This window comes from Callorhinchus milii, unplaced genomic scaffold (genome assembly GCF_018977255.1).
Source record: "Callorhinchus milii isolate IMCB2004 unplaced genomic scaffold, IMCB_Cmil_1.0 Scaffold4, whole genome shotgun sequence".
NCBI lineage: Eukaryota > Metazoa > Chordata > Chondrichthyes > Chimaeriformes > Callorhinchidae > Callorhinchus > Callorhinchus milii.
Window position 1 is genome coordinate 71143625 of NW_024704745.1, and position 144179 is coordinate 71287803.

The 144179-nt window shown below is 42.0% G+C and overlaps 2 protein-coding genes across 3 annotated transcripts; one reads left to right on the forward strand and one right to left on the reverse strand.

The window, feature by feature from the left end:
- Window positions 1-7592: 7592 nt before the first annotated feature.
- LOC103177204 (sister chromatid cohesion protein PDS5 homolog B) lies at window positions 7593-94132 on the forward strand. The gene is given in 35 exon segments (XM_007891275.2): window positions 7593-7851; window positions 9581-9784; window positions 11389-11475; window positions 13105-13202; window positions 15475-15601; window positions 17047-17127; window positions 32121-32261; window positions 39843-39958; window positions 46154-46248; window positions 49150-49295; window positions 49376-49527; window positions 52281-52394; window positions 60065-60146; window positions 61113-61161; window positions 62869-63008; window positions 63123-63238; window positions 66378-66483; window positions 68000-68160; window positions 69593-69716; window positions 70617-70775; window positions 71578-71646; window positions 72494-72630; window positions 74863-74986; window positions 75538-75742; window positions 79132-79218; window positions 79221-79245; window positions 81837-81969; window positions 82764-82883; window positions 84843-84905; window positions 85639-85784; window positions 88084-88195; window positions 89003-89433; window positions 90207-90329; window positions 91070-91211; window positions 92954-94132. Coding segments are annotated over 35 exon segments (4359 nt in total). The 5' UTR covers window positions 7593-7743; the 3' UTR covers window positions 92990-94132.
- Window positions 94133-132164: 38032 nt separating this feature from the next.
- LOC103177203 (aquaporin-10-like) lies at window positions 132165-134780 on the reverse strand. 2 transcript variants are annotated; one of them, XM_042334735.1, is made up of 2 exons: window positions 133692-134780; window positions 132165-133594 (listed from the first exon to the last, which is right to left on the reverse strand). In XM_042334735.1, exons 1-2 carry the CDS (start codon window positions 134492-134494, stop codon window positions 133495-133497), a joined length of 903 nt encoding a protein of 300 aa, XP_042190669.1. In that variant the 5' UTR covers window positions 134495-134780; the 3' UTR covers window positions 132165-133494. The 2 variants fall into 2 exon arrangements, with proteins under 2 accessions (XP_042190669.1, XP_042190668.1); XM_042334734.1 differs by having other exon boundaries at window positions 133529-134780.
- Between the last annotated feature and the right edge of the window lie 9399 nt (window positions 134781-144179).

Sequence of the window (144179 nt, forward strand, 5' to 3'; positions counted from 1 at the left end):
CGACCAGAACTGTTCATTCAAATCCATTGGTCCTTAGTATTACCATAACTGTTACAAATGACTGAGGATTGAGCTTAATCTATCCAAGTAGATCAAGTGCTTTCAGACTGATATTGATTAGATGTACAAACAACCTTGCATTTGTTTTGATATAAGGCCTATCAGTTTGGGATGATGTCTCATTATTTACTGTAAATTGTAATTATTGTATTTTGAAGATAAAGCTGCAGCCAATTTGCATGCAGGAATGCCCCACAAACAGCCATGAAAGGAAAGACCAATTTTATCTGCGGGATTGTTCGCCGTAACACTGGGGAGAAATTCCCTTCTCAGATCAACCTTTCATTTAAAGAACGGCACCTCCAACAATGCAGCACACCCCCAACACTGTACTGCAGTGTCAGCCTACACTATGCTTATTCAGTGTCCTGACGTGGGGCTTGGACCCACAACGTGCTAACTCAGAGATGGGAATGCTATCGACTTACAATGCTTATAAAGGTTGTTGCTACTAAGTAATTTATGCTAGTGTTTTGGTAAAATATAACCACTGCAAAAAAATTGCATTAGCAGTCATTGCAATATCAAAATTATAATTGTATAGTGTCTTTCAAGTTGGAAGCACTTCCCAAGGTGCTGGACAGACAGAGTTTTGGAACCAAGCTGGTGGTCGTGATCATGGAGGGCGGGGGGGAAGCAGGGAGATCGAAAGCACGGTTGAAAAGGAGGCTCTTGAAATGGATCTTGAAGAAGGCAAGGGAGGGGGTGAGACAGAGAGGCTGTGGGCTGGAGTTCCAGAGCGTGGGGGCAGAGTGGCAGAAGGCCCACCTGCCAATAGTGGGCGAGCAAGGCGGTGGACGTGAAGCAGGCTGGAGCCCGCTGAGCGGAGGGAGCGAGCAGAATGGAACGGGGTAAGGAGGGCGCAGTGGAAGGGGGGAGCAAGACCATGGAGTGCTTTAAAGGTGAGGACCAGGATCTTGAACTGTATCCTCTGTGAGATGAGAAGTGAGTGGAGTCGCGCGAGGATGGGGTTGATAGGGTCATGGAGCCTGGTGTGGGAGAGGACACAGACTGCAGAGTTCTAGATGATCTGCAGCCTATGGAGGGAGGAATTGGGGAGGCCGACAAGCAATGAGTTTGCATAGTCAAACCTCAATATAATGAAAGTGTGTATGAGGGTTTCGGTGGCCTGCGGTGTGAAACTGTCGGGCCGGGCGATGTTGGGGAAGGCAGAGTGGGTCATGTCGCAGATGTGGGGTAGAAAAGATAGCTGAGGGTCAAACAAGACGCCAACTGTCTGGACTGGCTTAGTAAGGTGGAGTGTGCAACCATGGATGGTGATGCTGTCAGCGCCTGAGTTATGGAGGCGCTGACAGGAGCCAATCAGGAGGGCCCCAGTCTTGTTGACGTTCAACTACAGAAAGCCCTCAACCTTGGGGAGGAAAGGGAGGTTGGAGATGGGGCGGTCGTTTGGGAGTAGAGGTGGGTCCAGGGAGGGTTTTTTTTAAGGATAGGAGTGATGACGGCGTTTTTTAATGGGGTGGGAACAATACTAGTGGACAAGGAGAGGTTTATGATGTCTGTGAATCAAGGGGCAAGGAGGCGGATCTGGGAGGTAAGAGAGGGGTAGGGATGGGGTCGAGGGAGCAGATGGTTGCTTTCATGCGGGTTATAGTGGTGATGAGAGAGGAGTCGGAGACATGTTTGAAAGTGTGGAGGGAGGGATGGGTAGGAGGTGGGCAGGGGAGATGGGGAGGGTTTAGGAGATGGAATGTCAGAGGCAGCTGAGCGGATCTCTCAATTTTGGATTTGAGGTTCGTGTATATGCTACTCGTGTATACAGGTGTTTGATGCTGCCTCTTCTGATCACTGCCTTGGGGGGAAAAAAACATGGCTTCCCTTTGCTCACTTGTGAGTTGTTACAAGCACCTCTCTCTTTCCTTTCCCCCGCCCCCCCCCCCCCCCACCCCACCAAGTTCCTGGATCGCCTCGCAGTTGGCATTTGAGGTGAGGATGGGTGAGGGGTCAGAGGGTGTGTGGAGGAGCTGGTTCATGATGGAGAAGAGGAGCCTGAGGTTGTCCTTGGCCTCCAAGATTGTCTTGGAGTAGAACAATGATTTAGCGGAGGTGAGGGTGGAGCGATAAGATTTGATTAAAATAATAAGCAGGAAGAAATTATATCTAGCTCATGCCCCAGATTGCCTGACAACCAGTTCAGAAATTCTAAAGATTTTCAGGTTTTGGTGTCCTACTTCCTCAAGCTTGTCCTTTTATAATTAGGGTCTGCGAAGGAAAAAATCTGCAAGAGAAAGTGGCTTTCTTCAGCTTTTCAAGCTGCTGCTTGTGTATATAGGTGTTTGATGCTGCCTCTTCTGATCACTGCCTTGGGGGGAAAAAAACATGGCTTCCCTTTGCTCACTTGCTGCGAGTTACTACGAGCACCTCTCTCTTTCCTCCACCCCCACCCCGCCAAACATTCAAGCATCAGCTACAATTAAGCCTGTGAATTGTTCAACGGGTCGCAGTGAGTGGGCCATAGATATACAATATCAAAGCTATTTCTGATGCTTGAGTTGCTTTATTGCTGTAATATTACCATTAGTTTTCAGCAGCTCTGTGAACTGTTTTGGTCCGACACCTCAAACTGCCTAGGGATAGCTGTGGGCTTACTATATAATAATATTCCTTGTTCAATATAGCGCCTTATCATGTCTTCGAGAAGTCTCAAAGCGCTATGCAGAACATACTGTAAAGTTAATTGACAATATTCTGTGGGTGAAGTGCAGACAGCAGTGTCCCACAAACAGTCGTGAATTGAGTGACCAATTTTTTTAAGGGATTATTACCCCCGGGAAAGCGATCTGTCAATCGACTAACAACCGTGTTCCTACTTAATGCTAGCTAAACAGAATAGTGTGGAGTAAGGAAACGTGCCCAAAGTTTCACCTAGCCCGGGAATCAAACCCAGGTCAGAATAAATTTCTGATGAAAGGTCATTGACCTGAAACTTTAACTCACTTTCCTCTCTCCATAGATGCTGCCTGACTTGTTGAGTGTTTCCAGCGACTTCTGTTTTTATTTCAGATTTCCAGCATCTGCAGTATTTTACCTTTTTGTTGGTATAACTGAGCCTGGGTGTATATTTTTTTTTAAAAAAAGGCTTGGACGAGCATCTCAGTAGGCTGGAGAAAGATGCCAATGGTGGAGGCGTACAATATTGCGGAGGTGGGGGAAGCAGATGTAGGGTAAACAAGACACCGAAGATCCAGAAAGCCTCTGCAGGGTGGATCATGAAGACTGGTGCTGTCAGTGCCTGAAGTTTGAAGGCACTGATGGGAACCACGTTTGAGAAGCTCAGTTTTGTTGGCGTTCAATTGGGGAAAGGTTGAGCTCATCCAGGACTTAATTTCTGCCAAACAATTCGTTAGAACAGCAATGGTCTTGGGGTCAAAGGTGGAGGCAGAGAGATAGAGATGTGTCATCTGCATACATGTGTCATCTGCATACATGAACCCCACGCTTCCAGATATCACAAAGTAGGAGCATCGAATAATTATGTAAAGTGTAGTGACTATTTGTAGACAAGAAGAGGACCGAGGACAGTGCCCTGAGGAACCTCGCAAGTCTCTCCGGACTGTGTAGAGGTGGGCGGGGAAGCTGTTGGAAGAGATAAAGTGGAGACGCTGGGATAGGTAGGAATGAATCCAGGCTAGGACAGAGTGGTTGAGGTGGACCAGAGAGGGGCGGTGGAGAAGTCAACAGTATTAAAGGCAGTAGAGGGATCAATGCTGACTCCTGAAGACAGTCAAACGAGGAGAGTAATAATAATAATCCTTGCATTTGATATAGCGCTTTTCACGTCGGGAGGACGTCCCAAAGCGCTTCACAGAACACACTGTAAAGTGAATTGACTGTATATTTGTGGGCGAACGCGGCAGCCAATTGCGCACAGCAATGTCCCACAAACAGTCATATGGATTGAAAATGACCAATTTATTATTGTTTTTTGTTTTTTTGGAGGGATTATTATTAGGGGTGTGGAGTAAGGAAACTTGCCCAAGGTTTCGCCCTGACCTGCCTGGAATTGAACTCAGGTCTCTCACTTGCAAAGCGAGTGCTCTAACCACTGAGCCACAGGACTCCAAAGAGTGCCAAGCTGCCACCACTATGAGAGCATTGCTAAATATCCCCTTTATTGAAATACACTGGAATTGACATCACGTGACAGATTAAGCTTCTAGTCTGTAGTTTCCGATCCCAGTTAGCGTAGTACCCATGCTGCCTAGAAAGTTTCAAGATGCATTGGTCTGATGTGCAAGATTTTCAAAAAGGCTTTGTAAGTGGTGAATACTAGATTTAGAAACGAATCCTTCAGAAATCTCGATGCGACTTTCTGGAACACAACTTGGATGCCAATCTTGGTTTAGATTTAGATTTCCAGATTGTGGCTAGCACAGACTCCTGGCACCCAGTAGGACATAGTTGTCTTGAGAGGAGTTCCAGACTGCTGTTTACCTAATCCTTCTGTCCCTCTCACTAGTTAAGAGAAGGGATTTTCTCTCAGTGTCCTGGCCAACACTCTCCCAGATAAAATTGGTTGTTTACTTCATGGCTGTGTATGGGACATTGCTGTGTGCTAATTGACTACCCGTTCCCCTGCAAATACAGTCACCACACTTTGCAGTAACATTCTATGGGTCTATTTAAGACTTCCTGCTGCAGAAACTTCTCCAAGATGTGATAAATTGCAAGGATTATTAGATGTATGCAATCTTGAATGCAAGGATTCAATTTTAATTTATGACAAGGACTGTGAAATGGCCAGGCATTGTTCTGCCTCTCGTCTACACTTTATAGTGCTCATCTTCAAACGTTTAAACATTACGCTAGAATAACATCAATTTGGGAGAATTTTTTATGATGTCAGAAAGTCATTGTTTAGTAGTACCAAAATAGGAAAATGTAACATTTCATCATTTTTACTAAATAATTTGTAAAGTGCCTTTCACGTTGGGAGGACGTCCCAAGGTGCTGAACAGTGAGGGATTAGGACCCCAACCGGGAATCAAACCCGGGTCCTCTTGTTTGCGAGGCGAGCACACTAACCACTAGACTACGGACTCCATAATTTTTTTTATCAATTTTATCGTGCATTTTTTAAAAAAAAAGTAATGGTATGTGGAACCATTCTTATGTTTAGGTCTATAGTGCTTTGAATACTTTGGTCTAAACAGAATGTGCTCGGTGTGGGCAAATTTTTTTTGTATACGTGTGCAAAGTGGAAAGGAAACAAGGAAAGAATTAAAAGCAAATCAAAATAAATTGGGTTCATCTATTGTTGTTTAATGAGATGTTGCTGGCACAGATGAGCTGCCTCAGTTACCTCCATAATTGACACTATACTTCAAAGTAGCTTATTGTGTGTGAAGGTCTGAGATTTTTCTGACGTGATAAAGTGTCGTAACAAATGCCACAGATTTGATTTGTAGAAATGCCTTAGCTATACGACTTAACTTGTTCTGTCTTTCAGTTTTGAAAACAAATCCTCCAGTGCGTTCTTGTATAGTGTTTTGATTCCAGATCTAGTATATTAAAATAATTTGTTGCCTAAGCATTTAAAATATTCAGCTTTTTATGTTAAAATACCTGGTTCAGCAAGCAGAAGAGTTCCAGGATCCCACATTTGATGATGATGATGATGATGATGATGATAATAATCCTTGCATTTGATACCACCCCTAATCATGTCATCGAGATGTCTCAAAACGCTTCACGGAATATACTGTGAAGTGTACTTAAATGTGTATTTTGTGGGCGAAACACGGCAGCCAATTAATTGTGGAAAGCAGTGTTAACGGTGTGATTGTAACAAAGGGGTCTTTAATGCTCAGCAGATGAATATAAGAAGTGTTCACTGTTCCCAGTTAATGGTAGTGATGGGACTCTCCAACTATGTTTTTGGTTGGTGAGGGGAAATCTATCAATTTTCCCCTCCTAGTCATATTTCCTATCCCCTGCTGGAAAATTCGGGTGTTGGGTCAGGTTTAATGTGGCAGTCTGATGCTCTGCCACCAGTGAACGAGCTTTCATCCACCCTGTCCCCATTCTCTGAACTCCATCCCAGAGTCCCTCCCCTCAAAACTTGCCCTAAGAGCTCTCTTTATGACCACCTATCTTTCAGTCACCTTTTCCCTCCACCTCGGGTTCTGTGTGAAGCATTTGAGATGTTCCTCCCTACGTGAAAGGTGCTATTTAAATGTAAATTACTGTTGTTGAAAGTCAAAAGGATCAAAATGAACCTTAAGTCACTATAATTTGAGGAAAGAGCATGGTGGAAAGTTTAAAGTTATTTAAAACGTTAAAGTTAGCAGCACCAATATTGATATTTTCCAGAAACGAATTGTAACAATTTTTATAGCACCTATAAGGTATCCAAGCATTTTGCACGTAATTACTGTTAAATGTAGTGACTGTTTTTGCAGCCATTTTGCACACAGAAAAGTCTCACAAATATTAGAAATATATTGTTAAAAATATCACAGGAGACTTTTATTTGTTTTTTTAAAATTGTGTTTTGAAGTTTGCCTCGATGTTAAATGTGAGTGGAACTGTAGTATTTTCATCACTTCGTAGGCGAATCTATATGCTCTTTAGCTTGCTAATTTGCTTAATTATCATCCCCCTGGGGCAGAGGGTGGAAAGTAAGTGGGGTTTGCTTGGAGCTGAGTTGGATTGCCAATGCTTTGTTATGGAATGCTCGAATCGAGTCAACCCTATGTGACAGTTTTGGAAGTGCGGTTCCTGAGCCAGTCAGGTCGGAGTGCCCAAGAGCCTGCCAATGACATATCAGGCAGTTTGGATTATCGTCGGGTCTTGGAAAGATAGACTCTTCACTCAGGCAGGAATTCTTCCCACTCAGCTCCTGTTAACCCTGCTCTCGATGGCAAGCTCAGCAATTTTAGCTGGTTAAACTCCAGTGGTACCCCAGTGCACACTGTGGCCTCTTGGCTCTTGCTAATCTGTACCTAATACTTTGTGGAATTGGGTAAGCAGGATGCATCCTTCTAGGGAAGAGTATGTATTCCATTCCAGATACAGGAAAAGTGTAGTTGGAGTATGTATGTGGACCTCTTGCTTAGATTCTCTTCAGCTTGGTGATGGGTTTCTGCATGTATCATTGGGCATGTTCACGCTGGAAAAGAGAAGATTGAGAGGCGATGTGATTGCTGTCGTTAAGATTCTAAAGGGGCAAGACAACATAAATCATGACAGGCTGTTTCAACTTGTCCAGAATAGTAAAACCAGAGGACACGGCCTGCAATTGAAGGAGGGGAAATTCAGAATGAATCTCTGCAAACACTATTTCAGTGGGCGAACAGTGAACCTGTGGAACAGGCTTCCTAGGGAGACAGTTGAAGCGGGAAATGTTGATTCTTTCAAACACAGATAAGATTTTCTTTTAGGAAATAACATTATGGGATATAGTACATGTGTGCATGTGACCGCCAAGAGGTGGAAGGCGAACTAGATAGACCTTGGTCTTTTTCGTTTAGTATTTCTTAGGTTCTTATGAATCAGAAAACTGGCAGAGGGGAAAAAAATTGTCCTGTGTTCCAAGTTGAATTAATATCTTCCTCTTCTCCCCCCCTCCCCCTCCAAATCTCCAGAACAAAACATAAGCAATTTGTGGTTTGAGATTAACATTTTCTCTTTGTTTTAAAGGGAGAAACGGGAAGCCCAGCCATGGCTCCCACAAAGCCAAAGGTGATTGATGGAAAAATTACGTACCCTCCTGGAGTGAAAGAAATCTCAGACAAAATATCAAAGGAGGAAATGGTTCGAAGGCTAAAGGTTGGTTTGTTTTGAGTCTTTTTTTCCCCTGTTTGAACCAAACATCAAAAATAACTTTTATTGATCAGTGCGATACTTTGGAAGAAATTATATAAGCTTTGAGTTTGGAAAATCCATACAGATATTGCTTGCAAATCGATAATTGAGCTTTACGGTTGAGGTAAAGTGAATTTCATTGTTCTGTATCTTTGATGCAATGTTCTAACGTTTAGAGATTCTACCTGTGCAGACTTGCAGGGTTAGGTTTACATATGTATGCTCAGTTATAGAACAAATCTTTCCAACACTGTTTGTTTGTTGAAGGGCTGTGGTAGAGTTTGTCAGTCATTTTTAGCGACCCGTATTGTGCAAACATGAAGTACTAGGGCGAGTGTGATTATAAATTAAAGAAGCCACAGATTAGATTTCTTCTCACTTTGCTGCTGAGTTGTGGGATAGGTTGCCATCTAGTGCTGACCTCAGATAATGGTTGGTTCAAAAGGGAACTGAATTGATTTCTGATTCAACAAAAAATTAGGAATGGATTTTTTGTGAATCAGAGTAGATAGAAAAATAGATCTGGCACAAAATACTATTCTTTTTTCCTTTATTTCCTGTTCCCTGGCCCTGCCCATCCCACTGCCTTCAGCCTTTCTGCCCCACCCTTTGAAACTCCATCCCACACTCCCTTCACCTTGCCCTCTCCCTTTTCTCCTTCAAGGTCCATCTGAAGATCTTCCTTTTCGACTGCACCTTCGGTCACCCTCCCTACACTTCCCCCCCCATCCTGATCCCAAACCCCAGCCCCAGTGAAAGGCGCTATACAAATGTTTGTTGCTCTCTGCACAACACTTGCATTTGCTGCACTTGTTTGAGACACTGTATCTTCATCATAAAATAAGCTGGGTTAAATATCACAGTCACAATTGAATGTCCTGCAAGAGACTTGTGGCACTCTAATGTAAGGCGTGATTCCCCAATAATAGCAGGGTTTAATCTTGGGCACACAGTTGGTCACATTTAATATTCCAAAACATCTGGCCAATGGTATTGCTGAAAGAAATGGCTTAGTTACTTTTCAGATGACTCTTCAAGGATGTTTCAAGGTGCAAGGTGTCTAGTAAGCTTATCGATTCTTTTTCGCTCTCACAGGACTTATTAATTTCTATCAGAGAGAACCTTGCCAAGCAAAGCACAACACTGTGGTCTGAAATACTTCACATTGGTGTTCAAGCACTCTCCAGACTAAAAGAGCTTAACTGACCAGCTGGTCTTGCAGTGTTCCACCTCCATTGGATGGAATGGGGAGAGCTGCCTATCCATTGGCCTAGCAGTGACTCCAAGGAGACTCAGGAAGTGGGAAAGCTTATTGGTGTCAAATTACATTTGTATAGTGCCTTTCACATCGGGAGAACATCCCAAGGTGCTTAAGATGTTTTTTTCTTATGGGAGAAGCTGTAATGGGTTGAAAATATGGAGAAACAACTCCAAATATTTCTTGTGCTACTTCTTGTCATCAGTTTCAGAATAGACTTGGACAACAAGACGATTGGCAGCTGCGAGCAGTGTCGAGCCTAAACCATTTAAGTAAAATCTTGGGGCTCACCCAGGTGGAATATTCAGTGATGTGTATCATATCGCATGTCACTATTTTCACCCATAGTGTGTAGACATTGATCTTGTGAGGAGTTGGATCACACACAAATCTAGAGTGCTCTGATTAAATATTTCCATTTTTTTGTTTTCTTAGATGGTGGTGAAAACCTTCATGGACATGGACCAGGACTCAGAAGACGAGAAGGATTTGTACCTCAATCTGGCCTTGCATCTCGCTTCAGATTTTTTTCTTAAACATCCTGACAAAGATGTGCGATTGCTTGTTGCCTGCTGCCTTGCTGATATTTTTAGAATTTATGCCCCAGAGGCTCCCTATACATCACCTGATAAACTAAAGGTATTTTTTTAAAAAAATGGAATCTTTCATTTTTACATTTGGAATTTTTTTCCCCAGATGCAGTAAAACACACAGGTTGAATCAGTCGGGAGCATAAACATTTAATACATTTAAAACTTGCATAAGTCTGATCTGTATAAGTCGTATAATTGCCTAAGTTGCACATCTGCCCAGTCTCCTTCAAGAGTTTATATTCTATTGAAGTTTGACATTACAACAACAACAAGAAGATTCCATTTAGTGAGCGCCTTTCACGTCGGGAGGACGTCCCAAGGCGCTGTACAGTTGGGTCAGGACCCGAGCAGGAGGGAAATGGTCAGTGCGAGGGGAGGGAAGGGAGGGAGCGAGGAGGGGGTTGAGAGGGGAGCTGAAGGCACGGTCAAAGAGAAAGGTCTTGAGACCGGCCTTGAAGGAGGAAAGGGAGGAAGCGGCGAAGGCACTGGGGAATAGAGTTCCAGAGCCTAGGGGCTGAGAGGCTGAAGGCCCGACCACCGATGGTAGGGCGGTTGGGGCGGAGAATGTGGAGCAGACCGGAGCCAGAGGAACGGAGGGTACGGGCAGGTAGGTAGGGGGATAGTAGGTTGGAGAGGTAGGAGGGAGCGAGGCCGTGAATGGCCTTGTAGGTGAGGATGAGGATCTTGAAATCAATCCTCTGGGGGATGGGGAGCCAGTGGAGGCGAGTGAGGGTGGGAGTGATGTGGTCACGAAGCCTGGTGCGGGACAGTGCACGAGCTGCAGAGTTCTGAATGACCTGCAGCTTGTGGAGGGAGGTGGTGGGAAGGCCGGCGAGGAGAGAGTTCCCATAGTCCAGCCTTGAGGTGATAAAGGCGTGGACCAGAGTTTCAGCAGCGTGAGGGGTGAGGTAGTGCCGTAGTCTGGCGATGTTTCGAACATTACTCGAACATTATAAGTCATATGCAAAGTATGATTAATGTCAGTTGATATGACCTATATAACATATGAATTGCACGAAGTCTGAGTTGCAGGCAAACTAGAAGTTGTACAAAATCTGATTTAATCAATCTACACTGCACGTGTAATTTAATCCAGCCATTAAGTGCGCATGCGGTAATTCGTCCTTGCAGCCGGTAAATTGCATGCAGTGATGGGTTGAGCCTACATTTCCCGCGATTCAATGAGTTTTCACTCATCGCCACATGCCACAGATAAGACTTATGTGAGTTTTACTGTATCACTCTTTTGCCACTAAATTAGATTCCCACTTGTGAATCCAGTGGACATTAAGGTACCTCAATTATCATGGCATGTTCCTTTCTTGTCCTAACTGGTAACTCTCCTCTTTGGTGGTGGTGGTTGCTGCAGAACTTCGCTAGTGCAAATTAGCTACTGCATTTTCCTACAACATTCACTTCATTTCTATTTAGTCTCATTCAGTTAAAGTCCTCCAAGGGGTTTAGTTTACTTGAAAAGATTTATATAAATGTAAGTTGTAATTTTTATGTCTTATTTTACTTCAGAGCTACTTAGAAGCTGTCTTGCTTTCGTGAAAGTATGGAACTTGTGCGTTTTTTTTCGTTTCCCCCAAGAAAACTTTCTGAATGTTTTTTTTACCAGATGTAACTATTCGTTTGTATTCTGTTCAGGATATTTTTATGTTCATAACCAGACAGCTTAAAGGATTAGAAGACACTAAAAGCGCCCAGTTTAACAGATACTTCTACTTGCTTGAGGTGAGTATTTAAGAATTGAAACGTGTAATTACCAAATGTAAATTTGTATCTTAAATGTTCATGATCAAGCTGCACAAGGATTCATTCGTTCCTTTTAGTTGTCAATGTGTTCAGACTGCAGAAATTAGTAGTAGTCATGAATTAGGCATGAGGAAGTCTACAATACACAGCTTCTTTTATAGAAACTGTTTGCAACTGAGTTGTACTATTACAAATTACTGCATGTTGTGATTTAGAATGGGTAAAGAATCGTAGAATCTTACAGCACAAAAGGAGGCCATTTGGCCCATCATGCCTGTGCCGGCTCTTTGAAAGAGTTATCCAACTAGTCCCACTCCACAGCACTTGCCCCATAGCCCTGAAAATGTTTCCTTTTGACAAGTAATGCAAGGATTATTTTATATTACCTATCCGATTCCCAAAGGTGTCACCATCTTCATTCCTTCAGGCTTGCAGGATTGATTCAATGTTGATTTCAGCCAATAATAATTTCAGTGAATAATAATCAGTATTTAATAAAAAGTAGCTAATGATCGCTCACAGCTTTTAAAGCTAGTATGAGCTTGGTTTATCGTTATGGGTCAGCATATGACCGTAGACAATCTTGCATGAAAAATTGTAATTCCCAAGGTGAGAAATCTATAAAGTTTGGAAGAAATCTTGTTTTATCCAATTGATGTACAATGTGGGAGACCACTGAGCTGAGTAAAGTGATAGTGGGTTATGTAATCCACAGAGAGAAGTTTGAGAAATCCCTCTCCTGGGTTTGGGTCTCTGCACTGTTCACCGTTTGAGGGTAGAGTGATGATCTGTTGAGGCCTCTGCCAGAGCTGCTTGTGATCATGACGTTTGTGATGCGTGAGAAAGCGTCCAAAGGGATTATCCTGCCTTACCTGGGCTATAGCTTAATGCCACATTCTGGTCCACTTTCTGATTGGGAACATAGGAAATGGACATAATAATAATAATAATACTGGCATTTGATAGAGCACCTTATTCCCTGTTGAGACGACTCAAAGCACTTTACAGAATATACTGTAAAGTAAATTGACTGTATATTTTGTGGGCGAAATGAGGTAGCCAATTGCGCCAGCAGTGTCCAACAAACAGTCGTGGATCGAGTGACCAAATTATTATGACTATAATGCAGAAAGTCTTGTTTGTAGAATGGTGGTACACCAGTGACACCTGTGTCACATGAAACAAATTTGCAAAAATAATGTAATCGCTGACCATAATTTGCAAGTGCATTGTACCAAAATAGTCGGGACGTGTAATTACAGTGATTTCAGATTAACTTTTGGAAATCAGATTTTTTTTCTTGATAATTTTACGTTGCCACTTTTCCCCCCACTTATTTATAGTTCACAAGCTGTACCACAATCTGTATGGCACCAGTGAACTTCAAAATATTTTTAAAAATTTTAAACTTAATGGTATTTTCTTTCTCAGTGCGTGTTCAATATGCGTTCTGTTCTCTCTTTTCTTCTCCATGTACTACCCCTTGCACTAGGTCACTCTCCCTACCGTACTCTGGTGTGCTTGCTTCCGCCATCATAGGAATTTGTAATTTTGGCCACTATAAGAGTGTTTTGTAAAAATATTTATTTTCTGCTTTGTTTGTTGCAGAATATTGCCTGGGTAAAGTCCTATAACATCTGCTTTGAGCTGGAAGATAGCAATGACATCTTCACTCAGTTATACAGAACGCTTTTCCAAGTAATAAAGTAAGTTTGTTTTTTAAAAAAGAAAAGAAGTTACACATGTGTGGTTGATAAATTCTATTAACGAGAACTGGGCTACATTCTGTTCTTCAGCTTTATTTATCTTTTTTTAAAGTGAACAAACGACTGATTTATTTTGGCATACCTGCTTTTTTTATTTAGAAATCTCTGTAGTTTCTTTCATTTCTTACTAGATTTGCGCATCAGAGAATTGTGATGAGCAAATCACAATTTTCCTCCCCTGGCTCGGCATCAGGCTCTGCCACTGTTAACCGCTCTGAGACCCCATCCGGCGTGAAGAGCGTTATATAAATACAATTTCTTGTTGTTGTGATTTAGCAATTTTTATCCACTCTGAGTATTCTTAACACCATGTGGCTTCCTTTGGCTCCATCCGTTCGTGAAAGTGAAGCTTCCCACAGCAGCAGTCTGATCTTGCTTAAGCTGGGGTGAAAGATATTATTTTAGAAAAAGGAGTGCATCATTCAGCTTAGCACACGTTCAACTGTTTTATTGGATCACAGCGGAGCAATCACCCTTCTAGAATGCCCGCCTTTCCCATTTCAGCGTCAATCTCTTTGTTAAATGAATCCAGTGATTTGGCCGCCATCACCCTTCCTGGTTAACCTGTTTAATGTTTTTAACACACAGAGTGTTTAGGATATGGAATACCCTGTCGGGAGCAGTGGTGCATATTTTCCGTCAAATGGGAACTAGATACCTTAAGCATCCGTAAAGTGTAGAGGTATGGGGAATGGGCAAGTAAATGGGAATAAATGGATCTCTCTTAAAAGAGCCAGCACAAAAATGATGGCCAAATGGTGATCTTCTATGCTATAACCGCATATATGGTTCTATGCTGTTAATTAGTGACTGTTTATATTATTATCTCATGTCCCCATTAAACATCCCAGTTGTTACTGTACCTAAGGCCGTCTGTGGCAGTGCATTCCACAACAATTCAGAAGAATTTCCTCTAATTGTGCATGGCTTGAACCCTGGTCTCCTGTGTAATTGGTGACGATACAGTAGAGCTTTGTTATAACACTGTGGTTGAGATCCATAAAAACCCAATCGATAGTGAGCTCCAGTTTCAGTGTGCATGCTCAGAGCTCGCCAGCTAGCGCCCTGAGCGCTAGCGCTTCTGCACTTTTTTAAAAAAAAATGACTTCAGGGTCATCAGGTTACAGCCAATGTCACTTCCTGCTTTGTATATGTGCAGCTTACATGAAGTCTCAAAATCATGAGATTATTCTGGATGAAGAACAACAACAAAATTACACTTATAGAGCGCCTTTCACGTCGGGAGGACGTTCCAAAGCGCTGAAGGTGTTTTGGCCCACTGATCTCATCCTTCCAGAATACCTACCCTGCTGTCTTCCTATGACAGCATAACCTATTTATTTTCCCACAAGATAGGTTTGGATGAAGGAAGCCCTTTGGCCCATCCAATCTCATCCTTCCAGAACATCCACTGAATTCTTTCCCTCCCCTCCCCTCCCCCACCCCCATTCCACTCACAGATTTTTAAATCAAGTTGCTTTTTAAACGTACTCTGGCCTCTACCCTCTTTTCTGGCAACCTGTTCCATTTGTTAATTACCCTCTGAGTAAAGAAAAGACTTCCTGATATCTATCCTGAAACTACCCTTAGCAAAAACAAGAGGACATAGGTTTAGCGTTGCAATGTTGGTGTATCCTAAAGTATTGATCTAGGTTTATGTTTTCAATCCCACTTTTATACAGTTCAATCAGATCCCCTCTGAGTCATCTCCCAAGGCTGAAGAGCCCTCACTTGTCTTAATCGTTGCTCATTCCTCTAACACTGGGGATCATCTTCTCCAACAATCCCCTATGTTGTGAGGTCACTGGTGCCCCAATCACCAGCCGTTGATTTCAGCACAAAAGATCCTGCGTGCAGGAAGCGACTGAACGAGCGAGCTGGCTGTTGGGCTCCTCATGAAATCTCATTATGACCAAATTTTCATTATAAAGAAGCACGTTACAATGGGGCCTCAATGAACAACTAAAATCTTGTAACTTGAACATGGATCATTTGTCTTTATTTTCCCCCTCTTTGTGCTGAGTGTCAGATATGATAGCTACGCATTTGAAATCTTTTTATAAATATTAATGCCGCCCTTTCTCTTAAAACCCACTGCAGATGTATTCCTATTTAGAAGCCCGCTCATAGCTGCAAAATATCATGGACATGATTTTCAATTCACTGCAATATATTGGTCGTCTGACCTATTTTTCATTTTGTTGCACTGCAGCAATGGCCATAACCAGAAGGTTCACATGCACATGGTGGACCTGATGAGTTCCATCGTTTGTGAAGGAGACACAGTTTCTCAAGAGCTTTTGGATACTGTTCTTGTCAATCTTGTACCAGCACATAAGGTGAGTATCTCATGTTTTCAGCGCTTTGGGACATTCTCCAGTTGTGAAAGGTGCTATACAAATGTAATTTATTATATTTCTTGTATCTTGCAAGATTTTGCATCGATAGTTAGCGAAGCACAACATATTCATGCCATAATGAAAGCAATAGATTTTTAGCAATGCGTAACAAATCTTTGGTCTAAAAAAAAGTAGTAAAATAATAATCCATGGTTTGATATAGTGCTTTATCACTAAGTGTTTCACAGGATTTACATTTAAACATAATGACTTTGTAGGTGAGAGTGGCAGCCAATTTGCTCAAATAAATAGGCCACAAAGTGAATGATCAATTTTATTTGGGTGATTGCTGTCCAGGACACCAGGAGAAACTCACTCCTCTGTTTGAATAATGTGATGGCATTCTTTAACATTCACCTGAACAGGCAGACAGGGACTCATTTTAAACATCATCTGAAGGATGGCACCACTGACAATGCAGAACTCTCCAAGCAATGCATTTGGAGTGTCAGTCTAGACTATGATCTCAAAGACCTCAATGTGATGCTTGAACTGACAACCTTTAATTCCAGTCGGGTACACAAAGGGTATTTGGCGATATTGGCTGCTGATGGTAATATCCCTGTTAAAATTGCACATCGCCAAAAAATGCTACAGGTAATCCCAATCCAAACTTCAGCCTAGTTGTACATTCAAGAAGAAGGAAATCATACAGAAAGTATTTTAGCTTGGTATAAACTGCTTCAATTGTCTTGTTATATAAAATTATGTTTGCACCTCCTTGGTTTTATTGTAACTAAACTACTCTGCTAAATTTTAAAGTTTGCTTTCATTTCATTATTCCCAATATAGGCTCATAATTTGTACCATTTTTAATTTTATTCCATCTGTTGAAAATGCCAATTTTTACATTTACAAGTCTGAAATGCTTTCAGACATTTGTTTTTAGTTAACTGAATATTGTTGTTGTTTGTAAATGAACGGATCGTTTGTACTGTGTTGTAATTGCAAGGATTATGATTATTAATTGATGCCATTGTGTAAAATAGTTAGTCAAGTATAGTTAATTCAATATTAATTGTTTTATTTTATATTTAATTTGCAAAGCACGATACAATCCATTAGAGCAGTGGTATGTTGCTTGTGATCTATTTATGGCCAAGTTGCCTTGGCAAATCTCTTAGCCTCCATTTATAGTTTCACAATTGTGGGATAAGGACTCTGTTTGAAAGATGATGTCAAATAATACACCCGGACATGAACCTTTGTCTAACAATATACACTCTTCACAAGTACAAGGTTCAAAGAGTTTGACTTTAAAATTTCTACAAATAATTTTAACTGGAAAATAATACTAGTATTAACTTAATGGAGTTTAACGTTTGAAGTTCAAAGGTTTCAATATTTATTTTCAAGTTGCTTATGTCATTTTTATGTCTTTACAGAATCTGAACAAACAGGCATATGATTTGGCAAAGGCTCTCTTAAAAAGGACGGCTCAAGCTGTTGAACCATACATTACAAATGTAAGTAAGTGGATGAGTGCTGATTTTGCAGAAGGTATCAAATGGAAGTATTGTTGTTAAAATCACTCGTGTGTTGCCTCTGGAACAACTGATTTGGAATTCTAGTCCAGAATCCTGTTTTGTCTTGTTTATTGCTATTTCATAGTGTTTTAACATGGCGACTGATGGCGTCAACTAACACCTCCCTTCAGTTCCCACCTTCTGTCATTGAGTACACGTGGTTCCTATTTTTACTTATGTGTACTACTTTTCATTTGTCAGTTTTGAACTTGTTTGCCATTCATCAGCCCATGTGCAAATCCTATTAAGCTCTCTTTTGTTGCCTCCTCCAATTCCACAGTTCCCCCAACTTGGTGTATTTTGCAAACTTAACTTTGTTACACTGGGTCTGTAAATCCAGGTCATTAATATATACACAAGAAACAGGAGGAGTCCTAGTCCCCGAAACAGCCCACTTAACATCTTTCCATTCTGAATTTGATTCCACTAATAAAGATCCTCTGCACCATTATCTTCAATCAATTCTTGAATTTGACTCTAAATCCACGTCTTGCACTTAATACCCAGTGACCTCAGTTTGTGTAGCAGTCTTTCATCTGGTGCATTTTGGAAATCTAGATATACTACATGACATGGCTTCCCACAGTTGGTTTGAGCTGTCACTGTGCTCAAAAAGTCTAGGAGGTTGAACAGCCAAAATCTTTCTGAACCGATGGAAGTAATCTTCCATTTTCTTCCTGATGATTGATTCCGTCATTTTTCCAATTATACTAAAACCTCGGCTGGGGGCGGGATCTGATCTGGCGAGCCTGAATTTCCAGCCAAGTGTAATTACAATGCTGGTAACGGCATTTACTGGAATTTCCAAAATGCTGGTGAATGAATTTGTTTGAATTCCACGAACAGAAGATAGTGAATAAGCTCGTCGGGTTCAAACAATCCGAGTCAAAGTCGATATTCCTGGCCACTGTGAAAGCAAGCAATGACGGTGAGGCTGCTCAGTGCATCATTAGCGAGCGCTAGGTGAGTGGGTAGCAGGAGATCTACCTGTGCCCGGGATCACAGAAGTTACTTGCTTCCAATCTGTTGGAAACTCGCAGTGATTGACTTGCTCATAATGTCCGTCAGTGATACACAAATCTCCAGCCTTGGAGTTCTTCTGTTGTCCTTTGGACAGCCCAGGAACTTTGAATACATTACCAAAGAACCAAAACGCAAATGCAGGGAACGAAAAAGCACACGTTGGCTGTATTTCTAAAACTGGTTTAAAAGTAATGTGGAGCATATTTGTTTTGTTTTGTAGTTGGTTGGATTTTGTTTTGTAGAGTGATTATCAAACGACTATGAAATAAAATTTGCGATACTTAAGCATTACTTGTGTTCACTTGCATTCACTTGCCAACACCTTTCCACAATCAACTCCAAAATCTAACTTTTTTTTAAATGCAGTTTTTAAGTTGCTGTGGCAACTACTAACCTACTAGTCATTTTTGTTGCATTCATCAATTTAGTAAGGCTTGAGGACATTAAATTCCAAGCAAAGGGAAATTTCCCTGTGTAAGTGGCATACCTATATGGAACCCAATCTGGTTTGGATGCTCTGAAACGTGATGTTCGGTTTCCTCATGTGTCAAGACACCTGATGTGGAAACAATACCTATACAAAAATGACTGGTAGCTTAGTAGTTGCCGCAGCAACTTAAAAACTGCATTTTAAAAAAAAGTTAGATTTTGGAGTTGATTGTGGAAAGGTGTTGGCAAACAGGAAGTAACATTATTTGCTATACATTATAGAGTGGTGCTCCACTTGCTGGTAGTTATCCAACTACTCTTTTGAGGAGGAATACTTTGAAATAACTGCAAATGTTAGTAAGCCTTGCATTTGGCATAGTGCCATATATGCCGGGAGGATGTACCAAAGCGCTTTACAGAATACACTGGATCTTGTGGGCAACTGCGGAAGCCAAATTACTCACAGCAATGTCCCACAAACAGCCATGAAATGATTTGTAACATGGTGTTAATTTAACTGTGTCAATCTGGCTCAGTTGGTAGCATTCTCTTAGTTGTGGCTTCACGCCCCACCTCGGGACTTGGAATTTGTGTAGTAACGACTGACAGTCCAGTGCAGTGCTGGGGATGTGCGGCATTGTCTGAGGTGCCCTCCTTTAGATGAGACGTTAAACTGAAGTCCCTTCTATCTGATATTAAAAATCCCATATCATTACTCGGACATGGGATTCCCAGTGTCCTGGCCAACAGTCATAAGAACATAAGAAATGCTAGACGAATAAAGACCAATGTCCAGCTAGTTCGCCTTCCACCTTCCTGGCGGTTGCATGCACATACGTCCCGAATTACCTATGTACTATATCCCATAATGTTATTTCCTAAAAGTAAACAAATCTGTGTTTGAAAGAATCAACACTTCCTGCTTCAACCGTCTCCCTAGGGACCCTGTTCCACAGGATAACTATTAGCTCACTGAAATAGTGTTTGCGTAGATTAGTTCTGAATTTATCCTCCTTCAATCGCAGGCCGTGTTCTCTGGTTCTACTACTCTGGACAAGTTGAAACAGCCTGTCATGGTCTATATTGTCTAACCCCTTTAGAATCTTAAAGACAACAATCATGCACTTGCAATTGAATACAACAATCAAATCTTCTCTTTTCCAGTGTGAACATGCCCAGTTTACTTAGTCGTTCCTCATAGTTCAGTCCTTCCATCCCCTCAATCATTTTGGTTACCCTCCTCTGTATCTTCTCGATTTCTCCAATATCCTATTTGTACTGCGGCAACCAGTCCCCCAAGTAAAATTGGTCATTCACTTCAAGTCTGTTGGTGGGACATTTCTGTGCACAGATTGACTACTGTATTCACCTACAAAATATAAAGAGTCACAACTTTATCCTGTGAAGTGCTTTGAGACAGCTCTATGGCATGATAAATATTAATGCAACGGTTATTATTATAACTGACCACTAACATTAAGTAACCTCGAATTGCCTGTGATGATTGTGTAATTAATGTTCAGTGCTAATCTTGCGTTGAATTTTACCAGTGTTTGTATGAAATCTTCACTGTAAGAATTACTCCTGTTTTGAAAAAGGTATTGGTCTATTTTACACAGTAGATTGCAAGAATATAATAAACTTTGCACCTAACACTCAGTATTGAGCTAGCCTACAATCAATGTTGTCGTCAAAAGGATCTCTGGAGCAATGTATTCAATTGCAAGTGCAAAAATATAGTTTGAAATCCAACCAAAATCAGAACTAGTGCATTTAAGATGGTGAGCAGAAGATGGAATTCTTAACTTAGTATTTAATAGAAGTGGAGGTCAATTGTTTGGAGGACATGACACCACTGTACGGTAGTAAATGTAATCCATACATTGTGAAATATAAATAATCCTTGATATAATGCTTTTTAAATTCTATCGGGAGGGTTCTTAAAGTGCTTCACAGGATTCACTGTAACGTGTAGTGACTGTATTTTTCCGGGCAAAACTAAGCAGATTGTCGTTGTACTGTATTTTTCCTTTTCATTCTGAATGCAAGGGTGACTGGAATATCCATCCCTTAAAGTTTGATCTTTTAAATCCATGTTTATTAATATATTCCACTTTGCTAGTGTAATGTCATTCATATACATATGTTTATCATTTGAGCAGTGCAAACTGGTTTGCTAAGGCTGCCTGCAGCTGACTGGGATGTGACCTCCTGGTTACACTGCTTAATCTTGCACCATGTCTTCCAGTTCATTGGGAGTTCAGCATGTACCCTTGAAGCAAATTCTGCCGATCAAGCTGTGATGTTCTGAGGATTTGGAAGGTTAAATTGTTTGAACAGTTCACAGCCTGTGACGCTTAAACTCTCATTTCTGTGACAAGTTCCTCCGAGTGAAGCTGCTGCTCAGGTTCAACTCGCTTTTATACTTTGCGTTTGATGATGAATTGTTCTGATTTTATGGCAGGTGATTTCAGCAGGGTGAAATGCACTGGATTTTTCTCCCTCTCACCCCCCGAGGTTTGTTCCAAGCTCTTGGGCTGACTTTTGGATAGTCTTAGAATTTTGAAGAGCAGTGTGCGTGATATTTAAATAGTAGCTTTTTTGGGGAGGGGGAAGGTGATATGATTTCAAAGCATTTTTTTGGAGCAGTGGTATACACCTGGCTTTCTACACCACATCTTTACTACTACAACAACAATGACTTGCATTTATTTTGCGCCCTTCACGCCGGGTAGTGTCCCGGAGTGCTTGATAGTGCTGGAGTCTGACCCCAAGCCAGGGGAGAGGGAGGAAGGTGACCCTAAGCACGATCAAAAAGGAAGATTTTTAGGCGGGATTTGAAAGTGGGGTGGGAGAGGGCAAGGCAGAGGGATTGAGGGACAAAGTTCCAGACACTTGAGGCGCAGTGGCTGAAAGCGCGGCCAACGATGGTGGAGCGCAGGGGACGAGGGACGAACAGGAGGCTGGAGCCAGTTGAGCGGAAGCAGCGGGTGGGAGGAGAGGGGGCAAATCGGATAGGTAGGGAGGTGCGAAAGCATGAGGGATTTGAAAACAAAAAAAAGGAATACTTTGAAACAACTGCAAATGTTAATATAAGCCTTGCATTGATCACTTGAAATCAATCGGTAATTGGGAGCCAGTGGAGCCTGGCAAGTACTGGTGTAAATGAGGATACAGAGTTTTGTGCGGGTGAGAATCTGGGTGACAGAGTTCTAAATTAATTGAATTTATAATATCTGATGTAGTAAATCAGCTTCTTCTAGTTGTTTTAATGAGGGGGCAGGTGGTTTAAAACGATAAACTCTTTCAAGTTAGAGTTTCAGGTGTCTTGAGAAAATTCTGTTGCTTAGATTTGATCTACTATTTCATAGTTTCTTTTGCAAGGAACTGTTGCTTTTGCTTTTGTCTACTTAGCACTCGTGTCCAGAATAAATCAAACATCAGGAGCCATCTCCGATGAGAAAATAGCCAGGTTCTGTTTTTTATTAATGTTGTAGGATTTTCTTGTTGCTTTTGTGCTGGTTGAGAAATACTAGTGATACGTGCTTGTTCCTCAAACCAACTTGCAAAGGATTAGCTTTTTACTGCTTGCACATGGAGCAACCTTTCAATGCAGGCCGAGTGTAACTCTTCCAAACATTTAGTCCAGAAAATCCCCCCCCCCCCCCCCCCACCCCTGTTATTTTGCTACTACAGATTGTGACTGGAAAAGGTTAGATCACCTGTTGGAAGTGTGAGCTTCTTACTCACTCTCTAAATGTTGCTCAATTTCCACAAGTCGTCTTTCCCTGCTGCTCCTCTTTTTTTCTGTCTTGCAGTTTACTGAATTTTGTATGTTTATGTGATAGTCTCTTGTCCTTATTCCAGCTTTTCCCTGCCACCACCTCCTCTGGCTGCCTGTAAGCAGTGAAAGGCATACATAAGATGCCATGCATGTTAGACCAGTAGATTTCTGTAAAGTATTGGTTAGAGCACTTGTTTCGCAAACCAGAGGACCCGAGTTTGATTTCTGGGCAAGGGAAAACCTTACACCAGTTGTTAGTTGATTGAAGGATCGTTTACCGGGTGTAATAATCCCATAAAATAAAAATAAATTAAAAAATAATTGGTCCCTCAATCCATGACTGTTTGTGGGACACAACGATGTGATAATGGGCTATATAAAATGAAAGGGTTATTATGATGATGATGCAAAACTCAATAGACATTGAATCCAAGTGATTTGTCTCTTCACTGGGTGATGGAATATTGATTTGTATCTGAAGATTAAGCTGTGAAAATGAGGATGATTTGAAAAGATAATGTGTAAATTGAGCATTTGTCTGAAAGTATTAAGATGCTGAACATGGTCTGAATTGTCTTCTTTGTAGAGATGCCATTCGTATAGCCAGAGAAAGTTTTCAATGTGTGTCGCAATGACTGAACAATTTTCGTTTACGGTTGAATGAGAACAGATATACAAATAAATTGCTGTCTGCCTTGCAATCAAACATCTGGTGTCTGCACTGTTCAACTGGCGCATTATTATATGGTGTGAATATAGCCAGAAATGAGATGTTTCATCAATTAGAGACTATTTATCTGTCATTATGACTGGAAAACCACATTGAGAACGAATGTCTCTGAAAAGCTCAATGTCTTTGACCACACCCACCCATTATAATGGCATTGTTGTAAGTGCTATCCTTTGGATGAGACATTAAACTTAAATCCTGTCTACCTATTCAGGTAGCTGTTAAAGATCCCATGACACTATTCGGAGAAGGGAATTTCTCCCGTTGTCCTGGCCAACAATTCCCAAATGAAGTTGGTTATTTGTTTCACGGCTGTTTGTGGGACACAAATGGGCTGCTTTTTTGCCTACAAATACAGGGTGAACAAAAAGTCGTAACACCATTACAATGTCTAATGCACCTTAGATAATAGGGTAGATTCACAACTTTTTAGTCACCCTGTACATACTTTAATTCGCAGTAAAATCCTGTGAAAAAGTTAGACATCCTTCTGACGTGAAAGGCAGTTTACCAAATGCAAGGATTACTATTATTATTTTGGTGTCAAACCGTGTTAGATTCAATGGGGTCAACATTGCAGTTTTCCTAAACCCAATCTTTTCATATTTAAATACTTTTTCCTTCCTCTGGACAATGGAACCACATTAAATTGTGTTTTGAAATCTCTGCTTTACCTGTATTTTTCTCTCACCCTCCCAATTTCTGAATAATCCCAAGATTATTTGGTATGAGGAAGGCCCTTCTGGTTTAATCCTTCCAGAATACCCAATTTACTGTCCTCCCATCACAGCATCAAATTAGTAATTTTTAGAAATTAGTGCAATATCCCAGCCTCATCCACCCATCCTGGCAACCTGTTCCAGTCATTAATTATTCTCTGGGCTGACTTAAAATTGTTCTTCACAACTCCAATGTCTTGGTTCATCACAGTATTGTTCTGGGTGTATGTTTTCAATGCTTGTTTAAAATGTTATATACCTCGTAAGATACCCTTTGCATCATTTTCTTCAGTCTGAAGAACCACTAGCTTGTCTAATCGTTGCTCGTTTCTCTGAACACTTGGGATTCATCCTCGTTGCTCTCCTCCTCTTCCCCTCTAGGGACTTCGGCATCTTTACTCAACTGATTTAGCAAAATATCCCAGCATCCTGGTCGCCTTGTTTATTGCTCCCTCACATTGTTCTGGCATAGTGAGTGCTGAATCTACTAACTTATATAATAATAATAATAATCCTTGCATTTGATATAGCGCTTTTCACGTCGGGAGGACGTCCCAAAGCGCTTCACAGAACACACTGTAAAGTGAATTGACTTTATATTTGTGGGCGAACGCGGCAGCCAATTGCGCACAGCAATGGCCCACAAACAGTCGTAGATTGAAAATGACCAATTTATTATGTTTTTGGTTTTGGAGGGATTATTATTAGGCGGAGATGGTAGTGGACAACCCCTCCATGAAGCACTTTTGTTTCCTATTCTTTCTTTCCTTCAAATGTAGTAACTTGCATTTATCTGTAGTAACTTCATTAGCCTGTTATCAGCCCTAAGTCTTAGCACCCTGAAGAGGAGAGTGTAGAATTTTGGAAAATCATATGAGAGAACCAAAACCAGCTACTTCTAAGCTTATTCTGTGTGCCCCGCTGTAGTTTGCAAGCACAGAAACAAGGGAAGGATACCTCCCCAGTAAGATTCAGATAGACCAGTAAACCCTGAATATTTGTGTACAAATACAGTTAAGTCTTAGCACCCTGAAGATTTTGCATTTTTGAGGCTCAGACTTAGCACCCTGAAGAGGAGAATCTCTCTTCCTCTGACAATTTTACTGCAGTATCATTTGAGAAGAGTTTACTCAGTAAGTGATTATGTACTGAATAATCAGCTTGGAGAAGGGGAGTGGGTGGCCTTTTGTTTTAAACAGCATCTAGATACAGATTTCAAAACACATTGTCGTTTTGAGCAGTGGGAGGAAAACTGCCCTACAATGAGGAGGTAATTACTATTAAACTTTGAATGATCTGACATTTTGAATGGGATTATCTAAATCCTTTTGTAATGTTTGTGCATGTTGTCCTATTTAGTAAATACATTTGGGCATGTTATTTGTTAAGAGTTTAAAAGGGCAGGCTTTTGATGTTGGAAATGTGACCGATTCTCTGAAAATGTCCGAATGGCTGCTATGATTGCGTGAGGCTGTAAATTTTCAACGTGTTGCAGATCATATCTGTGATGGGCAATTAAGTGGCCACTTTCAGCTATTGTACTATTTAAAGAAAGATCTGGGTCCAGCCTGCTTGGTGGTTCACCTGCTTATTTTTGCGGTGTTTCTTGTGAGCGTTGACAGCTTCTGTGAATGCCAAGCGCCATCACAGTCTCCTGAGGGTCTTCATGCTGCAGATACAAAAATAAACAGTGTATATTTTCGCCCATAAAATCCACTTTCCGATATATTCTGTGAAACACTGAGATGTCTCAACAACGTGATAAGACAATATATCAAATGCAAGGATTATAGGGAAAATTGCCAAGCACAAACCTTACACCTTTGCAGATAATGGAATTTTATTTATTTTCAGCTTTTAAATTTGGTAGACATGTAGCCCTATGTATAAAGTTGTATAAAATTGATTGTTTTAGTACAACAACAAAATTACATTTCCTGAAGCGCCTTTCACATTGGGAGGAAATCCCAAGGCGCTGAACAGTCAGGGATCGGGACCCGAGCATGGGGGGGCAGGGTTGGGATGAGGGAGGGCAGAGAGGTAGGAGGGCGGCTGAAGGCATGGTCGAAAAGGAGGGTCTTGAGTTGTGCCTCGAAGGAGGCAAGGGAGGGAGCAAGGAGAAGGGATTGTGGGATGGAGTTCCAAAGGGGAGGGGCAAAGAGGCTGAAAGCCCGGCTGCCGATGGTAAGGCATATCGGTCGGGAGACATGGAGCAGACCGGAGGGATCGGACAGATTGATAGGGGGTCAGCAGGTCAGAGATGTAGGAGGGGGCAAGGCCGTGGAGGGCCTTGAAAGTGAGGACGAGGATTTTGAATTCTATCCTCTGAGGGAAGGGGAACCAGTGGAGCATGGTGTGGGAAAGACACGAGCTACAGAGTTCTGGATGATCTGCAGCTTGTGGAGGGAAGAGTTGGGGAGGCCGACAAGGAGGGAGTTTCCATAGTCGAGCCTTGAGTTGACAAATACGTGAAGGAGGGTTTTGATGGCCTGAGGGGTGAGGTAGTGGCGGAGTCTGGCAAGGTTTCAGAGGTGGGGGAAGGCAGAGCGGGTGTTAGCACCGGTATTGGGGAGAAAGGACAATTGAGGGTCGAACAAGACGCCCAGGTTCCTAACTAGCTTGGTGAGGTGGAGTGTGCATCCATGAATGCTGATGCTGCAAGTACTTGAGGTGTGGAGGCGCTGGCGCGAGCCAATCGGGAGGGCTTCGGTCTTGATATTAGATTTGTGTGTCATATATATGGAAGTTTACCCTGTGCCTGCGGATGACATCGCCAAGAGGGAGCATATAGATGAGGGAAAGAAGAGTGACCCAGATTAAGTTTTCGGCACAAGTTCAGGAGGAAAGCTGAAAGCAGGATTGTCAGCAGCACATCTCAAAGCGCTTCATGCAACTGACTGGAATTTCAAGCTGGTGGTGAAGGGGGAAGAAGAGATGGGAGCCCGGAGAGGAGCGGGGGCAGAATGGCTGTAAGGAAGGACAAAGATATGAGTCTTAAACAACACAACAGCAAGTTTTGAAGGCGGGGGAAAGGTGGAGGGACTCAGTGTTGACATTGAAGAGAGCAGGTTTTTGTACCTGATGCTGCCACTCTGTTATAAAGGAGATTAAGAAACTGCTTGATGCTGTTGATGAATGTTGATATTCTTGACAGATGATATAAAATGAGCCAAGCTGATTTTGTGGAATTGTAGGTCGCTGCTCATGGCATTTCTAGTAAAAGAGTGCTTGTCTCTGATATTGTCTTTCTGCAATGATGAGCAAAAAAGAATATAGTTCTTTTCTTTTCGACCGCGCCTTTGGTCACCTTCCCACCCCTCCCCCTGGCTCGGTCCTGGGATCCTAAACTGTAAAGCGCTCTGAGACGCCCTCTGGCGTGGAGGGCGCTATATAATACCAACTTGTTGTAGTTGGCGTGATCATTGAGTGATGTAAGTGACTGGAACCTGTACTCAGTTGCAAAAATAGGGTAAATACTCCAAGCTGCATCAGTGCTATCATCAATATGAAGCAAGACTGGAAAAAGGAAACTGGATACAGTTGCAGACTGACTAAACTGATTCATCACTGCTTGAAGATCAAATCTCTGGTTCTCAGTTTTCAAATATGAAAGAAATTGCACAATAAACCCATTTTTACACTTTTTTGTTAAATTCAAATTGACGCTCAGAAACCTATTGAAAATACTGTTTTTTAAAAGGAGAAATGAAGCTTGAGGGGAGATGTTTTCTGTACAAAACAATCTCTCAGCTGTATTGAAGTCCTGTAGCTCAGTGGTTAGAGCACTTGCTTTGCAAGCAAGACACCTGGGTTCAATTCCAGGCAGGGCGAAACCTTGGGCAAGTTTCCTTACTCCACACGCCTAATAATAATCCCTCCAAAACCCAAAACAATAATAAATTGGTCATTTTCAATCTACGACTGTTTGTGGGACATTGCTGTGCGCAATTGGCTGCCGCGTTTCGCCCACAAATATACAGTCAATTCACTTTACAGTATATTCTGTGAAGCGCTTTGGGACGTCCTCCCGACGTGAAAAGCGCTATATCAAATGCAAGGATTATTATTATTATTATTATTGAAGAGTGAGATGTGTTGATGCCTGATTGGCTCAGTTGGTACCACATGTACCTCTGGGTCTGAAGGTTGCAAGTTCAAACCCCATACAAGTCTTGAGCTCACAGTCTCGGCTGACTCTGCAGTGTAGTTATGGGGGAGTACTGCATTGTCTGAAGTGTCATCCTTCAAATGCTCCTTCAGGAGGCACTAATAATAATCCTTGCATTTTTTTTTTGATGGTCCTAGACGCTATTTGAAAAGAACAGAGCGTGTCTCCCAATGTCCTGGCCAATAATTCTGTTCCATTAATTTGCTTGGAAACCAATATTCTGAACCAAGCCTGAGGCAACTGAACCAGCTCAATGCTGCAATATTAGTAGCCTAGCATGGAACTCGCCTTCCCAGTAGAGTATGCAACAGTTATTTGACTGCCTATTGGAGCAATTTTAGTTAAGGTGTGGGTTAATGTTAAACTCTTGTCAGCCTGACTCAGTTGGTTACACTTTCGCCTCCGAGTCAGAAGTTTGGAACTCGTATAGTCTAAGATGACATTTCAGTGCAGTCCTGGGTGTTTGCTGCATTGTTGGAGGTCCCGTCCTTTGCCAGTTCAAGTGGGCATTAGTTTGCATTGCACTGTTTGAAAAGGAAAGGGAGTTTCTCCTGCTGACCTGGCCAACAATCCCTCAGACAAAAATTGGTCATTCACTTCATGGCCGTTGTGGGACATTGCTTTGCGAATTTCATCCACAACACACAGTTGCTACACAGTATATCCTGTTCAGCACTGTGAGACATCCTCTGTGAAAGGTGCTATACTACATTTAAAATAATAATAAATGCTGTTTTTTTTAAATTCTCAATTCAAGTGCTCAAAACATTAATGTGCTCAAATGGTAACATAACCCCCCCCCCCCCCCCCCCAAATTCATGAATTCCCAGGTTCAAAATTTGTAGCCTTGTTAGAGCGCCATCTAGGGGTTTTGAACACCTCTACATAGGAACAGACATGTTTTTTCAAACTGTTGGATTTTCAATTTGGGTTGGGGAATACTAAATTCTTCACATAATAATAAAAAATAATAATCCTTGCATTTGATATAGCAGCTTATCATGTCATTGAGATATCTAAAAGCACTTCATAGAAAAAATACTGTAAAATTACTTGACTATATTTTGTGGGCGAAACATGGCAACCAATTGCATGCAGCAGTGTCCCGCAAACACTTGTGGATAAATGCTGCTTATAAACGCCCCATTATAACCTACCCTTCCTATTATCTCTTGGTTTATTGCTTTGCAACAACCAAAATTGTGATGATGGCTCTAGCCTTCATTCTTCCAACGAAGTAGATTCCAAGACTATTTTTAGAGTTGGCTGTTCTTGCTCCCACATGTTGTAAAAAGGTGTATTAACATTGATAAGAAATGTGTTCCACACATAAGCCTGGCAAATTTGCGTTTCTCAGTTCTACAGCTGCAAGAGTCAAAAATGTTAAAAATAACCTCCATAGAGACCTAGAGGGAAGCAGTTAATTGCTAACTGTGTATTTTGTGGATGGAACAGGTATGTAGGGGTGTTATGGGAATGCAGGTACTTTTCAAAGTTTGCCCTGATTTTTTTTAAAGATTTGGGAGCTTTCCCTTTTCATTCTTAACAAATTGGTGTACTGGTTATTGTGACTCCACTGTCTTACTTGTGTTCTTTGGTACCAAGCTCTCTGGGTTAGCGAGGCCTGCAGGCCAACCCTTCTAATCTGAATGAAGTCGGCCTGGGTAGCACCAGATTCCTCCCTGCCGGTCGAAGAGGAGAGTCTTGAGAAGTGCCTTGAAGGGACAAAGAAGGAACATACTTGTGGAACAAGCTTGATCGGCTGAATAGCTTCATCTTTCTTGTTTCCTATGTTTCTAATTATTTAGTATTTCTGGATTTTTGACTATTTAAAAATTTCCAATGTTGGAAGATAGACCCGATTATTTGAGGTGACCCAATAATTTATGTAGCATGTCACATAGCAGGTAGTTACATTGTACCGTAGTTCACAGTTTTTGTGGTTCATGTTATTTTCACTGAGAAGTGAAACAAAACAGATTGCATTTAATGAAATATCTATTAATGGCAAGGATTTTTGCATCTTAGCCAAAGGGTAAATGTCATGCCCTCTTGCCTAAACGTTAATGGTCTGTGTTTCAGATTTGCACCAGGATTTCTGGAACAAAATAAATGAAAATTATTATGGTGAATTAGAATGTATTTCAGTTTCAAGCATTTGCAGTGCCAGATACAGAACAATATTGAAAAGTGTTTCTGAAGTTTATTCCTTTGCCAAAGTCCACAAACAAGTGAGGAAAAATTCATTATTATTCATTTATGACCCGTGACTTGCATCTGCAGGGACTATAATAATAATCCTTGCATTTGATAGAGTGCCTTAACACGTCATTGAGACGTCTCAAAGTGCTTCACAGAATCTATTGTAAAGGGAATTGACTGTATATTTTGTAGGTGAGAGCATCACAGCTGAGCCCAGTCTTCTCTCCCCCCATGTGATAGCATACCCCCAGCTGAGTTGCTGGACAATTATGGGGAGCAGAAACTAGGGCATTGAAATTAGTTGGGGCACTAGTCGAGCCCTTTGTACGGTCATCTTCAGCACAGGCTGTGGGATTGAATTGAGAAACTTTATGTTCTGCTTTCTAAAGCTATTCATGTGTGTTTTTTTTCTTTTATTAGCAGTATCAGTTACTGTTTTGTGAGATTGTGTGTGGTACTGCTTGAGCTCATTGTAATAGACTGTGTCACAACTGGCTTTATACCAGCTGTTCAGTTAAGTAAACCATTGAGTACTATATGGAGTCAATATATGATGTCTGCTTAAAATTCAGCAATTGGTTAATTCTTTTCTGCTATCTCAGAGTCCAGATGTTTCAGATCATTAATATGTGATCCGCAACATTGCCAGACTCCGCTACTGCCTCACCCCTCAGGCTGCTGAAACCCTCACCCACGCATTTGTCACCTTGATTACGGGAACTCCCTCCTCATCAGCCTTCCAAACGCTTCCCTTTACAAGCCACAGATCATCCAAAACTCTGCAGCTCATGTACTCTCATGCACCAGGCTCTGTGACCCCATTACTCCCACCCTCACTCTACTCTACTGGCTCCTCATCCCCCAGAAGATCGAGTTCAAGATCCTCATCCTCACCTTTAAGGCCATCCATAGCCTTGCCCCCTCCTACTTTTCTGACCTCCCTACCAACCTGCCCGCTCCTTCCGTTCCTCACGCTCCAGCCTGCTCCATGTCTCCCACCCGACCTGCCCAACCATTGGTGGCCGGGTTTTCAGCCTCGCTTCCCCTACACTCTGGAATTCCATCCCATGGTCCCTTTGCCTCACTTCCTCCCTTGCATTCTTCAAGGCCGGTCTCAAGACCCATCTCTTCGACCGTGCCTTTGGTCTCCCTCCCACCTCTCTCCCTTCCCTCACCCCTACACCACCCATCCCCCATGCTCGGGCTCCGACAGCTGACTGTTCAGCGCTTTGGGATGTCCTCCCATCGTGAAAGGCGCTCTATAAATGTAATTTTGTTGTTGTTGTTGATGTATAAAATACTGACAAAATAGCTTCTTGCTGTTTGCACCAATGGGTTGAAATAGTTGGCAAGACCCCTTTGCTTCTTCTTCCCTCTTTCTTTTTCTTGCCAACCCCCACCCAACACACACACACACACACACACACACCACCCCTCTTTTGGCACAATTGATTTACAAGTTATATAATGTGTTAGAAAATATAGGTTTTTACATGTATATTTTCTTTTTTTACACAAAAAAAGGTTTTTACACGAATAAAGTTGTTGCACCCACTTGGGATCATCAGGGTCTTGAAATTCTAACAAATGTACTCAACACTGTTAAATACTTTTGGTTTGGTTTCAGTTATCCAAGATGGTGGTGTCTCCCCATTTAATATTGATTTCCATAGAGGTTTTTTAAAAAAATCCTTATGTTATAGGGCCTATTACTTCAGGAGGACATCTCAGTGCTTCAGAGTTTTTTGTGTAGTGTCTGTTTTTTATAGCTAAAATGTATTGCTTTTCGTCATGTTTTCTGCCATGATTTTATTACCCTATAAAGAATTGTTGCAGACTATGTATCTGGTATTAAATTATGTGCTTTCTTCCCAACAGTTCTTTAATCAAGTTTTAATGCTGGGCAAGACCTCGATCAGTGATCTGTCCGAGCACGTCTTCGACCTGATCCTTGAGCTGTACAAAATCGATAGCCACCTCCTACTTTCTGTTTTACCACAGCTGGAGTTTAAACTCAAGGTAACGTTTTTGAATCTGTGTGTTTGCACCACATATTCAGTTGCCAGCTTTATGGTTCAAGTTTCAAACTGGACAAATTTTGACTTCTGTCTTTGTGACAAAGTTGAATTAATAATAATCCTTGAATTTGGTTTAGCGCCTCATCACGTCCCTGAGACGTCTAAAGCGCTTCACAGAAAATATTGTAAAGTGAATTGACCGTATATTTTGTGGTTGGAAATGTGGCAGTGTCCCATAAACAGTTGTGTATTGAATGACCAAATTATTATTATGGGATCAACTTCCACATGTATACAGATTACACCCAAGTCTCTCTCTCTGCCTCCATCCTCAACTCCAGGACCACTGCTGGCCTGGCGGAATGTCTGTTAGACACCAATCCTGGATGAGAGCTTTCTGTAGTTGAACGTCAACAAGACTGAGGCCCTCCTGATTGGCTCCTGTCGGCGCCTCCATAACTCAGGCAATGACAGCATCACCATCCATGGATACACGCTCCACCTTACTAAGCCAGTTTAGAACTTTGGGGTCTCTTTTGACCCTCAACTATCCTTTATACCTGCATCTGTGCCATGACCCGATCTGCTTTCCCCCACCTCCGAAACATTGCTCGGCTCCACCACTGTCTTACACCACAGGCTGCCGAGACCCTCAAACATGCATTCATAACATCCAGGCTCGACTAATCAAACTCCCTGCTTATTGGCCTCTCCAACTCCTCACCCCAAGGCTGCAGATCATCCAGAACTCTGCGGCCCGTATTCTCTCCCGCACAAGGCTCTGCGACCCTATCACCTCCATCCTTGCCTGACTCCACTAGTTTCCCATCACACAGAGGATACAGTTCAAGATCCTAGTCCACACCTTCCATGGCCTTCCTCCTCCCTACCTCTGCAACCTCCTAACCCCCTGCCAACCTGCCCGCTCCCTCTGCTCAGTGGGCTCTGGCCTGCTTCACATCCACCGCCTCGCCCGCCCCACCATAGACAGGTGGGCCTTCTGCCACTCTGCCTCCACCCTCTGGAACTCCATACCGCAGTCCCTCCACCTCACCCCTTACCTCCTTCAAGGCCCGTCTCAAGGCCTCACTCTCCGACCATGGACCTTAATTACCCTCCTTTCCCCACTCTCCCCGATCCCGACCCCCAGCTCGGGTCCGAAACACTGATTGTCCAGTGCCTTGGGGTGTCCTGACATGAAAGGCGCTAGACAAAGTAATTTTTTTTATATATAGTTAGAAGTAAGTTACATTTTTGACTGTGCGCAAATCAAAAGGAGCACATCATAAAATTTCAAGAGTGCACCATCGATTTCTCATTTTTCATATTATTAGAGACCTCAAATCATTACGATCATTTTGTGACTCATTTCTCCTCCACACGCTTCAAGATTAAGATGCGTTGATTGCTCACTGAGTGAAATTGCTGGCAGCGTTTTTTAGGAGTTCTGGATCACAAAGCTGTGCAATCTCTTTATGCCTGGGCTACATAAAAGGCCTCATCTTGGACTCTTGTGCAGTGTTAAGATTTTGTTCCTATTCAAATTTTCCCTTGAATTAATTTTTTGCTCAATGTGCTACAGCATCCAGAGCAAATTTTATTAAAGAGATGTTTCATAGTTCTATGTTGCTATCTTTTACTGCGGGGGCAGGGAGGAGAGAATGCAGACAATTATATTTAATTGCCAGCAATAACTTGCATTTATAGAGCAACCTTCATGTAGGATAATGTCTGAGCAATGTAAAGAATTTTGTGGGCGATACGCAGCAGCCAATTGCACCCAGCAGTTTCCTACGAACAGTTGTGAACTGAGTGACCATTTGTTTTTTTGATGGGAGGTGTGGGAGAGGGGGGTTTGATATCCCCGGAAATCGACTAACAACTGGGTTCCTACTTACTGCTAGTAAATGCTTTACACTTCTGGTATTGATGGGCTGGCTTCCTGTGGATCGGATACAGGCACAGAAGGCCTCCCAGGTGTCTCATGAGAGAGTGGTTGCCGGCCTTTTATTATTTGGAAGGGTTAACCCTGTGGCCAGATTATAATTTAGGAAACCACCATGTTATAACAAGGTACAATCCTACAGTGCTTTTCTTTAGATTAATTTATCTTTTGAATGTAACTTTGAAATTACAAATTGATGTATTTTTATTTATTTAACTTACTCAGAATATTTCCCCGTTTCGCATTCCAATCAAGTGAGGGCTCAAACTTGAAGTGATGGTTCCTAGGCCAGGTGGGTCTGCAGTACTCCGAGGCACTGGTGATAACAGATTAGCCAGCCTGGTTCGTTAGCAGGATTTGGAGGGGCAGTTTGGTCACTGAGAGCAGGGATTCTCCCCACTCAACTCCTATGAACCAGACCCCTAACTGGTACAGTGGTCCTAGCTGAACAAACAGCAGGAAGCTTGCAGACAGTGATTTCAATAACAATGTTTTGCTGGTTAACTCCTGCAGTATCCCAACTCACAATCTGGGTCCGCAAGCCTCTGCTCCTGCTGGTGTGTGCTTAAATACCCAGGAATTGGGTAAATAAGGTGTCCGAAACACTGATTGTCCAGCGCCTTGGAATGTTCTTTCGACGTGAAAGGCGCTATACAAATGTAATTTTATGGTTGTGTCCCTCAGGGAGAGAGTGAGCATTTCATTTCAGACACATTGAAAATTCCCATGTTAGGTGACATATATGTGGGATGTTGCCCACAAATATACAATCAATTCACTTTACAGTATATTCTGTGAAGCGCTTTGAGACATCTAGAAGACATGAAACGCGCAATATCAAATGCAAGGATCATTATTATTATTATGTTGTCTGGTATGGATACTCTTAAGCACAATGATGGGTTTCTGCAAGTGTTAGACACTTTTAAACACCCCCCAAAAAAATTCCCTCTCCCTCCAGTTGGTAGTCCATTTTTTTCTTACTAGACCACAACTTCTTGGGTGGGTAGACAGGCTTCTCCCAAGGCAGTGATTGAGCTCACCAGCTGAGCTTTCAGCCTGGTAACTGAACTATGCAAATCTGACTTCCAAATGAAGACTGAATTTAAGATTTTAAAAAATATTTTTGCGTAATCTTAAATGTTAGAATTAAATAACCTTGTAGTGTGTACTATCTGATCTAGAAAGCAAGCACATGGCCCTTTTTTCATTTTTAAGGCTGATGGGAATGTTTATTGTTAATGGCCAGTGAGTGTCAAGCATCTTTCTGAGATTTTGTACCAGTGGGAGGAAATTCCATGTCCCATTTAACGTGAGGTAACCAGTATCATTGTGTGATGTGCTGGAAGCCTAAAAGATCACCTAGTCTTGGCCTTAAGATTTAAGGCAACTTCCTACATTTTTTTAACAGCTGTGCAAATCTGGCTTCCGAATTACGGCTGAATTTAAGAATTTTAAAAATATTTCTGCGTAATCTTAAATGTTAGAATTAAATAGCCTTGTAGTCCAGGCCATAATATGTTTTCATAAAACTGGTTATTCACTTAGCAGGAAATAACAGTGTAAATGGTATTCCTTAGCAATTGCCACAGGTCACTTGCGGATTGGAAACTAATGGCTTTTTCAGCTGTCTCCAATCGCGTCAAGGCTTGTGGTTTTTGAGGTGGAAAAGAAATTACAATGGAAATAAAATTGAAGGTGCTGACAGTGCTAAAAATTGAATGAACTGAATTGTTGCAATTATCAGGAATGTGTAGCATGGCAAACCCTCTGGGATTTGGATGATGATCGAAATTGCAGGATTCTAGATTCAGCGGTTTCTGAATCTCCTTCAGGCCTCCGTGTCGTTTGAGGTTTTAAATAAATCGGTGTACAAAGAACCCAAGATTCACTGTAAGGAGCAGAGAAGATCTCTCGCTCTCTCTCCTCTCTCTCTCTAAAGTCCTTCACAAACAGTGTTTTAATGATGGCTGCCATTTGAATTCGGCGTAGTATTCCTTTTTAGAATACGCAGTTTTGTAATTGAGAAGTTTATTTCGATCTAAATGAATAGCTCTTTCAGCATGTAGCAACACTCCCCAGCTGTCTGGTTTCCCTTTTAAAACCCTGAATAAAACAATTGCTAACGAACTGTGTAGTGCGGCACTGCTGTTGAAATCTTGGGTGAGCTTTACTTCAGCTAATTATTTACTAGTTTGGCAGGTTGATCACAGGATTGATCTCGCTTGTCTAAATACATTGCAAAATTACATTTGTAAAGCGCCTTTCAGGTCGGGAGGACATCCCAAGGCGCAGAACAGTCAGGGATTAGGACCTGAGCGGGGTGTGGGTGGGGGGTTGGGATCAGGGAGGGTGGAGCGCAGAGAGGGAAGGAGGGTGACCGAAGACACAGTCGAAGAGGAACTTGAGGCGTGTGTTGAAGGAGGCAAGGAAGGGAGCAAAGTGAAGGAAATATGGGTTGGAGTTCCAGAGCGTGGGGGCAGAGAGACCGAAGGCCCGATGGCTAATGACCCGATGGCTAATGGTGGGGCAGGCCGGGCGGGGGACATGGAGCAGGCTGGAGCATGCTGAGCGGAGGGAGCTGACAGTTTGATAAGGGGTTAGCATATCGGGAGAGGTAGGAGGGGGCAAGGCCATGGAGGGCCTTGAAGGTGAAGACAAGGATTTTGAACTCGATCCTCTGAGGGATGGAAAGCCAGTGGAGCCGGGCGAGGGTGGGTGTGATGGGGTCATGGAGCCTGGTGCGGGAGAGGACATGAGCTGCAGAGTTCTGGATGATCTACAGCTTGTGGAGGGAAGAGATGGGAAGGTGGAGAAGCAGGGCATTGGCATAGTCAAACCTGGATGTAATGAAGGCATGTATGAGGGTTTCAGCGGTCTGAGGAGTGAGACAGTGGCGGAGTCGGGCAATGTTGCGGAGGTGGGGGAAGGTAGAGCAAGTCATGGCACGGATGTGGGGGAGAAAGGACAGTTGAGGGTTGAACAAGATGTCTAGGTTCCTGACTGGCTTGGTGAGGTGGATTGTGCTGCCGGTGCCTGAGTTGTGGAGGCGCTGGGGCGAGCCAATCAGGAGAGCCTCAGTCTTGCTGACGTTCAACTGTAGAAAGTGGCTCTCATCCAGGACTTGATATCTGACAGGCAGTCTGTCAGGACATAAGTAGTCCTGGAGTCGAGGGTGGAGGCAGAGATAGAGTTGGGTATTATTCGCGTACATGTGGAAGTTGACCCCATGTCTACGGATGGTCACCAAGAAGAAGCATGTACACGTTGGAGAGGAGAGGACCAAGGACAGAGCCCTGAGGAATACCGCACAAGACGGTGCTGGGACTCGAGGAGAAGCCATTTGTGGAGACGAGAGCCGGTGTGAGAGATAGGATCTGAACCGGTTAAGGTGAGAGGCGAAGCAGTGGAGGAAGATAGAGTGGTCTACAGTGTTGAAGGCAGCAGAGAGGACGAGGAGACAGAAGGAGCCCTGGTCACAGATGAACAGAGTATCATTTGTCACCTTGACCACGGCTGTTTCCATGCTGTGGGCAACATGGAGACACGATTGGAGGGGTTCATAAAGTGGGTGACAGGAGAGAAAGGAGCGAAGCTGGGAAGCAATAACTCCTTCAAGGATCTTGGAAAGGAAAGGGAGGTTGGACATAGGATGGTAGTTTCTCAGCAGGGATGGGTCCAGGGAAGGTTTTTTTTAGGATAGGGGTGATGACAGCCATTTTTAGGGGAATGGAAACAGTGCCAGTTGACAGGGAGAGGTGAAAGAAGTTTGAGAATAAAGGGGTGAGGAGATGGAGCTGGGAAGTAAGGAGAGGGGTAGGAATGGGTTTGAGGGATTAGGTGGTGGGCTTCATGTGGAATATAGTGATGGTAAGAGTGGAGGGGGAGACGGGTTCGAAGGTGCGGAGGGATGGGTAGGAAAAGATGAGGAAGGGGGGACGGTTGGAAAGGTGTATACGGCTGAACGGATTCGCTCGATTCTTGTTCTTGAGGAAATCAATCTCCTTGGAGTTGGAGGAGAGGATGGGTGAAGCTTGATGCAGTGATGTATATGGGCTGTTGCAGATATAGCACAGATTTTGATAACCCGTTGTTCAACTCCTCTCATGGCTTTTGACCGCATCTTTGGTCACCCTTCTACCCTCACCCACCCTGTCTTCCACCCTCTTCGGATACTAACCCCCAGCTTGAGGGCAATCCCTGACTGTCCAGTGCCTTGAGGCGTCCTCCCGATATGAAGGGTGCTATACAAATGTCATTTTTTGTTGTCGTTTGACAAAAAACACTGAACCGTTAGAGCAGTGGTGGCCAATCCATGGCCCTGGGGCTGGAAGTGGCCCGCCGAACATTTGCACTAGTCGAGCTAAGTCTGTGTTTGGTTCCAATTTTTTCTTGATTTAGTATTTCTTGATTTATGCCATAATCAAGAAATATTCAATCAAGAAAATGTTATTTTGTTGGCCAACCAAAAAGATTGGTCATCACTGGTTTAGAGAAACACAGTGGGACTCCAAACTTATTTAGAAAGGCCAGCCAGGCACAATGGGCTGAATAGCCACCTTCGTGCTGTAAATTCCCATAGTTTGCAATGCAACAGCCATTCAGACCGCCAAAACCCTGAAATGATTTCTAGCCAGTGTGGAGTTGGCTGCTCTCTGCTAGGGTAGCACAGCAGTAAGACGGTACAATGAACCTCTAGGCCTGACGGGGGGAGAATCAGCAGGGATCCAATCGCAAAACCTGCTGGAATAAAGCGTGGACGCCTGGTAATGGGATCAGCAACAACAGCTTACATTTCTATAGCACCCTTCACGCGGGTAGCGTCTCGGAGGGATTAAATCAACAATGACGCCTTGGTGGGTGAATAGCCTGCTGACATTCACTGTGTAAGCTCACAAATGAAAGAATAGCTCTGTAAAAAGGTTACTGGAGGGATGGCTGATCTTCATGAAACTGGCCCACAACTTTGGGGGGTAGGGGGAGAGAGAGAGAGCGAGAGAGAGAAAAAAGGATGTGCAATATAATACCTGTTCATGTATCAAGGGATATGGAAAAAGTGGACAAGTGGAATTGAGGTACAGATCAGCCATGATTTAGTAGAATGATGGAACAGGCTTGAGGGGCTGAATGCCCTACTCCTGTTCCTATGTTTCGTGTTGTAATTGAACCCAAAAAGAGATGTGAAAGAGCCCTTTCTTGCCTAATCAGTCTTGTGAGACATTTATGCGTTTGCTTTCTCTTGTTGCGTGATGTTTAGTTAAAATATACATTAATTCATAATTCTATTTGTAGACACTTTCTTTAATAGCACCTCCTTGATATTTTTAAGTGCTTGTTTAAAATGAGTTCCTCAATGGCTACCTCAATAGATGTTTTGCTGCAAATGATAAAGCAGTTTCCTCTGACACTATTACAAATAGTGATGGATACATGTGCATATTTGCAGACAATTTACTTCATGGCTATTTGTGGAACATAGACTATGTCCACCTGTAGGTACATTCATTCACTTCATGGCAATCACCCGTGAAGCACTTTGAGATTGCTTTGACCTTTATTGGAACTTTATTCAATGCAAAGATTATCGTTGGTGGCTGTTTTTTTAAAGTGCTCCTTAATTCTATTTTTTTTTTACAGAGCAATGATAATGAGGAGCGTTTGTCAGTTGTTAAGTTACTGGCTAAAATGTTTGGAGCAAAAGACTCTGAGCTGGCATCCCAGAACAAACCACTATGGCATTGCTATTTGGGAAGGTATGTATTCTTTCTCTTTTTGTCTCCTCCACCCAACTGAGGTTTTGTCTACCTGTTCAGGTGGATGTTAAAGATCCTATTGGCACTGTTCCAAAAGAGAAGGCAGTTTCTCACCTTGTATTTTGGCCAACAGTCCTACAAATAAATTTAGTCATTCACTTTGGCTGTATGTGGACATTGCTGTGTGCAAATTGTCTGCCGCTTTTGCCTACAAAATACATAAGAATTAGGAGCAGGAGTAGGCCATTCGGCCCCTCGAGCCTGCCCCACCATTCGATAAGATCATGGCTGATCTTCAGACCTAACTCTAATTACCTGCCCTATCCCCATATCCCCTAATCCCTCTTTTTTAAAAATCTATCAGTCTCAGCCTTGAAGATGTTCAAGGACTGAGCATCTACAGCCTTCTGGGGTAGTGAATTCCATAAATTCACTACCCTCTGAGTGAAGAAATGTTTCCTCAACTCTGTTCTAAAAGGCTGACTCTTAATTTTAAGACTGTGACCCCTGGTTATAGATTCTCCTACCAGGGGAAACAGACCCTCAGTGTCTACTTTATCCAGCCCTTTAAGAATCTTATGTTTCAATAAGATCCCCCCTAATTCTTCTGTACTCTGGAGAATATAGCCCTAGTTTATTCAGCCTATCCTCATAGGTCAGTCCCCTCATCCCAGGAACTAACCGAGTGAATCTACGCTGCACCCCCTCTAGGGCAAGTATGTCCTTTTTTAAATAAGGAGACCAAAACTGCACACAATACTCTAGGTGCGGACTCACCAAGGCCCTGTACAGTTGCAGCAAGACTTCCCTACTCTTGTACTCTAAAGCTTTTGCAATGAACGCGAACATACCGTTCGCCTTCTTAGTTGCTTGCTGCACCTGCAAACTAACTTTTTGAGACTGGTGTACAAGGACACCCAAATCCCCCTGCACACTAACACTATCTAATCTCTCCCCCTCTAGAAAATAATCTGTTTTTCTATTTTTTCTACCTAGGTGAATAACTTCACACTTCCCCACATTAAATTCCATCTGCCACCTACTCGCCCACTCCCCGAGCCTATCTATATCCCATTGCAATCTTTTTGCATCATCCTCAGAGCTTACTCTCCCACCTAGTTTAGTGTCATCCGCGAATTTAGATACGTTACATTCAATGTCCTCGTCTAGATCATTGATGTAAATTGTAAATAGCTGAGGCCCAAGCACTGATCCTTGTGGCACTCCACTAGTCACATCCTGCCAATTCGAGAATGACCCATTTATCCCTACTCTCTGTTTTCTACCCGTTAGCCACTCTTCAATCCATGCTAATATGTTCCCATTAATCCCGTGGGCCTTAACCTTGTGCAATAGCCTTTTGTGTGGCACTTTGTCAAATGCCTTTTTAAAATCTAAATATACTACATCTACTGGTTCCCCCTATCTAACCTGCTAGATACATCTTCAAAAAACTCTAAAAGATTAGTTAAGCATGACTTCCCTTTTGTAAAGCCATGTTGACTCTGCCTAATCTTGTTATGGTCTTCCAGGAATCCCATAACGACATCTTTAATTAAGGACTCAAGAATTTTCCCTACCACTGATGTCAGACTAACTGGTCTATAGTTCCCCATCTTTTCTCTCCCACCCTTCTTAAATAGTGGTGTTACCTTTGCAATCTTCCAATCAATGGGAACCGTTCCAGAATCCAGAGAATTTTGGAAGATCAAAGACAAGCCATCCACTATCTCAGTAGCCACCTCTTTTAAAACCCTAGGATGTAGGCCATCAGGTCCAGGAGATTTATCAGTTTTAAGACCTGAAACCATTTCTTTACTAATATTAGTTCCTCCAAGTTGCTCGCTAACATTTTCTTCTTGGTTACCCTCTATTCTTGGTAGGTTTTCAGTGTCTTCTAAGGTGAAGACAGTAGCAAAGTACTTGTTTAATGACTCTGCCATGTCTTTGTCCCCTATTATAATTCGCCCCGTCTCTGCCTGTAGCGGACCCACATTTACCTTTGACAGCTTGTTCCTCTTTATATATTTATAAAAACTCTTACAGTCTGTCTTTATGTTCTTCACTAGTTTGCCCTCATATTCCATTTTCTCCCTTTTTGGGTTTTCTTTGTTGATCCCTAAAGTTCTCTCAATCCTCGGGTTTACTACTCATCTTAGCTGTTTTATAGGCTTCTTCCTTTAACTTTATACTTTCCCTAACTGTTCTAGTTAGCCACGGTTGGGCCACCTTTCCCGTGGCATTCTTATTCCTCAAAGGAATACGTGCTCGCTGGGAATTTTGCACTATCTCCTTAAACGTCTGCCATTGCTGGTCTACTGTCAAATCCTTCAGTCTAATTTCCTAGTTTATTTTGGCTAAATCCTCTCTCATACCAGCAAAATTTAAAACCTTTGCTTCGGACTTAACTATTTCTCTCTCTAACTTAATGCTAAATTCCATCGTATTATGATCACTTTGCCCTAGAGGAGCCTTAATTTCCAGTTTGCTGATCAGCCCTGCTTCATTGCACAAAACAAGGTCTAATATGGCTTGTTCCCTGGTTGGCTGCTCGGCATACTGATCTAGATAATTATGCCTAATATATTCTATAAACTCTTCCTCTATCATATTTTTCCCAATTTGGTTGTCCAAATCTATGTGCAGATTAAAATCACCCACAATTAATGTTTTTCCTTCACTACATGCTCTGCTAATTTCCTGATTTATACCTTGAGAGATACTGTGACTGCTGTTTGGGGGCCACTAGTTTTCTGCCCCTTGTTGTTACGTACCTCTACCCATACTGACTCTATTTCCTGCTTTTCTGATTTAAAATCTTTCCTCTCTACTGTTTTTATCCCATCCTTTATTAGCAGAGCCACCCCCCTCCTCGTTTACCACATTGCCTATCTTTCCTATACACCACGTACCCTGGAATATTTAGCTCCCACCCTTGATTTCCCTGTAACCATGTCTCGGTGATGGCTACTGGATCATACCCGTTTGTTTCTATTTATGCATTTAACTCATCTATCTTGTTTCGAATGCTTCGCGCATTCAGATATAGCACCTTTAATTCTGACTTTGGGCTATTAGTCCTATTCACCAGTACCCTATCCCTGGGCTTCCTTTTCCCGCTTGACACCCTTTGCTCATCTCCCTGATTAATCTGCTCTCCCACTTTCATCGGTCCTAATTTTAATTGTAATGGATTACATGTGATTGAATTTACTCCCCCCACCCCCTTAGTAGTTTAAAGCCCTGTCTACCTCTCTATTTATTCGTGTTCCCAGGACGTTTGTCCCAGCCCTGTTTAGGTGGAGTCCATTCCTTTGGAAAAGCTCCTGTCTTCCCCCAATACTGGTGCCAGTGGCCTATAAAGTGAAACCCCTGCCCTCCGCACCATTATTTTAGCCAGGTATTCAGCTCTTTAATTTTTTTTTGCCTGTACCAATTTGCCCCTGGCCCAGGTAATAATCCCGATATTAATACCTTTGATGTTCTACTCTTTAGCTTAACTCCCAATTCCTGGAACTTGCTCCTCAACTCGTTCGTACCTGTCCTACCTACATCATTGGTCCCTATGTGAATCATAACTATTGGATCCACTCCCTCCTGCTTCAAATTTTTCTCCAGCCCAGAAGTGACGTCCTTCACCCTGGCCCCAGGAAGGCAACAGAGTCTTCTTGTCTCCTTGCGACGGCTGCAGAAAAGTGTGTCAGTCTTCCTGACAGTCTCATCCCCAATTACCACTATATTCTTTCTGACTATTCCCCTTTGTGTGGCCTCCTGTATAGAGGTGTTGGAGTAAGTTTGCCTATCTTCCTCACAGACTTCCTTGTCCACACGGGTTGCAAGTATTTCATACCTGTTGGACAAGGTTAAAGCCTGGGGTTCCTCTGCCCCTCTCTTTTGGGTCCTCTTATGCGCCCGTCTGACCGTCACCCAGTCACCTGTCCGTGGCTGGCAACGGAATGTTCCCTGGGACTCGTGGGAGTGTCTGGCTTCAGGAAGCTCTCCCCATCTCTAATGCTGCGCAGTGTCTCCACCTGAGACTCCAGCTCAGCTATTCTAAGCTGGAGCTTTCTCAGTTGCAGACATTTGCTGCAGGTGAAGTCACTCGGGCTCATGTTGCCCTCCCATCAACTCCCACATACCACATTCCTCACACATCATCTGCCAGGTCATTCTCTCCTCTCACTCTATTTATCCCTGTATTATTGTCGATTAGAAGATATACTTCCCCCTCTGCACCTAATTCCCACGCTCACCCAATTCCTTCTCACTCTGGACGTAGCTCACTCTCTGCTCACAGTTGCTAAACTTTTTGGAAAATCCTGTGAAGATCTTTTGAGATATCCCCCGACTTGTAAAGTACTTTATTATTATTAATAATAACATTATTGGCGGATTGCTTCCTGGGCATTATAATCCCTTCAAAAAAAAATTTGGTCACTCAATCCACAAATGTTTGTGGGGCATTGCTGTGCGCAATTGGCTGCCACGTTTTGCCCACAAAATACATATATCCTGTGAAGTGCTTTGAGCCGTTTCAACAACGTGATAAGGCGCTATATCAAATGAAAGTATTATTATTAAATATCTGTGGCAAGGCATCACTATTCAAAGGAGGGTAGTATGAGAAATGTCAAGGTAGTGTGGAGCAAGCACTCATCAAAGGAGTAGAAGTCCAGAAATGGAGGTGATGGAAGACTCCATAGTTGAGGGAATAGAGGGGAGTTCTTGTAGCTGAAACTATCCCAATTGTCTTGCTGGGACTAATTTCCTTGCTGGGTGAATACTGTGGGGAAGGGTTTAAGGCAACATAGCAGAGAGGGTGGGAAATATGAGACAATAGGATATAGATTACTGATACAAAACAATATTCCCGTAATCACTTAAGTCAGCTAAAACTAGGATTCCTTGGAAGAGTAGGGAAATGAGAAGAGATTTACAATAAATCTAAGATAATGCAAAAAAACAGACATAGAAATTTCATGGAAGTGAAGCAAAGATGGAGATTCAAAAGGACAAAGGGGGGGTTAAGAGACCAGCAGGTAATGAAGAAAAATCCTAAAAGTACATTGTTAACATATACAAAGCAAAAGAATAGTTCAAGAAAAGGCAGGGCCAATAAAGATGAAAAGGGAAATTAGCCGTGGAAAATAAAGGTGTAGCTGAGATTTTGAATTCCAGTATTGTGCCGTTTTTCACAGGAGTGTGAAGGCGCAAAACTGAGTGTACAAAAGGAGAATGTACAGCAATTAGAAGAGATAAGGAAAGGAAGTGGTTATAGAAAATGAATGGAGCTCAAAGTGGGCAGGTCACTGGGACCTGATGTCATGTATCTGAGAATGCTGAAGGAAGCTGAGAGGAGGTAGTACATGGTTGTAATTTTTCAAATATCCTTGGATTTGAAAGTTTGCCAGAATACTGGAGGATTGTTAATGCTAATGTTGCAAAAAAGGATGGGATAAGATGAGTAACTATAGACTTAGTCAGCCTAATGTCCATAGTGAGCAAACTTAAAAGCTTTAGTATGGGATTAATAATACTAAAGACATAGGTTAAGTAAAGACGGTCAGTATTAATTTGTTAAACACAGTCTTGCTTGAAAATTTGGTCACTCAATCCACAATCCAAAAACGTTCTTTGACATAACTGAGAATTGATAAAGGTTATGTTGTGGTTGTGGTGTACATAGATTTCAGAAAGCCTTTGATAAAGTGTTGCATAGGAGGTTTGTTTAAAAGATAATTATGGTGCACAGTGTTAATGGAGGCCGGTACAATGGATTAAATGGTAGGAAATGTAGAGCGGAGGTTCTAAGGAGAAATGTAAACAGTGGTGTCCGCCAGGATTCCATGTTGGGAACACTGATTTTCTCCATTCATATAAGTGATCTGGATTCTGGGATAAGGGACCCAATTTCTACATTTGCAGATGATGCAAAAATTGAAGACTAGAAGAAAGCAGAATTGATATTAGCTTTCAATAAGGAACTAGATAAGCATCTAAAAAGGAGTAATTTGCAGCGATATGGGGAAAAGGCAGGTAAATGGGACTGAATGGATTGCTCTTTCAAAGATTTAGCAGAGACACAAAGGGCTGAGAGGTTTTCTTTGTGCTGTAAAGTTCGGTGGTTCTTGGAGACTTGTTATCTGTAAATTGAAGGTTATTTCTATCCTATTACCTCTCCACTCGCTTTTACAGGTTCAATGATATTCATGTTCCTATCCGTCTTGAGTGTGTAAAGTTTGCGAGCCACTGCCTTACAAACCATCCAGATCTAGCAAAAGATCTCACTGGTAAGTGAAACGAATTTTGGTTTTAAATATTGGTATGCTGTTTCCCTAACCGATATTTTTTAAACTAATACCACTTATTTGTTTGTTTCTTAATGAAAATCTATGTGAGCAGTACAGTAAAAGAAGCTTCAGTTTTTGCGGTTATCCTGATAAAGACTAAATTTAGATATGCAACTTGCTACGTGCAGGAAATAAAAATAGGAAGCTTGATGGACAGGATCAAACTTGTCAAGGAAGAAGTTAGAGGGTGATAGATGACTTGAATCTCACTGTGTCCAAACAGTGTGAGGCAGTCGCAAAGTGGGGCAAATGAGTTGCTGGGCAATATTACTAAATCAGTTCAGTTCAGATTCCCAAGTCATGATTAATTTGTACAGTGCTCTGTTCAAACCACCCCTGAAGTGCTGCACGCAATTCCTGGTCACAGAGCAGATGTAGCCTTGAAAGCAACCAAGCTGATCCACAGTCTTAGACTGTTGAGCTTTGAGAAACAACAAGATAATCTACAACATCAACTTGAATTTATGCAGTGTTCTTGACCTAGGATAACATCAAGGATGATTTCTTGGGCTCTTCAGTGTTGAAAAGAGGTGTCTCAGAGGGAATCTTTATAGAAGTACAGTGGAAATACATCATTGTGTAGTAATGGGCTTTGATGCACAATGTCTTGTTTTGAAGCACAATGTGCGCTGATGGAGGAGGCTGGTTTTCCTGCGCATCTGTGCACTGACTTCATTGGCCATATGATTGGTTAATCACGATGCTGATGAGCTATTGTTATCTTGGGAGATTGTTTTGAACAGAGTACACTTTTTCCCTTTGCTTTCCGCCCCTCCCTCTGATGTCTTTTCAAAGGAAAGGCTACTTGATCTATGAAGCCCACCGATTGCATGGTTTACATATGATCTGCCCTATCGTGAGCTCCACTCAATTTAATCTTTTGAGGGAGATGAGGTTTATGGAGTTATTGCAGAAAGTAGGATTATATCCAGTTTTTGTGCATTTGACTTTGTGCAGCCAAATCTATTAATTCTTCTGAGGTCAGTGGCAGTATTCTACACAAACCCCCTAAAAATACAGCCAGATTAATATATAATCTCCTTGCTCCACATGGAACTTTCAGGAAGCTGTAATTGCATCCATAAGTATTGATTCTTAACCACAGAAACTCTTTGGCGATGCAAGGAACCTTCCTCTATCTGACCCCTGTTCATGGAAGCGGCATAGAATTTTTGTAGAATTTGTCACAAAGAAATGCTGTTTCTCCTAGCCATTTTTCCACATTCCCACCATGTAGTTGCGAGTGAAAACTGATGACTTTCTGTGACGATGCATCGGAGACATTCTCCATCTGTTTAGATGGCCTGATGTTGCTGCTGATGCAGAACTCTGCTGCTCATATTCTCACCCACACTAAGCTCTGATTTTTTTGGTGATTTTGTGAGAGAGAGTTCCAAAGGCTTGTTACATGTGCTTTAATAGCTGTGAAGTGTGCCTTTCAGAAAAGCATAGATATGGTGTGACAACCCGGGCACCTTCCAGTACAGCCCACTTCTGTAGATTTTAATACTACTGTACATCTATTCCATTATGTGTCCGCCTGGCTCAGTTGATAGCATTCAAGCCTCTGAGTCAGAAGGTTTTGGGTTCCAGCCCAACATTGAGACTTGGAACGCATTTAATTCCCGCCAACAGTATTTTTTTCAAATAATGCCATTCGAGGCCTCACTTGCCAATTTAGGTGGACATAAAGATTGAATGGCAATATTTGAAAAGAGTACGGAGTCTCACCCAGGGCCCTGGCCCCAAAATCCCCCCCCACATACAACTGATTATTCACTTTGCAGCTGTCAATCATACAAAGCACTTAGAGCAGCAGGTGAGTGGAAATGCAGGAGTCCTGTAGTGTATTGGTTAGAGCACTCGCCTTACAAGTGGGTTCGATTCCTGGGTGGGGCAAAACCTTGGACAAGTTTCTCTACTCCACATGCCTCTATTTACCAAGCAGTAATTAGGAACCCAGTTGATCGTCGATTGGTGGATCTCTTTCTGGGGGAATGATTCCTTTTTTTAAAAAAATGATCGCTCAATCCACGACTGTATTTGGGAGACTTCTGTGTGCAATTGGCTGCTGTGTTTTACCCACAAAAATATACAGTCAATTCACTTTACACTATATTCTGTGACGTGATGAGGCATTATATCAAATGAAAGGATTATTATTCTTGTTATTCATTTCTAATCAAACCGATTAAGCTTTCTAAGGCACTGTTTTAATGTTAATAACTAATTTGCCAATGCACAACCATAACCTCTGGAATAGTATCCCAGCTGAAGGAAATGGAAGAGAAAGGGAAAATAACTCTAGACCTTTAGTACAGCGGTCAATCATACCACTTAGTTCAGCGAGTGGGTGAAAATGCAGCAGTCCTGTAGCATATTGGTTAAAGCACTCGCCTCACAAATGAGAGGACCCGGATTCGATTCCTGGGCAGGGCAAGTCTCCGTACTCCACACACTTGTTGTTTTCTTAGCTTGTTAAAAATCAGTCTCCGCTCGGCTGGCTCTGGCTCCTCCTGTTTGTCCCTCGTCCCCTCTGCTCGACCATCGGTAGCAGTATCTTCGGTCACAAAGCCCCAAACTCTGGAACTCTCTCCCACAGACCCTCTGTTCAATTTCTACGTAAAGTGCACTTAAAGTTCATAACAAGTTCCCATTTCATTTGTACTCAGAATTGCTATATTATCCGATTTGATAAAATGGAATAATGAACTTTCAAGGCAGATTTGATCTGTTCAAAACTGAGTGAATTATCATAAGACATGAAAAGCAGTGAGATTGGAAAACAGCAGTAACTAAACTGATCGGACAGTCTGAAAAATTCCGGATTTTGTTTTACAGAATTTCTCAAAGTGAGGTCACATGATCCAGAAGAAGCCATCAGGCATGATGTTATTGTATCCATTGTAACTGCTGCTAAAAAAGACCTCTCACTAGTCAACGACCAGCTGCTTAATTTTGTGAGAGAAAGAACATTGGACAAAAGGGTAAGAAGAGGTCCATTTTTTTTCTCTCCGTGCTACAAGCAGTTTTGTAGACTAACCATTTCTTCTCTTTTTCTCCTCAGTGGAGAGTGAGAAGAGAAGCTATGATGGGGCTAGCCCAGATCTACAAGAAATACTGTTTACAAGCGGAAGCAGGAAAAGAAGCTTCCAAACAGATTTCATGGATTAAAGACAAACTATTGCATATATATTACCAAAACAGCATTGATGACAAGTAAGTTTGTTTCTATTAGGTGCACAGTGCTAAGTGAGCTTTTAGCCATTCTGCTCCCATTCCCTGAAACTCCTTGGCTGTTTGTGGATCATTGCTTTGTGCAAATTGACTGCCGCGTTCATCCACAAAATACACAGTCAGAATTTCTACACTTTGCAGTACAACCTGTTTATTTTTATTATTATCTTCATCCCAGAGTCTTTCCACTGCATTTCCTCCCTCCCACCTTTTAAAGGCTGCCTTTAACCTCACTCTTAAATTGTGCTTCCAGCTACCTTTCATTCCAGCCCCCGACTTTCCTCTTCCTCCAACCCCCCAAACTTTATGGTAATGACAAAAAGAATTGAAGGGAAATTTGCACAGAAGGTGGTTGGAATGTGGAATTCTCAACCTTAATGTGTGATTAAGGCAGGCACCATCAATCCTTTTCCAAGGGAATAGGAAGCAAGGTAAAAACCCATCACAATACTTGGAAGAGTATCCAAACCAGACTGAGAGTTTCATGCATACCAATAACACTGGAAATTACCATGTCTAGAATAGACATGCACTTTCTTGCTAGAGAGACGCACCCTTCTTATCTAGTTCCGGAGAATATTAGGCAAAGGTTGCAAGAGCCAAGGCTTGGGGACCCCAGAGTGTTTGTTGGGGTACTGCTGAGTCTAACCATCTAAAACATCATCAGGATTTAGCTTGCCATTGATATCGCTGCATGGTAAGCTTTCCGGCTGCTTGTGTAGCTAGGTCCACCCTACCCTTTAGGGCTTTGGCTTGTGTTAACAGGACCTGAGTGGGGGGATTCCTTGCCCCCAGTGATGGATCTGTCCCTCCAAATCCTGCCGATGAGTCAGGTCGGCTGGGCTGTCGTCAGCAGTGCACTGGAGACCACCAAGACTGCAAGAACGTTAACTCGATTCCAGCAAATCATTGCCCAGTGTCTCGCCTTGGGAGTTTTGAAAAAGCATATTAAAATGTGCAGGGAGTGGAATTACACTCTGCTCATGTGGGGAAAAACACCCATACAGACCTGATGGTCCAAATTTTCTGTAACATTCTGTGATTTTACGCTCCTGATGTTTGAGTTGTATTTTCTCAGTTTGTAGTGATTAATGGAACAATTGTTGAGCGTCTCTGCCTGCTACTTGACCGTTAGTTTTCAGATTTTTTTTTACGATCGTGTCCAATTACAATTTGAATGCTTCTTCAAAGAAACTTAATATTAAAAACTATAATTGGTTGTGTGTTATTCAAAACCCATTCTTAAATCTGTTTTCTATCTGTTTCAAATTGGGGAAAAATGCTTTAATAAGCTGTGATGTGAGTTCTGCTCTTGCAATTTGCCATGCTGAACTCAGCCAAGTTATCTTATGATGGTCGTGAAGGTGCAACACTGAGACAAAGGTAGAACTAAAGATTAAGTTATCCAAGTTGCTTTTGTATGCTGCTGAGGTTTCAGAAGTGGTGGTCTGAAAATTGGTCATTTCCCTGTGAGCTCAGCTACAGATTGACACTGTGTGTTTTAAGGCATCTGGAAGAAATAAGTCTTTACTTATTAAAACAAAGAGAAACAATTTTAACTAATAATGTGCTGGCGATTCAGATTTTCTGGCTAGGTTATATATTGACTTACACAGATCCAATAATTTTGCAAAGTATAGCTCTTTGCAGTTGACTGAACTTAATTTTTAAAAAATCACATTTGTAATTCAAATTAATTTCACGATCCAAATACAATCTCAACTGAAAACCGTTGGTCAAACATCAGGTGAATGCTCACAAATTAATATCTAATTAAACACCACAATCTGCGTACCATGATAATATGTCTGAATTGGTCATTACTTTGGTCCCCTAAATGCTTTATTTTGATAATTTGCCTCAGACTGCACAATTGATTAATTTTGCCAGTAGTCAATATATTGTCAAAGAAATTAATTGAAACTTTAAAAACTTGCAATCTAATGCAGGGTGGTCCTCCCCTCCCGCCATTTCATCTGGCTGACTCGTAAATGTTATGTTTCTGGAAAGGAAGTATAAAAGTATTGCTTATGAGTTCCCAATTTTTAATTTTGGGATGGTTGGCCAGGGCTTCATTAAAAACTACTTTTTGTTTTTGAACAATGCCACAAGTATCTAACTTTCACCTGTATAGGCAGAAGGAGACTTAGTTTAACTTCTCCAAAAGAAGGCACCTCCAACACTGCATTGGAGTGCTAGCCTAGAATGCAAGTTCAAAGTCCTCACAGGAGCTTAAATCCACAACCTTTTTGACTCTTGAGGCAAGAATCCTTCCAAACCAGCCAGGCTACCCTACTTGAGCCTTGTGTAACGGGAATTATGTTTTGTGTTAGTTTAATCCTTAAATTCTGTGTGCATAACTGGCTAATAGTTGAGGGAAGAGGAACAGTAGATTCTGCAGGGTAAACTAAGCTGACAATGTGGCTATATTGAGGTGAATAGAAAATTGTGGTGAATAAAAATAATTCTTGCTCGAATGTTCAGGTAAATTGCCCTTGGGTTTGAAGAGTGACCTCTTGTGTACAGTGTGAAGCATTGTACAATTTGGGTACTATTTTAGCATGATTAAGATTGAAATGCTTTAAATTATTGTGTGTTTTTTTAAAACATACTAGTGATCTACTGACACACTGAATTTTGTCCTGCGCTTGGTCAGACTTTAGTTTCTAGTATTAATGCCAATGTGAGATGTATACAGTATTAAGCTTGTAATGTGCTTTGATTCTACTCCACAGATTACTTGTTGAACGGATATTTGCCCAATATATGGTACCTCACAACTTGGAGACATCAGAAAGAATGAAGTGTTTGTACTATCTTTATGCAACACTGGACCCTAATGCTGTAAAGTGCGTATTTTAAAGTTTGATAAATGACTATTGACGGATCAACCTTACTTTGTCGTTGTAGCTGTTGTTTTGTACCAACACTCTAATATACTAAATGTTTTCTAAAAATTATTTTGTAACAAGCACAAAAAAAAATTTGCAAACGAAACGTAATTGCAAACAATCGTATATCAAGTTTCACCATTTTGTAATACAATCTTGCATATGATTAGTTATTTGGATAAAATTAAGTGGGGCATTTTTGAGACTTCACTTTCTGTCCCGTTGAATCAATGGGTTATCAGTATTCTGCTATAGGAAAGGGACAGAAATATCTTGACTTATGGCAAGTGTAGTATCCTTAGCAATGTTGGACCTTCGGTTCCCAAAGCTTTCTACCACGGTCAGGTTTTCCTTGCCTCATGCCTGAGTCTGTGAAAAACCAATCGATAGAGATTGATTGTCATGATTAGTCAACATCTTGATTGTTATTGTAGCATGCGACTACCAGGATGGTAGAAGGTGAACTAGATGGAGCTTGGTCTTTTTTTGTTTAGCAATTTCTATGTTCCTAAGAGACCAGATTTCAGCACTGACTTAGTAGTTTGCCTTATATGTCAAAGGCGACATGGGATCACTGAGAAAGGAATGGACTTCCGATTCTGCCACTCTATTCTAATTTGCATCGTGATTGAGCTTGAGGTGTTTAATGCCGATGTGGAGGCATTAATGTGCCCTCTAATTACTAGTTTGGCTGACTCAGTAGAAAGTTAGGAGAGATCTATGCTATCATTCTCCTTCAAAAAGAGAATTATTTTATTTATCACTGATGACATGAATTCAGAATCATCCAGCAGAAAGGGGTTCAGTCTCCAACAACAATTTGCACTTATATAGTGCCCTCCAAGCAGGGTAGCGTCTCAGAACGCTTGAAGCAATAAACTTACGGGGACAGGTTCAGAGTCTCCAGCAATGAACCTACAGGGACAGGTTGTCCAGTGTAGTCTTGTACTGAGAGGGGCATGATCCTAGATAGCAACACTGCCGATACACTCTAGACGGGTGAAGTGGCTTGGATTAAAAAATAATCCTGTTTCAAGTAGGATTTATGTAGTTGGAATAGAAAGTGAGTAATAATCATTTTGTTCATAAAATATATACATTTAATATAGCTATAAATGTGTATATATATTGTGTATATTTGATATAGCACCTTATCATGTCGAGACTTGTCAGAGCACTTATCACTTATTTTACTGTAGAAGTATTTGTAGCAGCATCCAATTTCTACACAGCAGTTCCCACTAACAGTCTTGAGGTGGGTGACCAATTTTGTTTGGCTATAATTGGCCAGTACACTATTCCCTCTGGTGCAAATGTAGGGCATGCCAGGCGTCTGTTAGGCCCAGCTCCTCACATCCTGTCATCTGGCGGATGGTCACTGTTACCCCATGTCTGTTGGCTTCTTATCTAGTTTTGGTGAGGGAACACTGTTAACCATGTTCCTTCCATATGTGGAGCCATTGACCAGAAGGTTGCTGTTGGGAAATCAATAACAACAACTTGCTTTTTGAATAGTGCCCTTCATGCGGGGTAGCATTGCGGAGCGTTTAATCAATGGGTGTCTGCATTTAAGGCTGCAGATTGACTAATGCTTTCATTAATTGGATTTGATAGCTATACAGTTAAAAAAAAATGCAATAAGGAATAGTATAACTTTCAAGAGCGTATGATTATCTTTTTTTTAAAAAAAGGACTTTGGGATTGTTTTAATTGTCTTGTGCTGTACATTTTTTATGTTCCTAATTATTTAATAATAGCAAACAAAATCAGCCTGTGCTGAGACCAGATCAATTTTGTACTTGAAATGGCACAATTTTATTATTGTGCATATTTTCAGGATGGCTCCCCACTGAGGTTACATCAGTTGAGGATTAATAGAGATTAGGATCTGATCTAGAAGAGAGGAAATGAAAAACTGAGTACTTTGTGCTGTGTTCTGGTAACCTTATGGTGACTGAAACAAGAGTAGAATTGCGCAAGGCCACCTAGTAGATTGCTTATTCGTCCTTCTGGCTTGGAAGGAAATCTAATTTTTAAAGAAGAAAACAAAATCCCATTGTTATTGCATTAAAGGCAAGCGAAAATGACAACTGTTAGAGTTTTATGAAAGAACAAATCTACTGTTGGTGCCTTTCTGGAATATTTGGAAAAAACTGGAGGCAAGCTATTATTTGTTGTAGTCTCTTTGGTTATATTCTATCAAAGTGCTTTCAATACTTTATGCATTTGTATAAGAAGTGTAATTTCCTGTATTTTTTAAATTCAAAATGTACTGCTTTCAGTTATTTTTCCCCTTGAAATGCGCTGTATAAATTTAAAGTGTATTGTGGAGTCCTGTAACTCAGTGGTTAGAGCACTCTCCTTGCAAACGAGAGACCTGGGTTCAATTCCTGGCATGGCGAAATCTTGGGCAAGTTTCCTTACTCCATACGCCTGATAATAATCCCTCAAGGGAGNAAAAAAAACACGAATTTGGTCACTCAATCTATGACTGTTTGTTGGACACTGCTGTGCATAATTGGCTGCTGCATTTCGCCCACAAATATACAGTAAATTCACTTTACAGTATATTCTGTGAAGCGGTTTGAGACGTCTAGAAGATATGAAATATCTTTATAAATATCTTTGGATATAAATATCTTTATATATCATTTATATATATATCGCTATATCAAATGCAAGGATTATTATTATTTATTATTAGGTTTGTTTGGTATTTCATCTTACTGACGTCAGGCTTTCAAGAAAATTTCAGACCTGTGTCCTATATTATCTTTTAAGAACAGGTTTTTATTTTGGATCACTGATTTGTTGGACACATGTAGAACTTCTTTGTTGTGCTTAAGCGTCTCCAGCTTGAGTTACTGAGGTACTAAATATCAATACAAATCATTTGTTGCCTCCAGAGGGAAGATTGGCAACACCCTAAATATGATGATTGAATACTTTGCTTCTCATAAGGTCACAAAAATATAAGTAATCACATTCTAACATAAAAATAAAGAATTTTTTTTTGACACCAAGGTAGGTGGTTTGGAGACCAATATTGCAGGTGTTGGCACTTTTGAAAAGAATTTGGCCTAATTAAATAAAAAGTCTAAGAAGTGATGGATGGAACGTAATGTAGTGATAAGTTGATTCATAATGATACATGGATCAAAATGAAAAGGAACATGAGGTGTTTCCATTGATTGCTGAAAGTTTGAGGCTGTGGTTAATATTATGATTCACTGGACTCCCTTTTAAGTGCATTTGATTCTAGCATTTTCTTTTTAAACATGCATGCTTCACTGCTGCATACTGATTCACTGGTGAGATGATATTGAAGCGTGCTGGCACTCTACTGTTCATACTCTGGGAGAGTGGTTCAGGCTGCCTGAGGCACAGCAACTGACCTTCAGTTAAGAAAATATTGAGAGAATATTATCCAGGTCTTCAAAATACTGGAATGGATGGAAGCATAACAAAGTTGAATCGCAAGCCATAATGAGATGGGAGATTGCAAGATACAATAATATAATTTATATTTATATAGAGCCTATATATATATTTTTTATATATATATATAGCAACTTTCACATCAGGAGGGGATATGTGTAAGGTCCATGTGAAAAGTATTTAAAAAATAAGGCAATAAAATCTGGTGGAGAACATAATTGAAGGATAAACAACAACAATAACTTGCGCTTATATAGTGCCCTCCACGCAGGGTAGTGTCTCAGAGCGCTTAACAGTAGCAGAGCCTGACTCTGAGCCGGGGGGAGTGGGGGGGAGGTGCCTGTAAGCACAGTCAACGAGGAAAATGCCGGGTGATGGATTGGGGAATTAGGAGGTCGGAGCGGTAGGGATGTGCCAGGGAGCGAAGGGATTGAACACAAGTGTGAGGATCTTGAAGTTGATCTGTTCGGTGATGGGGAGCCAGTGGAGCCTAGTCAGGACTGGTGAGATATGGGTCCGAAGTTTAGTCCGGGTCAGTATGGGGGCAGCAGAGTTCTGAATGAGTTGGGTCTTTTGAATGGTAGAGCTTGGGAGACTGTCGAGGAGTGTGTTGGGAGTAATCCAAGCAGGAGGTGACAAACGCATGCACAAGGGTTTCGGCTGCATTTGGGATAAGGTACGGTCGGAGGTGGGCATTGTGGAGGAGGTGGAAGAAAGTGGTTTGGTCAGGGACCGGATGTGGGGGGGGAAGGAAGGACAGCTGGGGGTCGAACCGGGCACTGGTTCGGTGAGTCTGAGGGAACGCCCAGGGAGGTTAGATCCGAAGGAATGAAGACGTTGACGGGAGCCAAGGAGCATGACTTCCGTCTTCTCCATACTCAGCTTCAGGAAGTTTACACTCATCCAGGCCTTGATGTCTGCCAGACAAGCTGATAGAATATCAGCAAACCTGGAGTTGGTACTGGAGGAGGCAAAGTAGATTTGTGGGGTGAGAGTTCTAAAGTTTCTGGGAGTAGTGGCTGAAAGCACCGCCGCTGATGATGGAATGTAGGGCATTAGGGACAAACAGGAGGCCAGGCCAACCAGGCAGAGGCAGCGGGTAGTGGGAGTGGGGAGAAAGCAGGTCAGAAAGGTGGAAGGGAGGGAGGTGCCAAGGCGTGAAGGGATTAGTAGACGAGTGAGAGTGTCTTGAAATCGATCCGTTCTGTGATAGGGAGCCAGTGGAGTCTAGCGAGGATTGGTGTGATGGGGTTACAGTGTGGGTGAAAATACAGGCGATGGAGTTCTGCATTATTTGTAGTTTGTGGGTAGTGGAGCTGTGGAGACCGGCGAGGAAGGCATTGTAGTAGTCGAGGCAGGAGATGATGAAGGCATGGACGAGGGTTTTCTGCCTTGAGGTGAGTTACGGTCAGAGGTACAGAGGTGCTGGAATGAGTGGAGTACTGAATCTTACTGCCTTTGCTCAGTTTGTATCCATTTTAACACTAAAGTGCTTTTTGTAATGCTCCAGAAGAGGGAGTGATGCACTGGAGAATATTCAGAGCAGATGTTTTTGAGACTTTGACAGCTGACTGACAGATGAATTTATTTTCCATGACGAAAATTTTGAGTGATATAAGCAAAATACTGAAACACATTGTTATTGTAGATATAACAGTTATGAAGATTAAATTGTTAAAGATAAACACCCCTCACCCGTAAGTAACTGTTAACTTTTTTGTGCCACCTTTGTTTAACCTGCACTGTATCATTAACTTCATTCATATTTCTTTTTGTTCCATAATTTCAATGCTGCTGGTTGAATAGTGATTTGGTGTTGTCTTACATTGCATTTTAATGGCTTAATAAAGCCTGCCTTAAGACCTGCCTATTTTACCTATTTGACTGAGCTTTTGATTAACGCTCTCTTCATCCCTCCCCTCCCCTCGCCCCCCCCCCCTCCCGCGGCTCTGGTAAATGTAAGTATTGTTACTCTGGAAGCTCATGGCTAAAATGTCAGACCTCCATGTACAGTAGAACTCACTTGGGTTGGGATATGCACCTTGACATGCGGTGTGCACCCCCAGGAAAATTTCCTAAATGTCGTCTCAATTGTCGCTTCAACCACGACAACATCTTGCAACCCTGATCAGCGCATGGAGCCAAATGGTCGCGTCAGATTATATTGGTGTTGCTACTTAAGCAGTGCGTAGGAAGGTACTCAGGGAGGGAGACTTAGTGCCCTGGGAGTCGGTCATTTTGGTTTACTGCACGCTGGTCTGTGTTTTGAGGCACCGATGGAGCTGACCATCTTTCTGTACACATGCGGAGTGAACAGAAAAGTGCTAAAATATCACTATAGCACTGGTTCAGATCTTGTGTGTGGGTGTGGTGTCCCCCCCAATTGCTGAGTTGTAATTTGGGTCTACTGCATTCTCTTCGGAACCACATTTTACGATGTCAAACGTAAAGTCTTAATGACCTTCTTCATTGTGCATGGCAGTGTACGTGAGAATCTCAATTTAAAAGTATGAATAAATATACTAACAAATACCCAAGGATCCAATCTTATTCTTTCAATTATCTTCTGCCCACGTTAAGGCAGTTAAACTGCACTTAAATGAAAAAAATTCTTGAACCAAATTCAAATATCAGTGGTGATCTGTTCATATATGTTTGCATATTGTACAATTAGATTTTACATCTGGATAAAATGTACTTCAATAAGTACCCGAAAGATGCATGTAGCCGAACAATTTTTAAGCTGGTATTTAATAGCCACAGTATTCATATTTTTGGCACTGCAATTTTGTCTTATCAGCAGCAGCATTGTAGAGGATTTTCCTTACACTGAGGACTGGTTGTAGATGTAACTAATAATAATAATCCTTGCATTTGATATAGCACCTTATCGCGTCTTCAAGAGGTCGCAAAGCGCTTCACAGAGCATACTGTAAAGTGAATTGACTGTATATTTTGTGGGCGAAATTCAGCAGCCAGTTGTGCACAGTAGCCACAAACAGTCGAAGATTGAAGTGACCAATTTATTATAATTTTTTTGAAGGAATTATTACCCCTGGAGAGCGATCCACCAATCAACTAACAACTGGGTTCCTACTTATTGCTAGGTAAACAGAGGCTTGTGGAATAAGCAAAATTGCCCAACATTTTGCTCTGCCGGGAATCAAACCTAAGTTTCTTGCTTGCGAGGCGAGTGCTCCAATCTCTGAGTTACAGGACTCCACTATGATATAAATAGTAATATAAATGTTAGCTAAACATAAAAAAACTTGCATGATTATGTTGTATTTTGGGAACATGGGGGAGTAACTTTATAACCTGAAGAGTAATAGAGGAATAAAAGGAATTGGGGGTAGAAATCTATTAATAACTTAACGTGGGATGGTTAGGTAGCAAAAGCAACCGAGCAGACAAATAGGGGATTTCTGATTTACATAGAGGTATTGACTATAAACGTTGTGTTGAAATTGCGTAGGACATTGTTTAGGCCACAGCTGGAGTATTGTGTTCAGTTTTGGGTGCCATATTACAGGAAGAATGTCAGAGATAAGTGAGACTAGAGGGTGTAGCTCAGTTTTATTAGTGTATGTTGTGTGTGTGTGAAGAGACGCTGGTTACATCAGGGACACAAGATTGAGAAGGGGAACTGATAGCGGTGTTTAAAAATTCTGAAAGGGCACATATTAAGTTAAATGGGAAACAGTAAAGCTATTTCCTTCAGTTGGGTAATTGGTGATCATCTCGGGAAAACGATCAGGATCTTAGAAGAAATGTCTTCACTCAGGATTGTTACAGGATGTAGAATTCTTTTCAAATGATTCTATTAATCCACTTTGAAGCTGGATAAATAGAATTGTTCAAAAGGAACTGAATATGTACCTGAGCAGTAAAAACGTGGTATACGGGAAAAGAGCTGACAGCAGGAATAATGAATGGGGAATTTACNAAAAAAACAGAAGTTACATTGGCACAGGCACAATAGGCTGAATGGCTGCCTTCTATGCTAAAAATGTCTACGTTTCTAAATGAGTATTTCGGTGAAATACTATGTTTTTGTTTTTCATTTTTAATTTTTCCTTGTGCCATAATGGTTTTCCTTCCTGGTTTATGAAAGAAAACTTGAATCTATGTCAGTTTCATTGTAAGCAGGCTAGTTACTGTCGATCTCTTATTTTACTTCTCTTCAACAGAGCATTAAATGAAATGTGGAAGTGTCAAAACACGCTGAGACATCATGTACGTGATTTGCTTGATCTACACAAACAAACAAAAGTAAGTACCAAGCAAAATCTGACTTGTAAAATTGAGGGGGAGAGCAGAGAGGAGGGGCATAGGGAAGTGCTCTACAAACTCAGAATATCATTAATTGCAATTGATGTGTCAGCCTGGCTCAGTGGTAGTATTCTCATCTCTGAGTTAGAAGGTTGTGAGTTCAATCTCCATGTAGGGACTTGGAGTTACGTCGTCTAAGATAACACTAATGCAGTGCTTGTGGGTGAATTGCATTGCCGAAGGTCCCATCCTTTGGATAAGACATTATCGTGGAGTCCTGTAGCTCAGTGGTTAGAGCACTCGCTTTGCAAGCGAGAGACCCGAGTTCAATTTCAGGCAGGTCAGGGCGAAACCTTGGGCAAGTTTCCTTACTCCACACGCCTAATAATAATCCCTCCAAAACCAAAAACAATAATAAAATTGGTCATTTTCAATCTATGGCTGTTTGTGGGACATTGCTGTGCGCAATTGGCTGCCGCGTTCGCCCACAAATATACAGTCAATTCACTTTACAGTGTGTTCTGTGACGCGCTTTAGGACGTCCTCCCGACGTGAAAAGCGCTATATCAAATGCAAGGATTATTATTATTATTCATCTGAGGTCCCATCTGGCATGAGATGTTAAAGATCCCATGGCACTGTTTGAAAAGAGAAGGGAGTTCTGGCAAACAAATCCCCAAAATAAAAATTGGTTAACGTTTCTTGGACATTGCTGTGGGCAACTGGCTGCAGGGTTTCGCACAAAAAGCACAATCAATCCACTTTACAGTATATCCTGTGAAGCACTTTGAGACCCAACTGTGCAGCGCCTTAGGACGTCCTCCTGACGTGAAAGGCGCTTTATAAATGGAATCTTGTTGTTGTTGTTGTTGGATGATGTGATAAGTGCTATATCAATGCAAGGATTATAATTATAGTTTCATCAATCATATCATGTCTGTCTTCTGTTTTGTCTTCAAATTCTAGTCTGATCCCACTGACAAAGCCATATTCTCCAAAGTGATGACCATTGCCAGTAAGTGCTGTTTTATAATTTTTTTAAACAAACTGCATTATACAAAATTGTTCCCAATATTTTTTGTGTAGGAGTGTATAAATGTACTTGACCTGAAAAGACCATCATCATCTATCTTGGAATTGGCTAAACCGCCAGCACATGTGCCAAATTCGGTCAGGTAGCTCTGTGGAACAGCTGTAAGAGTGAACTTTGGAATTTTCCATCCCACTTACTCACCTCCGAAGTTGGATGTTTATGTATATCTAGGGTCAGTGAATATCAGTGAGAGAAACAGGATCACTGAGATTTGTTAAGTTTTGCGTTTTAAAAAGTTTGTTCTAATTCCCTGCTAGAAAACATTTTTTTTAATGTATTTAGTTACAAGAAAAATGTTGCAGAGAGAAAAAGGAAATTTGCCTGGGGTCCGAGGAGGCTTTTTAAACCCTGTATGTGGTTTCTGTTCATCCTCTTTGACTTTTTTTACATAAGAAATGCTAGACCTGGAGTCCTGTAGTTCAGTGGTTAGAGCATTCATCTTGCAAGCGAACTGAATTCGATTCCCGGTAGGGCGAAACCTTGGGCAAGTTTCCTTACTCCACACGCCTGATAATTGTCCCTCAAGGAAAAAAAATATTTTGTCACTTCAATCCACGACTGTTTGTGGGACACTGCTGTGCGCAATTGGATGCTGCGTTTCGCCCACAAATATAGTCAATTCACTTTACAGTATATTCTGTGAAGCGCTTTGAGATGTCTAGAAGACATGAAACAAGCTATATCAAATGCAAGGATTATTATTATTAGATGAAAAAAAGACCCAAGTTCGATCTAAACAAAACGCAAAATACTGCAGATGCTGGAAATCTGAAAACAAAAACAGAAGTCGTTGGGAACACTCATCCATCCAAGTTCCATCTAGTTTGCTTTCCACCTTTCTGGCGGTCGCTTGCACATGCAATAATAATAATCCTTGCATTTGATATGTATCCCGCACTACCTATGTACTGTATTCCAGTATGTTATTTCCTAAAAGAAAACAATCTACAACAACAAAATTACATTTATAGAGCGCCTTTCACGTCAGGAGCGCTGAACAGTCAGGTGTCGGAGCCCGAGCATGGGGGAGGGGGGGTGGTGTAGGGGTGAGGGAAGGCAGAGAGGTGGGAGGGAGACCAAAGGCATGGTTAGATGAAGAGAAAGGTCTTGAGACCGACCTTGAAGGAGGCAAGGGAGGAAGCGATGCGAAGGGACCGTAGGATGGAGTTCCAGAGTGTGGGGGCACAGAGGCTGAAAGCTAATCTGTGTTCGAAGGAATCAACTTAGCGTGCCTGTCCCACAATACCTCTGTATAAATCTTGTATTCCTTCTTTACATTTCTGAAGCTTTAAGCACTCGACTGAAGAAGGTTGTATTTCCTCTGGTCTATTTTGGTCACTTCCAAAAGTATAAAGCAACTTACATTTATATTACCCCTTTCACATTGGGAGAATGTTTTGAAGTTTTACAGGGAACCTGGGGGTTGAGGGAGGTGATTAAAAACACAGTCAAAGAGGTAGGGTTTCAGGTCTTTGGGATATGAAAGCGGAGAGGGAAGAGGAGATATGGAGGGAGTGGCCGTGAAGCATGAAGCAGGCTGGATTTCATTCTAAGTTAAACATATGCTTTCTACTCTTAAAGAGTTATGATTTGGTGAGAAGGCGTGTTCAATACAATTTTTTTTATTAGGAAACTTGCCAGATCCAGGAAAGGCCCAGGATTTCATGAAGAAATTTGATCAATCTTTAGAAGAGGATGAACGAATTCAATCCCAATTGGATGTGCTCGTCAGTCCAAGCTGTTCCTGCAAACAAGCAGAAGGATGTGTGGTAAATGCCGAAAATTCCATTGGACTATTGGGATAGATTGAACATTTCTGGGGGAGGAGAGGGTAACACAGCTTGTGTATTTTGAGCCTTAATCTTTTGTTTGTCTTTCCGTAGCGTGAAATCACAAAAAAACTAAGTAATCCTAAACAGCCTACAAACCCATTCTTGGAAATGGTAAAATTTCTCTTGGAGAGGATAGCACCTGTACATATTGACACAGAATCTATCAGGTATTAATGCCTTTTTGCCTGTCTCATACCTTATTTTTTAACAGTGTGCAGCGCATTAGTGAAGAATATTTTGCTTTCTCCCTCACCCCCAATCCTAAGCTCTTGTTTGAAAACCAGGTAAAATGTGCATTATTTCCTTATCTGTGTGCTGTAAATTCCAACTATAGTATTTATAATACATTTCCATAAAATAGTTGAGCTTGTGACAGTAAAGGGAAAGTCTTTATACATATGTTGTATTTTGATTGGTGAATTACTGCTAAACCTGAGACTTACACAAAACAAACNTTTTTTTAAACTCAAAACAAACCATTTTTTCCACTTGGAAAGAAAACCATCACTTGGAACAAAGCCGCTTGGCAAAGGATGTACAGAGGCCAGCTCTTAATTAATTGAGAAAAGCTCATTGTAGAAAGACGTCTAGTCTGGGTTCATAAATTCTAGTTGAAGTCGATATATTGGTAACACCTATTATAACAGTCTTTTGGGTCCATGAAACCGAGTTATAAATAGTCTGTGGAAACAACAACTTGGATTTATATAGTGCCCTTCACACAATGTATCTCGTAGCACTCAACAATGGCGAAACCTGACGCCATACCGTGGGGAGGGATGAGGTGACTAAGCAGGGTCAAAGAGGAAGGTCTTCAGTCATGATCTAAAAGAGGGAAAGAAGAGGGCAAGGCGGGGGGAAGAGAGAAATGGCTGTTTCCATTTTTACTGTTTCCATTACCACTTCCAGGTTATAGGGTCAATTGACCAGACAGTTTGCTATGCAGAGCGCACTCGTGCATATGAAGCTGAAAGTGTACCATACTTTGGCTAACCGTGGGTTCACAGGACACCCGAGTTATAAGGCGACTCCTACTCCAGCAAGGCCCGGTATTATGTCAAATCATTGTCTTTCTATGATTGAAACTAGTTATTGGATCCCATGGAATTGGTGTTTTGAGCGATCTATAGCACAATGTGTGTTGGGCAGTCTGTAGGATTTTCCTACTTAGTTTGGAAGGGGGGAGTTCAATACCGATTTAGGGAGTTGTTTATTCACTCATGCTTACTTAGAAGTTTGAGAATACCATTGTAATCCTCAGAAAGGAAACTGGCTCTGTTATTGTCTTGGTTTGGATTGGTCCAAATCATTGGAATAATAATGAAATGTGGGTGAGTTGCTTGCTCTGAGTATCTATGCTGGAACCCCTCTTGAACTGGACCTTGCACCTGTTCCTATTGTAGAGAAAGTCATATTGAAAGAGATTCCTGATACTGCACGCCAGAAAAAAAAACATCTGAAAGATGTGAATTCTGAAAGTTTATTCACACAAGTCCAGCATTACCTGCCAGGCTTCTGTTCCATTGTAAAATGTTTACATGAAAGATCTGCATTTTGGAGATGCTACCTATTCCTACATGCTCATTGAAAAGGAGAGAAGCAACCCCAATTCTGCTTCTCATTCCCCCGAGATGCAATTTATATCTTTGGATGTCTTTGCTATGTGCAGATCTTTGAAATAAGCAAAAATAAGGCACCGCTGCTTCGATTTCTCGAAGTGCTCACAGACTTAATGGATTCCAGATTGTTGGAATTTTTTTCCTCCTTATTTCTTTCTCACGTGTTTTTATCCCCTGCCCCCCAAATCGCACAGTAACTGCAATATCCTGGCAGCTAAGGAGTCTGTAATATTTTGTTTTAGCTCATTAAGAGTGTATTTCTTTCCCTTTCACCCCCACACATGATCCTATGGAACACCTGCTTTCTCCAACTTTGAATGCAGAAGGCTTAATTGTCAGTCCACAAAATGGGATTGCATCAGAGAGGGTAAACTGCGTTCAGTTTTTGGCTCCATACCTCAGGAAAGATATATATTGGCCCTGGAGGGGATGCAATGCAGGTTCACCAGAATGTTACCAGGCCTAATTGGGTTAAGTTACGAGGATAGGCTGCATAAACTTGGATTGTATTCCCTTGAGTTTAGAAGGTTGAGCGGTGATTTGATTGAGGTGTTTAAGATGTTAAAGGGATTCGATAAGGTAGACACAGAAAAGTTATTTCCTCTGGTGGGGGAATCCAAAACAAGGGGGCTAAGTTTTAAAATTAGAACCAGGCCATTTAAGAGTGAAATCATGCAGCATTTTTTCACTCAAAGGGTGGTAGAAATCTGGAACTCTCTCAAAAGGCTGTGGATGTTGGATCCATCCACGCCTTCAAGAGTGAGGTTCATAGATTTTTGGTAGGTCAGGGTATTAAGCGATATGTGGAGAAAGCGGGAAATTGGAATTGAAAGGATTAGTTGAGGTACAGATCAGACATGATCTAATTAAATGGAGGAACAGACTTGAAGGGTGAATGGCCTACTCCTGTTCCTATGTAAATCCCTGAGCGAGAGGCATTCCACAGCTGTTGTGTAGCTCCAGACAGATTTGGATGACCATCCCCTGCCTGGAGGAGGAGACCATTCTATCCTATTTCTCTAATTTCAATTTCTGTGAAGATTTCGAGTACAACAACTTGCATTTATGCAATGCCCTTTGCGTAGGATAGTGTTTCAATGGGCTGCAGGGAAAAGTAATGGTAGGCATGGTGGATTTTGAATATTTGAGGAAGGGATATCAGTGATATGCCCTGAATCTACAACTCCTTGCCTCAATCACTCTGTCTTGTCACATCTTTGCCAGTGTTCAAATCACACCTGAAGGTTCTTTTCTTTGACCATGCCTTCGGGCACCTCCCCCCTCTCCAGTTCGGGATCAAACCACACTGCTGTTAAGTGTTCTGAGATTCTTCTCGTATGTAAACTCAAATTGTTGTTGTTCAACGTGAATTGTGCTATTTAAGTCAAGTTGTTTGATTCTTAGAAAAAAATCTCTTTATAAGTATGTTAATAGATGGGGAGAGTCGCCTACTCAATCAACATGATTATCCTTTCAATTGGAGACAGTGAAAGCCAACTGCCGAGATATGGTTGACTCGATGGGTTGCAGTTTAGCCTGGTTGAGGCGGGAAAGGGATCTTTCTGCTAGGAAGTTAAATACTGGGGCAGAATGGGTGGCTTGGCACCTGTAAAGTACAAGCCAATTAAGTCAAATGGTCCTATATTCATTCCACGTTTAACACTCTTACCCTTTTTGTTCTTTGTAGTGCTTTAATCAAGCAGATCAATAAATCCATTGATGGTACAGCTGATGATGAAGAGGAGGGTGTGCCAACCGATGAAGCAATCCGGGCAGGCCTTGAATTGCTTAAGGTAAATACCAGAACCACTGGCAGCAACATTTTGGAATGTTACCACTTAATGCTTTCTTGTGTTTCATGATGCACATTGATTTTGAGAATTAAAGGATCATTCTTTCTATTTTTAATCTTTCATTCTGGTTTTGGAGAAAAAAGCTGCTGAGTCTCTTCCTCCCCCCCCCCCCTCCCACCACCACCGATTGCGTTGCATTTTGACAGATCAGCATTAAAGTTTTTTTAAAAAATATGATGTGGCTTTGCAACTTGCCTCACCAATCTTATTTGCCAAAACAAAAGTTACTTTAACGTTTTATTTGTTGCAGGAAATGAAGTTTCATGCACCGTTGTGTTTACTTTGCTCTGCTCATAGATTTTCTGGCCTTCCTCACAAGTTTATTTGGAACATTTTGCCAACTTTTGCTGAGCACTATAATTTGGGTTTCTCAGCAGAGAACAAAGAAACTGTGTCTCTGTTTATATGCAAGCAGCCCTGAGGATGGCTAGTGAGGATTCACTCTTCGTTCTTAGTTATTTTGTGTTCCTCACTCCCTCCTTCCTGACAATGGTGGCCAAGCCTCCAGTATCCATGCCTATACCCTCTGGAATTTTCTTGTAAACCATCTTGAAAATAACTTGATTTTCACTTCTCTATCCCTGCTCAGTGCTCTCTGTCATATCTGTAAAACGTTGTAGGGTTGAAAGGTGAAAGGTTGGTATGCGTGGAAGTTGTTGTTGAGACTTCATATGGTGTTCTACACTTTTTGAACGATGTTCTGCTTCCACATACAAATCGACCTTGTTTCTCCTCCTGGCTGTGTGTTGCTTGCATTGATTTTGACTTGTTTCAGTGCTGTTTCTGTTATCTGGGGCCCGGATTGTTAAGTGTCTTGAGATAGCCTCCTGATGTGATAGGCACTGTATAAATGTAAATTTGTCGTGTGCTTACCTAATTCTCGAATATTTCTCACAGTTTGGCAAGAATGTAGATTTGAGTTCCGTTAAGAGTTTTACCAGCACTTTACCCATAAGGGCTTTGGCATGTAGCATGAATAAGAGCTGAGTGGGAAGAATCCCTGCTCCCAGATAAAGAGGCCTCTTGTGCAGGAGGGTGGTGGAAGCTTGCCTTTTGCATGGTACAGAGTTTTTCATGAGACTTTGATCCCATGTGGTTCATTCCTTTCAGCGACAGAGGCTATAACTGCTTAGATGTGGAGGTTGCACTTCATTCAAACAATGAGCAAGCCATATCTAATGTAAATTATTTGATAATCTTTGTTATTTTTGTGGAAAAGGCTTCTTACTCTTATTATAAAGTATAAGATATTTTCATCCCCGTGGGATTCCAATGTATGGGCTTGTGGAGAAAAATACCCAATACAGACTTGCAGACAAAATGACAGCTAGGTGCATCTTCTATTTTATAAATAGAAAACTACATTATTATTGGAAAAATCGTTAAAATTACTGTTTTTTTTCTCTCTCTCTCCCGCCGCCCCCTCTACCCCAATGTGCTGCTGTTTCTATTCCAGGTATTGTCATTTACACATTCAATCTCCTTTCATTCCGCGGAAACATTTGAGTCCCTCCTGCAGTGCCTGAAAATGGAAGATGAAAAGGTGGCAGAAGCTTCTTTACAGATCTTCCGAAATACTGGGAAGAAAATAGAAGACGACTTTCCTCACATCAGATCGTAGGTTTTCGTTATATTCGAGTCCCTGTTTTACAATTGACATTTTTGTGATTTTTTTGCTATTGCTTGAATTCAGATATAGCTTGATACTGAAAATTAAATGTTGATTATTGTCTCTGAGGATCTTTATTGATGCAGATAAAAAGAGTAGGATTTTTTCCCCTTTGAATTTTAGTTTTTCTGTTTTTTACTGAAGTTCTGGAAATTCTATGCAAGGTAATTTCTTCATGAATCACAATGTATATAGGGTGGGGGAGGGGAGATTGAAATTTCAGCATCATAGTGAATAAAGGCGAAGCGGTGAAGAAAAGTGGTGCCTTGTTACAACATGAAGGTTGGATCCATAACATCCCAATTGGTGCTATAGTGCTATAATCCCCACAGCTAACCAGTCACATGTACTGCCGGCTTGCTCCCTGCATGCTGCATGCTTAAAAAAAGGTGTCACTTCCTGGGTCATCATGTTGTCACCAATATCATTTCCTGCATTGCTCATGCGCAACAAACAGGAAGTAACTTTGGTTTGCGACTTGATACTTTGAAGTTGGCCATTTTTAGCACATAACCACGGTAAATGGTATCCACAGTGCAGCGACTGCATTAACACTGAATTTGTGCTGTAAAGAAGTGTGTTATTACGAAGCTGCACTGGGTGAGGGTTCTTTTCTGTTTGGCTGATTGTAAGAAAGGAGTGTAAAGACCTCTCCATAGGGCCGGTGAATGAAGTGCGAAAAACGTCATCTCCTGTATGCAGACTGCAGCCTGATCCCACTGCTGAAGAAAAGCCACTAGTTCTAGTTTTATGATTCCATGTTCCTTCAGATCTTGTCACAAATTCACTCGCATCGCTCTGACTGGATTGCATTCAGTGCAACCCACTCCGAAGATAGAAAAAAGGCAAAAAAAACAAACTAGAGAACATTGTTAAGGACATTCTTTTGATAATATCAGAGGAGTAAAGGCAATAATTACATCACTAGGATCTGCTGGTATTGATACTCTGCATGTTTCAATGCTGGTGGTTTGCAATGTTATGAGCACTGATTTTGGGTTGTTAATTTAGAATCAGAAATTTACAGCACAGGAGGCCATCTGGCCCATCGAGCCTCCACCAGCTCTCAGCAAACTGAGATTTGTGCTTTTAATCCCACTGCCCTACCGTATCCCTAAACTGCTTCATAACCTTTGCAACTCGCTGTCACCCACTTATCGTCTTGTGTGATCAGGTAAAGTATAAATATATATAAATAGAAATTTGTCTCTGACAGCAGAGGGTGCTATTCCATGACTGGGGTTCCATCTGTATCCTCAGGTTAGTGCTGAAGGGGACTTGGCATTGTGTTGACATTTGTAGCTGATGCAGAATCGGGTCGTGTTCCCAGAAAATGAATCTAACATTGATCTTCTTTGTTTATTTCCCACTACTGTCTAGTGCTTTACTTCCAGTATTACAGCACAAAGCTAAGAAAGGTACCCCACGTCAGGCTAAGCATGCCATTCACTGCATCCATGCCATATTCAACAGTAAAGAGACTCAGTTTGCACAGATATTTGAGGTAAAATATTCAACATTTTTAACTCGCGGTTTAGTTGCATTCAGATTATTATGCTTGATTCCTTCATAGTTTTCTTAAGCATCATGCATTTCTTAAACAAATCCAAGGTTTAGGCATTGACCCACTTAAGGACGGACATTGCTTGTACAGATGAAACTTGAAATCTTTAGAACCTGTTTAGGTAGTAAAATGCCCATTTTGTCTCTGTGTATAGTTGATAATAACCCATTGAAGCTTGTGTTGGCACTAACACAGAGCGTAGCATTGGACTCTACTGCTAGAGATTATTTGGTAAAGGAATTTTTTGTGGTTAATTTGAAGTATCATTAATTAATATTTGACAACACTTGGTTGGCAGCAAAGTGATCGGATTCCAGCGAGGAATTGCTTCTGTGTAAAAGGAAATTTTATTGAACTTTATTTTTAAAAAATGTTTTGAAAAGGTATCAAAATAGTACCATTTTATTTTGGTCAGCTGGATGTCTGACAAATGCAGAAATCCATCACTGTGCTTAAGAATATCCCAACTAGACTGAGAATTCCACATGTGTAAGCCACCTATGCATGGAAATTTCTCTGTGTCCACAACAGAGTGAGCAACTTTCCCTGTAGGGATGCATCCTACTTGCTTATTCCGGAGAGTACGAGATGCAAGTTAACAAGACTCAAGGTTTGGGAGTCCCACCATGTGCATTGCTGGAGTTTAACAGCTAAAACAATATAGTTTACTGTTGAGAGCTTCCTGCTGCTTGTCCAGCTAGGACCACTCGATTCTTCAGGCATCGGCATGCAGTATTAACGGGAGCTAAGTAGGAAGAATCTCTGCTCCAGTAAAAACTGCACTACAGTCCCACCTGGACTGACGGATTTGAAGTCTAATCTTATTTTCTATCTTTCTAGCCATTGCATAAGAGCATGGATCCCAGCAACCCAGAGCAGCTCATAACTCCATTGATTTCTATTGGACATATAGCCATGTTGGCTCCAGAACAGTTTTCCGGACCTCTCAAGTCCTTGGTGGCTAGTTTTGTTGTGAAAGATTTGCTAATGAATGACAGAGTAAGTACAAAAATTATAGCTTGTGCTTCTGTTACATTCGTTTGAAAGGAAGAATTTTGTTGTTTCTGTACTTGTATCATCTCTCATTTTTAGCCAGCCTGATGTGATTGAGAGCTGCTTGCACATTTCTGTTGATTTCTATCGCTCAGTGTGGTCCAACTGACAGCCCAGGGATGAATTCACTATTTTACCCTTAGCTTGGAAATAAATATCAGAAATCATGGGCCGAGCCTTGTGTCAACTGCCTCCATTGGTACATGTTTTTGGAGCTCTAAAAAGGTTGTACAGTCAATGAAATGCCCAGAAACTTCTGTCTTGGGGTGCAGCAAGTCGAAGCTACACCAGGAGTTTGCCTGGAAAATGAAACTCGAACAAAATGCTGATTATTCTCTTTTAAATTATTCTCTGATTCAAACTGGCCAATGCGTTAGAGACTCAGCCAATCTGAGAATGTGAGCTTTCTGAGTTTTTTTTCACAAAGTCGGCAGAGCATTAATGCAAACGTCTTTCTCGTTGGCCCTCACTTCTGGAAAGCAGGTGAATATTAATGATACCCGTTTGGAGATCCAGTCAGCCTAACCTTTCCATGGAGTCCCATGGTGAATGTTCACATAGATTCCAGATTGTGCACTTTTTAAATAGTTTGANTTTTTTTTCTCAGTCAATGTGTGAAAATCCTAAAGCATTGATATATTGAAATACAAAATGTTCCTCTGCTTGTGTGAACTTGGAATAAACACTATGTCCATTGTTTACAATGACTCTCAGTTCAGACACTGGTTATGTGTATTGTTTTTTTTAGGTTCCAGGAAAGAAGACTACAAAACTTTGGGCTTCAGATGATGAAATCTACCCTGAAACTCTGACAAAAGTAAGTGCTATAGTTTTGTCTTTGATCAGCCTGAAGCTCATCCTTAAAAGAATCCAAAATAAACTGCGAATTTCATGCATTCCACCTACACATGGAAATTCCAGAGATAGTCTGTTGGAATGGAAAGCTCCCTCCCTCCCTGGTAGGCATTCTGCTTACCTGATTCCGAAAAGTATTAGGTACAGGTCAGCAAGATCCAAGGCTTGAGGATCCCAAATTGTGCATAGCCTGCCATTGATATCGCTGTCTGGCAAGCTTTCCTGCTGCTTGACTAGCCAGGACCAACGCTACCCTATATATTGTAAAGTGGATTGACTGTGTTTTGATGGTCGATGGGTAGAAATTATTTCCACTGGTCAATGAGTATTGATTAGAGGGCATAATTTTAAGATGATAATAATAATCCTTGTTTTTGCTATATCGCCTTATTATGTCAGTGAGACAAGATAATTACCAAAGGAGAGATTGGGAGGAAGTTTTTTTTTAAACACAAGGTTGTCTAGGATATGGAATGCCCTGCCAAGTGCAATATATAATAATAATCCTTGCATTTGATATACCGCCTTATCGCATCTTCGAGATGTCTCAGAGCGCTTCACAGAATATACTGTAAGTGAATAGTTTGTGGCTGAAACAATATGAGATTTTAAGAGGGAATTTGATGTATCTTTAAAAAAAGAAGTAATTTGCAGGAGTGTAGAGAAGACAAGTAATTGGGAGTATATGGATTGACCTTTCAAAGAGCCAACACAGGCACAAAGGCCTGAAGGATTTCTTCCATACTGTAAAGTTCTATGGTATTACATTAAGAAAAATACTGTCACTGAATAGTGTGTTATCTTTCCAGATTCAGGCAATTAAGATGATGGTTCGGTGGCTATTGGGAATGAAGAACAATGTGAATAAATCGGGATCATCTACTTTGAGACTGCTAACAGCAATATTGCACAGTGATGGCGATCTGACAGAACAGGGAAAAATTAGGTACGTGGTAACCTCTCGAGGCAAATGCATGGGCTGTGCTTGCAAATGGTTTCTGTGTGTTATCAGTTTGCAAAGGCCATGGATTGGTCATTTTCTAAATTACTGCTTTCCTTGGTCAATGTCAATATCAAATGCAAGGATTATTATTATTATAATGTTAATATGAGGTTATTTAAGGCTCTGAGACGCCGTCCGGCGTGGAGGGCGCTATATAAATCCAAGTTGTTGTTGTATTTTAATGAGAATACGATCATGGAAAATAAATTTGGATGATTTCAGCTGTTTCTGATAGATGGGAATAGAAGACTTTGTGAACATTCTTGTTGAGTGCAATTGCTTGCATAAGTATGTGTTCCTAAACATGGGTGTCAGGCTTGCAGCATTGTGGAGCATTTTTTGGAAAGGTGATACTGGGAAATATTTGAAAAGTTTTGATAAACCAATATTTTTTTGCAGTTCATCATTGGACCACAGTTCTATTAACTGCATTTGGAAGTCAGCCGATACACTGTCCACCTCCACGGTAAAAGTAGATGCACAACACAAATCAAATTATATTTTCTGCACTTTAAAATCTTGAAAATCTGTGGCCTTTGCACTGAGTTCCCCAGACAATGTTGCGGGAGAAAGTCGAGAAATTATAGTTGTTGACAAAAGAAGTGAGTGTTGGAAAGTGGGGAAATTTGCTTTCTTGCAGTTGTCTCTCCCACAGTTGAGGTTTCGACTCAAATGCACGCACATGGTCATACAGCAGTGAGTCGAGTTGAATTTGAAGACGTGTGTTGAGAACATTCAAGTACTTGGTCAAGTCCAGTAGAATTGTCAGATGGTGTACCAATTTTCATGTAGCAATTCAAAAAACACCACAATGTGTGGAAATTGATCTCTTGGCCCTAAGTGTAAATAAACTTTTAACTTCACGAAGCTCAATCAGTTTTTGAATGGTGCAGTAGTTCTCCAAATTTGACTGACCCAGATTTTCCAGAAAGCCGGTAAACTGATAATGATGCTATCTTGGAGCACGGATGAAATTTACTGTGTGGACTATGACATTCGTCACAGATTCCATCTCCATTATCTTCCCACAGAGAGTTTAATGCTGAATAATACAGTGATAGGATGTAAACTGCAATGGTGAGTTTTCAGATCGTAGCTTAGCTTTCACTCTGGAAACTACTTAATTCTTCACTGATCACTGCTGGCGCACCATTTGTAGCCAGAAAGGCAAATTTCCCTCATTTTTGATCTGCCCTATAGATGTACTCAATCAGTGTCAGAAAGACAGCTATCCCTGTCCATTAGTGGAACATGTTCAAACAACTCTTGTGTTGCAGAAATACTTAACACACTTTCGAAAAAATATAGGTCGATGTGAGACAACTCTCACGTCTGTACTTTCGACAGTAGCAATTGAGGAGGTAACAAACTGCTGAGCTTTTTCTCTTAAGTTGTTTCTGCAAATTTCAATTCAAGCAGTCACTGTGTTTGAAGGACTAAAATTGCAAAATACTTATATCTTTTCTGAACAAATAATGGCAAGCTAAGACCTTGAAGCTTATTTTTAAATTCGCGCAAGGTATTGTTGCGCTGTTCTTTGAGGTGATGTGCATATGTCCTCTGTATGATCCAAAGTCCTTTAGATCCTTTGGATGAGACGTTGCACTGAGGTGCTGTCTGCCTGTTCAGAAGGATGCTAAGTATCCCATGGCACTTTTTGAAAAAGCAAAGGGAGTTTCTCCCAGTGTCCTGGCCAACGGTCCCCAGGTGCTCAGCTACAAACTTCACAGGAAATTTCCACCTTACAGGAAATCCTCTTCTTTAATGAATGGATCCTGCGAACGTCACATTCTGCTGTTTTGGAGAGACGTGATGTACAGTGCGATTAAATTAGAAACCATGTACCTGGGTACCCACTATACTCTGTGCTAGTGAATTGTAAATGTGAAACTTGAGTGAGATGTAAGTAAACCTGATGATCTTGCATGGTGGTGATAATGCAAATGTGTTTGGTGGTTGGCAATCTGTCAGCATTTGCGTGTGTTATTTATTTTAACAAAACAAAACCTCTTCATGCAAAATGTGAACATCTCTCCTCTGATCTGTCTTCTGATTTCGGGTCCGCAGGCCTTCTATGTGTCCTGGCAGATGACAGTCTCATGAACCTCTGCAAGAGTCTACTAACACGCAAATGATTTTTCTTCCCACTTGTCTTCCTTTTATTTTCTCCAACAGTAAACCTGATATGTCACGCCTTCGCCTGGCAGCTGGCTGTGCAGTTCTGAAGTTAGCACAAGAACCCTGTTACTATGAGATCATTACCCTAGAACAGATTCAGCTGTGTGCACTGGTAGTGAACGTAAGTTGCTTTAACTCTTTTGATTGTCATTTTCATTTTTTATGTTTTTTTTAAATAAAGGCACATATACCAAGTTGCTGATTCTGTGTAATTTTACAAAGAAAATTCATTTTTAATTATGATGTGTTCTGAAACCTATTGCAAACAGAATTTTGACTTAGTACAGACTTAGTTTTAGATATCGAAACCTGCATTTTTGACACTCAAAATGTCAGCAATATTTAAAGCAATGTTTTTGTTCGTTGCCTTCAGGAGAGGACTGAAATTGATAGATTTCTAAAGAATAGAGTGATTAAGGGATATGGGGATAAGGCGGGCAGATGGAATTAGGTTAGAAGATCAGCCATGATCTTGTTGAATGGTGGGGCAGGCTTGAAGGGCCGAATGACCTACTCCTCCTAATTCCTATGTTCCTATGAAGGTTGAAAGCTGGAGGTTGCTGCCTCGCGCTTTGGTACGCTTCCGTGGATCCCAGTTGCCCTCCTTCATATTTTCTTTCTTTAATCTCTGCATTGGCCGACGAAAGTAGCTATGAAATTGTTTCTTTACAGGATGAATGTTATCAAGTGAGGCAGATATTTGCACAGAAGCTCAACAAGGGCCTTGCCAAATTGAGGCTGCCCCTGGAATACATGGCAATGTTTGCACTGTGTGCAAAGGACCCGGCAAAAGAGAGAAGAGCACATGCTAGGCAGTGCCTGGTGAAAAACATCAACCTTCGGAGGGAATACCTGAAGCAGCATGCGGCAGTCAGTGGTGGGTATCTGCAGGTTGTTCAGAAGCAATTGCCGGGATCAAATAAAACATTGCTTTCAATGGCAAGCTATGCGGTTTTAGCTAGTTAAACTCGCATCAGTACCCCAACATACACTCTGAGGTCCCCAAGCTTTGGTTCTTGCCAACCTGCACCTCATACGCTCTGGCATTGGGTAAGCAGGGTGTGTTCGTTTGGGGAGAGTGAGTGTGCATTCCATTCCAGAATTTTCATGTGTAGGTTGTATTCGTGTGAGTTTCCGTCTGATTTGGATACTCATAAATATGGAGACAGCATTCACATATGCCAGACACCCGGTTGGCCAAAACCAACAACAACTTGCATTTATATAGCACCCTTCACGCAGGGTAGCATCTCGGAGTGCTTCAAACTTTCCTGCGCTAAAAGCAAAAAACAGCTAAACAAACTAGTGTTTTATTCCTTCTTATTCTTATGGCAAAGTATTTCTCATTTCATGGAGAAAATGTGGAATTTTTGTTTGCTTGGTAGAAAGCGATTTTATAGATCTGCAAGAAATGTACGATCTTCAAAAGGACACATCTAGTTTGTTGGGTATTTACTGAATTTTACATGCACCTCATTGAGGCAAGCTCTGAGGAGCAGGGGTGTGTGGAGCTGGTTTGTGGCATGTGAGAGCAGTTGTTGACTACATTTATAAGCCGAAGTATTATAATGCAGAAGGAAACTATTTTGGCCAATTGTGCCTGTGCTCACACCTAGAGTGGACAAGTGTCCTTTACTCAGGAAAGCATCTTGGAACTTTAGTCCCAATTCACTGGACTTTTCCAGAACCCTTACATTTTTTTTTCACATGTGCAGTTTCCTTTAAATATTGCTATAGTTTAAGCTCAATAGCTACTTATGGGAAAATCTTCAATATTCTAGCAGCCCCCTGTGTGGAAAAGTTTATTTTAATTTACCACTTAACCTTTCCAGTGCTAATCCTGACCTTGTGCCCCTTGTTACTGATTCACGGGTTTACACAGAAATTGTGATAGGGTGAGGTAGGGCTGACTGAGTTTCAGAAAAGACAGGTTCAAGAAAATGATGACTAAGATAGCATTTTTCCATTTTCTTCATTAATTATTACATTTAAGAATTCAGCATTGAGTGCCAATTCCCGTGTTTGCTAATGTTAGCTAGAATGTTGACCCGCATGGGCAGAATGTTGGAACATAGTGTCTGTGGATTGGTGGTCTGTTGTCAGTGCTGGTTTCAGCATTCCTCAGATGAGGGGTTAAACCGAGGTCCTGTCTTCCTGTTTTGGTAGGCAATAAAGATCCCATGGCAATATTTGAAAAAGAAGGGAGTGTCCTGGCCAACAATTCCCCAAATCAAATTGGTCATTCACTTCATATCTGTTTGTGGGACATTGCTGTACACAAATTGGCTCTCACATTTGCTTGCATAATAGATGGGCATTTACTTTGCAGTAAATCCTGTGAAGTGCCTTCACAGGATTAAAGGCGATGTATCAAATACAGGGATTGTTTTATTATAAAATACTCATTTGATTGTTTTTCTCCATTGGTTTTATAATATCATCAAAATCTCAATTCAAGCAGCATTTTGAATTGAACTGGATTTCTTTTCTTTATAAATAAAATGAAAACAACGATGTCATGCCCCAAATTTATATTTAATGAACATTCTCTATAATCCATTATCATATCTCTTTTTTTCCCATCCTGTTTTTTGAAGGATTGAGACTTTCTTGTGCCTTACAAACATTTTAATTTCTTATTGTACTTCAACTGAAAATCATAGAAATCTAGTGTGCAGAAGGAGCCATTGAGCCTATTGAGTCTGCGCTAGCTCACAGTCAGGGAGATCAATTTAATCCACACCCCGCCTTATCCCCATACTCCTTCAAGCCCCTCTCTTTTATATGCCTGTCTACTGTCCTTTCGAAAGTTGCAGTGGGCTCTGCTTCCAACACCTTACTGGGCAGGACTTTCCACATCCCAACAACTCTCCGGGTGAAAACATTCTTTCTACGTTCTCCTTTTGCTGCTCTTGTGGCAAGTCCCAAATTCAGCTGTGGAGTTGGAACTTGCAGGTCAAGTGACCAACTTGAAATATTTTACTGGCTAGATTTTCTTTTTTGACTGTTTGTACTTTTCTTCTCTTCCCCACCACCATCCCTCACCAACAAAGTCTATTTGACTATCGCTGAAATACTATTTTCCAAAATCTTTATTGCCCATTTCTACCACTTATCTTTATACTGTATTTTTGGCACAGAAATGCAAGTTACATCATTCAAGAGATAAATGCTTTGCACCACTGCAGTCTTCTATTAAAACAGGCCTATAAACTATACATTTGAAATAAAAATTGTGCTGTTTTAAAACTGTCAAAGTGTTGAATGCATCGCGGATACAACGAGCAAATTTCCCCACGTCAGTGTCCTATATGCGGAAATTGTTTGATGCGAGAGACCATATTGCTTGGATCTGTCCTGCCTCATTAAATCTTGAGTAGAAGTCGTATCATATCATTCCAGCAGTAGAAATGGGTCATAAATGTTTTGCCATTGCTTTATGTTTTATGTTTTAGGATGCTACATTCATTAATATATATATTATATATATATATTAATGAATGCAACATTTGTTTTTTTGTGTGCTTGTGTGACTGCCACTCTCTAGAAATTCATTCTCAGGTACTTCCAACTTGATCTGACCCCTTCCTCCTTCAAAACTTACCTCTTTGACCATGTTTTTGGAAATCTTATCTCTCTTTGCCCATCTCAGCTCCCACTCTCAGTTCTGGTGGCCAGCTAGAATTGTCGAGCTTTTTATGATATCCTCCTGATTTGAAAGGTGCTATTTAAGTGCAAGTTGTGTTGCAGGTGTTGCACTCAGATCTCTGGTGCTTGTGATCTCTCCTGCTATCTTTCCTCCAATTTAGTTACTAAATATAACATTTGCCCCCACCTTCAGTTGACTCAGGAAATTATATTCATTGTAAAATTACCTTGGTTGGGATTTGACACATAAAAACATTGTAAAGAATGATCAAAATATTGCTGCACAGTGGTAATTTAATGGTTTTCTGCTTTTTAAAATAAAAAGACCCAAGACTTTACCTAAGTAGCAGGATTAAAAGAGGAGAATAATAGTGTATCATTTTTTAAAAAAGCACTACAATACTTGGTATTTTGTAAAGCAGGTATTTAGGAGGAGTTTTGTTTTCAATTACTGTTTTTGTTTGAATGGTGTAAGTTTTAGGCTCTGTCATTGTCTTGGGTGCATCTCATTCCTGTAGCAAGCTCAGGAAATTCTCAGTTCAAATTAATATGCACTTATTTTCTTGTTTTTTTTATTCAGGCACTAATTATCTTTTTTTATTTCTTGTGTCGCTCTAGAAAAGTTGTTATCCCTGCTACCTGAATATGTTGTTCCATACACAATCCACCTCCTTGCACACGATCCAGACTACGTAAAGGTCCAAGATATGAGCAGCTTAAAGACATTAAAGAGTAAGTGTTTGCTTCTGTTTATTCTGCTTAACAAAGGTCTGTTGACGCTCAGTACTTGAACATATTCAAGACTGAGATAGATAGATTTCTTATTGCAAAAGGGATTAAGGGATATGGGGATAAGGCAGAGTTAGGTTATTAGCTGGAGTTAGATTAGAAAATCAGCCATGATTGAATGGCAGGGCAGGCTTGAAGGGCCGAATGGCCTACTCCTGCTCCTACATGTTATGTTGCGTTAAATTGTGGAATCTCTTACCCACTTCCTAACTATTATTGTTAGTCTGGGAGCAGACCTGACTCCCACTTATCAAGTCAGGTGGTCTAGAAAAAATAAATTAATAACCGTGACACTTCTCTGCTTCCCTTCACACAGACCTGCATGTGTTATCTCTGCAACCATTCCCTAACATCCAATATCGTGGTCATTCTTCCCACCCCAGTAAAGCACTGCCCAGATTCATCTTTTCCAAAAAGAAAAAAAGCTTTAAAAATGTGTTTATTTTGCTTAGAGGTTAGAGCACTTGCCTGGCAAGCGAGAGTACCTGGGTTTGATTCCTGATAGGGCGAAACGTTGGGCAAGTTTCCTTACTCCACACGACTCTGTTTACCTAGCAGTAAATAGGAGCCCGATTGTTACTCGATTGCAGAAGCTTTTCCGGGGGGAATAATTCCTTCAAAATAAATTACAAAAAATAAATTGGTCACTACGGTCCACAACTGTTTGTGGGACACTGCTGTGCGAAATTGACTGCTGTGTTTCGCCCACAAAATATGCTGTCAATTCACTTTACAGTCTATTCTGTGAAGCGCTTTGAGACATCTCGAAGACGTGATAAAGCGCTATATCAAATGCAAGGATTGTTGTTGTTATCTGCATCTAAGACTAGTCCCATATCTAAAAAATTCTATAATGCTATTTAAAATCAGAAGAGAGTATTGGCCAACTGTCCTCCAGATAAATTGGCCATTTACTTCATGGCTGTTTGTGGGACATTATTGTGTGCAAATTGGATGTGGCGTTTGCTCACAAAATAGACAGTTGCTTCACTTTATGGTAAATCCTGTGAAGCATTTTGAGACATCTTGACATGAAAGGTGTTATATCAAACATAATTATTTTTATATGGGGCAAATTAAAGGATAGCACTGGCACCAGTTCCAATGTGCTGAATATCCGAATCATTAAGGATTCCAAAAACTGGCTTGAATTGTAATATAACAGTTAAAAGAAGCAAAACAGTACCTTTATTATGAAGTAATTTGAGTAAGTTAATGTGATGCTGATTTGTAATTGTGCTATAGAACAGTAGAGGGCAAGGTATTATACTCATCCAAAAAGGTGGTTTAATCGTGTTTCTCCAATCACGCAGGTGATTTATCTGCAATGTACTTTTACCAGAGCAATGAAATCGTATGAAATTTTAATTCATTGAAGTATTACTGGGAAAGTATTTCAAAAACCACAAGCTAAGCAAGATCCTTACTCCACACACCTAATAAGAATCCCTCCAAAACGAAACAATAATAAATTGGTCATTTTCAATCCACAACTGTTTGTGAAACACTGCTGTGCGCAATTGGCTGCCGCCGTTCGCTCACAAATAAACAGTCAATTCACTTATACAGTATATTCTGTGAAGCGTTTTGAGACATCTAGAAGACATGAAAAGCGCTATATCAAATTCAAGGATTATTATTAACCTATTTTATAAAGCACTGCTGACACCTTTGCCCTTTTCAAAGTAACCCTGTCTTGCATTTTCCTACAAATGTAGTCACTACACTTTACAGTGAAAGATTGTGAAGCATTTTGAGACTCCATGTGATGTGATAAGGCACTATATCAAATGCACAGATTATTTTGTATTTTAATAACTCCCAACAGATACAATTACTGCACTTTACAATAATTACTGCTGAGCTTTGAGACGTTTGAATTACTTGAAATGTGATAAGTCAAATACAAGGATTGTTGTTAATATGGTTAATAATAATAACTGTTAAGAAAACTTACAGTTGAACTTTGAAGATTACACTAATCTGCTGAGTTTAGCGGTCCTTTTGTGTGAGAGTTATCCTATGTCCTTCCAATCAAAGACCTGTCTGTTGGCATTCTTTGGTGTACAAAGGATTGTTTTAAAACTTACAAAATAAAACCAATTAATTTTAAAATATTTAGTTTACATCATGAAGTTCTTGAAAATGTTAGCAATAAGAATGGGGAAAGTCAACTTTTACTGTTTTGGTGCTGCTCATCATCAGATGAAGAATGCCTTTTGGCCTATTTGATCTCACCCTTACAGAGTACCCACCCTACCGTTTCCCCATCACACTTTGAGCAGCTTTTAAAACAAATCCAATGTCATCATCTCAACCACCCTTGCTGGTAACGTGTTCCAGCAGTTAATTACCTCTTGGTAAAGAAATACTAATTTCTGTCCTGAAATTGCCCTTTGTAATCCTAAACCCATGTCCTCTTGTTCTGTTTTGGCGGCATACATTTATTTTAGTTTTATGGTTTAAGGCAATATGGTGCGAGGCAGGCAGGGCACATATTTTGGTTCTCTACATATTCTAATTGTGTTTTCCAGGTGTTTATGGTTTATGCTTGAAATCCTGATGGTTAAAAATGAAAACAACAGTCATGCTTTCATCAGGAAAATGGTGGAGAACATTAAACAGACAAAGGATGTCCAAGGGCCTGATGACCCAAAGATAAATGAGGTTTGTCCTTCATTCCTAAATATCCAGTATTAAAGCATCGCGAGTCATGGACGTTCATGATAACCAGCTGATGGTGTTGTCGCCATTATGGGATTTTCGTGCTTTGATATTACCCATACAGCTTATAAGCGAGACGGTGCTATCTTGAAGAGTTTATAATGGAATTTGCATGTGTGTGTGCGTGTGCCTTTTCCAAGGCTGTTCAATGTTTTTCTAATTAGAGACCAGACGAATGTCAGTGGTTTGAGGGGAGGAGGAAGAAACAAATCCAGGTTAATGTTCAGTTTTCATATGTATTATTGTCAGTTGGCTTAGTTCTATTAAGCCCTTAGAAGAGTTTAAGCAAAACAATGAACCTTAAGACTTTTGTTTTTGCCCCTTTCTCCCCACCCGTTACCCACACAGTCTTGAAATGGAAGATGCAAGTAATATAGTCTGGGAATGCAGTACTCAGTGCCCTAGATTAGTTTTGAAGAGTGTTTACACCCCCATGAGATTCATCAGTAAACATCATTGAGTTGTGCTATTGATTGGCAGGAAGATTACTGCATCATTAATATTAATCAAATGTAACACTGATGTATTTGACATCACAGACTGTAGGGGTTCATTACCTATTTATAGGCGAGGCAGTGCTATATTGAAGGGTATTAGAATGGAGCTCCCATGTGCGTGTGTGCGCGTTCGTGCGGTCACTGGTCCTAAATACTGTTTCCCCCTGTTTTACATCTTGAACGATTCATTTGTAAAATTAGATCTGCAAAGCCAGTGTCATTCTGTGTGTTTCCTTTCAGAAATTATACACAGTTTGTGATGTCGCAATGAACATCATCATCTCTAAAAGTACTACGTACAGCCTGGAATCTCCCAAGGACCCAGTGCTCCCCGCTAAATACTTCACTCAACCTGACAAGGTTTGTGTAGTTTATTGATTTTAAACAAGTATCTCGGATGGAAGCTGTCACTTTCATCCGGGGAGTAAATTCCAGAGGATCGAATTCAAGATCCTCACCCTCACCTACGCTCCCTCCTACCTCTCTGACCTACTATCCCCCTACCTACCTGCCCGTACCCTCCGTTCCTCTGGCTCCGGTCTGCTCCACATCCCCCGCCCCAACCGCCCTCCCATCGGTGGCCGGGCCTTCAGCCTCTCAGCCCCTAGGCTCTGGAACTCTATCCCCCAGTGCCTTCGCCGCTTCCTCCCTTTCCTCCTTCAAGGCCGGTCTCAAGACCTTTCTCTTTGACCATGCCTTCAGCTCCCCTCTCGACTCTCTACCCCCTCCTCGCTCCCTCCCTTCCCTCTGACCATTCCCCCCTGCTCGGGTCCTGACCCAACTGTACAGCGCCTTGGGACGTCCTCCCGACGTGAAAGACGCTCAATAAATGGAATCTTGTTGTTGTTGTTGTTCTCTTGTATCTACTGATATTTTAAATAGAAACCCTCCTGCCAGGCATCCTTTCCTATGGCAATCCCCCCTTTGTTTTGCATCATTAACACCTCTTTAACCCATCACTCCCTGTCCGATAACCCATTTTCTTCTTTGTCTTCCTTGCCCTACCTCCCCACTCTCTGTTAGCCCTTAGAAGCCTCTCCCTCCCAACATGCCCCAGTTCTAACGAAGGGTCGTGGACCGGAAACGTTAACTCACTTTCCTTTCTCCATAGATGCTGCCTGACCTGCTGAGTGTTTCCAGCGACGTCTGTTTTTGTTTCATCCTTTCCTATGCATGATTTCCACTTCCTTGATGCGTTTGCAAGACAAAATGTGTTATTGAGAATTAAAAGCTGAATGTTGACATCGGGACTTTTATTTTAAAAAAGAATATGTTCCAATAATCGATTTAATATTAACTTTTTGATCTATCCATAATGGTGAGATGCTGATAATGGCATAAATGGGTAGAAGATTCGCTAAACATCATTGGGAGGGCATTGAATTAACATGCATATTTGTGCTGAATTAACCTTTATTTATAACTGATTCTCTTAGTGGCTTGTCTCAGTTAATAGCATTCTGTTGTAGATTCAAGCATCATGTAGGGGATTTTGAGCTCACAATCTAGGCTAACACTCCAGTGCAGCTTTGGTGGGGTGGAGCATTGCATTGCCAGAGATGCTGACATTCAGGTGGGATGTTGCACCAAGGTCTCATCTGCATGTTCTTGGTGGAAGTTAATTTGAGGCAATATTTGAAAAGAAAAGTTTCTTCTGCTATCCTGGCAAACAACTTTACAGATAAATTGGTGATTTTTGGGACCTTGCTATGCACAAATCGGTCGCCTCATCTGCCTATCAATATAATCTGCTATACTTAATAGTCATAACTAAAGCACTTTGAGAAATGTCAACATTACAGGCACGATGTCAATTGCAAAGGTTATTATTACACTTGGCTCCTGGTTAAGTGTTTAGTGTAAACTAAAAGTATTTGTCATATCAGTGGGTGGAGATTAAAATGAATTTTTTTTAAAAAAATGGATATGTGTAGTATTTCCCTTTTTTCCCCCTCACATTTGGCCAATTAGTGAAAATAACATAAGAGTGTAAAATCCGAGCAGCCATTGGGATTAATTGATATGAGATTTGTCCTGATTAAAGTTGTCATCTTATCAGACAAGGATTCTTTTCCTCTGATGTTATGTTCTTCGAAGGGTAAACTCAAAGTATAATGCTTTATACTCTTAATGTGCGTTATGCTTCATGCTCGCTACCAATTTCGGCCAGTTTCCCAACTGGGAATAGCCTGTGTTCATCTGCTTCTAGTTAGCAAAGAATCTTGCCTTTTCTGGCCTTGTCTTTGGCATCCTCTTCAGTAACTCAATTTTTGGACAGTGATAACAACTGAAATTGTATGATTTGTTTGTTTATTTCAGAACTTCAACAACAACAAAAATTATCTGCCTTCAGAAATGAAAGCCTTTTTCACACCTGGAAAGGTATATATTTTTAAAAATATGTTTTGTATTTTAATACATTTGTAGGATGAAATATTTGATGTCATGCTGCGATGGTAATAAATTACAGTACAGTACTGTATCGTCAACCGCAGAATGGTTTGGTTCTGCAGTGCAATTTCTACAAAGCTTTTAAGACAACCTGCATTCAATCAGTTAGATTTGTTAATTATTTACTCGGATCAAACTCAGTACCCCATCTCACCAGTTCTGGTTAGGCTCCCCATCACCGAACTGATCAACTTCAAGATCCTCACAGTTGAGTCCAAATCCCTTCACTCTCTGGCACCTCCCTACCTCTCCAAACTCCTCATTCCCCAATCCACCACCTGGTGCCTCTGCTCGACTGGCACCAACCTCCTGCTCGTCCCTCGCATCCTCCGCCCCCACCATCGGAGATCGAGCTTTCAGCCACTATGCCCTGAAACTCTGGACCACTCCCTCAATCCCTCTGCCTTGCCCCTTCTCTCCCCCTTTTCAAGTCCTGCCTGAAGACCGTGCCTCAGCCACCTCCCCCCATTCCCCCAGGCTCAGTGTCAGTCTCTACCACTGTTAAGCGCTCTGAGATGCTACCCTGCGTAGAGTGTGCTGTATAAGTTCATGTTGTTGTAATTAAGCCTTAAAATTGAAAACTTTTGCTACTTTGTTTTAAGGCATGTTTTTGTCTCCGAGTTAGTGCCTCAGTTTAATCATGTTGGATTTCTATTCCACGTAGCCAAAGGCAACTAATGTACTTGGTGCAGTGAATAAGCCTCTGTCGTCAGCAGGGAAGCAGGCACAGACCAAGTCCTCAAGAATGGAGACTATGAGCAATGCCAGCAGCAACTCAAACCCTAGTTCTCCTGGAAGAAGTAAAGGAAGGTACAGCATGACAAATGTTTACATGCATTCAGTCAATTCTGTCATTAAATCTTTTGAAATCAAATAGGCATCCAATCTGATTATTGAGAGAATCAATCTATTAAAATACCCTGTTTCTAAGCTGAAATGTTAGCCTCCTCAGGAACATTTCAGCAGCAAAACAAGTATAACATAGGCATTTTATTCTGGGATGGGAGGTCTAATTCCCAGTATGTGTTTCCTTCTTTGCATTTTGCCTTTGTAGATTTCGAACTTGTAATTCACAAGAAATTGAATGTGCGCTTTGAAATCAGTACTCAAAGGTCTAATGGGAGCCTTTCCCTTTTTAAGGGAAAATGGTTCAAAGTTTTTAATAAGTACATCTTCAATCTTGTTTTGAAAACAATTGCAAGCTTTATTTCAATAAAACCAGACCTCAGTATTACTACTGAAATATAGGATTCCCTTTCTGTATAGTCAGCCTAGAGGGTGAAGTTGCAGATGGTCTTCACTGCATGTTTAGAAGAGTGGTAAAAACAAACAACACAAACCAGTCAATGTCCTGCAGAAGTAGCAGAAGAATGAAGGCTTAGTGTCTGGGCAAATATCCATTTGCAGAATACTGTCAAAGTGGACAGGTTGTGACCTACCACTGCTCAGTGGGTAAAATGCAACAAGTGGTGGTGTACTGAGCCATACAGACCAGAAAGGGCACAGCTTTGATCATTCTTTCTTGGCTACAGAGGAAAAAAACGGCCAGGGTTCCTGCTCCTGATCACTATCCAGTGATTCCTGCTGGAAGTACATTTGTGTGGATGTCAGGTGAGGACAAGAATTAGGCTCAATCTGTGATGCCGCCTCTAACACTGACTGTAAAAGCTGGTGTATGATCAATGGTAACTTGGGTAGGGGTACTGGATGGGTACTGCTGCCTTTGGAGCCACTGCCCAGCATCAGTCATTGTCTTCTGGGGAGCAAGTATAGGCAAAGACGATTGGGAAGCTGTTTAATACCATTTCAGATGGATTATATCAGATGGTCACTCCTGCAATATCCTTCACCCATTACCTTAACAATAATAAAGCCACATTTCCAGTGAGGCATAGAGATGAAGTGTGTATTTTAGAGTATATTTTACTGTGTGTATATATTGAACAGTAATTTATACTTATTTTTAAAATAATTTAATTGCATGAAACAGGACTGTTTGAACTTGTCTGCTTCTCAGAGGGCAGGTAACCAGTCTGCCTCCCAGATTTGCCTTGGCATGAAGAGATGTTCATGGTTGTGTCCATGCAAAACAAAATGTCTGCTATCCCTGTAGAGAATAGCCTTGTATTCCAACTGGTAGCAGATTTCTCCTAACCCGGAGAAGCATTATAACCTGGCATCTTCTCAGGCCATGGCACCAGGTACCATAGCAGAACCATCTACTTCCTTTCATTCGATCCTCTCTTTCTCTCTCTCTCCCTCAACTCCCCTATGATTATATTTGTGTTAACTGTTTTGAACAAAGTATTTTTCTCACACATTCATCCAAGCTGAATAAATGTCGAAAGGTTGATCTTCATGTTTAACGTTTATCCAACGTTTGGGCAAAGATAAGTACATATCATCTGTTGTTTGAGTTGGTATTTAGAATAGAGAAATGCTGAGTTAGCCAGTTCTTTTGGTTCATTATTTGCACCTCAATGATGCTCATTTATAAGTTGCGTTCCCTGGAGAGTTTATTAAAAGCTTATTGAATCACTTCACGGATTCTGAGGTTAACATTTTAATTTTATAAAATGGAGCACAAGTAATGCTGTTTTTAGAGAAACAAAAGTTAAGAAATTAGTCTTTTGTAATTTACATGGAATATAGGGTTTCCTGGTAATTGAGCACAAATTATTAACTCAATGTTTACATTGTAATCCTTGAAATGTCCTCGCACATCAATGTCATGGAGCATACTGGCTATTGACATTGGCACTGTGATGCTACTGGCACTATTCCCAATTTAAAGATCAAGTGTATACTACAACAATATATTTATGTTTTCCAACAATTTCAAGGCTACAGTCACTCCCGTTGCTCAAATACATTCTCTACTTAATGCTGAGGTGCAAATTTTCCAGTGGAAAATGATGCATTTCAAATGAAGTAAGTGTTTAGCGCTTGTTTGCAAGGGGAATTTGTGATGTTTACTTTTAGGTTAATGGAGCAGAAATAGATGGATGAGAATTCTTTATACAGGAGAATGGATTTTATACAAGAACTGAATTTGGTTGTGTCAATTGTATTTTGATGCCTTAACCTGGGATTTGTATCATATTTCAAGGGTTGAAAGCTCTGAAGTGGACCACAGTGAAAATGAAGACATCACAGTGATGAAGACACCACCTCTTCCAGCAAAAAAATTGGAGAGAAGGGATGATGCGGACCACATGAGGGTATGATCGGAAACACCAGACCCTCTGTGTTTTTGTTTCACACACGCATAGATTGCATGATATTGTTTAAATGATGCGATTGAAGTTGTACACTATGCGTATGCACTAGATCTTTTGAAGTACTTTTTAAGATTGCCTCATTGAATCTTACAGCAAGAAAGAGGCCATTCAGCCCATTGTGCCTGTGCCAGCTCTTTGAAAGAGCTATTCAAGTAGTCCCGCTCTTTCCCCATAGCCTTGCAATTTTTTTCTTTTCAAGTGTGTGTGTATATATAATATATATACTTCTAACTCTGGTATGCTGTATATTCCTCACTCCATCCGCCCAAAATTGATGACTGAGCTTCCAGGCACCATGCCTCTCTCCCTGGAACTGTCAAGGTCCGTCTCATGACTTATCTCTTTGACTGTACTTTCAGTCATCTTTCCTTCCTACCCCTCTCAGGTAGCAACTTGGCACTGCCAAGCCAGTATTACTATGCGCCTTGGGACGTCACACTTTATGAAAGGCAGTATATAAATGTAAAATTTTATTACAATGTGAGCTGAGAAAGCTGCAAGCAACATTCCAAATCTTCAGTAAAAATCAACTTAGTATTATTCGGGTTCAGAGATTTTATCTGAATCTGTAGTAATAATGTGCTCGTGGAATGAGTCCTGGTGAAAGTATTTTAGTCTCTGTATAATCATGAGGCTGTATAACAAACGTTGAGGGAAATCGCAACCTTTTTAATTTGATCATGTGGGTGGATTTTTGTCTCAATTCTTCAGTCCACGCTCCAGTGAGTAACCAATTGTTCTTTACAGTCAGAAACTGATAAACCAAGAGGACGAAAGAAAGGTGCCTCCGCACTCACGTTAGATCAAGAGGACCGCTCCAGCACAGAGCTTCTGGATCAGGTCAAATCCACACGACCAGGTCAGCGAGGACGTAAGAGGGCGGCAGCAGGATCTGAATCGGACGATCAGCAGCGGCCAGAAGAGAAGAGATCAAAAGAGGACCCTCTACAGAACGAAGATGAACAGAACAGCCCTCCAAAGAAGTCGAGGAGAGGACGGCCCCCGAAAGCTGCTATTGAGGAGGTTCCCAAGGGAGAGGCCCCAGCAAAGGGCAGCAGGAAGGGGAAAAAGAGGGCAATATCAGCAGAGGTTGAGGATGGAGATGGGGATAGTGAAAATAAGGAGCAGAAGCAGAAAGTAACCAAACAGCCAAGAACACCCAGAAAATCCCAGAAGAGGTTGGTAATTGTATGCGATTGGTTTTATTTGTGTAAGACATGCATGCATGCATACATACATACAAACATACATACAATATAATGTACTTCATTGCCTTTATGCCTATCATTTCTCATTAAACTGCTCAACTAATATTTCCGATAATACAGGATATTGGATTTGTTTGAGAAATCATTAAGTCTCAGTTCACTAACTGAAGCACAATTCTGGGAAATGCTCTGAGATCGTGAAGAGTCAGTGATGTGTAAACTAGTTACAACAGCTTTAATGACATTACAGAGCCGCATTTGGTAGGGTAGGTTATAAAAAATACCGCTTGATCTATATTTTAGTCAACTTGTACAAAGTGCCTCATTGATGATTTATTCCCCTGTTGCTTTACCGCATAAAATTGGTCATTCATCTCGTCGTTGTTTGTGAGACATAGCTGTGTGAAAAATGGCTGCTGCATTTAATAACTTCTGTAAAATGCTTTGACACTTTTAACATGTAAGGTGCTATAAAAATTATTTTTTCCCCTCTATTCAAGCCTGGGTATTTACGTAGAGGACAAAGAATGAGACAGCATGGAAACGGACCATTTGGCTCACCTCTTCCATGTTGTGCGTGTGTGCTCATACTTTTGCGTGCTCGTGCGTATGCTTGTTTGTGTGTGTGTGTTGGTGGAGGAGAGAAGTGTAATTAGATGGGATTATTTTGATGGTTTGGGTTTCTTTGCTCATTCTGTAAATTTGATAGGAATTCTGATTTATTGGAATTGTTCATGTTATAGAATAGAAAGTCCAGAGTCGGGTGTGAACAAGTCTCTATCTACTGAGTCAACGCCACAGAAGAAGCGAGGAAGGCCACCAAAAACGCCGCAGTCACCCCCAACCCCGCAGCCAAAGAGAAATTTGTAAGTGGTCTATGGGATGTATGCAATTAAAACCATTTAAATAAACAAGTAAACATCACAGCTCAATCAGTATTGTCTGCTGCTGTAATATGAATTGCTTTGAATTGATTTTTTTTAAATACCTGGATGTAAAAGCTTGAGTGAGACCACTCCTACCTTTACTAAAATAATATTTGCACCAAGTAAAAAATACATAGATGTACAAGGGCAAGTGTAGAACCAGTCACAACAATGCTATCTTTCTAAGCCTCTGGTAGTAATTTGATTGATTTATGCACCGCTTAGTGTGTGTGTCAGCCTGGCTCTCAGTCAGAAGATTGTGGGTTCAAGCCCCACTTTGGGACTCAGTTGCATTGTCTAAGCTGGCATTCTAGTGTAGTGGAATGGATGTGTTACACTATTGGAGGTGCCATCCTTCGGAGACGTTAAACTGAGGCCCTGTGTGCCTGTTTAGGTGGACGTTAAAGATCTTATGTAACTACTTGAAAAGAGAAGGTAGTTTCCCTCTGTGTCCTGGCCAACAATCTCCCTAATAAAATTGGTCATTCATTTCATGGCAGTTTGTGGTATATTGTTGTGCGTATTTGAGCTGCCATGTATGCCTACAAATAAACAGTCACTCTACTTCACAGTAAATCCTGTGAAGCTCTTTGGGATGATGTCAAATGCAGCGATTATTGTTATTATATCACAGTTCATTCACCCATTTTGTTCAGCTCACATTTATACCTGTCTTACAGCCGTGGTGGAAGAACAAGGCAAGCAGCCGGTAGAGAAAATAATTCACATCACAAAGGTTCACCAGGGAACATGGATATTTCCCAAGAACATTCAGTGGATGGTGTGACCATGGAGGAGGATAATGAATCAAGTACACTGAAGGTATGGTTAAGTCTGCATTACATAACTTTGGTTTTTACTGGATCTGTAATGAGTTGTTGCTCCCCAGCTTCACTCCTTCCGCTCCCACCCACTCCCTTCACACACCCCTCCAATTGGGTTTCCATCCTGACCCCTGATTCCAGCGCCTTGGGATGTCCTCCCTGCGTAAAAGGCGCTCTATAAATGTAATTTTGTTGTTGTTGTTGCCCACAGCACAGAAACAGCCCTGGTCAAAGTGACAAATGACATTCTGTCCATCTGACAAGAGCTCCCTCTGCCTTATTGTCCTCCTTGACCTCTCTGCTGCCTTCGACACTATTGACCACTCTATCCTCATCCATTGCCTCTCTCACCTCAAACTTCACGGCTCTGTCCTTGACTGTTCAGATCGTACTTCTCACATCGCCTCCACTTCATCTCCACAAACGGTTTCTCCTCTAGCTCCCGCACTGTCTTGTGTGGCGTTCCTCAGGGTGGCTTGGTCCCCTTCTCTTCAATATCTATCTGTTCCCTCTTGGTGACATCATCCGCAGACATGGGGTCAACTTCCACATGTATGTGGATGACACCCAACTAATTCTCTCTGCCTCCACCCTTGACTCCAGGACCACTGCTGTCCTGACTGAATGTCTATCGGACATCAAGTCCTGGATGAGAGCTAACTATCTTCATTTGAACGTCAGCAAGGCTCTCCTGTTGGCTCGCATCAGCGCCTCCACACCCCAGGCACTGACAGCATCGCCATCCGTGGATGCACACTCCACCTTACTGAGCCAGTCTGGAACCTTGGCGTTTTGTTTGACCTTCAACTATCTTTTCTACCCCACATCCGTGCCATGACCTGCTCTGCCTTCCTTTAGCTCCACAACATCGCCCGGCTCTGCCATTGTCTCACACCGCAGGCCGCTGAAACTCTCATGCACGCCACTCTGCCCCCACCCTCTGGAACTCCATCCAGTTTTCCTTCCACCTCGCCCCCTCCCTTGCCACCTTCAAGACCCTTCTCTTTGATCGTGCTTCCTCCCCCCCCTGCCCTCCATCCTCCCCAATCCTGACCCGCAGCTCGGATCTGAAACACTGACTGTCCAGCGCCTTAGGATGTCCTCCCAATGTGAAGGACGCTATACAAATGTAATTTTGTTGTTATTGTTTACATGCCTTGAATGAAACCTGTAGATTGTACATTTTTAAATAATTGTTTGTCAATCTTACGAGTGGGAAGTGAAGTGAGAAGAAAAATAAACCAATTATTGTTACAGAGGATAATCAACGTTAGATGGATGTTAAAAATTCCATGGCACCACTTAAAGTGAAACATGGTTCAGGCCAGGACACTTGGATTCACTTAAGAAACAGCTGGATGCTGAAATAGGATATTAGATCATCCACAACATAACTGGCTCTTATTATTTGATAATGGTTTGGGTTGCTTTGCTCATTCTGCTCATTTTCGTGAAGAATATTCTTCATTCCCACCAGATATTGGCTAAGAAACTGTCTAGCAAGTTTAAAGACCATGTTGGAGATTAATTTGCGGGTTAGTTTAACAACTGAGGGTTGGATTAATGGAAAACATGGATTTTCACATAATTGGCCTCTTGCAAAATGATATGAATTTTTTTGATAGGTAGTTAATTTCATGATTTAAATTCATTCCCTACACACGGTTATGTCCAGCTCACAAATTTTGCACACAATCTCTCAAAAGCCAAGTTGCTTCTAAACTACTTGTTTCTTAACAGGTGCGGCGCAAGCCCAACAAGAGAGAAAGAAGATGAAAAGTAAATGTGATCTGATGTGGGCATTAGACACCTGGTAATTGTTTTACTGTAAAGCTCAAGGCTAAAGGGCACTGTCCAACTGGTTCTTAAAGAAAGCATCTTGCATTTACTACCCATGCATTTGCAGTCCCCAGTCCACAAGCTTTTGGCAAACTCATTAATTCATAAACTGTGGGTTGTCGTACATTTTGATGTATGCTGACTACAATGTACTAGCTTTACAGAGAGATGGAAATAAATAAAATTGTAAATATTTTTTTTATGTTTTGATTTAAAATGTGCTTGTATAGCTTTTAAATTACAGCTTTAAAACGCCAACACACAACTGTGTATTAACTGTGTGGGGTGAGGAAAGTTGGTTATAATGAACGTCAACAACTTAAGCAATACTTAAGCCTTGTTAATATTTGTACCTTCTGTGGCATCCTGTTACAGAGAGGAAACTAGTTCAAGGAGAGNAAAAATGGATTATTGCATTTTGCTGCATCACATACTTCTGTGGTTAATTTGTTGAAAGTAACCTCTTCTAAATCTCCTTTTGTTTCACTTGAAGATATTTGTTACTGTACTCTGCCCTAGCGCTTCTGCTTTCTACCACTGAAGATGTTAGACAGAAAATCTTCTGTTGTATAAAATGTGAAGTCAGCTGAAAATGCACTTCACTTGTCAGTATTGATACCAGAATCATCTGGACTCTTGGCTAAAATTCAAAAAAAATGGTTTTAGTTAAAATATTTTAATACTGCTGGTGTGTTAGACATTAACAGTTGTACACTTTTACTCTAGTTGCCTCCCCGTCAAATTTGTATCATCTACTGTATCAATAAAATTCTGTAACTGAGCTTGCCTTGTTATAGTGAAAAGAGAAAAAAAACTTAATGTGTATTTTGAAGGATAAATCTCCCTGAATTGTGGTTCTCTACAGAATTAGATCATGCGTCAGCTATTGTGGTATGTGATTGGTTAATGAGAAGGAGCCTCTTTGCTGTTAGTCTCTGCTTGAAATGCACTTGACATATCGTTAAAAATGCCTGCAATAATATTTCTTTATTTTCCTTGTTAATTTTTATTTCTGTAATATTGATCTGTACCAACATTTGGGCCTAATCAGATTAAAATTATTTTGTTTTACAAAGTTAACTATTTGAGTCACTGGAGAGAGATTTCCATTTGGGAGGTGAAGTGTACGTTGTGAATATGAGTCGCTGCCACAAATTAAGAGATTTTGATGTTCCACAGAGGTCGTCCAGTGGCATACTGGTTAGAGCATTTGCCTCGCAAGGAAGAGGACCCAGGTTCGATTCTCAGGCAGGGCAAAACCTTGGACAAATTTCTTACCTCCACATGCCTCTATTTACCCAGCAGTAAGTAGGAACCCAGTTGTTAGTCAATTGGCGGATCTCTTTTCTGGGGGTAATAATCCCTTCCAAAAAATAATAATAATTTGGTCACTTAATCAATGACTGTTTGTGGAACACTGCTGTGCTCCATTAGCTCCCTCGTCTTGCCCACAAAATATACAGTCAATTCACTTTACAGTATATTCTGTGAGGTGCTTTGAGACCTCTCAACAACGTGATAAGGCGCTACATCAAATGCACATATTATTACAATCTGGAAAGCTATGGAAAAATATTAACTACGTACAGAAAGTAAGTCAAGTCAATGTTTCATTTCATTAGACTTTTAGCTGTGCAGATTTTGATACCTTAAAGTAGTACTGATATTCATATTAAAAATGGTGGTAGTTACACCTTTGATCTGTTGATGGCTTTCCTTAAGATCATTTGTAATTGCTATGCTTGACCTAGCTTTACAGTTTTGAACTCTACGGAGATAGCCGACTGCTTTATTAGTGATTAAGGGCATTGGTTTCTTTTTGTAAATTAACCGTAAGATGGTACAAAAATATTGCAGTTGTTTATTTCTACAGCCCAGCAATGACTTGATGCAATTCAGTAGTTCTGTAGAATTAGCAAAGCTGTTTGCTGTACAAAATACTGTTGAAACCAAAGGCATCACTGCGTGAATATTTTCAGTTACCTTTCTAAAAAGAAATTGTAAAGCGATCTGAATCGATGCACTCTACTTTTTGGGGGCTTTTTTTAAAAAATAGAAAAATTGATAGAATGTGGTGCTTGTCAACAAAGCAGGTGTTTAGTGCTGAGGATGTTATGACTTGGTACTATTAAAAGCATAAGTGGAAAAATTCATCGCTGTGAATGGTTAGCTTGTGCAGGCATGTCGGTATTCTATCGAAGACTGTACAAAAATGTAAATGCATGGAATTGTTTTTCAGTGTGTGTAATATCAGCATGTGAAACAAATGTCTTTTTACTCAGACATGTGAAAAGACATCAGTGTTGATCAGTGCCCAAATATTCTTTAAAAACAAAATTGTTTGCATGAGCTCTGGTCAAATTCTGCTTCAAACTTCACTCTTTTGTCTTGTGTATGTAATTTGACTGCCATCAAACACAAAATGCTGTTCATTATACAGGTCAGTTTATATATTAAGATTACACTAAAACTGCAAAAATTGTGTGGTGAAGTTGGAAATCTTTTTGGGGGTCATGTACGGTGTTATATTGGTTCGACTGCATAGATAAGGCGGATAGATAAGTCGCATAGATTTATCTCCTAGTCAAGGTGAAAAATGACATTCTGTCCATCTGTGACTAGGGCTCCCTCTGTCTCCTTGACCTCTCTGCTGCCTTTGACACTGTGAACCACTCTATCCTCCTCCACCACCTCTCATCTAACCTTAACCATCAAGATTCTGTTCTTGAATGGTTCAGATCCTATCTCTCACACCGGCTCCATTTTGTCTCCACAAACAGCTTCTCCTCCAGCCCCTGCACCATCTTGTGCGGTGTTCCTCAGGGCTGTGTCCTTGGTCCTCTCCTCTTCAACCTGTACATGCTTCCTCTTGTTGACATCTTCCGCAGGCATGGGGTCAACTTTCACATGTACGCAGATGACACCCAACTGTATCTCTCTGCCTCCACTTTTGACTCCAGGACCACTGCTGTCCTGACAGACTGCCTGTCAGACATCAAGTTCTGGATGAGAGCCAACTTTCTACAGTTGAATGTCAGCAAGACCGAGGCTCTCCTGATTGGCTCCCGACAGCATCTCCTCACCTCAGGAACTCACAGCATATAATAATAATATAATAATCCTTACATTTGATGTAGCGCTTTTCACGTCTTCTAGACGCCTCAAAGCGCTTCACAGAATAGACTGTAAAGTGAATTGATTATATTTGTGGGCGAAATGCGGCAGCCAACTGTGCACAGCAGTGTCCTACAGACAGTCGTGGATTGAAATGACAAATTTATTATTTTTTATAATAATATTGTTTTTTATAATATAAATAACTCCATAGCATCAGCATCTATGGAGCACATTCCACCTCACCAAGCCAGTCAGGAACCTAGGCGTCTTGTTCGACCCTCAACTGCTTTTCTTACCCACATCCGTGCCATGACCCGCTCTGTCTTCCTCCACCTCTGCAACATTGCCCGACTTCACCACTGCCTCATCCTTCAGGCCGCTAAAACCCTTGTGCATGCCTTCATTACAACCAGGCTCGACTATGCCAAGGCCCTGCTTGTCAGTCTTCCCGACTCTTCCCCCACATTCACTTCGCCTCCCCCACACTCCCTTGCCTCTTTCAAGGCACATCTCAAGACCCTCCTCTTCGACTGTGCCTTCAGCTGCCCTCCTACTCTCTCTAACTTCCACCCACCCTGATCCTAGCCCCCCTCCCCAGCTTGGGCCCTAATCCCGGACTGTTCTATGCCTTGGGACGTCCTCTGGACATGAAAGGTGCTTTACAAATGTAATTTTGTATTGTATCAAAGTGAATTATTCCTTGGAGCATGAAAATATCAGTAGTGGGAAAACAACCAGCCAGGATTTTGGAAAATCGAGGTGTAAGTATATGTGCATGTGTATCAGACTGTTTTGTTTGACTGTCTGTGTGGGGGTTGGGGAGAATAAAATAAGCAAGGTAGAATCTGAAAGATGGGTTACACTGAACTGTCTATGGTTGTGGAAGGAGCATTGTTGATCAAATTGTTTTCTAATTTCTTGCTGGGAGCACTGATAAAGAATACATATTTGGATCTTCTGCATGGTGCTCTATCATCTAAATGTATTCATGTTTCATTCATTAATTCATTGTGCAAGAAACTGTTTTCCTGTTTGTTACTGCATCTCATTTTTATTTTTGTTTCAAAAGAACATAACAACAAATTGCATTTATCTAGCGCCTTTCACATCAGGAGCAGGCATGGACAGTGAAGGGTTTGCACCTGAGCTGGGAGCTAGTGGAAAGATGACCGAAGGAGCGGTTGAAGTTTGTTTTGGACAAATACCCATAACATTTGTAGCTTTTGATTCTAGCTGATATGAGAGACTCGGTCTGACAGTCTGACTCGTCATTGTTCATCTGAAGAAGATGATTGAATCTTTGGGCCCAACACTTATGCTGAAGCATTTTACTTGGGCTGGTAATATGAAGCCTCTTGCACACAGATGGTGGGATTATGGCCTAAGTATTTGTGGCTAATTACAGAATATTGCCTTAAAATTTGGATTCCAATGTTTCAACTTGCAGTGGATTAGCACATTGGGGTTGTGTTTCAACATCAGACACTTAATATCCATAATGTAACTTTACAGATAGATACTCTTTGCATCAATCCTAGGTCTGTAGTGGACCCAAAACTGGCAAACTAGACAAGGGGGCAGAATGGCGCGTAGCGCAGGGTGGGTGGGGGCATGAAGCAAGTAAATGTTTATTGAGTAGAAGGAATGGGTGGGGCGATCGGGTCACCAAGGTCAGATGGGGTTTAGCCATGGATTTGATAATGACGATCTTTAATTTGATGGAACGGGACGCCAATGGAGCCGAGCGAGGATCGAGATGATGATCTTGTGGACCCTGGTGGGGGTTAGAGGACAAAGGCTACATAGATCTAGATTGTCTGCAGCTTGTGTTGGGAGAAGCTGGGGATGAGCATTGGAATAACCGAGCCTGGATTTCGCTTTTGACCTCCTGCTTGGATTACTCTTAACGCACTCCTCGCTGGTCTTCCCAGCTAACCATTCACAAGATCCAGCTCATTCAAAACTGCCGCCTGCATACTGACCCGGGCAAACTCCATACCCATGTCTCACCAGTTCTGGCCAGGCTCCACTGGCTCCCCATCGTCGAATGGATCGACTTCAAGATCCTCACATTCATGTTCAAATCCATTCACTCCCTGGCACCTCCCTACCTCTCCGACCTCCTCACTCCCCAATCCACCACCTGGCGCCTCCGCTCGACTGGCACCGGCCTGCCCGTCCCTCACACCCTCTGTCCCACCATCGGAGGTCGTGCTTTCAGCCACTACGCCCCAAAACTCTGGAATACTCTCCTTCAATCCCTCCGCCTTGCCCCCTCGCTCCACTCTTTCAAGTCCCACTTGAAAACTTTCCTCTTCAACCGTGCTTATGGTCACCTCCCCCCTGCTCGGAGTCAGACTCCGCCACTGTTAAGTGCTCTTGAGACGCTACCCTGCTATATAAGTGCAAGTTGTTGCCGTTATTGTGGACTTCTTTAAGGCATAAAGTAGGTCTTCACAGCAAGTTTAATACATATATAGAGAATATATCACTGCTGACATATTGCAGCAATTCTCTTTAGAGGGAAATACCCATGACATCAAGTGTGAATGAGTTATGACAGCCTTTCACCGTTCCTGATATAAATACAAGCACATTTTTCAATGAAATATGGATCACTGGACATTTCAGCAGACAATTGGAGTATTATTTCATTTGTGAGGATGTTTTGTATTTCCCACATGTATGATATCGATCGCATAACCAACAAAGGCACAGATCATTACTTGTAAAATGAGGATGATGTTTAGGAGCTCTGGAAATAAAAACTACTGCATTCTAATAAACTGATGAGTCAGCCTGGCTCAGTTCATAGCACCCTCGCCACTGAGTCAGAGGTTGATGGTTCAAGCCTCATGTTGGGATCTTAAGCTCACAGTGCTGGAGGGTGGTCCACCTGGCAACCTGCGGCTGCATCCAGCCCGCGGGCCGATTTCATCTGCCCCCCACCACCTCCATTTTGCCTGGCCCACCCGCTCCCTCCGTAATCTGTAAATATTATTTTTCTGGAAGGGAAGTGCAAAAATATTGCTTATGTGGCCCGTGGACATTTCTCAAATAGGGACCTCAGCAGCCAAATGGTTGGACCACCCGAGTGGTGACACTGAGGAAGCAGTACATGGTCGGAGGTGTCTACTTTCAGATGGAAAAAAATGTTTAAAAAGGGGTCTCTATTCAGATGGAATTTAAAGGTCGTACTACACTATTCGAAGAGAGAAGCAAGATTTCTCCCGGTGTACCAGCCAACAATTCCCCAGATACAACTGTATCATTCACTTGGTTGTTTAACATTACTGTGCGCAAATTGGTTGCTGCGTTCACCTGCAAAATACACATTCACCACTCTTGACAAACATACCCTATGAAGAAACACTTTGAGGCATATTCCCAACACGAAAGGTGCCATATCAATTGCAAGGATTATATAGGATTATTTGATCATCAATGCACAACTTCCAATTTCAACACAGTCCACTGTGCTTAAAATCGTATATGAATCATTTTAACCTGGAGAAATTGGAAGTCTCAAATATTGCAACAATCGACAGTTTTATAGATGATACGTAGCTCAAGAGAAAACTACTATAAATTTATCTCAGAAAAACTATACACACATTTGTTGCAAAAATGGTGAAATTAGAACAAGAATTTCAAGCTAAGATTACCTTTCCTGGATCTAAACATACGTCACCTTAGGTGGTTTATTTTAAAATAACAAACTTTTTTAATTATTGCTGAACAGAAATTACCAGGACATATTCCGTAACATGATTTATGGCTCCTTTGTGTATTGATGTGAAGTTTCATTGCAAAGAAATATTGATTTTAAAATGGATTTTCAAGTGTTTTGCTACTATAATGCGGCTTAATAATCAATAAGATCCAAACGCTATACTTTTACCATTTTGAAAGTATATTTATCTAAATGTTATAAGAGTATGGCTAAAGGTCATGAGCCTATTTCACATTTATGTGCGAAATAAGACGTTTGTGAAATTAAATGTCAGAGATGCCAGCACTTAAAATATTCTAGTAATGAAATTTGTATCCCTATAAATATAGGGATATGGGGTCAATGGTAGGAGCCCTTCCATGGCTACACAGTGTTTCCAGAAAAAGGGAGAAGTTTTCCACTACTGAGGTCTGTTTTGGATTATTTTCAGTAATTTCAGTAATATTTTTGACATAAATAAACCGTTTTTCAGTGCACTGCTGACTTTGTTCACCTTGACCTGATTCCAATATGTAAACGATTCTGCTTTTTCTGTAGTGAATTGCACTGGAAATGTTAGCATTTTTAAGACTACATTACAAACATCAATACCGTCACTTCTTTATGAGGAGTCTTGCAAAAAATGTTTGGTGACCCAACATTAAATATGAAATCCAAAGCAATGTGTAACATGACACAACTGTGAGGTAGAAACAGAAAAGGGAACATAGAAAAAACAAGAGTAAAAGACCATTCAGATCTCATTGAGCCTTTTCCACCAGTTTAGATTTCGGAGATCTTTTAGTCCCAAACAACAACAACAACAAGATTCCATTTATAGAGCGCCTTTCACGTTGGGAGGACGTCCCAAAGCGCTGGACAGTTGGGTCAGGACCCGAGCAGGGGGGAAATGGTCAGGGTGAGAGGAGGGAAGGGAGGGAGCGAGGAGGGGGGAAATGGTTAGGGTGAGGGAAGGGAGGGGGCGAGGAGGGGGGAAATGGTCAGGGTGAGGGGAGGGAAGGGAGGGAGTGAGGAGGGGGTAGAGAGTCGAGAGGGGAGCTGAAGGCACGGTCAGAGAGAAAGGTCTTGAGACCGGCCTTGGAGGAACGGGAGGAGGCGGCGAAGGCACTGGGGGATAGAGTTCCAGAGCCTGGGGGCTGAGAGGCTGAAGGCCTGGCCACCGATGGTAGGGCGGTTGGGGCGGGGGATTTGGAGCAGACTGGAGCCAGAGGAACGGAGGGTACGGGCAGGTAGGTAGGGAGATAGTAGGTCAGAGAGGTAGGAGGGAGCGAGGCCGTGAATGTCCTTGTAGGTGAGGGTGAGGATCGTGAATTCGATCCTCTGGGGGATGGGGAGCCAGTGGAGGCGAGCGAGGGTGGGAGTGATGTGGTCCCGAAGCCTGGTGCGGGACAGTACACGAGCTGCAGAGTTCTGAATGACCTGCAGCTTGTGGAGGGAGGTGCCGGGAAGGCCGACGAGGAGAAAGCCATACAACAACAACAAGATTACATTTGTACAGAGCCTTTCATGTCAGGAGAACGTCCCAAGGCGCTGTAACCATTTTGCATTACTCTTAATACTTCCATTTGATGTCAGTTTGTAGGTAAATATATTTTCATAATAGTTGGACTCAACTATTGATTTATCATGGTGCTTAGTGTGTATTTCTGGTTGTCAGTTTTTGAAACCCAGTTTTCTTTGTCCAGGAGCTCTTGCTTGGTAACAAAATGTGTTGGATTTGAGATGTACTGTGGTGGTGTCGGTAGTTTGGTTCTATAATCTATAATAATCTCCCCTTTTAGCGCCTTGGGACGTCCTCCCGACGTGAAAGGCGTTCTATAACTGGAATCTTGTTGTTGTTGTTGTTGATGACAGTGTTACAGAGATGGCAGCCTGGTAGATTCTTGTAACTCAGATCCGATTACCCCTGTAAGCCAAAGCTCAGGGTGGTCCTGGCTGGACAAGCATTGGGAAGCTTTCCAGACAGTGCTCTCAATGGCAAGCCACATGGTTTTAGCTGTTTAAAATCCACAGTACCCCCAAATTCACTGGGGTTCCCAAGCCTTGTTTTTTGCCAAATTGCACTTAATCCTCTGGAATTGGGTCAGCAGGATGCATCTTCCAAAGAAGGAGAATGCACGTTACATTCAAGATACAGTGAAACATATATGAGACTCTCAGTCTAGTTTGGATACTCTGAAGCATGGTGATGCTTAAGCATGTGTCAGACACCTGGCCAACCAAAATAAAGTTGATAAATGTATATCCAGCCTGTTGAAAATAAAGACAGCTACACAGTTTGAGCATTTCCTCCCTCATCTCTCCCTTCCCCCACCTCCGACTTCATAGGATTTATAGTAAAGAGGTAATAATTTTATTTGGTAGGCGATTTCACTTTAAAAAAAATCAGTTATCACCCACCAGTGATATCAAATGACATGCTGCAATTTTTACTCCAATGTTACTCACCTTCTCAATTCCATTGCTGATGTAAAACCATGTTGCTTCCACCACCACCACCCTTTCAGGCAGTGCATTCCGGATCGTAAGAACTCGTTGAGTAAATAAAAAAAAAGTCTCATCTCACCTCTGGTTCTTTTGCCAATTATCTTGAATCTGTGCCTTCTGGTTACCGACCCACCTGCTAGTGGAAGTCGTTGCTCCTTATTTACTCTTTAACAAAATCCCTCATTATTTTGAGCACTTCTATTAAATCCCTTTACCCTTCTCTGCTATAAGGAGAACAATCCCAGCTTCTCTAGTCTCTCCACACAACTGAAGTCCCTCATCCCTGGTATGTATTCTACTTAAATCCATATTACCTGAGTGCATTGCTCTGCAGTGTGGATTGCCAAGGCACAGGCTTGCTTTACTCAGCCTTTCGAGGCTGACTGAAAGGAGGACCTTGTCTTAAAATCTTTTGAATTGAACTGGTTCCAAGGAGATATGACTTGTAAAAAATACCAGGTTGGTGTAGCCCAAACCGTAATGGGCAGGTTAGTCTTTGGCCAGACAAGTGCTGTGAAACATACAAGTGCTTCAAACTGGTAAGATGCATACTCACTTTTTTTTTTTGAAGTTGGATGTTTTAATTATTCACTCAATATTTACTAAACATGACAACAGGTGGTAATCCAGTGGTAAATTTGGAGTCCAGTGGAGTCAGGCTCTGCCACTGTTAAGCGCTCTGAGACGCTACCCTGCGTGGAGGGCGCTATATAGTGCAAGTTGTATGTGAAGTCTGGCTCATTGATGGGCTATTGACATTTCTTTACCTGATTGTTTCTGACGGGTAGAAGAATTCCACCAGCACTTGTAACCTTCAAGAGAGCTGTATATTTTCCCACGTTTTGTTTTGTGTATTCCCCGAAAATTATGTGCCACTTGATTAGGTCTGGTCGCAACCTTCTCTACAGCAACAGACGTAACTGTACAATCTCTGCTGGATCCCCAGAGGTACTCGAGTGTGCGTTCAGGCCATCGGGGAGGGCCACCTGCTGTTTATTATAATAATATAATAATCCTTGCATTTGATATAGCTCCTTATCACGTCGTTGAAATATCTCAAAGCGCTTCACAGGATACAAGGTAAAGTAAATTGATTGTATATTTTGTCGACAAAATGTTTTTTCATTATTTATTATTATTTATTTATTCATCCACCTCCTTCACTTACTGTGCAATAATAGACACACTAGTGATCAAGCACCCGAATGAAAGATCTTAATTGGAAAGATCTAAAATGGGAAATGGAGTATTAAATGATTTATTTTCTAAGGCATTGGTACAAGCTCAGGATTCAAACAAATATTCTAAACCACCCAATCTTCACCATGCACCTTTTTTTAACATGTATTTATATATAAAAAATACATTTGGATTTCCTGGATTTGATAACATCGTAATTCTCTTCCAGACCTCAATTATTCGCTATATAACCTGTGAGGTCTAGAATCAGAATGCACACAGTATTGGAAAAATATTTTTTATACAAATTAACAGCTGGTCATAGGATAGATTACAGTATTGTACGCTGCACCCTGCTGTTTTGGATTTATGAGCATACTGGTTCAAAGCCAACTCAGTAACGTACACACTTCTGTAAATCATTCCCCCACCATTGGTTGTAGGTGTGCTTGTTACTGTTACTTAACTCCTTCATGACTGAACAGCATTTGGTCTCAATCCTAAACAACTAAAAATATTTGTATAATCCTGCCTGCTGGTCTTCGGGTGAAGCCAGATGTAGAGGGGATTCACAGTGACACAGGCTGGCAGAATGCATTAAATTTGATGCAGGCTTTACAAATTTTCAATGGTAGACAAATTTCTTCAATGATCTAAAGTTAAACCATTTTGTTAATCTTTCGGTACTTATTGTATAAAAATCGTACAGTTGAATCTGAATTTTTACACTAAACGGTGTTCTACCCCACATCCGTGCTATGCCTGTTCTGCCTTCCCCTACCTCTGCAACATCACCACTGCCTCTCCCCTCAGGCTGCCGAAACCCTGCTCCACGCATTTATTACATCTAGGCTTGACTATGCCAGCTCCCTTTTTGTCAGCCTTCTCAACTCTTCCCTCCATAAGCTGCAGATCATGCAGAACTCTGTGGCTTGTGTCCCCTCACGCACCAGGCTCCGTGACCCCATCACCCACAGTCTTGCCTGGCTCCACTGGCAAAATCCTGGTCTTCAAAGCTCTCCATGGCCTTGCTCCTTCCTACGGCTGTGATCTTCTAACCCCATAATCAACCTGTCTGCTCCCTCTGCTCAGCAAGCTCTGGCCTGCTCCATGTCCCCTGCCCGTCCCGTCCCACCATTGACAGTTGGGCCTTCAGCCTCTCTGCCCCCACCTTTGGAATTCCCTTCCACAGACCCTTCACCTTGCTCCCTTCCTTGCCTCCGTCAAGGCAAGTCTCAAGAGCCCTCTTCAACCACGCCTTTGGCCACCCATTTACCCGAACCCTCCCTGCCCCCTATCCCCTGATCCCAAACCTCCGCTTGGGTCCAAATCCCTGTCTGTTCAGCGCCTTGGGACATCCTCCCGACGTAAAGGGCACTATACAAATGTTATTTGTGTTGTTAGGCATGAACTACCACTCTGTCTTAACCTTTAACACCACTTTGTTTTAAAATGTAAAATTGTAGAAAATTCTTAAAAAACTCAAATTTAGAAGCTGTTTCTTATTAATGATGATAATCGTTGCATTTGATATAGCCCCTCATATCATTGAGACGTCTCAAAGCTTCACAGAATATAGTGTAAAGTGTATTTTTGTGGGAAAATGCGGCAGCCAGTTGCGACAGCAATGTCCCACAAACAGCCATGGAGTGTGTGACCAATTTTATTTGGGAGATTGTTGGCCAGAACACTGGGAGAAACTGCCTTTTCTTTTCGAATAGTTCTATGGGATCTTTAGTATCCATCTGAACAAGCAGATGGGACCTCGGTTTAACGACTCATTTGAAGGATGGTACCTCCAACAATGCAAAACATCCCAGGCAATGCATTGGAGTGTCACCTTAGACTATGTGATTCCAATTCCCAACGTGGTGCTTGAATCCACAACCTTCTGACTCAGAGGTGAGAGTACTTCGATTCCTGGCAGGGTGAAACCTTGGGCAAGTTTCCTTACTCCACACGACTGACAATAATCCCTTAAAAAAAGAATAATAAATTGGTCACTTCAATCTACGACTGTTTGTGGGACACTGCTGTGCACAATTGGCTGCCGTGTTTCTCCCACAAAATATACAGTCGATTCACTTTACATTATATTCTGTGAAGCGCTTTGAGACGTCTAGAAGACGTGAAAAGCACTATATCAAATGCAAGGATTATTATTATTACTATTAAATTGAACCCAGATCCTCTTGCTTGCGAGGTGAGCCTGCTAACCAGTACCCTTTGGGACTCCTTCTTAAGATCTATAGAAAAACAGTTTCAAAATTACGACCGAGTCCAAGGATTTTCCACAATTCTGCATGATGTTAATTTTTAAAAGAAAACTTCCATAGTTAGTGATTAGGTGGAAATTCCAGACGTTTTAGGTAAGGTCTATCTCGCCTTCAAGGAGAGTGTTTGAAAGTGCTGAATGTGTGGCAATGATCCTTTCCGCCTTTTGGTAACAAAGTTGCAAAAACCCACATAAATTCCCCAGAATGGGTGAAGCATGTCAAGCGAGGGAATATATATGGGGGAAAAAGTGTAAAATATTAACCATCATCTAATCCTAGTTTAATATTCCAATGCACAAGACCCTGTATGTTCGAGGGCCCTATTTTATCACTAGTTTTTATTTCAGACCAAGACTGACGTATAATAATAATAATCCTTGCATTTGATATAGTGCCTTATCACATCTTCAAGATGTGTTAAAGCTTTTCGCAGAATATTGATTGTATATTTTGTGGGCTTCCTGCATCATTATATTTTCTGGTTCTTTTACAGCTAATCTTTAGATGCTGCCCAGTCTTTGTTATTTGCCTGATGTTTTGAGTGTAATTTTAATCAACTGGAGTGGATAAGACCTTGAGAAAGTGGTATCTGGTTGGTTAGCCTGTGCCCCAGCTGTAATATATTGGAGCCAGTGCAACACAAACCTACCAATCTGCTGCAGCGCCCCCCAGGTTATTTTTTAATGTTCATAAATAGCCGGTGGTTTGCTGATGTGTAACATGTATCTGGCATTCAGATCCCAGTTAACCAGTGGAGCAGGAGCAGTGTCGTAGCTTGCAAAGGGGAGACACTGTGATGTGCACTTATCACATCCATTTGTGGAGTCCTGTAGCTTAGTGGTTAGAGCACTTGCCTTGCGAGCAAGAGGACCTTGGTTCCTATAAAATGTAAGTTGTTGTTGTAGATAGTCAAATGATGTACAGCTAAACCTGGGTTCTCCTCATCTTTCCTGAAAGAAAAATTCCATATTTTAGTTATAATAATCCTTATGTAATAATACTTGGATTTGATATCCTTGCAATGCCTTATCACGTCATTGAGACATCACAAAGCACTTCACAGAATATACTATAAAGTGAATTGACTGTATTTTGTGGGTCCAATTTGTGGTATTTCTTAACTGGATTCTTTAATTAGGAGTCATTTAGAATTCCTGGCACTCCACAGCAATCTCACTCCAGAAGTAGATTGTCTCAAGGCAGAGTTTCCACTGATCTGAATGATTTACTTCTGCTGACTAGAGGGTGTCTCAACTTGGATTTGTTTTTGAGGAATTGCATTCAGAAATTCCATGAATCAGACCACATAGTTTTAGGTCCATTATGCTAGATATCTTTATTGAGAGAAACAGTTTTAAATATAAACCTTTGAAAGAAACTTGTATGGGTTTGAGCCCCACATCGGGACTTTGAACTCATATAGTTTATTCTCCAGTGCAGTGTTCTAAGCGCTCTGGAGATACCGTCTGGCGTGGAAGGCGCTATATAAATCCAAATTGTTGTTGTTGTTGGGATGCTGCATTGTCGGAGGTACCATTCTTTGGGAGAAACGCTGAACTGAGGTCCTGTCTGCTTTTTCAGATGGAGGTTAATGAAAAGAGAAGAGTTTCTACCGGTGTCCTGGCCAGCAATCCCCCAAATAAAATTGGTTGTTCACTTCATGGTTATTTGTGGGACATTACTGTGTGCAAATTGACTGCCGGGTTTGCCTACAAAACACCGTCACTGCTCCACAGTAAAATTCTGTGAAGTGCTTTGAAATGTCTCGACAATGTGATCTTACTATATAAATGTAAGAATTAATATTATTATTATTTATGTGTTATTTTGGGTGGAGTAAGAGAAGAGAGAGTATCCCAACAGCCTGGTCCAGGTGCAGGCACTATATTAGGGAGTCTTTGAGGAAGTTTATTTCTTGGAACAGGCTTTGAAACCTCAGCTGAAAGTTTTCTCTTGGGGAAACTCTGCACTGTGCCAGACCTTCTATCTGCTGAAGCACAGACTTTTAAAAAAGCAGCTTGCCAGTATATTTTTATCTTAGTCTTAAAACTCATCAAAATCATGACTGGAGTTATATTGAAATGATGAAATTGTGCTGCTGATCAGATCTCCTCTGCTGTACATGATCATGATAGAGTTTCCTTGTAAGATTATTTGCCTTTGCAACAATGCTTCCTTGAATGATGTTTAAAATGTACTGGGATCATCTCCACTCACCTCGACATAACAGTGTTCTTCAAGCTTCTATACCAAAGTGGATTCACTTGTGCTAAAAATGTTCCAAGTACATTTTTCTGGCATGCTTATGGTGGATCGATGGGCTAAAGTTTCATAAGTGCACAGCTAAGGATTTCTAAAACAAGGCTATGGGTCAGAAATAAAAGTAAGAGCTATCCCTTCAGTATAACTGATCTCATTGGTGTGAGAAAGGTAGACATACACGGGTTATATAAAGGTTGATCTAGATCCAGTTTTTTGGGGGGTCACCCGGGTGTCTAATACATGTGAAAACCCATCACTGCGCTTAAGGGTATCCAAACCAAACGGAGAATTCTACGCATCCCTCCTACACATGGAAATCTGAGAGATAGATTTTTGGAATGGACCGCACACTCTCTCCCTGGAGGGATGAATCCTGCGTACCAAATTCCAGAAAGTATTAGGCGCAGGTTGGCAAGAGCCAAAGCTTGGGGACCCTAGAATGTGTGTTGGGGTACTGCTGCAGTTTAACAAGCTAAAACCACATAGCTTGCCAATGATGTCGCTGGCTGGCAAGCTTTCCTGCTGTTTGTCCAGCTAGGACCACCCTACCTGCCTTAAAGGGTTGACAGGAGCTGAGTGGGATGATTCCCTGTCCCCAGTAACTGGTCAAGAGTTAGTTAATAGTGGACATGATTGTTGCCTTTTCAGTACTGCTTAAAAATTTCATCCGGGACATGGGATTAATTTAATTTACTCTTACTTTCCAGTAACCTGGCACCTACACATGTTCACTTTTGGCACATATGAGCCTTACTCTGTTTCACCTCGACTCAAATACCTCTTTTAAAAACCATCTCTTTGACCGTGGCTTTTTATCAACATCCTCAAACTCTTTTCCTTCCTGCTCAGTGATTGCATCGTCTTTGCAATGTACTTCAAGAAATTCATCCTGCATTAAAGGCACTCTATAAATGTAGGTTGTTGAGGATTTATCAAGTGCTCCGAAATTCTGCCTGCAAGAAGGGTGCTGTATAAATGCGAGTTGTTGTTTCTTTATCTTTTATACCATCTTTATAACTTGATCCCATTCCCAGCCTGATGTTTATCTCACTTCTGCTTGAATGAGTTAATCACACCGAGTCAAGATTTACTGGTGTGCACACAGAGTCATGATTTACTTTTGGCTGATGGAAAAAGTGAAAATAAATTCATTTTCATTTACTCTTGAAGTAAGGATTTAAAGATTGCATTAAAGCGGCTCATCACTGAGTTAGAACCATTTGAAACAAATGTGCTGTGTAAAAGCTAATGCGTAGTAAAAGCTGCCCTCTCTTGTAATCCATAAAATTGGATTTGATAAAAGCATTGAATTATTGATTTCAGCAATAATAACTTGAGTCCAGTGAAGCAATCTTTCTGTGATTGCATACTGAATGCCAAGTCATCTCAACCTCTTAAGCGTCAGCTTTCATTCCCGAGTCAAGGTGAGCAAACAAACCTGTCCCAACAGTAAAAGGCTGTATGAACTCCACTGCAGTAATTTTGTAAGACTTGTTCATTTCAACAGGAAGAGACGCTGAATCAATTTAGCATTCATTGGGATTCATGGCTTTTGGCAGCGAGAGCTTTTCATTTCAGGACAAACCAACTGTTCCATTTCCCAAACAAATGATTGCAGGATGCTTAGCAGCACAAAGTGCTGTGAATGGGTGAGTTCTGTTGATACGCTCGTACAGACAGGTGAGATCAGGGCTCTCAGTGATTTTATTCCCCTGGTTGGTGGCAAGAATGCTGACTGAAATTCACCAGTTTTATGATGAACTGAAAAACTGCCATCAAAGTGTCCAATGTGATGCCACCAGGAGCAATGTTTCTCACTGATTATGGTTCTCTGTCTTTATAATAAATGCATGAGCAGGATTACTGCCTACAACAACAACAAAATTACATTTGTATAGCGCCTTTCACGTTGAGAGGATGTCATTTTTGCCTGAGATCATACAGAAGTGATTCTCAGTGTGTCACAATTTTTGCTTGTGTAGTCTAATGATTCACAGCATTTTTATTCTGGTCTTTCTTCTCTTTAATCTAGTCTTCCCCCTCCTCTCCACTGAAACACACTGACTTAGACTGGGACACAATCCACCAATGCCTTCTATTACCTCACCCAAGAGATCATTTGCACGGCTGAGCCCTGAAAGGCTATTTAACAGTGGGGGGGTGGGGTCAGAGAGAATCACAGTTAAGGACTCTTTAAGGCTCTTGAGGTAGTACAGAGGAAAGCAACAAGGTTAATAACCAATGTTGGAGGAATGAGGTATGACCAATGGTTCGACAAGCTAAGGCTCTTCAGTCTTGAGAGATGACTTGAAGGTGCATAAAATTGTAAATGGGATATTAAAAGCAAACCCAGATCAATTCTTTAGGACGTAACAAGACATTAGAACAAGAGGAAATGGGTTTAGAGTTGTAAAGGACAATGTCAAGACCAATACTAGGAAGTGTTTCTGTACTCCAAGGGTAATCAATGACTGGAGCAGGTTGCCAGGAAAGGTGGTAGAGGCCAGGACACTTTTTTTAAAAAGCAGCTTGATGCTATGATGGGGTGGGTGTTCTGGAACGACAAGATTGGATGGGCCAAAGGGCCTTTTTCTTCAACCATACCATTCTTGTGATCGTGTGACACATGACTCGGTAACATCTCCAAATACTAACAGCAGTGGGGTTTGACCCCGAGCTGGAAGGAGAGGGGAGGAGACCAAAGGAACAGTTGCAGAGGAATATCTTTAAGGTGGATTTGAAGATGGGCAAAGAGGGGGCAAAATGGAGGTATGGGGTGGGGAGTTCCAGAAATTCAGCTGTAGTGGCTGAAAGTACGGCCACTGATGGTAGCGCAGAAGGGGACAAACATGTGCATGTGCAGAAGAGCCGAGCCAGCTGAGCGAAGGCAGCGGGTAGTGGAGTGGGGTTTGAGCAGATCGGAGAGGAAGGGAGGTGGCAGGGTGTGAAGTGATTTGAGAGTGTAGTTCTTCTTTCTGTTTCAGGAGTGACTCGGTGCATTCACTGTTTCAGCATTATCTTCCAGAGGGGGGAGGGGAGACAGAGGTAGGTGGAGTCGTCTTGGAGTTGACCTGGTTCCAAGGTGACATACTTAGCAATGGAATGTTGGAATCGAGTCAAACTTTTGTGACAGTCTCGGTAGTCCAGTTCCTGAGCCAGGTAGGTCCACAGTATATTGCTAATGACTGACCAGCCAGCCTAGCTTATCGGCAGACTTGGAGGGGAAGACCAATCACTGAGAGCAGGAATTCTATCCGCTGAGCTCCTGTTAACTGTGATTCAAAAGCAGAGAGATCAACGAAAGTCTGAAGGATGCAGTTTGTGGTGCTATCTGAATTCTTGAGTCTCAAATCTTGACTCCTCCAGCTGGAGGCAGGGACTAGTGGTCTACAGAAAACAGGGTACAACCAACATTCCACAAACAGCAGTAAGTCGAACAACCAATTGATCCGTTATACAGTAAATTGGATTGGATTACATGGTCATGAACTTGAAGCAACAATCCTTTTGACATCAGCCTGTTACCTCGGTATTATTTGTTAACCTCATTCTTGTTGACACCAGCAGCATGTGTAGAAGAAAAAACCCTTTATATATAGTTTGTTTACTCTATGCATGAAAGGACAGAGCTCTGGATCTGAATGTTCAGCTCTTATCGAGCAAATATTTGTAATGGGTGTTTGCATGGTAGTACAGCAAATAGTGATCAGTGTTAAAAGATACATGATAAAGAGGTTAAGATATCAAAGGCCAATTTGATTTTAAAGGAGAACTGATACTATTTAATAATTTTTGTTGGGCGTTCGACTCACTACTGTGTGTAAATATTGGTTGTACTGATTCGGTGTCAGGTTTGCCCACATAACAATAATCCTTGCATTTGATATAGCGCCTTATCATGTCTTTGAGATGTCTCAAAGTGCTTCACAGAATATACTGTGATATGAATTGACTGTATTTTATAGACGAAATGAGGCAGCCAGTTGCGCACAGCAGTGTCCCACAAATAGTCGTGGATTGGGTGACCAATAAACTTCACAGCAACTAAAATAAATCCCTATGACACGTCCTCTCCCTTACCATGACCAAAACCCGCCTCAAGATTTGTTTCTTTCACCGTGCTTCGAAGTTATATTCTAACAAAAGTCTAGATCAGCTTTATTGTCCATTAAGGGCATGTTGCCCAACAATACATTCACTACAATCTACAGTAAATGCCATGAAGGTCCTTAGATGGGCAAGAAGTGAGCAGGGCAGCTCTGTGCACATGCATTAAGAATATGCTAGACAAAAGAAGACCAGTTCGCCTTCCACCATCCTAGCAATTACATGACATGTTGTGTCCCAAACGAATGGCCATAGTGCAGCAGTGTTATAATTTGCACGATAAAGAAGTGCGTTACAAAAGGCCTGTAATGTTAAAAAAGTTTCCATTCTCCGTTTCCTTGAGTTTGTCTTAAATTCACAACTTGTTGTATAACTTGCATGTTTTTCACAGTTCGTGATTACAAAACTATAATTATTTGCATTCAGTTTTACGAGGTTGTGATTTGATAGACATTTTCCTTGACGGTTTTGTTGAATTGTTTTGTTCTCATTATTCAAGACATTTGTTCTCAGGAATGAATGGTTTTGCTCTCTGTCTCATCAAGTTGAGCTGTACCTTGGAGAAGGTCACAAGTACACCACATTCACAATAACAGCTTCATATATTTCTAAGGGAATTGTCTGTATTCCTCTTTATCTGCTGTGTTACTCTGTAGTTTGAAAACAGAGTGATATTTGCATGTAAATGAGGCCATCCTCCCCATTTGTTTTACTTTCACTCTATGTCAATTACAAACAAGTAACTATCCTCCTTGGATTTGGAAAACTGAAGAGTGGATATCCTGGAAGAATGAGATTAAATGGACCAAAAGGCCTTTGTCACCTGAACCTCTCTTGTAGACTGCATAATATGATACAATGATATCCATTCAATATTCTGATCAATTAATGTAACCTCTGTATTTCTTTGACTATTTCCTGTATCTTGGTACATCCTCCCAGTGTGAAAGGGGCTATATTAATGTAATTTGTCATTGGATCTAGCTTTCCTGTGAGTAGATTTCCTTTTCAATTTCCTTCTCGTAACCTTCCTTTCCTGAAATCCCCTGACTCGTGGGAAGCAGCAGTTTAATTGTCTGTTTTGTTCGAATCGTAATAAAGAAACGTGAAAAACTTAGCTCTGACTTAAAAATGAATGCCAGAATTTTTCCAAAATTTTGCATTGAGCTTAAGGCTAAAACATCTAAATCTCTTTTGGCCTGCTCCCAGTGCCTGTTAATGATCTTCAATCTGTTGTACAGTTGTCTGATCAATTTACTTTTCTGTATAGCCTCAGGTTTCAGTTACAGCATTTTTGACCTTCTGCCTGATGGTTTCCATGTCTAATTGCTCTGAGGTTTCAAGCGGTTGAAATTATGTTGGTAAAAACTGAAGAATAAAGAGGTTACATATTCAAGACCTGTTTGATTAATGCATTGGTAACATGAACACTAATCTTGGTCTGTGTGCGTATTAACTGTTTCAGGGAGTAAAACCTCATCTTGCTAGCCACAGAATTAAATTAGCTTTATCAACAAAAGCGTCCTTATCTGACTGAGACGGATTGTGTTCTGTGCCTTTGCATTGGAAATCAGTGCACAAGATCAGTTAGAAATTGGACTCAAATATCTGTCAGAAATTATCCCAGTGAAAACAAAAAACATATGGTTGACTTAATTATCAAAGCCTTTGTGATTTGATCAAATGCAGCTACATTATCAAATTGAATAACAAAATCTGCAATGAAGCCTCTTACTTGCCACATCAAACATTAATATGGCATGATAAACAATTAGTCACCTAAAGCAGTTGTCAGGCAAATGGTAACCCAGCAGCTATTACTCTGAATGCATCTAAAGGCAATAGGGCCCTAGCATCGATTGTAATTGAAATAATACTTTATTTTAATTAAACATGATTTAATTTGTGTTTCGGCCACAAAATACACAGTCACTACACTTTACAATATATTCTGTGAAGCGCTTTGAGACATCTCAATAATGTGATAAGGTGCTACATCAAGTGCAAGGATTATTATGTAGTTATTCCTTTTTGCCCCTCTGACTAAGATTGTAGATGTTTTGCGAATGATATCTAAAATATGACTGAATTTTGTCCTTAGTTTTCGTGAAGAGAGTTTCTCTTAGTATCCTGGCCAACAATCCCCCTTATAACATGGTTGTTCATTTCATGGCTGTTTGTGGGACATTACTGTTTGCAAATTGACTACCATGTTCCCTAAAAAAAACAGTCACTATCCTGGACAGTAAAATCCTGTGAAGCTCTTAGAAACGTCTCGATTACGTGATCAGGCACTATATCAAATGCAAGGATTATTATTATATTATGATTAAACAAGCTTGGTTAATGGTAAAAGCTTGTGACTATCTTGTCATTGGAGGCAGCTTTCATATGCACTCTGTTACTATGGTGGGAATGGATCTATCGCGGTTTGACAAAGCCATGAAATTGAGAAATCAGCTGATGAGCGAGAAGTCCAGTCAGGAGAATGAAAGATTTCCGCGTTTAAATACTTTGTCAGGTTTAAATAGAAATTGAATTAGGCTACATGGGGTGCTAAACATCGGGAATCATTAACAAGAACAGTTTGGAAAATTTCTCAATTTCCAATACACCCAGTCCATCCCTGGTATTGTATGTCTTTGAAGTCTCACCCAACTGAGACAACCCATTCCTCTTTTTCCATTCTGCTTAATATTTCTATCTTCTGACCTTCAGCTATTCTGTTAATGTCTAGCTTTAGTGAAACATTGTTGGAGTTAATATGATTCCACTGACTTATCCAAGAAAAGGAAAGGCTCAAACTCACAGCAGGAGTTGAACAGACCGTTTAGATTGAAACAATTTGATCCGGGAGTGATGAGTATGTGGAATGGATTGCCCAAATGTGGAGGCAGATTATTTCAGCAAATCCAAGAGGGAATGGATAGCAGTAGTTGAAAAAAATCAAATGAAAGGAATGGGAATTAGAGGAGTGTTCCCTTTACTGGTTAATTAATTGTGGAGTCCTGTAGTGTATGGAGTCCAGTTCGATTCCTGAGCAGGACAAAACCATAGGCAAGCTTCCTTACTCCACACACACACACTTTTTGTGGATACTGGTGTATGCAATTGGCTGCCGCGTTTCACCCACAAAATACACAGTCACTCCACTTTACAGTATGTTCTGTGAAGCACTCTATGACGCGATAACACACTATATCAAATGCAAACATTATTATTATATAATTGGAGCACATTTCTTCTGAATGAGAACATGCAGACTTCTTCTCTATCCTGAATATACTGTAAAGTGTAAAGATATAATTAGTATCTCAGTGGATCTCTACCCATGATTATATGCTTTCATTCTTCTTTCTCTTATTTAGATGTAGTCCCATTCAGTAAGCTGTTCCCTGGAAAGAACTTTAATAATAATAATAATCTATAATAATAATCCTTGCATTTGATACAGTGCCTTATGACGTTGTTGAAACGTCTCAAAGTGCTTCACAAAATTTAATGTAAACTAAATTGACTGTATATTTTAGGGGTGAATTTATACAATTTCTCCCTCAGTCTGATTCAGAACTATGTAGGCAGCCTGTTTGCGATGATGTTTTGAATCCAGGTCACTGGATTGACGTTTTGCTCACAAAATATACAGTTAATTCATTTTACAGTATATTCTGTGAAGTGCTTCGAGACATCTCGAAGAGGTGATAAGGCACTATATCAAATACAATGATTATTACTATTATAAATGCAATGTTTTTAATTTTTTGAATTTTTAGAAAATTTGTCACTCAATCCACAACTGTTTGTGAGATACTGCTGTGTGTAATTGGCTGCCATGTTTTGCCCACAAAATAGATAGTCAATTCACTTTCCAGTTTATACTGTGAAGCGTTTTGAAACGTCCCAATCACGTGGTAAGGTGCTACATCAAATGCAAGTACTATTATTATCATCATACAAGCTATTCCTATTAGTCTTAATAAATCTTTGTACATTTTGGTATTTGAAATAAAAGAACAGCCATAGTTAATTTCCATAGATCTGTGCAATACGCTCAGTACCAGGATGCACGGAAGCAATATCTTGCTTAGATCTGCTTATGCAGTCTCAAACATCAACCATAATATTGCATGTCTTGACCTCCACAGTTCCTGCACAAATGTTCCCGTCGCTGCAATAGACCACATGTTTCATTGCTGACTTTATCTTATTGGCCTTGACGTTCGGATCATTAATCCACAGTGGTTCATTAAATTTACTGAACTGGAATGCTGTTGAGCTCTATCAAACCCCATCTACACTAAACATCCTGCTGAACACAAAACTGCTGGGCATCGGAAAATCTTTGGTTAATACATTTCTCTGTACTGTAGTATTAATACAAACATTTGCAAACCAAAACGGTTTAGAATTTTAAAGTTGTTCTGGTGAACTGATCACTCAATAATAATGTTAGCGTTTGACAATCTTGCCTATAATGCCTCAAAGGGCTTCGCAGGAAATTTTTTTGTATTTGTTGGCAAGCATGACATCCAGTGTACACAAAACAGCCACAAAGTGACGAACTGTTTTATCTGGAGGACTGTTGACCAGGTCACTGGTTCTGTTATGGTACTTTTAACGTTCCACATGGACAGGCAGATAGGACCTCTGTCACCTGAACAACAATAATTCCTCGCGTGCCTGCACTGGAATGTCAACTGAAAGGCCCAAGACAGTGAACTCCAAGTCCTTACCTGCGGCTCGAACCTAACACCACCTGACTCAGACATGAGCATGTTATCAATTGACCCAATCTGACACCTGGGCCAACTTGGCTCACTTGGGATTTAAATTGCAGTGTTTCTCAACTGGATTCCTTAATTGGAATTTGGAGTTGCAAACCACAGAGTTTTCCACGATCCAGTCGTGCTTCCTGCTGACTGGCAGGAACTCTGCTCTGGAAGTACTTCCTATTATTGGAAGGGATTCCCACTTGTGACTCAGGAGTCCTTAAAAAGGAATCTTGTTAAGAAATGCAGCAATTTAATGATAATAATCCTTGCATTTGATATTAGTGGTTTATCACGTCGTTGAAACGTCATGAAAATGCCTCTCTATTATTTGCTATTATACCTTTCAATCAGCAGGATGTCTCATAGTGCTTCAGAGGATGTACAGTACTACTGTAAATGTAATGAACACTCTGGGACACTACCCTGTGTGAGGGGTGCTACATAAATGCAAGTTGTTGTATTTTGAAGGTAAACACAGCAGCCAATTTGCACACAGCAATGTGCCATAAACAGCCACAAAGTCAGTGAACAATTTTATTTGGGAGATCATTGGTAAGGACACCAGCAGAAACTTCTCTTTTTGAACAGTACCATGGAATCTGTAACATCCACCTGAACAGGCAGATGGGGCAACGACTCATCTAACTAACAGCACTTTCAACAATGTAAAACACTCCCAGCACTGCATTCTAGTACATGAGATCATATAATAATAATCATCCTTGCATTTGATATAGCGCCTTATCACGTCTTCAAGACGTCTCAAAGTGCTTCAAAGAATATACTATAAAGTGAATTATTTTGTGTCAGCAATGTGGCAGCTAATTGTGCGCAGCAGCGTCCCACAAACAGTCGTGGATTGAGTGACCAATTTATAATTTTTTTTGAAGGAATTATTAGCCCCAGGAAACTGATCCGCCAATTAACTAACAACCGTGTTCCTACTTCCTGCTAGGTAAACAGAGGGTGTGGAGTAAGGAAACTTGCCTAACATTTTGCCCTGCCAGGAATCGAACACAGATCTCTCGCTTGCAAGAAGAGTGCTCTAACCACTGAGCTACAGGACTCCACACCTCCACATATATCCAAGGCAAGTGCACTACCAACTGAGGCAGGATGATACCTAACCATCACCAGGACAGAAAATGTGGGCCTTTTGTACTCTTAACAACCCACCCTTACTAATTTTCCCGAATTCAAATCACAGAGAGTGAAATTGCTGAATGCTTTACTCCTGGCACAGTATGGCCTTTTAACTTTTAATTTAAATTTCTAATCTTCACTCTAAAGCAGTAATGTGGTGAAATAGGATTGAATCATTGCTCCCACGGCTGGGAATAAGCCCAGGTCCTGATGTTCACCTCGTTGGAGACAGGATTCAAGGCTGCTCCTTTATCAGGAGTCTCATCAACCAGATTGATTTATAATATATTTTTACTGGATCTCGAATATGATGGATCAGGGTAACAAGGTCTGCATTGACAATTCATGTGCGTAATCCCGATTCACTTGGACCAGTAAATCACTGTTAAATAAACAACAGCTGTCATTTTCTCAGCTTTAGGCATTTCACTGAGAGAAAACAACTTGCTCTATCCAAATACAGATCTCTGTGTTATTTTGTAATAATAGTAATAATCCTTGCATTTGATATAGCACCTTATGTCATTGAGATGTCTCAAAGCGCTTCACACAATACACTGTAAAGTGAATTGACTGTATATTTTGTGGGTGAAACGCGGAGCCAATTGCCCACAGCAGTGTCCCGCAAGCAGTCGTGTGTTGAGTGATTTTTTTTTGAAGGATTATTATTCCCGGAAAGAGATACGCCAATCGATTAACAACCGAGTTATGACTTACTGCTAGGTAAACAGAGGCGTGTGGAGTAAGGAAACTTGCCTAAGGTTTCGCCCTCACTGGTAAACAAACCCAGGTTCTGTTGCTTGTGAGGTGAGTGCTCTAACCAATACACCTATAGGACTCCACAAATATATATGTACAATGAAAGCAAAACCGAGCTGATGAGAACCAGTAATAAATCCATTGCAAGAGAAGCATAGCCTTAAAATCAGAGCTAAGGCAGTTAGAGCTCAGGTCAGGAAACATTTCTTTTGGTCCTAAACTATTTACCATTATGTAAAAATACAGTCAAAGGGTAAATGAGGCACGAAATACCACCGGGAACATCCAGGCCAGAAAGATGTCAAAGGAAAATGATTCTTCTGAAAGGCTTGGGATCAGACATAAGCTTTATCTGTAACCATGACAGATTGCATGATTGGAGAAAGTGATGGAGGTGGTATAAAAGGGCAATTAAACTTACTGCTGGGCCAGTCATAGCAATGATGCTAGCATCACTACTGGGAAATATAGCAGACAGCTTACTGTAACAATGAGTCCTGGGCCCCAAAGGTCTGATCACATCCACAAGCATTAATTACTGTTAGCAGCTACCTACTTTTAATGCCGTGCAATGCTCTGGTTTGCAGCCGGTAAGTTTAATTTGTTTTTATGCCACTTACACACTTACCCTAGTTGTGCCATGAATCAGATTTGCAATCAAAGCACGTGGATCACAATAACTAATGTGAGACCTATCAGAAGAAAGATTTTTTTTAGCAGGAATCACTTTTGTCTGGATATCCCCGAGATTTTGGTCCATGCTCCATTTTGAGTGTGTTTTTATTAGATGGCAATGGTATGGGACACTTCAGTCGTAAACAGACACCTGAGCTGGTGAAAGCACTCTTCATTTGTTATCTGTCTGCTTGTTTAACACTTGATATAAGCCATGTTACGAAAAAGCAATCGCTTTGGCTCAGTTGGTAAAGCTGCTGCTTAGTGTGAACCTGGAAGATCCCGGCTTTGGTTCCTGCCTGTGCTCAGAAGATGATCTCATCCAAGAGCATTGGCTACAGTGTCGATGGGCTGGGAAGGGGATTAAATCCTCCTGGGATTTGGAGGAGGAGGAGGAGGCCCTGCAAATGACTGGGACATAGAAACCTAAAAAGAGTAGGCCATTCAGCCCCTCAAGCCTATTCCACCATTCTATAAGATCATGGCTGATCTGGACCTCAACTCCAATTACCCGCTCTTACTCTGTATTCCTTGATACCCTGACCTAACAAATATCTATCCACCTCAGTCTTGAAGATGTGAATGGATCCAGCATCCACAGGGGGAGAGAGTTCTAGATTTCCATTACTCTTTGGGTGAAAAATTGCCTCCTCATTTCACTCCTAAATGTGCTAGCTCTAATTTTAAGATTATGCTCCCTTGTTCTGGATTCCCCCACCAGAGGAAATAGTATCTCTGTATCTACCCTTTTGAATCCCTTTCAAAAAGAGGATCTGCTAAGACTGGGGGTCAGGAAGGTATTTGGGGTTTTCCTAAGTTGCTCTGGCTTTGAAAAGACAACAACAAAAAACAGCAAAATTACATTTATATAGCGCCTTCCACGTCGGCAGACTTATAGTATGTCAAGGTAAGGCTAGGAAAAGTAGTAAACAGTGACGAGGATAGTAGCGACTGCAAGAGAACATAGACAGACTGATGAAATGGGCAGACGCGTGGCAGATAAAATTTAATGTGGAGAAATGCAAAGTGGGAAAATACAAATTTTGGGAGGAAGAATGAGGAGAGACAATATAAGCTGATGGTATAATCTTAAAGGTGGTGCAGGAACAGAGAGACTTGGGGGTCCACATAAGCAAATCTGGTTTGCATACGGAATACTCGGCTTTATAAATAGTACAATAGAATATAAAAGTAAGGAGGTGATGATGAACTTTATAAAACACTGGTTAAGCCTCAGCTAAGATACTGTGTTCAGTTCTGGGCACCACACTTTAGGAAGGATGTCAAGCCCTTGGAGAGAGTGCAAAGGAGATTTACCAGGATGGTACCAGGAATGAGGGACTTCAGTTATCAGTTATTCTGGAGAAGCTAGGATTATTCTCCTTGGAGCAGAGAAGAGATTTAATAGAAGTGTTCAAAATTATGAGGGGATTCGATAGGATGAACAGAGAGAAACTGTTTCGACTGGCCGGTGGATCGGTAACCAGAGGCCACTGATTTAAAATAGTTGCCAAAAGGACCAGAGGGGAGGTGAGGAGCAGGTGGAAGCTGATTCGATAACAACAACAAGATTCCATTTATAGAGCACCTTTCACGTCGGGAGGACGTCCCAAAGCGCTGGACAGTTGGGTCAGGACCCGAGCAGGGGGGAAATGGTCAGGGTGAGGGGAGGGAAGGGAGGGAGTAGAGAGTCGAGAGGGGAGCTGAAGGCATGGTCAAAGAGAAAGGTCTTGAGACCGGCCTTGAAGGAGGAAAGGGAGGAGGCAAGGCGAAGGCACTGGGGGATAGAGTTCCAGAGCCTGGGGGCTGAGAGGCTAAGGCCCGGCCACCGATGGTAAGGCGGAAGGAGGGGGGGATGTGGAGCAGACCGGAGCCAGAGGAACGGAGGGTACAGGCAGGTAAGTAGGAGGATAGTAGGTCGGAGAGGTAGGAGGGAGCAAGGCCGTGAATGACCTTGTAGGTGAGGATCTTGAATTCGATCCTCTGGGGGATGGGGAGCCAGTGGAGGCGAGCGAGGGTGGGAGTGATGTGGTCCCGAAGCCTGGTGCGGGACAGTACACGAGCTGCAGAGTTCTGAATGACCTGCAGTGTGGAGGGAGGTGCTGGGAAGGCCGGCGAGGAGAGAGTTCCCATAGTCCAGCCTTGAGGTGATAAAGGCGTGGACCAGTGTTTCAGCAGCGTGAGGGGTGAGGTAGTGCCGTAGTCTGGCGATGTTCCGGAGGTGATGGAAGGCAGTGCCAGCTGTGGCGCGGATGTGGGGAAGAAAGGACAACTGAGGGTTGAACAGAACCCCGAGGTTCCTGAATGGCTTTGAGAGGTGGAGAGTGCAGCCATTGGATGCTGATGCTGTCAGCGCCTGAGGTGTGGAGGCGCTGACGTAGCCAATCAGGAGGGCCTCAGTTTTACGCACGTTGAGCTGAAGAAAGTTGTCTCTCGTCCAGGACTTGATGTCGGACAGGCAGCTGTCAGGACATCGGTGGTCGTGGAGTTGAGAGTAGAGGAGGAAAGGTAGAGTTGGGTGTCATCCGCATACATGTGGAAGTTAACTCCATGTCTGCGGATGATGTCACCGAGGGGGAGCATGTAGAGGGTGAAGAGGAGGGGACCGAGTACAGAGCCCTGAGGGACACCGCACGAGACAGTGCGGGGGGTGGAGGAAAAGCCGTTTGTGGAAAACTTTCAACAACTTTCAAGGGAGAAGTAGATAGATATTTGGGGAGGACAAATTTGCAGGGCTATGGGGAGTGCACGGGTGAGTGGACAGTGGATTAATTTGGACAGCTCTCTCAAAGAGCCAGCATGGACACGATAGACTGAATGGCCTCTTTCTGTGCTGTATAATTCTATGATTCCAAGGATTGGTGTTGGTTGACTAGCCAAGTAAGCTTCTCAGTTTGATGGGATAATGTTTCTTTGAATTTTTCCAAACCATATCTTTGCACAATCAAAATTACTTTTGACCTCCTTTTGCATTTCCCACAGTGAAATTCAGATGTTCAGACTCAACACACATTGGCATGCTTTTGTCAACCTGGCTCAGTTGGTAGTACTCTCGCCTGAGCCAGATAATTATGGGATCGAGCCCCACATTGGGACTTTGAACTTGCATAGTCTAGACTGACACTTCAATACAGTGCTGAGAGTACTGCAATGCTAAAGATGCTCTCCTTTGGGTGAGATGTTAAACCGAGAGCCTGTCTGCCTGTTCAGGTGGAAATTAATCATCCATGGCACTACTAGAAAAAAGAAGTGAGTTTCTCCCGGTGTCCTGGCCAACAATCTCCCAGATAAAACTGATCATTCACTTTATGACTGTTTGTGGGATATTGCTTTGTGCAAACTGACTGCTACATTTGCATACAAATACACAATCATTGCACTTCACAGTAAATTTTGTAAAGTGCTTTGAGATGTCTTCCTGTTGTGAAAGTTGCTATACCAAGTGCAAGGAGTATTATTTTTTATTGTGACACTGGAGACTCGAAATGTGACACTAAACTGTGCAAATAGAAATAGATTTTTGCTGTAATGATGTAGCGGAGGCTGGGAGATGTTCCCGAATAAATTTGCTCCTGATCTTTTTCATAGTTCCACTATTGTTAATTACGTAGTGGAATTTGTGGAAATAGATTTTATTTCTATTGACTTTTTGCACGAATGTTAAGATGTTCACACATGGTTGAAATGTCAATGAGTGTGTGTTGCTCTGGAGTTGTAACTTATTTGTTAGATCAGATAATAATCCTTGCATTTTAATGTCCTGTATGTGGAGGGAACAGAAAATCTCATTGTGAGTAAGAATTTGTGAAGCTGTGTGCCAGGAAAACAGCATAAATAGGCTCCAGGGGCTCCCTGGTTGTTGATGTGGACAGGTTTCCCAGGGGATGATTCCAAGGACTGGAAAGTAATAATCTCATTGGATGCCATTTCAGCTGAAAGAATCTCTATGTAATTTCTGCCTTCATGTCCTTGACCCCAAACTACTTTTGCATTCCCCTCCAGTCCCACTGGCCTGCACACATCTTCCACTCTACCATCTGGGATCTGATGCAGGTCCCCTACCCTTTTCATCCCCAAATTGTCTACCAAGCCACTAAGCCTCACTCACAATCCCTCACTTTCAGTTTTGCCCACAAAATACAGTCAATCCATTTTACAATATATTTTGTGAAGCGCTTTAGGATTTCTCAATGGCACTACATCAAATGCAACAAGTTTTATTTCTGGCAATCTCTTATGTGTCGCACTCTCCCTCTCTGGTTTCACCTTTTTAAAAATGATCCCATCCCTCCTACTCTCCCTGTATCTAACCTTTACTTGGGTTTGTTTCTACTTTCTACTCTGTCTCTGAAAACAACAGCAGCAACAAAATTACATTTGTATAGTGTCTCTCATGTCGGGAGGTTGTCCCAAGGCACTGGACAATCAGTGTTTTGGACCTGAGCTGGGGGTCGGGATTGGGGAGGGTGGAGGGAAGAAGGAGGGTGACCGAAGGTACGGTCAAAGAGGAGGGTCTTGAGACGGATCTTGAAGGAGGCAAGGGAGAAGGCGAGGTGGAGGAACTGTGGGATGGAGTTCCAAAGGGTGGGGGCAGAGTGGCTGAAGGCCCGCAAGCAAATGGTGTGGCGAGGGAGACAGGGGACATGAAGCAGGCCTGAGCCTGCTGAGCTGAGGGAGCAGAGGAGGCCATGGAGGGTTTTGAAGGTGAGGACTAAGATCTTGAACTGTATCCTCTGTGTGATGGGAAACCAGTGGAGTCGGGCGAGGATGTAAGTGATAGGGTCGTGGAGCCTGGTGTGGAGAGGACACGGGCTGCAGAGTTTTGGATGATCTGCAGTTTATGTAGGGAAGAGTTGGGGAGGCCGACAAGCAGGGAGTTTGTATAGTCAAGCCTGGATATTATGAATGTGTGTATGAGGGCGTTTTGAGATGTTATTCCGCGTGAAAAGTGCAACATAAATGCAACGTGCTTTTGCTCCTCTTCTTTCCAGCGAGTGTTGGCTTGTTTTTGCTTGTGACCTTTCTTTTCGACCGTGGCTTTGGTCACCTTCCCCCCCCTCCCCCTGGCTCGGCCCCGGGATCCGTTACTGTGAAGCGCTCTGAGACACCGTCCGGTGTGGAGGGCACTATATAAATCCAAGTTGTTGCGTTGTATACCTGTGGTGATAGGAGATGGAGGAAATTGTTACATTCAATTGGAGTTATGCAATGGGTGGTTTGAGGATGAAGAGGGATTATTTAGCAGTACTCTCTGACGTTTGTGCATTAGGATAAGGAACAGTTTGAACAATCTCTCTTGAGTGCCACAGCCTTTGAAAGTGGAACAAAGCACCTTCAACCGGTAAGAGAATCTTACAGCATCAATTTCTGAAACTGACAAATTCATCTAACAATGTTATTAGAGCAAACTCCAGGGTATAACTGTCTTTCTGAGTGTTACTAATGCCATGTTCAGGAAGGATTCTCTTTGTGCAATTTTCCACTAGCCTTTCAAAAGTAGTGACTCAGGCTGAAGTATGGCTCCAAGGGTAAAGACTAAATCATATACCTTATTTGACTCAATGTGTGACGTATCCAAATGAATATTTTATTTATAAGAACATAAGAATTGCCAGACGATAGAAGACCAAGTTCCATCCAGTTTGCCTTCCACTATGCGGGCAATCCATTGCACATGTCGTGTCCCAAACTGTATATTGTATCCTGAGATATTATTTCCTAACAGAAATCTATCTAATTTGTTCTTGAAAGAATCGACACTTACTACTTCCATCGTCTTCCAAGGGAGCCTGTTCCATACCTTTACTATTGCTCAATGATGTTGAGTTTCCGTAGATTTCTTTTGACTTTATCCCCCTTCAATTCTCCTGTATCCCCATCACACAGAGGATACAGTTCAAGATCCTGGTCTTCACTTTCAAAGCCCTCCATGGTCTTGCTCCCCCCTACCTCTGCAAGCTCCTAACCCCCTACCATCCTGCTCACTCCCTCTGCTCAGTGCGCTCTGACCTGCTTCACATCCCCGCCTTGCTCGTCCCACTATTGGCGGGCGGGCCTTCTACCACTCTGCCCTCACCCTCTGGAACTCCATCCCAAAGTACCTCCACCTTGCCTCCTCCCTTGCCTCCTCCTTCCAATGTGAAAGACGCTATACAAATGTAATTTTGTTGTTGTTGTTGCTCTAAGCAGCTTTGCTTCTCCAAACGAGCAAGGGCAGATGCTGGCATTCAGCAACTTGGAATGTCTTCCCAATGTGAAAGGCGCTATACAAATGTAATTTTGCTGTTATTATTGTTGTTCAATCACAGGTTGTGTCCTCTGGTTCTACAGTTTTATTTACATTTCTAGTTTAAGCTAGAAATCTTTCACACAGCGAGTTGTTTGGATCTGAAATTGCTCGAAAGGATGGTGGAAGCCGATTCGATATCAACTTTTAAGGGAGTAGATAATTATTTGGGGAGGACAAGTTTGCAGGGCTATGGGGAGAGAGCGGGGAAGTGGGATTGAATTGGATAGCTCATTTCAAAGAGCCGGCACAGACATGATGGACTGAATGACCTCTTTCTGTGCTGTATAATTCTATGATTCTATGAAGCTAAATATTAAGCTACATTTTTTCCCATGGAGACGAGAAGGCAGCAACATTTGTGCAATGATTGATTGACTAATTCCCCATTTCCCCCCAATTCCTGTTGAAATTCCAATCAGTGTGAAAGCTTTCTGATGGGTTTCATTTCTAGCCCTTGTTATGCTAGACTTTTCTCAGTCGTGCATTGATGATGTGCAGTCCTTTGGATGAAACGTTAAACCAATGTCTTATCTGTCTGATAAACTTCATGGCTATTGGTCATTCACTTCATGGCTGTTTGTGGGATATTGTTGTGTGCAAAATTGTCTGCCACTTTCGCCTACAGATACTATACTCTACAGTAACTTCTGTGAAACATTTCAACGACATGAAAGGCGTCATCAAATGCAAGGATTAATATTAAAATCATTAATGGGCCCAAGTAGTAAGTATCAACAGACTATTTCCACCAGTTGGTGAATTGGCCACAAGAAGAGATGAATTCAGGAATATTAGAAACAGGGAGAAGTTAGAAGGAACTAATTTACACATAAAACTTTTGGGACGTGAAACAAATTACCACAAGCATGGTACAGGGTCGATTGCAGCATTTAAAAGGGAACTAGATGAACACATGGAGATTAAAGCTGTACAAAGATATGGGGATATGTGATGAGAGTAGATGGTTTCAGTGGGGAGCAAGCATGGCACAGACCCGATGGAGACAAATGTTTTCATTCTGTCTTATTCTATTTCTGAATATCCCGGTTGGTAAACCAAGTTTAATAATAATAAGAATCCTTGCCTTTGATATAGCACCTGTCACATTCAGGAGGACGTCTCAAAGTGCTTCACGGTTTTTACTGGAGTGACTGTGTTTTGTAGGCCAATGCGGCAGCCACTTTAAGCACAGCACATAGCTGCGTAATGAATGACCAATTTTATCTGGGGAATTGTCAACCAGGGAAGTAGGAGAAATTCCCTTCTCTTTTCAAATAGTGCCATGGGATCTTTAACATCCACCTGAACAGGCAGACAGCACTTTAGTTTAACTTCTGATTCAAAAATGGCACCTCCAACAATGCAGTGCTTCTCGAGTACTGCACTGGAGTATCAAGCTTAACTGTGAGTTCAGTGTCTCGATGTGGGGCTTGAAACCCCAATCTTTTGACTCTGAGACGAGTGCTACCAATTGAGCCAGGCTGATATCTTAAGGTCGCATGTTTGGTTAAATTATACTGATCACTCACCCAGAGTACTTTGATTATCTCTATGACAACCTCTGCATTAAACATGATACACTGCATGGATGTGTGCTTGTGCAGTGATGTTCTGTGTTTGTCACGGGGAAAAAAAGGAACCTTCAGTGGTTATGTGACAAATGCAACAATAAGATACAGACAGGTTAGGTATAAGAAAGGCAAAAGCTGCTGTTTAAAACACCCTTCAGGATCACAAAGTATTACCTAATAGAATAATTCAAACTGTACCTCCAGACACAATGCATCAGCCCAACATCAACTCATCATCAAAAAATGGAATTTGCCTACTTGTTCCTTTCATCCTGATCACGAATGATGTCTGATTCCTATCTGATGGAATTGAAAGCATACAGAGGCTGATGATGAGTTGAAAAAAATGGGCGGTGGGTGGGAGGACACTAGCATAAGACGAACTCTGAAAATTGGAAATTTATTTTCTGTTTTTCATTTCAGTTTCATGCAGCAACTCTTCCTAAGTCTCTGACGAGTTCAGGATTTCTGTATAAAAACTGTCCTCATTCCATAATGAATACATTGGCACATTCATGCTCTGACTCACTATACATTAATTGGTTTGAACACGAATAACTGGCCAATTAGTTTTAGTACAATTTTCACAGAGCAAGTGAACTGTGTTTCCTTGTCAGAAGGAAGAAGAAAAGGCAAATCAACCCACGCTTAAAGCACAGATTATCATTGACTTCAGGCACCCAGCTTATCTCATCCAATTGCTCATGTGTTCTCTGAACCTGCAAAGATAATTGAGCAAAACCCAGAAATTTCTACGTTTATATATAATGATCTTCTAGTCAAAGAGCAGAGAGACTCCAGGGCTAACATACAGACTTCTTTAAAGGTTTTTTAAACAGGGGCATAGTATAAAACCAAAAAAAATTGCTTAGCTTGTATAAATCATCACTTTTAACTGTGCTTTTGCTCAACCTTCCTCTCTTCACCCATCTCAGATCCCACCCCCAGCTCAGGTGTCCATCTAGTTTTGTCAAGTGCTTTGAGAGATTCTCCTGACATGAAAGGTGCTAAAAAATGTAAATTGTATTGTGTTGTAGTTATATTCTAGCTTGAACATTGTGTCCAGTTTTGGTCAATTCACTTTAGGAAAGATGTCAGAAGGGAAGGCCATAGAAGGTACAGAGGATATTTACTGGTGTGATACCAGACACGAGTGATTTGGTCTTTGAGCAGAGACTAGAGAAACTGGGCCGATGATCATAGATTCATAGAATTAACAGAAGGAGGCCATTTGGCCCATCATGTGTGTGTCGGCTTTTTGAGAAGACCTATCCAATTCAATCCCACTCCCCTGCGCTCTCCCCCTAGCCCTGCAAACTTGCCCTCCCCAATTGATCATTGATCATTGTACACATGGGGGAGACACTGTTAGAGGCTTTAAATTATGAGGGTCTTTGGTAGAATGTATAGATGAGTCAGTGACTGGAGGGCATTAACTTACGGTAGTTACTAAAGGAGCAAAAAGGGAAATTAGAAGAATCTTCGGAATGGGTTGCTGGGAGCAGTGGTGTTGTAAAGTTCTAACCATTTCCAGATAGCTTCCTTTCTTCCTTGAGCAATATTTGCCCTACCTTCTCAGGCCAAAGCAATACAGGAATTATTGTGCCTTGGCTCTCAATTTCCCTGGTTACTTTCTCCAATTAAAGTGAGTTAGATGTAAGCTTATCATCCAAGCCTTCTGACCTCAAATCCCCAATGAGAACTATAGAAATTTGCACACAGGCCATTCGGCCCATCATGTCTGTGCCAGCTCTTTTAAGAGCAATCTTTTCAGTCCCAATTACCTGCCCTTTCCCTATAACCATATAATTTACTCCATTTTAGATATGTACCTGGTTCCCTTTTGATATCTAATATGGATTCTGCCTCAATCACTACTCCTGCCAGGGTGTTCCATATCCTAACTACTCTGTACGTAAAAACATTCCCCTAACATCCCCATTTGTTTGTTTGCTAGCTGTCTTATGTCCTAAGGTTGCTGACTCACCAACCAGTGGAAATGTTCTCCTCACTGGCTTCCCGGGTTATACTCTCTACAAGCTGCAACTCATTCAAAGCCAGTGACATAACCTAGTATTAAATTAGCTTTAATGTGGGCAATGCAAGAATATATCAGGAGTGACTGATGGACAAGGACAGCAATGGCCAAAGGGAAGTGACCCCTGCCCTGCTTTTCAATCTGTTTCCATTCCACACGCCTCAACTTTTCACTGAATCTGACCTGCTCATGCTTTTTAATTGCAGAAGGTGGTAATCTTAACTCAAACTTAACCGTTAACTGGTTGCTTTACTATTGCTGCTGACAGATTTCTTGGTTCAGTAATATTAGAGATCATGGTTATCACAAACGGGTCTAAGGAATGATTTGAAGAGTTTTAAAAATGTGGCTTTAGTAATAAAAATCATCCTTGTATATATGATATTTTATCACATCAAAATATCTCAAAGACGTTCACAATGTAAAGTGATTATGTTTTGTAGGAGAATACAGCAGGCAATTTGTACACAGTAACGGCCTACAAACAGCTATGAAGTGAATGAACAATATTATCTGGGGATTGTTGTCCAAGATACCAGGAAAAATACCTTCTAATTTCTTTAGAATAGTGCTATCTGATTGTTAATTTTCATCTAAAAGGTTGGCAGAATGTTAGTTTAACATCTCATTTGAAGGATAACACCTCTGATCAGGACAGAAACCAGAAATATTTTATTACGGAGGGTAACTAATGACTGGAACAGGTTGTCAGGAAAGGTGGTAGAAGTCAGGATACAGGATTCATTCGAAGAGCAGCTTGGTGCAATGATGGGGGGAATGGTAGTTTGGGTGTTTTGGAGGGATGAGATTGGATGGACCGAAGGGCTTTCTTCAGGTAGCCAAATCTTGTGATACTGTGACAATTCAGATTGCATTGGAGTGGTCAACTTCTGATTTAGAGACAAGAGTGCTGCAAACTGAGCCAGACTGACATCCCAGTAAATCCTACACATGAATTTAAAAACAGTTATTAAATATGTATTGTGCAGCAGTGTAAGAAAAACAGTGGTCATAGCTAAACTCATGAACTAACAAGCATTGCACATTCTACTCAGTGCTTTTACATGACAATGGGAAGGTGATCCTGTATTAAAAATGAACATGCAAACACGTTATGTGTATATATATTTTTGTGATATGGGATTGTGAGCTCTGGCTCTGTGGGTGAATTCTGTTGAAAGTGCCATTTGCTGCTACAAAACTATTCTGCTTGTACAGTTAAAAAGAACACAAAATGATGATAAATGAAATTTGCAAGCTGGCTTCCACTAATAATTCTTTTGATAGTGCATAAAATAACTAGTGTGCCTGGAGTCGCTGTGTAACCAAAGGAATATTTTTTTTTAACTGTCTCAATAAGAAACTATTGCTGAATTCATGATTATGTTATTTGATTAATATATTTGCAATTTCAAAAAGTAATTCTTAGACAAGTTAATACGTTCAAAATAGCTACTGTATTTCTGTGTATTGGAAAGTGGTAGCCATTACCTGGGCCAATAGAAATGTACGGGCGCATTTTTCCCGCAGTTTCCGTCACAACAACCTGTCCGCGACAAACCCACTACAAACAGGCCCTTGGGTACTAATCTTTACACACAGTGTGTTAGGCGCTGTTGTACTGTTTGCTCGACACCGTTACTATGGCTGTAGCAGCTCCCATCGTGCATGAGCGGGATGGTGAATTTGGGGATTGCGGAAGCAGCGAAGGGAAATCGACTTTGGTGGTGTGTACACCTCGATACGGAAAGCAGCTGTGTCACACTACTGCCACAAATTCTTGGTAAGCACTGTACTATTCAAATTAAAATATTTAGTATTTTAAACATAACTACACTTTCAGGAAATATAGACCTATAGCTTTAATCAGGGTTGTTTCACCTTTTAGGCTGTACAATACAGAAATGTCCAAACATAAGAAATGCGAGACGAGAAAATACCAAGATCCATCTAATTCACCTTCCACTCTTGAACAATAATACTGCAGTGCTGCAAGCCCAAGCAACCTTTGTCACAGAGCACTCATCTGAGCTCATAAAACTAATTGAAGAATGTCAGGCAACAGCAGTACCTCAGGGCCAGAATCTGTACTTACAGGTGCAAAATTTACATTTGGTTATTGTTTTCTGTGCAACTGCTGGAGCACAGGACCGAAGACAGTCGAAGAGTTGGCAGCCTGTTCTGAGAGTGAGAGAGAGAGAGAGGCATCTGTTAACCTTTTCCAGAGAATCATACAAGGCATCAGTAAAAAGTTGGGACTACTTTTGAAAAAGTATCCATCAATTGTATTTTTGATCCTCACCAGCTGGCCACAATGGTGCAGAAAAAGACTTATATAGTAAATGTGATTCTTGCCCTTTCAACTATTTCAAACTTTCAATGGCATGCTTATAAAGTAGCTGGAGAGAGGGTCCTAGCTAACCACAAAATAGCAGCATGGGGGAGAGCTCAGCCTGAGCCACTTGTGGAGTCCTATAGCTCAGCAGTTAGAGCACTCGCTTTGCAAGTGAGAGACCTGGGTTCGATTCCCGGCAGGGTGAAACCTTGGGCAAGTTTCCTTACTCCACACACCTGATAGTGATCCCTCAAACAAAACAATAATAAATTGATAATTTCAATCGACTGTGGGCCACTGCTGTGCGCAATTTGGCTGCCACATTTCGCCCACAAATATATAGTCAATTCACTTTAGAGTCTATTCTGTGAAGCGCTTTGAGAAGTCTAGAAGGATTATTATTATTATTGTGAAACTTGCTCAAATTGCAAAAAGGTACATTTGGTTACCAGAGAGCACAGCTGATGTTGAAAGGTCATTTTCTGTTTATTCAGACCTCCTCAAAGATAATAGACAAAGCCTAACAGACAAAAATATAAAGATTCTTCTCATTTCAAAATGTAATCAGCACTCAACTTTTGACTGAGAATGTTTTGCATATTTATGTGAAAAGTTGATTTTGAAAATATTTATTTCCCCTCAAACTGTATTGAAACTGCACTTTTGCAGCTTTTGAAAGGTGTTACGTTCTGTTTTTATTAAAGAAAAACATTAATAATTTTTTCCCCAATACTCTATGATGTGTTATTTCTTTATGATGTGTTATCATTTCTGCCCTCCCTCATCCCAAGCCTGTCCACCCACACTTGGGTCCTGATCCCCGACTGTTCAATGCCTTGGAATGTTCAACGCCTTAAGTGCTGTCCATTACAAGTGAAAGTATTTAGCACCATGTGGGACCGAGAGCTGTTACCTTATGTCCTCTACAAGCTTGACTTAAATTGTTACATTTCCCTAAGTGGCTTCAAAAGTTCACAAGAAACATTCCGATGAGGAAAGCCTTTTAGCCCATTTGATTTAACCTAAACTGAAATACCAACTCAACGCAAAACCAACACAATAATGATTAAATAACTTAAATAAGTAGTATTTTCTGAAATACTACCGATACCCTGTGCTAGTGAGGAAAGGCAGAAGGTAATTAGGCAGACCAACATATTGCTAAGGCATTGTTGTAGGGAATCAGGCTTTCGTTTCCTCAAACAATGGGGCACCTTTTGGAATAGGGGATGGGCTCCACCTAAACAAAAGGTGGAGGTGGTTGGCTGGCAGGGTAGATAGTTTGGTTAGGGAGCGTTCAAGATTTCGTGAAATCCCTGAAATTTTCAGTAAAATTGTGAAACCAGGGACTTCACGATGTATGAATCATCAACATGTTTTGAGTATGTTCAGTCTGTTTCCCCCTCCCTATAGCCACCTATAAGGCTTGAGATTGAGGTTGGAGTTGAAGGTTCCTCTGACGTTTGAGGTTGGGGTTGGAAATTCCTCTGAGGCTTGAGGTTGGGTTTGGAGTGGGAAACTCCTTTGATACTTGAGGTTGAGGTTGGAGTTGAAAGTTGCTCTAGGGCTTGAGGTTGGAGTTGGATATTCCTCTGCCGCTTGAGGTTGGGGTTTGGGATTGAAGATTTCCTCTAAGATTTCTAGATGGAGTTGAAGGTTCCTCTGAGGCTTGAGGTTAGGATTGGAGTTAGAGATTCCTCTAAGGTTGGTGGTTGGGGTTGGCAATTCCTCTGATGCTTGAGGTTATGGTTGGGGTGGGAGATTCTTCTGAAGTTTGAGGTTGGGGTTTGGAGTTAGGGCCCCTCTCTCTCCCTTGCATGGGACTGGTTCTCTTTGGGTGAAACATCCACCTTTGGCCGCTCGGGGTTGTCTGCCCGTTGTCGCCCTTCCTCATCATGGTGCATCTCGATTAGAATCTCGTAGAAGAAACAGCCGACTAATCCTCCAAGAACTGGGGCCACAAGAGGCACCCACCACCAATTGTCACCCGCCGTGAAGACCTGACTTCCATAGCCAGCGAAATAGGAGAAGAGGCGCGGACCGAAGTCTCGGGCTGGGTTGATGGGGTAGCCACAGTTGGAGCCCATTGCAATGCCTATCACCAGCACAAGCACTCCAATCAGGATGGGCTTGAGAAATTCCGGAGGTTCATTATTCTGGGAGTCGTTTAAACTCAGGATGACGAGCAGCAGAATTCCAGTGGCCACAACCTGGTCAATGAAGCCGTTGCGTGTGGTGAGATACTCGGCAGGATAGGTGGAAAATATCCCACCAGTCGCTAGGGGTCCACCGTCAGCAATCAGCTCCCCGCCAGTAAAGTGCATGATTGAATCATAATACATGGCCAAGATGACAGCAGCTGCTACAAACCCTCCAAGGATCTGGGAGAGAATGTAGAATGGGACCTTCCACCAAGATAGCTTTCCTAGCACACAGAAGGAGATGGAGACTGCTGGGTTGAGGTGAGCACCTGAGACACCTCCGGACACATAAATTCCGAACATCACTCCCACTCCATAAGCGATGTTGATGGATAGGTACGAGCCTTTTCCTGTTGTCTGTACTTGGGCTACTGCTGCTCCTCCTATAAAAACCAGCAGGAAAACACCCAGAAACTCCGCCAAGCATTCCTGCAGGAGTCTGTTCTTCACACGGAATTTCCTCCGGGCTTGCTTCAGGAAGGAGGTCAGGCTCATCATAGCTGGAAGGGATTTGTCGTTCACGGCCTCCACTCTACTCCTTGCCTTATGCCTCTTAGGTATGGCTGGTATGGGAGGTATCTGGGATGCTCCTCAGAATCAACAGAAAACAACCTGCGCCTCAAACTGTGTCCAAGGGAAGATGAAAATGGAGGAAAAATCCCAGATTTGGGGGAAGATTGAAGGGGGGGATCAATGCTACAATATCAGATTGGTTTGATAAGGGTAACACTGTGGATGTTGTTTTCTGGATTTCAGTAAGGCCTTTGATACAGTTCCGCTTGAGAGGCTGATACTGAAAGTAAAGAAAGTGGAGATATATTATAATGGATACATAACTGGTTGACCAGAAGAACCCAGAGGGTGGTGGTACAGAGAATGTCATCGGACTGGAAAAATGTTACCAGTGGAGTTCCAGAAGGGTCTGTTTTTGGACCTCTTTTGTTTAATATTTTTATAAATGATCTGGAACTAGGAGTCGCAAGTTCAGTGGTTAAGTTTGCAGATGTTTGCAGATGACACCAAGCTAATGAAAGTGGTAGATTGCAAAGCTGAACAAGATAGGTTACAGGAGGTTACAAGTATTTGAACATACTTGGGAATGGGGCAGATCGATGGCAGATGAAATTCAATGTGGAGAAATGTAAAGTACTTCACATGGGGACAAAAAATCCAGGAAGGGACTATTATTTGAATGGAAGGAAAATAATATGTATGGAAAATGAAAAGGACCTGGGGTCCTGATTGACAATAAATTTAAGCTCTCACAACAATGCTCTGTGGCAGTGAATAAAGCAAACTAGATGTATCAAAAGATCAATAGCAAGCTGAAATAGTGGGGTTAACCTGTGATTATATAAATCATTGGTGAGATGGCTATAAAAGTGTAATTTGTTGTTGTTTATTGTTGCACTGTACTGTGTAGAGTTCTGGTTGCTGCAGTACAAAAAGGATATGGGAGAAATTGAGAGGATATCGAGGAGGGCAACCAGAATGATTGATGGAATAGAAGGATTGGACTACGAGGAGAGATGAATTAATTTGGGCCGGTTCACACTGGAAAGGAGAATATTGAGAGGAGATATGATTGCGGTCTTTAAGATTCTAAAGGGGCTAGACAATGTAGATCATGAAATGTTTCAACTTGTCCAGAATTAAGGAGACAGCCTGCGATTGAAGGGGGGTAAATTGAGAACTAATCTACAGAGACACTATTTCAGTGAGCGAATAGTGAACCTGTGGAACAGACTTCCTAGGGAAACAGTGAAGCAGGAAATATTGATTCCTTCAAACACAGATTAGATAGTTTTCTTTTGAGAAATAACATTATATAATAATAATAATCTGCAAAGATAATTTGATAAAGCGCCTTATCATGTCTTCGAGACGTCTCAAAGCGCTTCACAGAATATACTATAAAGTGAACTGACTGTATATTTTGTGGTCAAAACGCAGCAACCATTTGCGCACAGCATTGTCCCACAAACAGTCATGGTTTGAGTGACCAATTTATTATTATTATTTTTTTAAAGGGATTATTATCCCCAGAAAAGCGATCCGCCAATTGACTAACAACAAAGTTCCTACTTACTGCTAGGTAAACAGAGGCCTGTGGAGTAAGGGAACTTGCCCAAAGTTTCACCCTGCCATGAATCGAACCCAGGTCTCTCACTTGCGAGGTGAGTGCTCCAACCACTGAGCTACAGGACTCCAAATATTATGGGTGGTAATACATAGGTAGTTTGGGACATATGTGCATGCGACTGCCGGGAAGGTGAAAGGTGAACTAGATGGACCTTGGTATTTTTTTTGTCTAGCATTTCTTATGTTCTAATAAATACCAATCAAACTCACTACATCCCTAACCTCTGGAACTCCCTGTCTCAATCCCTCTGCTCACCTCTTCTTTATTTACCATGAAATCACTGGTTAAGACTTATTTCTTCGAACGTGCCTTTGAGCATTCCCTCCCCAAACACTCTTTCCCATGCTTAGTGTTCAACTACACCAATGGGCAACTCTTCAGAATGCTACTCTGCATGAAGCGCATCATATAAATACAAGTTGTTGTTGTTGTAAATCATTTCATATTTACTGAAATGAGTTCAGTGTCCCGGCCTCCAACACCCTTCCCAGTAATCCATTCCAAATGTTGATTGTCCTCTATGTGAAGAAATATTTTCAAACGTCTGTTCTTCACGACACTGAATCTCTCATCCTGCTGCCTTGGTGTATCTGAAAATATTGTTCCACTTTATTTTCTCAATCCCTGCAATGCACCTTATTTGCCTTTTAGAGTCCCATTAAAGATCTCTGTTTTCTGCACCGCCCTCATGACTGTAATGGCTGCCTTATGTGATTGTGACCTGTACTGTAATCAGTGCTCCAGGTACAGCCTGACCCCAGCACCGTACAGTATAACTTCTGGGTTGCTGAACTCAATTCATCCAGCAAGGTATCGCTGCATCCTGCTCGTTTGTTTGTTGCTGTCTCACGCTTGATTGAACCTCATTTATTGCACCTACAGAGAGACCAACTGAACACATAATTCATTACCATCTATCACCACAAATACTATGAGTGCAAAAAGCAAGACTTAAATAAACCCAACCTGTTTGATGATCATCCAAGAGTCGTGTCTTTCAACTATATTTTACATAATATAAACTCTGTAAAAGCAATGTCAATAGTGTCGAGCCTGACAGCTTGGTGCCTACCCTTGAATCTCCCATTACTGTAGTTATTATTAATAATAATAATAATCCTTGCATTTGATTTAGTGTCTTATCACGTCTTCGAGACATCTCAAAGCGATTCACAGAATTTACGGTAAAGTGAATTCACTGTATATTTTGTGGGTGAAATGCGGCAGCCAATTAAAGTAACCTTAGGCCTCCTACAATAGATGTTTGTATCTGGGAAATTAAAAAGTGGTCAAAGAAATTTTCACTCACCAATTTAAGTGCCCATGAGTATGGCTGCATCTCCTGCAGTGTTGTGTTTAGAAAGTGTTTATTTTAATATTATTAATTTGTTTCTTGAAGCCAAGAAATTCTAAAATAATTTAATAATAAATAGCTTGGAACAACAACAACAACAACAACATTCCATTTATAAAGCGCCTTTCACGTCAGGAGGACGTCCCAAGGCGCTGCACAGTTGGGTCATGACCCGAGCAGGGGGGAAATGGTCAGGGTGAGGGGAGGGAAGGGAGGGAGCGAGGAGGGGGGAAATGGTCAGGGTGAGGGGAGGGAAGGGAGGGAGCGAGGAGGGGGGAAATGGTCAGGATGAGGGGAGGGAAGGGAGGGAGCGAGGAGGGGGAAGAGAGTCGAGAGGGGAGCTGAAGGCACGGTCAAAGAGAAAGGTTTTGAGACCGGCCTTGAAGGAGGAAAGGGAGGAAGCGGCGAAGGCACTGGGGGATGGAGTTCCAGAGCCTGGGGGCTGAGAGGCTGAAGGCCCGACCACCGATGGTAGGGCGGTTGGGGCGGGGGACGTGGAGCAGACCGGAGCCAGAGGAACGGAGAGTACGGGCAGGGAGGTAGGGGGATAGTAGGTTGGAGAGGTAGGAGGGAGCAAGGCCGTGAATGGCCTTGTAGGTGAGGATGAGGATCTTGAAATCCTGCTGAACAGCAGAGGGAAGAGGTGAGGAGACAGGTTCAGTGGCACAAGGTGTTAACAACTTCCTTTCTCATGCTGCTGAAATCAACCTGAACTAAAAACAGGGCAACTTCACTAGCGGGAGGAAGTAAACACTGTACAGAACTACTATTGGAATAAAATAATCTTCGGCTGCCACATTCGCCTACAAAATACGCTGTTGGTACACTTAAATCCGGTGAAACGCTCGAGGTGTCCTTCTGACGAAAGGCGTTATATCAAATATAATGATTATTAGTATTTTTACTGCTGTATTGGAAGTGGTTATGTCTCATATGAATGTTATTTTTCTATATTTTCCCCCTCCTTGCTATTCCTTACATGACTCCCTGACTAATTCCATACTTAATAAAATAACAATTCTTGCATTTGATATAGCGCCTTATCACATCGTTGAGTAACCTCAAAGCATTTCACAGAATACATAGGAAAATGAATTGATTGTATATTTTGTGGGAAAAATGCAGCAGCCAATTGCACCCAGCAATAGAAAGGCTATATAAATGTAAATTATCATCATTGTAGCATCACAGTTCCACAGTTGGTTGAGGTCAGGCCCAATAACTAGAAGTTTAGGGCTGATATGCCATTGGGTCCTCTCAGCCCTTCATTCTCTCAAAGTCAATAAAAGTCAAGTACTATATCTAAAAGTATCCTTCTGGGGAATAAGTGGGAATAAATCGTTCAACTATTTGTACATAAACTGAGCAATTACCATTATTATAAGATAGTCTGCATTTTAATTAAAGCCTTTGTGTGGTATTTTGTTGCCAAGTATTTTTTATTGAATGTATCATAGAGTGTATGACGTATAATGGACTAAATTTAGAAAATAATATGCATAAGCGTAGAGAGTAATGAATGGTGTTGGAAAGTATGACGCATCTGTTCATTTTAGTGTCAAGTGTCTAACATTTTCATAGAAAAACCTTAAATGTATTTGATTGGAATGAAGTTATTCACAGCTTAGCTAACAAATGTTCCTAACTTATTCTCTCTTTCAGATCCAGCTAGTGTTTAGCTCACTAAACAAGGTATGCACCGTTTTAGCCCCACATTGCTCTTATCTTTTACTCCCAAGGGCCCGAGACTTTATATAAATTCAGGTTGTTGTTGTTGTTGATTGTCGTGTTGTGCTGCTTCAACCTGCTAAAGAGCCAGCAAGTGGGATCCTCAGAATTGTAGGTTCTCCAAGCCTCAGAGAATGTAGTTTCCTAATTCCTTCATTTCATAAGTTCACAGATCGGATTGGATGAAGAAGGCCCTTCAACCCATTTGATTTCATCCTTCCAGAACATGGATTCATCATAGCATTAAGCTATGATCAGTGTCCTGGCCGGGAACCATTCTTCCTGTTCCAGTTGTTAAATACTCTCTGGGCAAAGAAAATTGTAATGGTATGTGTTCTGCGATTGGCCTTTGGAACTCTAAACCGGTGTCCTCTTGTTCTACTGTCTTGGTGTATCCTAAAGTATTGTTCTAATTTGTGAATGCATCTCAGTAGTGCTTCTGCTCCCTTCCCTCTTCAGAGAACGAGTCTGATTGTTTAGTCTGGTTGTTAGTTGCCTCTCCTCACTATGTCCAAATAATGAGAGGCAGCAATAAACAAGAGCAAGACAAATAGGATGCTGACCTACTTTACATAATCAACTGAGTCCAAATCCAAGCTTGCGCTGTTAACAGCTTATAGATTGCATGATTGGTGAAAGGCTGAGGGAGTTAAGGGGTTTCACAGTTTTGAGATTGTGGGACAGAGTAGGAGTTGATTGTTCAACCCAGCGTGGAATCTAATTTGTGATGTTTCTAACCTGATTCCTTAATGGAAGGCTGAGACCTGGTGCCCAAAGAGCTGCCTTCACCCCAACCTCTCCTGTAACAACAACAACAACAAGATTCCATTTATTGAGCGCCTTTCACGTCGGGAGGACGTCCCAAGGCGCTGTACAGTTGGGTCAGGACCCGAGCATTGGGGGGAAATGGTCAGGATGAGGGGACGGAAGGGAGGGAGCGAGGAGGGGGTAGAGAGTCGAGAGGAGAGCTGAAGGCACGGTCAAAGAGAAAGGTCTTGAGACCGGCCTTGAAGGAGGAAAGGGAGGAGGCGGCGAAGGCACTGGGGGATAGAGTTCCAGAGCCTAGGGGCTGAGAGGCTGAAGACCCGGCCACCGATGGTAGGGCGGTTGGGGCGGGGGATGTGGAGCAGACCGGAGCCAGAGGAACGGAGGGTACGGGCGGGTAGGTAGGGGGATAGTAGGTCGGAGAGGTAGGAGGGAGCAAGGCCGTGAATAGCCTTGTAGGTGAGGGTGAGGATCTTGAATTCGATCCACTGGGGGATGGGGAGCCAGTGGAGGCGAGCGAGGGTGGGAGTGATGTGGTCCCGAAGCCTGGTGCGGGACAGTACACGAGCTGCAGAGTTCTGAATGACCTGCAGCTTGTGGAGGGAGGTGCCGGGAAGGCCGACGAGGAGAGAGTTCCCATAGTCCAGCCTTGAGGTGATAAAGGCGTGGACCAGAGTTTCAGCAGCGTGAGGGGTGAGATAGTGCCGTAGTCTGGCGACATTCCGGAGGTGATGGAAGGCGGTGCCAGTTGTGGCGCGGATATGGGGGAGAAAGGACAGCTCAGGGTCGAACAGAACCCGAGGTTCCTGACCGGCTTTGAGAGGTGGAGAGTGAAGCCTTGGATGCTGATGCTGTCAGCGCCTGAGGTGCGGAGGCGCTGACGTGAGCCAATCAGGAGGGCCTCAGTTTTGCGCACGTTGAGCTGGAGAAAGTTATCTCTCGTCCAGGACTCGATGTCGGACAGGCAGGCTGTCAGGACATCGGTGGTCGTGGAGTTGAGGGTAGAGGAGGAAAGGTAGAGTTGGGTGTCATCCGCATACATGTGGAAGTTAACCCCATGTCTGCGGATGATGTCACCAAGGGGGAGCATATAGAGGGTGAAGAGGAGGGGACCGAGGACAGAGCCTTGAGGGACACCGCACGAGACGGTGCGGGGGCCGGAGAAAAAACCATTTGTTGAGACAAAGTAAAGACGGTGGGAGAGGTACGACCTAAACCACTCAAGGACAGGGCCTTGAAGGTTTAGGTGGGAGGACAAGCGGTGGAGGAGGATAGCGTGGTCGACCGTATCGAATGCTGCCGATAGGTCGAGGAGGCAGAGGGAGCCCTGGTCACAGATGGTCAGGATGTCATTGGTGACCTTGACCAGGGCAGTTTCTGTGCTATGGGCAGCACGGAAACCCGACTGAAGGGGTTCGAATAGTGAATGGTTGGAGAGGAAAGAGCGCAGCTGGGAGGCGACAACTCGTTCCAGGACCTTGGATAGGAAGGGGAGGTTGGAGATGGGCCGGTAGCTTGATAGCTGCGACGCATCAAGGGAGGGTTTTTTTAAGGTGGGAGTGATGGTGGCAGTTTTTAAGGGAATGGGAATAGAGCCAGAGGAGAGGGACAGGTTGACGATGTCTGTGATATGTGGGGCAAGGAGGTGGAGCTGGGAGATAAGGAGTGGAGTGGGGATGGGGTCAAGGGAGCAGGTGGTAGGTTTCAGGGAGAGGATGAGTTTGGTGACAGAGGATGGGGAAACGGGTACGAAGGTGTGTAGGGGAGGATGGGTAGGAGTCGGAGTGTGGGAGGGAAGGGGTGGGTGGTGGGTGGATGTTGGAGGGGAAGTGACCGCGGAGCGGATTCCCTTGATCTTGGATTCAAGGAAATCCAGCATCTCCTCGCAGTGAAGGTTGGAGGAGATGACCTGCGCGGGGTGGCGGGGGGACGGAGGAGTTGGGATGTGGTAGAGAACAGTAGCCTGGGGTTGTCCTTCGCCTCCAGGATTATCCTGGAGTAGAAGGACGATTTGGCCGAGGCTAGAGTGGAGCGGTAGATTTTGAGGAGGTCCAGCCAGATTTGTCGGTGGACCGTTAGGCCAGATTTGACCCAGGTGCGTTCAGCGGCCCGCACCTGGCTCTTCAGTGAGCGGAGGTGGGTGGTGAACCAGGGGGAGGAGCGAGAGTAGGAGACAGTACGGGAGGTGATAGGGGCAAGAGTGTCAAGTGTGGAGGAGAGGGTGTTGTGGAGGAGGGTGAGAGCAGAAGAGGGGTCGGTGAGGGTTGAAGGCCAGAGGGAGAGGAGTTCAGAGGACTCCAAGGCAGCGGTTAGGGATTGAGGGGGTAACTTCTTCCAAGGGCGGTAGAAGATGGTGGTGGGTCTGGTGGAGGTGGGGAGGGGGGTGGAGGTGGTGAAGGAGATGAAGTGGTGGTCGGAGATGGCCTTGTCGGTGATGGTGACATCCGAGACACTGAGGCCCCGGGTGATCACCAAGTCGAGTGGGTGGCCGTGACTGTGAGTGGGGGAGTTGATGTGGAGGGAGAGGTTGAGCGAGGAGAGCAGGGAAATCTGAGGAGATTGAGCAGGAGGGGGTGAAGTGCAGGTTAAAGTCGCCCAGGATGGTGAGGCGATCAGAGCAGAGGCAGAGAGATGTGAGAAGTGTTGAGATATCAGAGATAAAGGTGGGAGAGGTTTTAGGGGGCCGGTAGAGGAGGAGGATTTTAAGTGAGAGGAAGGAGGGGTGGGAGAGGGTGAGGTGCTCAAAAGAGGGGAAAGAGCCAGAGGAGTAGGGGGATAGGGCAAGTGGTGTCCTTGAGATAAGGGCAACACCACCGCCACGGCGGTTGGGCGAGGGATGTGGTGGGAGGTGTAGCCGGGTGGTGTGGCCTCCGTGAGGGGGAAGGTGTCGCCTGGGGTGAGCCAGGTTTCCGTTAAGGCCATGATGTCAACGTTCTCATCAAGGATGAGATCGTTGATGACCAGGGCCTTGTTACAGAGGGAGCGGACATTTTGTAGTCCGATGTGGATGGAGCGGTTGACAGAAGGGTGTGTGGGGAGGGAGGGGGTCCAGGTTGTGAGGCAGGGGTGGGGGAAATGGGGGTAAGGGAGGAGAGGTTGGCTCCCCGGGTCTGTGTCCGGGGTGGCTGGCGAGTGTGGTGGGGAATGGGGCAGTCGGTGTGGCTGCTGCTGGACAGCCAACGCCGAGTGCCACGGTGAGCCCGGCGGAGGATTCCCAGGCTGGAACAGAGGGAGGTTGTGGGAAGGTCAAGTGGGGATAGAAGGCGAGAGGGACGGAGAGAGAGGAGGAGAGAGCGGGAGAGATGCAGAGGGGGGAGGGCTTGGGGGTAGAGAGGAGGGAGGGAGCTTGGGTCATAGCGGCAGCCATATTGCGCACGCGGGGACTGGGAGCGAGCGGTCAGGTGGACGGACACATTATCCCATGGGCTGGGGCAGCCAACCTAACAGGACCATGGTAGGCTCTGAGCCCTGGGGGCGGGGGGGCGCAGAGGATTTTTTTTTTGTAACAGCAACAGTTGCACTTCAATTTTAACATTTCTTGGATTGACTGTAATTTGTGGACAAAATGCGGCAGCCAATTTGCACACAGCTATGTCTCAGAAACAGCCATTGAGTGAGTGACCGATTTTATTTAGGGGATTGATATTCTTGTAGTTTAGTGGTGAGAGCACTCACCTCACAAGCGAGAGGACATGGGTTTGATTCCCAAACAGAGCGAAACATTAGAGAAGTTTCCTTATTCCACCCGCCTCTGTTTACTTAGCAGTAAGTAGGAACCCAGTTGTTAGTTGTCAGCATCTTACATTTATACAGTATCATGTACAAAACCTGCCAGCCTTCCTTTAGCACGGTTCTGCTGGAGAGTCTCTTTCTCTAAATAAATTTTTTTTCAAGTGCCACAACATCTTCAACATCCACCTGAATAGGCAAACTAGACCTCGGTCTAACATCTCACCTGAAGGACTGCACCCTCGACAATGTGGCACTGCACCAGCGCTGCACTGGATGCTCAGCCCGATAGAATAAATAGAATTTTAGAGCAGGTTAAATATTAGCTCCAGCTGTTCTTTCCCTGTCACCAGAATCACCCTCCACAGCACTTAAGAATTACAACATCTTTTGAACTATAGCACAAGAGAAGCTCAAGAGGACCGAGGCCCTCTGATTGGTTCCCATCAGCACCTCTACACTGA

Excerpts from the sequence above, each read along its gene's own strand:
- LOC103177203 (XM_042334734.1), bottom strand. The coding sequence starts at position 134,494 with ATGATGAGCCTGACCTCCTTCCTGAAGCAAGCCCGGAGGAAATTCCGT.